General features: G+C 34.8%; 2 protein-coding genes across 2 annotated transcripts; one reads left to right on the top strand and one right to left on the bottom strand.

Moving 5' to 3' along the window:
- Positions 1-11,028: 11,028 nt before the first annotated feature.
- On the top strand, positions 11,029-79,722 carry LOC106054054 (acylamino-acid-releasing enzyme-like). The gene is made up of 24 exons (XM_056025485.1): positions 11,029-11,139; positions 11,588-11,647; positions 11,751-11,974; positions 12,189-12,279; positions 26,875-26,953; positions 28,535-28,674; positions 30,447-30,584; positions 34,379-34,470; positions 37,376-37,416; positions 38,920-39,041; positions 39,530-39,587; positions 41,197-41,297; positions 46,202-46,271; positions 46,407-46,489; positions 47,719-47,860; positions 50,934-51,014; positions 54,196-54,276; positions 54,363-54,451; positions 65,110-65,220; positions 65,669-65,717; positions 65,875-65,905; positions 72,690-72,792; positions 77,480-77,586; positions 78,400-79,722. The coding sequence occupies exons 2-24, from the start codon at positions 11,642-11,644 to the stop codon at positions 78,515-78,517; spliced, it is 2,157 nt and encodes a 718-aa protein (XP_055881460.1). The 5' UTR covers positions 11,029-11,139; positions 11,588-11,641; the 3' UTR covers positions 78,518-79,722.
- Positions 79,723-80,129: 407 nt separating this feature from the next.
- Positions 80,130-99,563, bottom strand: LOC106054055 (uncharacterized). The gene is made up of 4 exons (XM_056025492.1): positions 99,092-99,563; positions 85,304-85,463; positions 80,496-80,596; positions 80,130-80,363 (listed from the first exon to the last, which is right to left on the bottom strand). Exons 1-4 carry the CDS (start codon positions 99,402-99,404, stop codon positions 80,188-80,190), a joined length of 750 nt encoding a protein of 249 aa, XP_055881467.1. The 5' UTR covers positions 99,405-99,563; the 3' UTR covers positions 80,130-80,187.
- Between the last annotated feature and the right edge of the window lie 2,130 nt (positions 99,564-101,693).

The raw sequence follows: 101,693 nt of genomic DNA on the forward strand, positions 1-101,693 counted from the left end.
TCGATTTCAGGAGCGGAAAAAATGCTAACTATATATTTAGTAATAAATATAAGAATTATCATATAATATACATGTATAAAATTACAAGATCTCTCCTGAGCCTTTCGTCTCCATGCCCGAAACCCTAGTTGTTGTAGATCTACCTCCCATACATCATCAATCCATCGCATTCGGGATCTGCCTTTGGGTCAATCAGCGCGCGTGTGTGTGTGTGTGGGGGGGGGGAGGTCGAGTTGATGTTGATTAAATTAAGTGCACTGAACATGTGTTCTTATAAAAATAGTCACAGTAACGAGAGTTTATAAAATGGGGAGCAAAAAGACGTGGACTAGCCCATAATAGGGAGGAGGCAAAATAGAATTTTGTAGTTTCTTTCTTTCTCTAAAAGAAAAATATTTGATCGCAAGTTTCGTAGGCTATATAAACATCAGTTCCAAGCAGAGAAAGGAGATGTGGAGCACGAGAAAAGTGAAAACAAATTTAGGCCTAATGTCACAAGGAGGACAATAGTTATAATGCTTCATGGAAGAGGTTAAATGATAGAACTAATTGAAGCATAATTTCCTATATTTTAACATGCTATTTCGCTATTTTTTACGGCCTTTCGCTCATTATGACTCCCGCGAAAATTGCGTTCGCTCATTAGGTCCGACCCCTACCGCAAGTTGACTTGAATTATAAATTTAATAGCTGATATGGAAAAAAGATTCAAATTTAGTTTTATCGCCCAATAGCTGAGGAGTCCGCAGATGTTTTCATTTTTTTAATAAGTTTAACCATTGCGGAGTTATAAATTCTAAACTAAAAACTGGCACAAAAGCGTTCGCCATTGGTCCTTTCCCATAGATCTAGTAACTATTCTAGTAGTACTAGTCTAGTAGTAGTCTAAGTAGTATCAACCCCAACTTCACTTATAATCAAGAACTTGACGTTTGAAGGCAAGTTGAAGAATGGCAGTACTGCAGGTAACTATAATAAATTAAATAATAATATATCTTATCTAGATTATATTTATATAATAAAAATAATATTATTTAATATATTCTAGAATCTATAAGTATATTAATTAATAATATTTATAATATAAATCATTAAATGGCAAATAATAATATCATACTCATACTATTACTAATTAGTAAATTACTATACTAGGTCTATATTATTATTAAATACTAATTATAGTGACATACTCTATATTGTCTATATTCTATATCATACCATATGATATGACCCATCGGCATAAATGATAAAATTATGATAAATGAGTATAGTGAGTATAGTCTTAGTCTAGTTAGAATCAATATGACTATAATAGTATATTATATATAGATCTATATTATATATATATAGGATAGTACTGTATAATACTATATCTAGAATAATATCATCACTCCTTTGAGTTCCTCGTGGAACATAGGGCCTCGACAAAAACACGCCACTCTCCACGGTCTCTTGCTAGCTTTTTGATGGTGTCCCAGCTCTTCCCGGTCTTCTCTGCTTCTTCAAGTACACTGCGTCGCCATGTTCTTTTTGGTCTTCCTCTGCGTCTTGTTCCCTGGGGGTTCCACTCTAAGGCCTGCCTAGCTCTGTTGCTGGTATCTTTTCTAAGGGTGTGACCAATCCATCTCCACTTCCTCTCTAAGATCTGCATTTCTATATTTTTCTGTCCACTCATCTCCCACAGTTTGGTGTTTTCTACTTTGTCATACCAGTGTATTTTTAGGATATTTCTCAGGCATCTGTTGATGAAGGTCTGTATTTTTTTTGTTGTGGCTTCAGTTGTTCTCTATGTTTCAGAACCATACAGTAGGACAGCCTTGACATTAGAGTTAAAGATTCTTAGTTTAGTCTTGTTTGAGATGTAAGGAGATTTCCAGGTTGGTTTTAGCTGTGTAAATGTCTGACGTGCTAGATTTATACGGCGTTTAATCTCTTCATCTGTTCCACCTGATATACTGACTACACTCCCAAGGTATATAAAATTTTCTACTTGGTCTATTGTCTGAGAATCCAATACTATGTCTCCACTTTGTTTATTGTTTACTTTAAGTACTTTAGTTTTTTTGTGGTTTATTTTGAGGCCTACTCTTTTTCCTACTTCGCTTAGAGCTGTGACCTTTTCTTGCATATCCTGTAGTCTGTGTGATAATAGGGCTATGTCATCAGCGAATTCCAGATCTTCCAGCTTTTGTGTGAGAGTCCATTGGATTCCTTTCCCTGAGTTAGAGTAGGCTTCTTTTGTGACCCAATCCAGTACTAGAAGGAACAGGAGTGGTAAAAAAAAAGACATCCCTGTTTGACTCCTGTTGTGACTGGAAATTCCTCTGACAGCTTGCCACAGTGGGTTACTTGGCAGGTGAAACCATCATAAAGGTTCTTGATTATGGTTATTATTTTATTGGGGATCCCATAATGTCTCATTACAGTCCAGATAGATTCTCTGTCGACACTATCAAAAGCTTTTTCAAAGTCAACAAAAGTTGCATAGAGAGGAGATAGCCATTCGACACATTGTTCTATAATTATCCTGAGTGTAGCTATTTGGTCAGCACAAGATCTCCCTTTTCTGAATCCGGCCTGTTCTTCCCTTAGGTGTTCATCACATGCTCCCTTTATTCTGTTTAGTAGGATTCTGCTAAAAATCTTGCTTGGTACTGACAGCAAAGTGATGCCACTCCATTTCTCACATTGTGATAGATCTCCACTCTTTGGTATTTTAGCAAGCCCTTTTTCCACTCACCAGGAGGTGTTTCTGTTAACCAAATTTTGTTGAATAGTTTGTGCATTTGGTCAACTATTTCACTTCCTCCTTCTTTTAAGACTTGGGGTGGTATGTTGTCAATTCCAGCTGCTTTACCTGTCTTCATTTGTTTGAGTGCATTCCTTATTTCTTCTTTTGTTATTTCTTCCATGTTTATGTCTAGTGTTGGTCCTGCATTTAGATCTGGTGGATTTCGTGGTTTAGGTCTATTGAGCACTTCTTGAAAATATTCTTTCCATCTTTCAAGTTGTTCATTTATTGAAGAAAGTAGTTTTCCCTATTTGTCTCGGACTGGAACATTGCAATTAGCCTTTTTGGTACTGAGAAGTTTGGTGATTTTGTATAGTTGTTTTATATATCCTTTACCTGCTGCTTCTTCTGCCTGTTCTGCCAGATTATTGTATAATAAGAATAATATAGATCTAGATAAAATCTAGACTTCTTCTAGACCTGTATGTACTATTATTGGTAAAACTTTACATCGAAGGACCCTAGTTTTTCAGGTCAATTATTTGGCAGCTGTCTATCCGCACGTATGATGACGTACTTGCTCGCGCGCAGAGTATTAAATTAATTAAATATAATAATATATATTATATATTTAAAATATATATATATATATATATATATCTAGATCTTTATATAATATAGAGTTAACTGTTATAATAATAATATCTAGATCTATATTTACTATTACTTTATACTATTATAATTTATATATAATAATAATAATAATCTTTATTATCCGTAAGGAAATTTGTCTTACAATTTGTGCATTACACCAAACAAAAAACATTATAACTATAAGAAACCAAAATGTACATTCACACCAGACTCACTCATAATTTACATGTGACAAAGTTTATACCAGATTGTTCTTATTTAATGATTTGATTGCCAGGGGGAACAAAAGAGTGTTTGTGTCTGTTTGTCTTTGCTATTGGTGTCTAGACTAGATTCTAGTTATATCTAGATAGACCTAGAAGTAGATAGTAGAAATAGACATAATTGTCATAATAGATCTAGTTAAATCTAGTAGAATCTAGTAGAAGTTCGTCCTAGGTCTATTTATCTAGATATTAATTTTACATATATTTAATTCCATTTTAGTATTTTTACAATTTACTCTATACTATTAGATCTAGATCTACTACAGTGATGCTCAATTAGTATGAATTACCTTAAAATTATTAGGTCAGCGGACCATTTTAATTTCCAACGGAAAAGGTTAAAAAAAGGAAATAAACAAAATGTGAAAAAAAAATAATTTTTATTTGAAACCGGAGTAACCAGTGAATCTAGTACTTACATTAATTTATGAGAAGTTTATCTTAAACCAACTTTTAAATATCCTACTACATAGATTAGACACCAAGTCGGAGCACTAAATCTAGAATTCTAGATATTCATCCATGAGAAGATTACATATATGGGGTTTGCATGATTCATAATTGAAAAGTTTTGTCTTCACAAATAAGTGCATGTAATTATTGTGATCATCCTTAATGCTGTTTTCTGAGATTTTGAACAATTTTCTGAAAGTAACACGGAGTAGAAATCAGTTGTCTTATTTAATCACTTGAAATTTGTCAGGCAGGACTGTCTGGCTTTGTAAGTCAATCAGAATCAGTTGCAGCTTTTTCTGGGCACTTGTCACATTGGCTGCAGATGAATTTTTGAAGCTAACATTATTCAATCTTAACATGATTATCATCACATGGTCCAGAATGAACACCTTGCCACATAGATTTTGCTGGTGAATAATTCAATGAAGCCACAGCAACTCGGTTCCATTTGAATCGACAACTTTTCTAATAAATCTTGCTGTCAACCATGCTTCTGGCACCATCAGTAGTCACTCCCACTGTTGATATGGCGCACAAAGGTGCACGCGTTCAATATAATAAAGTATCATTCTCCGCCATGACACTAATGGTTGTTGTTTGTTTATTACTGACTGTGAACCTAGATCTTAATTAACATGGTGGCAGCAGTGTATTAATGATCAGAGGTAATCATTAATCAGTATATAAAGGTTTATTGTTTGCAATAATAAATAGTCAACAATTCAAGGCTACGCCGTGCAATGGCAGCTAGAAATTTACTTCCTATACCCGAGCCACTCGAGGTAGAAGGTAACATGGCCGCTAATTGGCAAAAGTTTCACCGGAGCTGGCGAAACTATGAGTTAGCCACTAAATTGTCGGAAGAATCAGAGGAGGTCAGAGTGGCCACCTTTCTAACAATTATAGGAACAAAAGTGATGGACATATATGAAGGTCTTGAAATTGAGAAGGGAAAAGAAAGAAAGATGGAAGAAATAGTGAACAAATTTGAAAGTTTTTGCATTGGAAAAACGAATGAAACTTATGAGCACTATGTTTTCAATACTCGTGAACAGCAAGAAGGCGAGGACATTGAAAAGCACATAACAAATCTGAGGAGACTAGCAAAAACGTGTAGTTTTGAACGTCTGGAAGATAGCTTGATTAGAGACAGAGTAGTTCTTGGTGTTAGACATGAATGCCTCAAAATGAAATTGTTACAAGATAGTAGTCTCACATTGGAAAGATGCAGAGATATTTGCAGAGCATACAAGGCCGCCAACAAACAGTTGAGACAAATACAACCCGACCCTCCAATCATTGAGAAAGTATCAACACCCTCAAGAACAAACATTCAGAAAGGTAAATGCAGGTATTGTGGAAAGATTCACGAATACATTAAGGAAAAGTGCCCTGCATGGGGTAAAATGTGCCTAGCATGCAAGGGGAGACATCATTTTGCTGTAATGTGCAAAAAGAAAATTCAGCAGGTGTCAGATGATATGTCTAACGATGAAAGACAGCTGCAGTTGGACACAAGAGATGATGTCATGATGATAAAAAATGAATGGTGATGTCTTTGGAGAACCACAAAACGAAAAGGATGACAGCAGTTATGACAGTAAATGGTCACTGTGTAAGGTTTCAAATGGATAGTGGAGCTGATGTAAACACCATCCAGGAAAAATACGTAAATAAGAATCAGATAGAAAAGGCAACGCAAAGATTACTAATGTGGAATAAGAATGAAATGAACCCCATAGGGAAAGCCACTCTAACGACGAGAAATGAGAAAATTAACGAAACATTTGAGGTGGAATATATAGTTGTACCAAATAATCTAGCATGCCTTCTAGGTCATGAAACTTTAACAAGAATGAAGTTAATCAAAGTCAATAAAGATAGGTTCATAGCATCAGTAGTGAATAACCAAGAAGAAGACTGTAGTCCAAAGGTAACTGGTGATTTGGGTGACTTAGGAGAAGTGTCTTTAAAGATTGATAGCAGCATTAAGCCCAAGGTTCTGCGGTGTAGAAAGATCCCTATTGCTTTACAAGAAAGAGTTAAGGAGGAGTTGAAGACCCTAGTGCAGAGCGGAATCATAGAACCAGTGATAGAGCCTACAGAGTGAGAGAGTCAGATGGCAATTGTGGAAAACGCTAATGGAAAAATTAGGATTTGCATAGATTCACAAGCCCTGAATAAAGTTTTACTAAGGGAATTCTATAATCTTGCTACTTTAGATGATATATTGGCAGATTTGAACGAAGCCAAAATATTCAGCAAATTGGATGTGCAAGAAGCTTTCTGGCATGTCAGACTAGACACAGCGTCATCTAATTTGACAGCAATGATAACCCCTTTTGGTAGATACAAATGGAAACGATTACCATTTGGTCTGAAAGTGAGTTCAGAAATTTTTCAGAGAAGATTAAATCTAGCACTAGAAGGACTGAAAGGCTGTTTCAATTACGTTGATGATATTATAGAGGAAGAGAAAGATTCTCCTTTATGGTTGAAACTCAAAGACAGGACTCTGTTAGTAGCGGTCCCATGCATGCTCCTCATTGCTACTAACTTCTTCAAAACTGCTGTTTGTATTGCAAATAAATGCCTAGATTTTGAGAGGTATCAGATATGTCTTTAGACTCATCAGCGGCAATAGAAAAAATTTTGAAACCTGTTTTGTCTGTTAGTTTTGAATGTGGAGATATTTTTATTTACCCATATTTTTCAATGAACTTGTAATGTCATTGAAAAGGTTGACTGCTTCAACAGCATTCTTCTTTTCAGGACTCATTTCTGCCATCATTGCTTGCAAGCACTTTTTTTTTTAAAAATTTGCCATCAGGCTTCAGGTCTCTACTTACAATGTGTAACTGTAACTAGTCTTACAGCGTCTCATTTTCTTGTCTCTTTTTGGTAAATATTCTCATCAATCTTCCAATCTAGGTGCAATATAGAAATCGCATCTCAAACTAAGAATGTGGCCAAACTTATTTATGTTGTTTGGTATCATAAAGTTGTTTAATGTTATGTTCTTAAAAAAAAGAGCTATGTGTTGATTTTTATAGGTACCAATTCATCAAAAAAAAGAAAAAAAAAAGGACTAGCCTTAATTGTTTTTAGATCTTTTTTTTTAAGAGAGTATTTTCTACACTTTGTGCTGATGTTTCAGTAGGTTGGATGAAATCACGGCTAGCCTGCGGGCAGGATCTTGTTTTGTTATATTTATAAGGGCCCTGATTCACTGACTCAGTTGTCACTAATTCTCCCACTTGCCATGGATGCAAACATATGATAATGAAAATTCAACCCGTTATTACTTTCCATTACTAGAACAACTAAGCACCTTTCACAATCGAAACCGCAGCAGATAAATTTACAAAAAGCGATTCTTTATTCACAATTTATACCACATATGTTTTTTTAAGGCTGACATAATATAAAACTAGAACTTCCTTTTTTTTAAAAGCTTAAAAAACTTTTAAAATTTCTGATTGCACCAGCTTATAGGCCTAATTTTAATTCTGCAAATTTTTAATTTTTTTTTTCACAATTTAGACAAGAAGTCTTTAGCATCTGAAGTACTATTTTATTACAACTATTTTCTATTAAAGAAACATCTGTAATTTATAATAAAAGATTAGAGCTAGATGGACATCTATTATAGATTTAAAATAAAAAATATAACAAATTCTCACAGTAATTATGAGGCATATAATTAATCTAGATCTTAACTTTGTTTTTTACGAGCTATTAAAAAGTACAAGATTTTACTTCTGTTTTCAAGCTCTTTACTTTTTGTGTGTAATTTCCTCTGACATGAATAACACTTGGTAAGTTTAGTTGGTAGAACATCAGGCTTTAAATTTGCAGGTCAGGGGTTCAAGTCTTTAATTGCGGAATAACTTCAAAATATTTTTTTAAATAGTGTTTTTCAAACAATTTAAATTAAATCAAATCAATCTACATAAAAGTTGAAATAGAATTTATAACCTTGATCATTAGATGATTTTTAACAGATCTTTAAGGAGACTGTGCTGCCCATTGTGCCAAAAAAGCGTTGGAGGTTCTAAAAATTGATGGTGTTTGAAAGCATTCGAGAGCCTTTCAAATATTTTGATAAAAAGCTGAAAAAGTTGTAGAATGTTCAAATATTTTACCTAGGACTATTCTCTAAGGCATAGAGTGGAGGCTGGATGGAAATAAATGATATTGGTAGTCAAATTCTCTGGCCAAAAATGTGTTTGGGAGTGGTAGCTTTACAAAGTAGCCCATGACTATTAGATGTAAAAGATATTAAAATTCAAGAGCTTTGAAACGGTGGGGGTGGGGGAGAAAAGTGATAAAGCATTCACAGGCCAGAAGTGAGTTTGTTTGGGAGGACGATGTAATGCAGGCCATTCCTATTAAATGTAACATATACTAGAATACACTGGCTAGAAGGTGGGTTGTTGAAATGCGGGCAGTTATATTGAGAGTTTGGTTAAAGTATTATGTGAGCATTTGCAATATGTAATAAGAAAAAATGAGCCTGGCCAAAAACATAGTAGAGCCTGTCAAATATTTGAATAAGAACAGAAAAGTAAAAGATTAGTCATATAGTGTAAATAATACTAGGACCTATTTGTTATGGAGGAGAGTTGGGGGGAGGAGAGAAGTTATATTTAAGGGCTGGTCCAATTCAATGTAATAAATAATAGAATTAGCTGACCAAAGGATCGTATGGGTGAGCGGTTAACTTTATATCATTATGTTTTTATATAAGTAAGAAAAAAATGGGAATGGTCCTTGGCAAAATAAACAGTATTTGAGTATATAGCTGGGAACATTCAGCAAAGTCAGTGGGTAATGCTAGTTTGTAAAATATTTTACATGTTTCTTCAGAGTTGAAGATAATCTATTTTCTAGTCCAAATCTCTAGCAGGATGATGGGGGATGACAGCGGGCAGGGTATATACATAGAAGTAAAGTAAAAGTAAAGTACAATTTTCTGACCTTGTGATCTATTTATGTTTTTCATGGTGTGATAGCTATTTTTTTTTATAAATATGTTTATTTTTGTTTTAAAAGTGGGTAATTACATTTTGAAAATCTAAGAATGCACATTTTATATGCTTATTTATACATATCTTTTTAAACAAGATTTAATAGGCATATATTCATGTTATGGCATGCTTTTTACAAAATGTAGCCATCAGTTTGTCCATTGTCTATATGTAAAATCATTATTTATGCTTTCCTGCATTGGTAAAGCTTGACCAGCTTATCATCTGCTGAAGAAACCTTGGGATTCAGGGAAATTAGCACCACCACCAAGATTAGGCTCTTCAACACCCTTGCTAAGCTAATACTACTTTATGGAGCAGAGACCTGGGTACCCACCATCAACACCTTTAAAAAAAATCCAAGTATGCATTAATATCTGCCTCAAAAAGATTCTTACGATCTGCTGGCCAGGCAAGATCTTGAATGAGGAACTGTGGGCAGCAGCCCTATGAAGGAAATATTCTTCAGAGACTCTGGAGATGTATAGGCCACACACTATGCAAGCCTGCATCCAACATTACAAGACAAGCCCTCACCTGATACCCCCAAGGAAAGGGATGGTCCAGTAATACATAAACACATGTCCCCACGATTTGGAAGCAGATGCCAAGCAAATGAGAAAGGCATGGGTACAGTTGGAGAGACTTGCCCAGAACCCAGATGCCTGTAGAAAGCTGGTTCGTGGCCTATGCCCCACAGGCATAGAAGAGATCATACTGTCCATTTTCAAACAGGTACATCTGATTTGATTTTTCACAGGGAATCATACTTAAAATGTATATTTTGTATGGGTGAAGACTGGATTATGTTTATTGATAGTTTTAGTTCATATTTTCCAATATTTACACTTGAAGGTTTCCTATGACTTTTTGCGTAACCCAAAGGTGTGTATAGTTCTAATATTAGCGAAATCTATAATTGACAAAAAAAAAACCCAATGAGTAATGCTTCAACAACAGTAAAACTATAGTAGCAAAATGAGAAGCACAAAAAGAAAATGCTGAACTAGATGTCAAGCATAGCATCAGAACAGACAGGCAGAACTACATTGAAGCACTGACAGAAGAAGCAGCCCTTCAGAACAGTACCAAAGACCTGTACTCAGTCATCAAAAAGTTATCTGGAAAATTTGCCAAGTCAGAGAGAATGGTGAAGTGATAACAGATGAAGGGCCAAAGAAGAGATGGTTTGAACATTTCCAGGAGCTACTTAACTGCAAACCCACCTGCGATACCGCCAGCTGCAAGGGACCTACCTATCAAGTGTAGTGCACCCACCAAAGAAAACTTTGTAGCGCAATTGAAGAATGGCTAATCTGCAGGACGTGACTGCATCCCAGTTGAAAGGCAGACATTGATACCAGTGTGAAGTTACTCTACCCTCTCTTCTGTAAGATATGGGAAAAAGAAGTGCTGTAGATACACATCTCTAGGAGCAACAAGCTGGCTTTAGAAAGGAGAGATCATGCACAGATCAGATGACCTCGTCTTTGCAGATGTGGTGTTCTGGCTCTTCTTTCTCACACACAACAGTAGATACAGGAAAAGATAAGTGTTGTTGCGGATAATTCAGCTAGAACCACCAAGATCAGGCTGTTTAACACCATTGTTAAGCCAATACTACTTTATTGAGCAGTGAGCTGGAGAATCAACATCACCACCATGAAAAAAAAATCATCAATACCTGCGTGAGGAAGATTCTTATGATCTGCTGTTTAGACAAGATTTCGAATGAAGAACTGTGGCAAAGAACAAAGCAGCAGCCCATTAAAGTAGATATCCCCTAACCCTTTGCAAGCCTGCATCCAACATAACAAGGCAAGCCCTAACTTGGAACCCTTAAGGAAAGGGGAGAGGAGACGGCCCAGGAATACATGGTGCCTCAATTTAAAGCAGATGCCAAGGAGATGGGCAAGACGTGGGGACAGTTGGAGAGACTTGCCCAGAACCGAGACACCTGGAGGAAGCTGGTTGGTGCCCTGTGCCACAGAGAGGACCACAGGTATGAAATGAGATGAATGAGTAATGCTAATATAGTGTAACTTTTTATGTGCTATTGCTTTTTTTTTTTTTTTTTTAAATTAACATTTAAAAGACTGTCAGAGGACTGCAACTAAAAAAACACCCAACTTTCCTTCTTAAGCAATTGTAGCTATTTCAAATTGTATTAAAGAACTTCAAGACATAATACACATCTACTGTCCATAACAAAAGTCAAATTTTGTTAGTCAACCTGGTAACAAGAAAAAAAACAAGACACTGTTGTAACTAAGATTTTTCCTAAATTTTGTTTAGCCCTAAATTAATTAATATTTTCATTTGAATTTTGTAAAATGTAAGCAGGTACACAAATATTTATTTGGAAGTATAACCATAAATCATAGGTAAATATGAATAATTATAATTTTGTTATTGCATATCCAAAAAATGTTGTATTTATTTATTTTTAGAGGTATATAACTTTTTTTTTCAAACTTGGACACATTTCAAGAGTAAAAATACATATGAAGGTAGAAACTTTCTTTTTTCAATTTTTTTTTAAGACATCTGACATTTTAATTATTGAAATGATTTATGCCAGAAACTCTAAATCTATTTATATATTCTTTCTAGGTGAGTGAAGTTATTGCTGCATATCGAGAAGTGACCATATTTCCAAATCCAACCAGTGCCTCTATTTCTATTAATGATAATGAAAAAACAATTCTTTTACAATCTAAATGGTCACAACGAGATTTGGATAGAAAAGAAAAAATCTCATTTTTAAGATCTCACATTATCAATTCTGCTACTGGAGAAGTACTGGGCCAGTTTGGACCTCAGGAAATAAAACATGAGTAAGTTAAATATACAAAGTTTATGTACACATTTTTTGTTATTAGAAATATAGTTTGATAAAGAAAGTAATTTTAAGATGAACTGAGAAAAATATATTTCAAAAGGTCTTGCTACAGTTTAAAAATTTGGGTAGCTTGATATTTTTAAGTTTTGAGTTTTAGATGCCATTGAAATAGATAATCCCCAAAAAATTTCTTTTATGTGTAATCTTAGATTATGGAACAAAACTTCTCCATCAGGAAAACTGCGAGCTGTTGTTCGACAATATAAAGATAAGAACAATGAAGATAAACAATATTTGGAGGTATTTATTAATTTTTTAAATATTATTTTCCAGTTTCTAATTAACTGCCAATAATTGTGGCAGACAAATATCGTACAGCTGGATTTTTTTTTTACTTTATATGCACTACAGGTCTCTAAATCTCCTTGTCTTGTATTTTCAAAAGGCTTTTAGATGTTTCTGCTATAGAACTTGTAGATGATGTTAAGAAGAGTAAAACTGAGGTTTTGCTTTGAAGATTCAATATCTTCTTCTTGTTCTCAACAAGTTGGTGGGTTCATATAACCAGCATAGAGTATGCAGCTTTGAAGGACATGGTTGGAGTCCACATTTTCTGATGATGCCCCACAAGGGCAATTTTGCTAGTCCGGACTTTAAGCATTTAGTTGTTGGGTCAGTTCTGCTGTTCTGAGGCCAAAAATTGTGTTTCGGTCATGTTGGGATAGCTTATAACAAGCATCATTTTTCTTGTGATTGGAATGAGAGCTAGTCCATTTCTCATTTATCTTCTATCTATCATTTTCTTAATTTCTTCTGGTTAGAGAGGAATTTTCATATGTTTGTTCATTCTACTGACTTTGGCCAGTATGTCTGCCATTGCCTTCTATGGCAATGCAGGAATCCATTGAAGAACAGTTTCCTTGCTGTTGTTGAGGTTTACAATTGCTGTCCTGAGTTGCTTTATATATGAAGTATCAAGAGCTTTTCAGGCTTTGAAGGATTGTTTTACCGTATGTTATTAAGAAAATTGGCTGTTTAGTGTACTTGGGTGAGAGGCGCAGTGGCTGAGTGGTAAGGCACTTGGCTTCCTAACCAAGAGTTCCAGGTTCGAATCCTGGTGAAGACTGAGTTTTAGAATAGTGGGATTTTAGGGTGCCTCTTGAGTCCACCCAGCTCTAATGGGTACTTGACATTAGTTAGGAAAAGTAAAGGTGGTTGGTTGTTGTTCTGACCATGACACCCTCGTTAACTATGGACCACAGAAACAGATGACCTTTACATCATCTGCCCTATAGATCACAAGGTCTGAAAGGGGAACTTTACTTAGTGTACTTGGGTAGGGTAGCTGCTAGGTCAAGTGCTTGCCTTTCTGCTCTGGCTGTCTGAAAAATTGATCTTTCTAGTCTTTCTCCATTAGGCCATTCAATTAGTATGCTAGCTCCTCTATTTGTGTTGGAATTATCTGACCCATTTGTTCTTGGGGGTAATAGTTTTTAGAAAAGAGCTCACTAAATCCTTGAGCTCTGTTGAATTGTGGTCAGATTTGTTCGTACATTTTTTTAATGCTGTCTCCTATAGAGGGGAGGGAATACACTGTGCTGCTTTGTTGATTCAATAGTTATATTTTCTAATTGGTATTTCTTTTTAAGGTTCAGTAATTCCTCACTGAATAAAATGAGTGCTAGACTCTTGGATTTTGGATTTGAGTGGTTGCCTAAGGTTTCCATTTCGGTGAACTGGGACAGGGTTTTTATTTCTCTTCTTCTGAAGAAACCAGGGCTCGGCGACCCTTTTTTACTATTCACAACATCGAAGCGACCCAAATATTAAAATTATTTTCATTCATAAGCGTAAGTAACTGTGCTTTTGCTAATGGCATAAAAATGTAATCCAAATATGAATATCTGATATGTATTGCCAAACTTTTATGTTTTATCACAAAACAATTTGTCATTGCCATATATTCTTGAAAAAGATATTTCTCCATATGAAAAAATTTCCAAATAAATGAAATTTTATGGTGTGCCTTTATTAATATTCGTTGATACAATGAGTTCCGATGGCTTTTGGTGACTCATTCAGTACCAGACATTGAAATACAGTCATACTAGCAAGCTTGGAGTACCATCTGTTCAGACATCACTAATATTTTTCTATAAGATTTTGTACTTTTCCTAAAATGAATCAATTTTCTGTTATGTATCTTGTGTCATTTCAATCGGTTTGCGAAAGAGAAAGTAGTCTTTTATAAATCATCTACCTTTAAACTACTTGGTCTCCGTGTCGGTAAAGATTGGATATTCAATATCAAATTAACATTGCAGTTATTTAGGTTACATAATTCTGTTTATAGAACTTCCTTACAAATGATGCTCTGGGAGTTTCAATTCTTTGTTATATTATTTAAAGTAAAACTTATCTGTAAATAATCAAAATTTGTTGGAACAGTGCAAAGGTTCTTTGTAGTAGAACCATTTTTATGGGCTCTTCCATAATAAAAATATTTAACTTTAATAACATGGAATATTAAACAAAAACCTTTAAACCATAATCGCTTTTCACTTTCATCACGATGTTACCATAGAAATAATATCTATAATTCTGCAACGTTGCGTTATGCATTAATTTACATAAATTTAAACTTGAAAAAAAATATATATGCTGCGACAATTAAAGTGTTTGAAATCATTCTGATTGAGTTGTCTATCCTGGAACCTTGAAATAACACACAAAAAAAGTAACTTCCAATGGAAAAACTTTGTACAATGTTATGTTTACACATTAGAATTGACCAAAAAAAAAATCATATTTTCGATGGTCTTCAAATTGTCATTCAACCCCCAAGGGGGTTAGTACCCACAGGTTGAGAACCCCTGCTCTAATGGGTGTTGTTTTTATTGCTCCTGTCATTATCCTTAGGCCTATATTTTGTACCTCATCTATTTTCTGTAAGTTAATTTCAGCTACTGAGATTCAAGCTGTTCCACTGTAATCTAGAGTTGGTCTGATGTAACTGGTGTATAACTTTTTTAGAATGTTGTGATTTTCTCCCACTACCAGCTAATTTTTTCATAAGGGATATTCTTTGAATACTTTTACTCTATTTTTTTTCTATTGTTTTTTTTCTAAGTCATAATCTGACTCCAATATATTTAGGACAGTAGGACTACTTTTTTTCTAGAACTTCCTTATCTAGTTGTTACGGTCGTAGCGCAGCATGGTGTGCATGAATAAAGGTGCAAATTGGTGTAATGAATAGAAGGGATGTAAAAAGAGGAAACCAGGAGAAAGTGACAGGAAGAGAGATGAAATGCTGATGTTTACATAAATTGTTATAATATTAAAGTATTGCTAGAATAAAACCTGAGAGTGTATTATTATTTTGAAGAGTCTTGTGTCCTAACAAGTGGTGTCCAACAGAAAAAGCAAGACCTGCGTTATATCTGTATCTAATTCCTGTCTACTGAGGTATTACTATTACTATAAAGTGTAACAAAATTTCTAGATCTCTAGATCTACTAAGATTGAGAGAGTGAGCATCATCTAGACCTCTAAAGCTACGTGCTAAACTCACTGGTAAACATAAACCTTTAGTTGAAACTTAACTAAAAACACTAGTGCTGAATTAATCAATTGGCTTAACATTTTAAGCTAGTTTTATATCATTATAATTATTATGAAGGCCAATTCTCTACATTCACTAATGTGAAAGCGTCAGGGATTACCCACTGTATTTGGATGTGTTATGAATTTATTGTCAATAAAAAAAAAATCATGTCAATGGCTGCGGAAGTACAGGTTCATTATTCTTATTCAACGGATATACACTAACCACGGCATATAGACAAACAACGAAAGACACATATCACCAGCTATACCAGCAGGAAGAAGAGTATTCCGGGAAGTAGATACATATTTGTATTCGAATGACAGTAAACGTTTGTTTCATTACAGTACATTTAGATATGAACATTGTTTTGGGTTCAGGCATTAAGTATATGAGAATCAATTATATTTAATTGATATGGTCAGATAACTCTCTAAAGACAATTTACAAATGGCGGATAAAGCTGAGATAGTTACTTTTAAAGAAGAAGGTAGACTATTGGAATTAGAAGGAGCAGAGCTGAGAAAATATGTACAAGAAAGATTAATAGAAAGGGAGAAACTAGTCAAGGAAAAGGAAATAGAGAAAGAGAAGTTAGCCATGGAAAAGGAAATAGAGAAAGAGAAGTTAGAAATGGAAAAGGAAAGAGAGAAAGAGAAGTTGGCCATGAAAAAAAAAGAGAGAGAGAGAAGTTGGCCATGAAAAAAAAAAGAGAGAAAGAGAAGTTGGCCATGGAAAAAGAAAGAGAGAAAGAGAAGTTAGAAATGGAAAAGGAAAGAGAAAAAGAGAAGTTAGTCATGGAAAAGAAAAAATTAGCCATGGAAAAAGAAAGAAAGAAAGAGAAGTTACCTATTGATAAAGAGAAATTAGCTATGGATAAAGAAATAGAGAAAGAGAAGTTGGCTATCAGTAAAGAGAAATTAGTTACAGATAAAGAAATTGAGAAAGAGAATCTAGCTTTGGAGAAAGAAAGGTTAGCCATAGAGAAAGAAAAGTTGGCAATAAATAAAGAAAAAGCTAAAGAGGAAGGTACTGGAAAGAAAAATGACATGTCTGGAAATAAATTGGCAAAATATAAAGGTACAATGTTTGATGAGAACAAAATAGACATAGATATTTTCTTAAAGAAGTTTGAAATTGAAATGAAAGAATTGGCTTTTCCTGAAGATAAATGGACATTTTTGTTATCGAAATCATTTGCATCAGAGGTACCGTCAAAGATTTGCATGAATCAGAATAATTACCAAGTAGTAATGGATCAATTATTACGAACATTTGGAAAAACTGAGGCGTTTTATCGTCAACAATATGTTAATTGCACCATTGAAACCAACGAGGATCCCCAGACGTTTTTAGACAAGTTGTTTGAGACAAACATCTATAAAAAAAGCTAACAAGATCCTCGAAATAAAGAATCACCCTTTGTGTCAGGATTTTGTGATTTTACCATCACAAAAGAGATACAAGACACCGATAGCAAAGACAAACAGACACAAACACTCTTTTGTTCCCCTGGCAATCAAATCATTAAATAAGAACAATCTGGTATAAACTTTGTCACATGTAAATTATGAGTGAGTCTGGTGTGAATGTACACTTTGTTTTCTTATAGTTATAATGTTTTTTGTTTGGTGTAATGCACAAATTGTAAGACAAATTTCCTTACGGATAATAAAGATTATTATTATTATTATGTTAGAAATGAACGAGTTGTCATTCTCTGGCGCTGCCAGGGTCGAGTTTCGCTAAAGAGAAACAAAATTCATCGTAGTCCCTTTAACAGTTTCCACTGAGGAATTTTCTGGTGATGTGGCAGGTCTGCAGCAGTACCGCCCTCTGACAGGCAACGAAGATGTTCCTAGGAATGTTAAGGGCCTTGAAGGTGTCTGTGAGGTCAGTTGTTATTATCCCCTCGGTTGATATAACAATGGGGTATATTGTTATTTTGGACAATTTCCATAGACGCTTAATCTCCAAGCCTAGGTTCCCATATTTTCTTTGTTTTTCTATCTCAGTTTTTCTTAAATTATGAGACAGTGGTACGGCGATATCGATAATGGTAGCGGTTTTTTCTTTTTTATCGATGAACAGCAGATCCGGGCGATTGAAATCTACCGTTTTGTCGGTCAGAATAGGCCTATCCCAGTACAGCAGATGTTCAGTAGACTCGAGAACCTCTTGCGGAGAGTATTTATAATAAGGGGGAGTGTCCTTACCGATCAATTTGTACGTCAAAGCCAGGTGTTGGTGTATTAACTTTGCAACTTGGTTATGGTGACCTAGGTAGGCTGATTCTGATAGGGCTGGACATCCTGCCATAATGTGTTCAATCGACTCGCCCACATTTCCACATTTTCGGCATTTGTCGACAACATTGAGTTTCAGGATATGCTTCTCGTAATTTTTTGTCCTGATTACTCTGTCCTGTATTGCTGTAACAAAGCCTTCTGTTTCAGGGTAGAGATGACCTGCTTTGAGCCATGTTAAGGAAGCAGCCTTGTCGATGTTGTCCCCATGTAATGAAGCCGGAAATTTTCCGTGGAGTGTTTTTTCTTCCCATTGGCGAATCTCATGCCCTACGTCGTCCAAACCGATATTGACATCAGCATTGTGTAGGTTCAGAGGGGTTGCATCGGAGTCGTATTTCCGTAGGAAGGAAACTAATTTGTTGCTGGAGGCGAGCAGTTTTGATCGTATTTTTAAAACTTGCATCTTACACAATTTGAAGATGTTCTGCAATCCACGACCCCCATCCTTCCTGGGCAGGTATAACCTTATGGTGGAGGACTTGGGGTGTAGACATCGAAACTTGGTTAGTAATTTTCTAGTGAGTCTGTCAATGTCATGTAGGTCGGTGTCAGTCCATTTGATCACACCGAACGTGTAAAGGAGCACGGGGACGGCCCAGCTGTTAATTGCAGTGATGAGATTACTGCCAGACAGTTTGGTGTTGAGGATTTTATTAACTCTTTGTCTATATTTGCCAAGGAAGTCCTCTTTTAATTTCTTATGGTTTATCTTGGCATTCTGGTTTATTCCAAGATATTTATAAATAGAGGCGGAGTTCAATTCCTCGATGCCTTCAAATTCAATGTTGGTGTTCGTTGCCTTGCCCTTTTTAATGCTTATGATGCCACACTTATCCAGGCCAAAAGACATACAGATATCGTCACTAAAGCATTTTACCGTTTTGATTAAGGTGTGTAATTTTTTCTCGGTTTCTGCATATAGCTTTAGATCATCCATGTATAATAAGTGGGACACACATTTTGTACATTTAGTGTCAACCCTAAATTATTATTATTATTATTATTATTATTATTAATAGCTACTTCGACAACTGGACAGAGTCATCAGAAATAGAAAAGACGTTTGGTGGACTAAAAGTATTTCTTATGCTGGATAAAGTCATTTATGAGAGTCAGGACGAACTAAAAATATTCCTGCTGGAGAGAAAGCCAAAATCTATAGATGAGATTGAAAATTAATAAGGGCTTACAAAGTGGCACATCCTGAAAAAAAAGTTAAACAGAGGTAGCGATATTGAAGAAATAGTAGCATTTAATAGAGCTAGAGAAACACAAGACAGATATGAAGGACAGAATAGGTTTAGAGGACAAGGAAGGAGTCAAATAGATAGTAGACAAGGCCAGTATAATAGCTACAGAGGGCGATATCAAGGAAACAGACAAGGAAAATATGACAGCGGAAGAAATAGAAGAGATCAAAGTTTGTCGTTGTTGTCGAGCTCAGGAAGTCTAGATTGTTTTCAAACATTTGTAGGAAAGAAGGCTGCAAGAACGAAAAGGGATACTGGGAGCACTATTGTTGGAATAAACCGAAAATTGGTAGAAGATCACAAATATACTGGAAAAAGCAAAGCATGTATTATGTTTGATGGTAAAACAGTTCGATTACCCATGGCCCGGGTGAACATTAAAACACCGTATTATACAGGGAGCGTAGAGGCATGTGTTATAGACCATGATCAAATTGATTTGATTATTGTCAATATTACAAACATAAAGAAGTGCACGGAAAAGGAGATGGAAGATTGGAAAAATTGTTGTGGAATGACCACTATTGATCTTGTAGTAAAGGTGTGGATGAAGGAGATTTAGCAAAATTGTTCAAGTTATCAACTAAGGAAAAAGAGCTAGATGAAGAACAACATGAAAAGACAGAAACAATTGAAATCAAAGACATAGGATTTAACAAAGAAAAATTTATCACAAAACAAAAAAATGATCCAGTTATGCCAATTAGCAAAGAACGGAGGTAGAGGAGGAAGATTCTATGTAGAAAGAGGAACTCTTGTTACAGAGATTGAATGGCATGGGAAAAAAAAAAATTCAGTTTGTGGTACGCAGAGAATTCAGGCAGCTGGTAATGGAAAATGGACCTGATATAGCACAAATAGGACATATGGGACTTTGACTTAGACTTAGGTCCTCCCGCGCCGTTCGGCACATTGGGCTGCAAGCTGTCTCCATAATGATCTGTCACTGGCAATGTCTGAAGCCTCCTCCCACCTGGTGTCCACTGTTCTGAGGTCCTCCATGAAGGTGTGTCGCCAGGTAATACGAGGACGTCCCTGTTTGCGCTTTCCTCATTTTGGCTTCCATGTTATCGCAACTCTTGGTATGCGTAATTCATTTAGACGTAGAACATGTCCTGCAAACCTCATGCGACGCTCAGTCACAACCTCACTAAGTGTTCGACTCCCAGTTCGGCATAGGATTTCCTTGTTTGAGATCCGGTCTGTGTAACTGACTCCCAAAATCCGTCTCAGCCATCTCTGTTGAGCCAATTTTGACAGATGACTTCCACGTCTCACATGCATATGTAGCAGTTGGAATGACGATTGTGTTGAGAAGGTGTATTTTTGTCTCGAGTCCAATGGCTTGGCTAGTCCAAATAGGCTGCAGCCTTTGGAAAATGCTCCCTGCCTTTCCTATTCGGCACGCTACATCATGGTAAGCATCTCCATCATTTGTTATGATGCTGCCAAGGTACGTGAATTTGTCCAGCTCTTCAAGCTTTGACTCGCCAAGTCTGACGGGGACACCCTTTGCCTTATATCCCACTTGCATGATTTTAGTCTTATCCAAGTTAATGCGGAGGCCAATTTTGGGTGCCTCTCTGTCTAGGCTCTCTGTCATTTCTTGAATGCATTTATTTGTAGCGCAACATCATCAGCAAAGTCCAAGTCCGTCAATCGGAGTTGTTCATGCCATGGAATACCAAAGGCAGTCTGGTTCATTGCTCTCCTCATTATGTAGTCGATGGCTAGGAGGAAAAGGAAGGGAGATAAGATGCACCCCTGTCTCACACTTGTCTCGATTGTAAAAAACTCTGTTGTTCCCTCTTCTGTTTTAATGCAGCAACTAGACTGACTGTAAAGGTGTCGTAGGATCTGGACGAATTTTTTTGGGATACCGGACTATGGGACTACACAAAACGAAACAAAGAATATTTCAGAATTTTTATTGGCCATCAATTAGTAAGGACATAAAAAGTTATGTGACTTCGTGCCAATTATGTTCTAGAAAAGGAGCAAGAAACATAAAAGCACCATTACAAAGGATGGATGTACCAGATAGACCATTTAGTAAAATAGCGATTGATTTAATCGGTCCAATGCCAGTGGTATCAAATAGGGGTCACCGTTATATCTTAACTGTGATAGACGTGTGCGCCAGATGGCCGGAAGCTATCCCACTCAAATGAATTGAAGCTAGAGACATAGTACAAGCATTATAAACGTTATTTACAAGATTTGGATTTCCTAAAGAAATATTGTCAGATATGGGCACTCAATTCAACTGTCAATTGGCTACAACATTCTTGAACATGTTTGGGATCCAGCAAAGGTTTACAACCTCGTATTATCCACAGAGCACTTGTGAAAGTTTTAATGTCAATCTAAAGAAAGCATTATCTAAAGTAGGGGATGATAAACCCAAAGAGTGGGATATGGCAATACCATCAATACTATTTGCATACAGGGAGAGTCATAATGAAACAACAGGGTTTTTCACCTTTTCAAATGATTTATGGAGGAAATCCACAAGGTCCAATGACAATATTGAAAGATTTGATAATCCCACATGATCATGTAGTAACTAATGACAGTTACGATATTGTGACAGAAACTAGAAATCAGGTTATAAAGGCATGTGAAGAAGCGGATAGACAGGTTCTAGAGAAAAATGAATTAACACGTTCCAGAGTGAATGAACATAGAAAAATGACGGAATTAGAGGCAGGACAAGATGTTTTGGTCTTACATAAGGATAACAATAAAGCTTTGGGCACAAATTGGCTGGGACCATACAAAGTAGCAAGGAAAATTAGCGATATGGACTATGAAATAGACATTGATTCGATGTTAAAAAAATATTTCATGTGGATTTGTTAAAAGAGTTTAGACCAAGACAAAGAAGTGAAGAAAGAGGTAAATAGGAGTTGATAGTAATGGCTGCCTGTGCGACAGAAGAAATGGAGACAGAGGAAAAGTTTAGACAAATAGAGACAGTGGTAACAGAAAGTAGGCAAACATGGAAGGATGCCGCGGTGGATGGAGTTTCTCTTGAAAGAGCTAAAGAAATCAAGGCACTAATTGAGGATTATAAGAATATTTTTTACGGATTTACCCGGAAAAACAAGTATTATAGAACATGACATCAAGTTAACTGGCAAAGTTCCAAATAAACTGCCACAATATACAATTCCATTACACCATACAGAAGCATTACAGAAGGAAATTGATGAGCTACTAATACTGGGAGTGATAGAACCATCTAGTTCACCATGGGCTGCACCAGTCGTGCTTGTTAAAAAAAAGTGTGGCAACTTAAGATTGTGTGTGGATTATCGACAGTTGAATAAAGTCACAGAATTTGATCCATTTCCAATGCGACAAGCAGAAGAAATGTTTACTAAGCTAAAAAATGCAAAGATTTTTAGCACGTTGGATCTGTCTAGAGGATACTGGCAAGTACCTTTAAAACAAGAAGCTAAACCATTATCGGCATTTAAGACACCTTCGGGCATATATCAATGGAATGTTATGAGCTTTGGCTTGGTAAATTCCACAGCCACGTTTAACAGAATGATGGCAAAATTATTCAGCCATAGAAGAGACACAATATGTTATTTAGATGATATATGCATTTTTAGTGAGCAAAGCCTTGGAGAGGTTTTTAAAATTATCAAAGAAAACAATTTATTGAAACCAACAATGATAAAAATTGGCCTCAGTGAAATTTCATTTTTGGTGTATAAGATTAAAAATGAGTACATTACACCACTGGAAGAAACAGTATAAAAAATATTGGACATTAAGGTACCAAAGACAAAGAAGCAAATCAGAAGCCTTTTGGGTCTATGCAACTTTTATAGGAAATTTATCTCAAATTTTTCAGAAATAATTGAACCACTAACAAATCTAACAAAGAAAGGAAAACCTAACAATATAGTGTGGACGGAAGAATGTCAAGAAGCACTGGACATAATTAAAACTTTCTTTTCTGGAGCACCGATTTTGAAATTACCTGACAATACTAAGGAATTTATTTTGGCATCAGATGCATCAGCCATTGCAATAGGAGGCTGTCTAATGCAAAAATGGAATGGTGTCCCACATCCTGTTTTATATGTGAGTAGAAAACCTACAGCAGCTGAGTTGAAATATGCCACCATTGAAAAGGAGGGACTAGCCGTTGTATGGTGTATAACAAAATTAGGGTTCTATCAAATGGGAGCTAAATTTGAACTATGGACTGATCACGCTCCCTTGGCCTTCATTAATACAAATAAATTAGGGAACAACAGAATAGCCAGGTCGGCATTGCAACTTATGGATTATAACTTTGAGGTCAGGACAATACCAGGGAAAGACAATGTGATAGCTGACACATTATCACTGTGTACCTAAGGAGGAAAAGAAATGGAAGTAAGGAAAGGAGCTATGCCACGTCAATTTTGTTTCAGTAAAATACTGTGGATGAGAACATAATGAATTGCAGTGTAATGAATAGACATGTATAACTGATTGGAATATTTTGTAAATGTACACGTATATGTATATTGGTGTAAGTTAGTGTAATCGAAGACTGTATGAATTGACGAAGCATTGTTACATGCGTGAGATGTCGAGATATTAATTAAAATATGTTGTTAAATTGAGAATTTGATGAAACCATTGTTAAACATTTAAAATATATTATTACAGTTACATAGTTAATTATAGCTTATAATTGTGAATTATGAGAGTTACTCTGATTGGTTCGTTGGGGAAGTTTGGACATTATACATTGGGATGGATTAAGTAATTTTGAACCTAAAATAATAATGTAGTGAATGGTGATATATAATTTTGCTGTTGGATTTTTTTGTTGTTGGTTTTTATCTGGTTTAACCGAATGAGATTTAATGAAGATAATATAATTATATTGAACAGTGGTTTATAATTTTATTTGATATTTAAAGGACGTTCGATGTACATCGAACTTGGCAAACAGGGGGGGGGGGTGTTACAGTCGTAGCGCAGCATGGTGTGCATGAATAAAGGTGCGAATTGGTGTAATGAATAGAAGGGATTTAAAAAGAGGAAGCCGGGAGAAAGTGACAGGAAGAGAGATGAAATGCTGATGTTTACATAAATTGTTATATTAAAGTATTGCTAGAATAAAACCTGAGAGTGTATTATTATTTTGAAGAGTCTTGTGTCCTAACACTAGTATTTGTTGTTTTGTTGATAGTGTTTATTGAGAGTCTCTTGTAGCTGAATTTTTGATGCTCCTAGTATTCTTCTGTGCTGATTAAGGCAAGGTCAACTGTATACATGCTGCTTTTTTTCTTGGTAGGTTTTAGTTTAGATCATTAATGTATAATATTCTTGGGATACACCATTTTTATACCCACTGTGTGACTTCTTTTTCCTTGCATGTAGACCAAAGCTTTTCAATCATTCAGATATTCGTTTATCCAGTTGTACATTTTGTGGGAAATGTTGATTAACTTAAGTAAAAGGCCTTGTTCCCAGACTTAATTAATTGCTTTTTGCAAGTCAACCCAAACAATTGTTGGCTTCTTTCTTAGAAATCCTTCATCTATCTCTTGTGATGATGATCTGCCTTTTCTAAAGTCAGCTCGAGCTTCAGTAAGTAGATTATTTGATTCGAGGATCCTTGTGAGTATGTTATTCACCAATCTTTCTATAAGTTTGCATTTACAGCTGGTGAGGCTAATAGGTAGCTGTCCAGTTTGTTTCTTTGTTTGCCATGCCATACTTTGGGGATCATAATGACTTTATTCCAGATGTTTCAGATTCTGCCTGATTTCCAGCTTGCATTAAAGATCTGTAGCAGTTGGTTTTTTTTTACTTGAAGACCTAAAGGAAGTAGCATGTCATTTGAGATTTTGTTGGGGCCTGGGGTTTGTTTTGGTTTGAGGCCATTTAGAGCTTCATCTATTTTCTTTAATTTTAGTGGTTTTTTTTATCCTCGAGAGTTTGTAGGTTTGCTAACCAAATTCTTATCCTAGATTTCTGTTTGGACATCTTTAATTCTGCTTTGCATGATTTGTAAATGACCTACACATTGAAAATACTTTATAAATTCATTTGCTGCTCCTTGGCCTTTCAGGGGTTGGTTGTTAGTTTCTATAACTATGGAAAAAGTTCTGCTTTCTTCTTGGTTTAGGCATTTTGCAATGGGCTAGAGCTTGTGGCCATCTCTCTCTCTACATTTAGTTGCCAACTTTTCCTCATAGCAGAGAGGTAGTTTTTCTAAAAACTGCATTAGCTTCTTTTAGTTTTATATTGTTTTCTAAACTAGTTCTTTTTTTTCTTCTGTGTTTCTGGCTTTGACAATGCTATTGTTTAGTAGTTGTAGGTAATCAGACCACTTGTGAATATAATCTTTTCTTGCTCCTCTAGGAATAGACTCCTTAGCTGCTATAGGGATTCTTTTGTTAAAAGCTGAATATGACTGTTACCTGGTTTTATTTACTGTTTATTGAATTGATGTGGTGTACATGTCTGGGACAATTTAGAATAGATTTCAGTTAGCTTTTTTTTGTAGATGCATTTTGGGTTATTGAAATTTTGGGATTTGTAGGAGGTATCGATACTGATGAGTACGGGTCTGTGGTCATTTGTGGCTAGCTGTTCAGCGTTATTTCCTGTGCACTTTTTGGATATATTGTTCAATGTTGGTTGCAAAGGCTAGATCTTGAGTGGATGATGTTGACCAGGCTTATTTAACATGATAAGTCTATTTTCTGCTTCCCATTCTTTGATTTCTTCTCCCTTGGGATTGAGATCTGGGTCTCTGCAACCAGACATTCTTCATAATTGAAGACTGATCATGTATTTCACCTTAAGTGATGTGTATTGCATACATCTTGGTAAGTGTCATTCACCAAGCCATATTTACATTTTTGTAGCTATTGTTTAAAATTTATATTACTTCTTGCATTAAGTAATAACTAGACCTATGTAGTTAGAAATAGTCAAAATCAGTGCTAAAAAGAGCAAAATATTATTTGTGGTGGAGATAGTACAAGATGTTGCATGTTGTTGAATGGCCAAACATTAGACACAATAGACTCATTTAATTTTAATACCTAAGGTCAAACAAAACAAGAGATGGAGGATCAATAAAAGAGTTAAAAACCTGTTTAAGCTTGGCATCTGCTGTCATGAGCAAACTGTGTAAAATGTGGAAGAGTAACATTAGCTTCCCAATAAAATTAAAACTATTATTCACTAGTGGTCTCCATAGTTCTATATGGTTGTAAAAGTTGAACACTGAATGCTGAGGCTGAAAGAAGAATCCAAGACAATCCAAATGCTACAGATAATTGCTGGGTGTTAGATACCAGGAAGAGAAGACAAATGAGTTTGTACTTTTACACTCTGGCTGATAAAAAGGAAGAACTCAATACTGTAAAGAGATGAAAGTTGAGTTGGTTTTGTCATATTATTAGACGTTTCTCACTATCAAAAGTCATTCTTCAAGGTACAGTGGAGGGAGCATGAAGAAAGGGTCATGCAAAGAAAAGCTGGATAACATAAAAGAATGGACTAGTCTCCTGATATCCTGCTTAGAACAGCTGCTAACTGGGAAAAGTGGAGAGAACTATCAAAGCACCCCTACTACAAAATTCAAGGGACAGATTAGAAAGATACTAGATAAATATAATTGTATTTGTTCCTCCATGCATTAAATAACACATTGTTGTAAATAATTCTTTCTTCCCTTTTTTATTTTTTCCCCCAGATATTTGATAGCACCAAGAAACTAAAAACAATAGATATTCATTCTTTGGAAAAACATGGGAAAATTTTAGAAAATAATGGTAAGTTAATTTTAAGAAACTTTTAATGCTATGCTTAATTCTAAAATACATTTTATAAGCAAGTTAAAATGTCATATATAGTTGATATTATCTCTAGTTAAATAATTTTAACACTGTTTTAACTATAAAGCATTGTCTTTGCTTCTAAAGATTAAGATTGATGCAGTATTTCATGTGACTATGCAAACTCAGCTGTGACCTGCATATTTTGCAACATTAGACAAAGCCTTTGTTCTTCAGTTTTTCAGTTTTCTTCTTCTGTGCTAATTTCGGCAAAGGTTTTTCTTTGTGATTCAAATTTGTGTCTCTCAACCTTATGGAGGCCATATGCTACTTTCCTCTGTACCTTCAATGAAGTCGAGAAGGGAATCGTTGCCGAAGGCGCCGTTATCCCATTGATCGTTAGAAAGGCTTTTATCCAACAAATAGGCTTGGACACTGAGCTCTTCACCCCCTGTCCTGTCTGAGGACTCCCTATTTTATTCCTCTGTACCAGGGAGGGTAAAATGGTACATGAGTTGATTTTTATAGTGCTTCTGAGTGGCATCTCTAGTGTTAATGCCTCTTCCTTTATGTTTGCCAAAAATAAATTGCATTTGGCATGTGGTAAAACCCTTGCCAGAAATGTGTCCAACCCAGGGCAGCTGTGGAATGTTAAGTAGTGCTTCTATACTGTCCACACTGGCCTCCAGCCAAATATGGTTATTAATAAAGCATATTCCATTTATGGAGTGAAATCACTTTTGATGAATTTGTTATAGGTGATAAGATGTCTTCTATGGAGCAAACACATCTCAGCCATACATAAGTGTAGAAAGAACAATTGCTTAATAGATATTGATTGTTTGTTGGTTGGCAAAGAAACCTATTTCACCATGCTTTCCATTGGAAGCAACCAAAAGTGCTGTTGGTCTTCACTGACCCCTCTATCTGAGGATGCCCCATCATACATAATCATAGAAATAGTTCAAAGCTTTAAGTACCTTGGAACTATGTTAGATAATAAATTGAATTTATTGCAAACACAGATTACATCACCAAACAAAAAAAGATTACGCCTATTTAGAAAAATGTCCTCCTTTAATATTAGCGAAAAAGCCTTGTTAGTGTTTTACCATGCTCACATCTGCAGTATTTTATGTTTCAACATCATTGTCTGGTATGGCAATCTGAACATAAAAAATAAACTTTATAAAATTCTAAATAAGCTAGTTAGATCATTGGCACCAAACAAACTGCACTTGGACATCTTTTTCAGAAAAGCATTGTTAAGAAGGTATTAAAATTTTAATATATATAGAAAAGAAAGATAACTCACTCCATAAGCTTCATAAATTAGAACAGTAAAATAGAAAATGTAATGATAAAAACAAAGAGATTGTAGTTGTAATACATGAAGACATCATATAAAAATGAAAATTGGAAATGTAAGGAAAAGAATCACTTTCCAATTTGACACTAATGTGTTTTGACATTTTTCATTTAGAATCGTTATGTAAAATAAAATATATGTAAGTTTAGTTGAACATCAAGTAGGAATTAATTTTTTTTAAAAATATTATGTATTTGTTTTACTTACAGGTCAGTTTGGAAGTTTTGAATGGTCCCCATCTGAAAAATACTTGCTGTATATTGCTGAAAAGAAAAAGGCTAAAATTTCCAGTTTTCTTAGTTCTAAATATTGTAAAGAAGGCAATTGTGTTGATGAAGAAAATAAGATTGTAAATAAAAAAAAAATTATTATTCATTTTTCTGAATGCTTATACCTTTAATAATAATTATTTTTCATTAGCAATCTCATAGAGGGTATTAGAAAAATTGTGGGAAACCAAGTATGCTTGAACTTGGCTTGGCTTGACTACCCGACTCAAGCAGAGTTGTGTTTACTGAGCACCCAAAGGCAGCACGGAAAATCTTCTCCCAGATACCTCCTCCCCCCACTAGTCCACAAATGAGATTGGACCATAGCGCTTTGAGCATGCTATAATCATGAAAGTAGTGCTTTATAAAAAAAAAGCTATAATAATTAGAAAAATATGACATAATTTTTTTTTTTTTTAATTTTAAAAATAATTCAAGCAAAAACAATGAATATTTGAGCTACTAGTCTTTTGTAATCTTTCTACAATCAAAGTGTCCAAACCTTTTATGTTTTTACATGTATCCATGTTTAATGCATGTTAATAAGTGACTTTAAACTCTGCTATGTTGGCACAAGGGAAGAAGGAGCAATTTAGTCCTTGAATATGGAATAAGAAATGTGCGTTTAAATCTTTGTGTCTTTCAGAGTATTTTATTAGGTTGTGTTTTTCTATTTGTAAGTTATGGTTTAGTATTTTATGTATTATTTCTACTTTACTATTTAGTGTTCTGAAATGAAGCTCTTTAAATTAAGTGATTTGACTAATACTGTTACTCTAGTCAAATGCAAATTTTCATTTGTTATAAATCTCACTGCTGTTCTAGTTTCTTCATGCTTTCTAGGGTTGAGTTTATTTGTAAACCATTAAGCCTTTTTTTTTACCTCTGACTTAGCTTCAATATAAATTTTTTCTTCACAAAATTGTTTGTAGAAAACTGAGTAAAAAGCAAAATAGTTTTATTTTTTAAATAATTGGTTATTCTTCTGACAAACTCAGCAAACATTTCTTGAGGCTTTATTTATTATGTAATCATTAATACAGTCAAATCTTTTCCAGTAGAATGTCCATGTAAATATGTATGCATAAAAATCGCTATCAAACTTTCCTGAATACATTTATCATATATGTAACCAAGAAATAGTCTGCAAAGACGAAGATGATAGATTAACTCTTTATGTCTACAAATAGACGGTGAATAAATCACTTTGTTGTATACTTCTCCTTGAGTCATGTCAGAATTTTCTGTGACTAAAAACAGGCAGCTTCTGGAGTATCAAACTTTGTCACAGTTGAAAGGAAACACCTTTATTGCATTCTGAAACAGTTGCATTACTTTTTTTTTGTAACCTAGTACATAGCTTAATAATTGTATCTCTAATTATATGAGTTTCACCCTATACAGTAACTCACATCATAACATGTCTCAGTTGCATTTTTTCAGTTTTAGCCAGTTTGGATTAACAGGTTATGGTGTTGTGCCTTTGTGTATAAATTACTATACCTGCACTAGCTACTGACTTCAAATGTTGTGGAACACATAGTCAGATCCCATTTTATTGAGTGTTCTGCGTAACCTAGTTTTGAGCCTTGTTTATGTTTATTCTAAGGAGCTCAAACAGAGAAAGAAAAAAAAAATCTAACTTTTTTTTTCTGGAAATGACTTTATCAGAATTGAAACCACTATACTACTTCTATGAGTCTTGCCCATCTATTAAAATCAAATTATTTAATATCTCAAACTAAAATGAATCAAGTAATTTTTTTTTAATGGTAATTAGCAAAACTAATTTTAAATTGAAATCTTAGTTGTTTCATTTGTATTGAATGCATTTTAAATGTGTTTGTTTAAGGGAGATGAGTTTGAATATAGTGAGACATGGGGTGAACAATTAACTGAATGTGTTCAACCTATCTTGTGTATTTTTGATGTTCAAAGAAATGAAGTCAATATTCTTAACAACCTTCCTAGTGATGACTCTTTTGGTCAGGTAATCCTTTTTGGTATGTTTTGCATTTATGTTAATATTTACTGCCACAAGAGTGAAGAGTGAACAACTTTATAAAAAAAAAAAATTAGACATACTGGTGACATATATGAAACCCTGCCAGACCAAAGTAATAAGAAAGATAATTAGGGCCATAAAATGAAGAAGAAAACACAAAATAGTTTTATTTTTAATTTTTCTGTCTAATGTAGCTGTTTACTATCCTTGCAATCAAGGCAGAAAAGAAATGAGCATTCTCTGGTGTAAAAGGGCAGGCAATCAAGAAGAGTTGGTCAAACTAAGATAAATGGCTGTTGCAAAACAATAGTTAGTGGCAAAATATTTATCTTTTTCTCATTTCACAGAAATGTGTGTAGGTTACTGAAAAAGAGAAAGGGGTTGATCTCCATCATTTTTTTTGATTGATCTAAACATTAACATAATAATATTTTTTAATTTAAAAATGTAATTAAATATTAGTCAAAATGTATATATACAAACTTCATTATCCAAGACAATGACTATTCTATAAGACAATGCAGATAATTTTTTATTAAAGGCTAGATATAGATATAAATCTAGATCTAGAATTGAGGAGCCAAACTATTGTCGGGGTGTTTTAGTAGCTGTTTATATATGTTGGTTTGGGGGGGGGGGGGAGTTTTTAAAATGTATTTTTTGTTTGAGGTGTAAGAGGGACAAAGAAGGATTGAGGCCAAGCAAAGATATTTTGTCTTTATAGGAGGGAAACAAGTGAGGGGTCAAAGAAGTTTGAGAGTATTAGAGAAGTTTCATTTAAAGGGCTAGATCTAGAGTATGGATCAGGAATTGATGATCCAAAGAAATGTTATTATATGTGCTGGGAGATTTAGTGGAAGGTGATAAATATAATCATTCTCCCTGTGACATGGTGTGATTTAATGAATTTAATTGTGTATTTAATTATATATGGCCCTGCTAGATCTTTGAATATGTAATGGGAACATATGTCTCTGCATATAACATCAATGAAAATGGCGAGTGTTTGCTTTCTCTCTGCGCATCCATCAACCTGTCAATTGGAAACTCATACTTCAATCATAAACAAATCCATGGCTATCACCAAATGGAGAAACCTTCATCAAGAAAGATTATATTTGCATTTACAAGCAATGGAGGTCATCACTATTGAACCCGTGAACCCTCAGAGGAATAGATATTAGCTCTGACCACTACCTATCAGTGGCTAATGTAAACTCCAGCTGAAATACCTTCCAAAACATGACTAAGGTTGTGAGGTTCATACAAGGAATGGTGGATACAAGACAGAACTTGGAAATTGAGCAATGAGAAGAAAGATGCCCAAATGTAGTTGAGACCACAAAAATACAACACAGGATTGCAGCTTAGCAGAAGCCTATAGGGAAGCAGATCTGAAAGTAAAGAGAATAAACAGAACTGGATTAAACTTTTGCCTTTTTTTTTTTACAACACTTATATTAACTCACTCTGTATCTTTCTAAATCCACTAAATAGTGATGAGAGCAATAAATCAGACTGCCTTTGGTATTCCATGGCATGAACGGATTTGAATGATGGACTTGGACTTTGCTGATGATGTTGCACTACAAGGGTCTTCAAGTAAATAAATACAAGAAATAACGGAGAGCCTAGATAGAGAGGCACCCAAAATTAACCTTCGCCTAAACTTGGATAAAACTAAAATTGTGCAAGTGGGATGTAAGGCAAAGGGTGCCCCTGTCAGACTTGGCGAGTCAGAGCTTGAAGAGTTGGATAAGTTCACATACCTAGGCAGTATCATAGCAAACGATGGGGATGCCCATCATGACGTAGCTTGCCTAATAGGAAAGGCAAGGACCATTCTGCAAAGGCTGTGGCCTATTTGGACAAGTCAAGCTATTAGGCTTGAGACAAAAATTAACCTATTAACACAACTGTCATCCCAACAGCAAGGTATGTATGTGAGACATGGAAGTCATCTGCCAAAATCTAGAAAGGCTAAATGTGGCTCAGCAAAAATGGCTAAGAAGGATATTAGGAGTTACAGAGATTGTGTCACAAACAAAGAAATTCTTATACCGAACTTGGACTTGACCACTTCATGTGGTTGTGACTGAGCATCGCATCGCTTGAGGATTGTGGGACATGTCCTCCAAGAGAATGAATTATGCATAGAGAATTGCAATGACATGGAGGTTAATATGAGGAAAGCACATACAGGGATGTTTGCATATAACTTGGCACCACACTTTTAGGGAGGACCTTAGAGTAGTGGAACCTAGTGGAAAGAGGCTGCAGACATTGCCAGTAACAGATCTTTATGAAGGCAGATTGCTGCCCAGTGCACAGAACGGCGCGGGAGGATCTAAGTAAGTAAGTCTGTTAGATGTAGAGGTTCTAACAGTGAATCATAGACCAATCTAAGGATTGGGAAACAGACTCATGGATGACATACAAGGGAGAATTACTTTAGTTTCATATAAGTAAAAGATTTAATGAATGAAAATGTAAAAAAATGGGAAGAGTGTAAATAGCAGGGGAAAATAATAAATTAAAATAATATTGATGAATTTATCATATGACTGCTGCTGGAGGTGTGATCTGATTGTTTCGTTCACTTATTTCCAGTGTCCAGTTGACACTCAATGGTTATGATTCCTTCTGTTGAAAATGGGTACCAGGCTTCTCAAAACTGTCAACATGAATCTTAGTTATGGGATGACTCAATTGGTGACCTGGGCTTCAATTTAAACAATGTATGCCCAGTAAGATGTGGGCTGTATCTGAGCACTCCCCAGGCATTTTGTCCTTTCTGTGATAAAGGTAGTGAGACATATGAGCAATGGTTTGGCCTCATGATTGGTGAGGAGGTGACAATTGAATATTTCCATCAGAGGTGCAAATCTAAAAGTCCTGGTTTCAGTGGGTGTATTTAGATCAATAAGTGCATTCCTCCAGTCACAGAGTTGAAAATGGGTTCTCTCAGGATCTAGGGGGTTAGGCTAGGATAAAGGTCAGGGTTCTGAAAGTAGGAAGATGCAGCAACAGCAGTAAGACAAAGAAGTAACAGGAGCTAGGAAGATGTAACAGCCCAGATGTATTAAGTATTGGTGTAAATACCATCAAACCGGGCACCTAAGTTTGAAATATTTAAAATAATTATGAAGAAGAAATACAGATATGAAACCACACACCTCTTATTTTAAATGAGAAAAGAAAGGACTGACTCGAATGAGATAGAGTTGAGTCTTATAACTCAATTGGGTTGAAGCTAGAAAGTGAGCCAGAAACAATGCAATTGGAAAGTTTATGTCTTTTTTTTTTCAAGGGACAAGAAAATGTTTTATTTGCTTTTTAATTTTAACTATTTGAATATTGATCAAGTAAAAATTATACTATTAATGTTTAAAAAATTAGAATTAAATAAAAAGATGACTTTCATTTTTTCATTAGTTTCTTTTATACCAGTTTCAATGTGTTACCTTTCAGTAACTTTTTTTAAAATGTCAGAACCTTAAACTAGGAATATTTTAAATAACCTGAAAACATTTTTGAAGAATTTTCCTCCCCTTGCATTTAAACTTGCAAGCCAGCTTTTTGTTCAATACCTTTGAACTAGTTTTTCTATGTTCATTGTTGTTCTTTTATTTTTTTGTACTGTTCCTAAATTTGAACAGTCATGTATGCCAATAATGGTTACTCTCAGTAATAAATATTCCAGAATTTAGAGTACTAAATACACATTTTATTTAAACTTCTGATTGCATAATTATATCTAAAATAATTTATTTTTAAAGGCAATCTGGTCACCAGATGAAGCTGGCATAATTGTATGTGCCTGGAAAAATGTGCCTTACAAACTGGGCCTGAAATTTTGTTGTCAAAGAAGGTAAATACAATTAAAGGTATTTAGTTTGTTTTGGTCTGTCCATGCAGATTCCAGTCAATTGCTTGCCTTGCAACTTTGGTGGTTTGTTTTGTTTTGTAAATGTGTCCTATCTACTTTTTAATTTTTTGGGTTATGGGTTTCTGCTTGGTTCTTTCCCACAAGTAGACAGTAGATATCTTTTTGGCCTCCTTATTCCAAGTATCCAGCATAGACAACTGTTAGCAAAGTTCTACCAAGATGCCTCCATAGGGTTTTCTCAGGTAGAATTATTATAGATGTATTTTGAAATCCTCTTTTATAGCATTATGTGTCATACAAGGTAATTTCTTTTGTAATGTTTGATTTTGCAAAATATTACATTTATATTTTTTGTAGCAACTTAATTTTATTCTGACTTTATGCTATTACTGTCACCAACTTTTGCCTTTTTTTTTTTACAACACTTATATTAACTCACTCTTGTATGTTTTGATTTTTGCAATCAATTTTTCAACCACTTGTCCTTATCCAATTGTCATCAAATTTTGCATACAAGATTATGCTTGATTAATTACCAATTTGTTAATCAATTAGTTGTAATTAATTATTTTTGTTTTTATAGAAAATGTAGTAAGCTAAGGGGAGATAAACCTTTTGTTGAGAATTTAGTGAATGGAATTGAAAGATGTCTAGAGCAAAATTAAATAACTAAATCTGAAGATTATATCCAGGACTGTCTGACCTGCTGTGATAGCCCACTGCTCTTGCCGTTTTTATTCTTGGAAAGTCTTGTTTTATCTAGTTCCATTTTGCCTCTGGGTCAATTTCCTGGGGCTTTCTAAGCTCACCCTTAAGCTTGGCTCTTAACTTGACCTGTACATCCACCATTTTGCTTCCTTGTCTGAAGGTAGCCTTTTTTTTCTTTAGAGTTTTGATGGAAAAGTTAAACTTGGCATGGTTTGTATAGAAGTCAGCACAAAATCCCAACAGCACTGAAAAAAATCCCTCTAGAGTTTTGTGTAATGCTTTGCAGGCAAAATTTGCCATTTAAAAAACAATTGGTGGCTGGAGCTTTCTGAAAACAAAGAGACAAGGAGACACACTCAATCTTTGAATCACTCTGCTCTGCTTACTGCCCAACATACCAGACTATGGACCTCTGATGGCCTTCTGATGGCCTCGTCTTGCTAACCAAATTGTCCAACTTAATCAGTGGACAGAGCACTAAGTTTGCTTTTTTAGTGACAAAAGGGTTGTGTCTGAGGAGTCTCCTACATGAAACAGTGAAAATTGTTGAGGTTGAAACAGTAATTAGGAAGCTCAAAAACACAAAATGCCTGGCTCATACAGTCTTCCAGCAGAACTTTTTAAAATGCGTGGTGCTGCTCTCTTAGAAAGATTAACAGACCTCTTCACTTTGTGCTGGGAACTTTGACATGCCACCATCATATCCCTGTACAAAAAGGTGACAAATCAGACTGCTGCAATTACAGTGGCATTACCTTACTGTCAGTAAAATACAAGTAAAATGCAGGGAACAGAACCTGGACCTGTACGCTGCATTCATCAATCTCACCAAAGCATTTGACACCGTGAGTTGATAGCATGTGGAGGGTTCTATCTCAGCTCAGATGCCCTCCAAGATTCATGACTATTATGAAGCACTGCATGAGGGTCAAAAAGGTCAAATCAGATACAAGTGACCTTTCAGCTCACTTCTCTATAGAGATTGGTGTGAAGCAGGTTTGTGTGCTTGCTTCAACACTCTTTGCAAAATTCTTTGGAACAATGCTAAATAAAATGATGGGATGCCTGCATGAGGGCATCTACATCAGGTTCCACACCTATGGCAACATATTTAACATACAGCACTTGCTCTTCCATACAAAAATCAAAGAGATGATTGCTGCTTAGCTGTTCTATGTGCAGTATTGGGTCTTTCTTGCTCACACTGAACAGGAGCTTCAACTTCCTGTCCATGAATTTGCTGAAGCTGCTGCCTTGTTTGGTCTGTCCATCAACCTAAATAAAAAGAAAGTCCAATTATCAGAATTCCCCAATCGAAACTAACAGAGCATCACAAATCAATGTGAATGGCCATCTCCTTAATGTTGTTGACTTACATGGGCAGCACAGTGTCCAACTATGTGTCACTGTCCAAAGCAATAGACAACTATCTTGCAAAGGCCAACAGTGCTGTTGGTTGCCTCAAACTAAGAGTATGGGGGAATAGGTCTCTTCACCTAGCAACAAAAATCAACGTTTATAAAGCAGTGGTTCTCACCACACTTTAGTATGGCCTTGAGATGTCAAAAGCATTTAAGGCTCCCCGGACAATTCCATCAAAGATACCTTCACTCCATAATGGGCATACACTGGTTAGAATACATTGCAAATGTCTTTGTTCTCTTGGCACCATTTCTCTCTCACTAGCATAGAGGAAAGTAGCTGGCAGAAGATGGCCTCTGAAAGAGATAGTTGGAGAGCTCTCACAAAGCTGCGGGACCCACATTTGTCCTTATTGCAGACAGGCATTGAAGATGAAAAGAAAACTTAAATAGATTGCCGGTGGGAAAAAAACTTGTTGCATGAGCTGGGTTTGCATAATGATGTGAAACACTGCAGTTATCCTTAATCTTTGGAATCAAAGACATTGCCATTCATATCAGATATGTTAATATAAAGATTATATCAAAGACTGTATGTATATTAATCAACTATAAAGAAAATTTTATAATGGATTTGGTAATTAATATTGTTTTAATATTTTCACAAAGGATTTTTCCTTAATATAAATGTTGTTTAAAAAAAAATTAACTTGCACTTTTTAATCTTTTTTTATTTCAATGGTAGTTTTTAAATATCATAATTATAGGTGTTAATATTCTTTTTAACGTTACAAATATATTCTTTTTATTTTATTTAGGAGCATGCTTTATTTTTTAGACATTCAAAAACAGTCATATGGTAAGTTACTTACTAGTAGATGCTAATTATCACCGCCTTCACCATCACCTATCCCTTAGTCTTTTGGAAGATTTGTCTATTGTCTTTCTTCATTCCTCTGTCTTTTGACCTGGATAGAACCTCTTTTAAAGGCAGGCCCATTCATTCTTTTATGTTGTCTTCACATCGCTTTTTCTGTCTGCCTCTTCTTCTTTTTCCTGGTACTGTTCCCTTAAAGAAGGTCTTTGCATGCCCTGAAGACCATATAATATCATTTAGATCTCTTTAAACTAAAATTGATATAGTAAAATTGATTTCATCATTACCCATATCTTTTCTAAAAGTATACAATTGTGTAGGTCTCCTTTAGTTACATACAATGTTATTAAAGACACATTCACTGAAGATGTCGCAATCACCAACAAATTTGTTACTATCATGAATGCAATGTAGGTGTGAAAAAGGAAAACACTGAAATCAGATGATAAAAATGGTGCTTTCAACTTAAGTTTATGTGCAATGAACAATATAACAAGAAAAATATAAACAATATGAAAAAAAAACAACAACAAAGTATTATATATTTTATATTATATAAAATATTAAGCTTAGTTGTATCAATTAGTTTGGATCAGTCATTTAATTAAATTTCTAATAGATCTAGACATTCTAGACTAACAATAATAAATCTGTGTGATTAGGAATATTTTTACCAATTGGTTTGATTTCTATTCGGCACATACATACGCACGCACGCGTGCGCACACACACATACATACATACGCCTTACTTTCTACTTTATAATATATGTATATACTAGACAGATATTACCCGCTACCAGCGGGTCTTAACTTGCGTATTGCTGATATAGTCACCTATAGTGCATTTGAAACAATTAAAGATAATAATATTAAATAATAATGTTATAAGTAAAACGAATGCATGAATTCATGAATCTATATTATAAAGTAGAAAGTAAGACATATGTATGTATGTATGTGCCAAATAGAAATCAAAACCATAAATGTTCCTTGGGTACTAGCATAGACCATAGTGTATGTATTGTAGCCCTAAAACAAACTTAAGACCCTCAAAAAAAAAAAAAAAGTTGACCAACTCTATGAAAGCATTATAACTTCATCATTTTAGGCCATGTTGACATGAGAAAAGATCGAAAGGATCTAGATCTAATTTTAAGAACTACACTTTGCGCAGATAGTTTTTTACTTTGACACATGAAAATACAAAATATAGTCTACTGAGTTCATTATTTAATAAAATTACCCTTCAAATTTGTGTTTCAAAAGCATTTTTACATAAATTCGTTCCTTATAATTTAGAATTCCCGACATAGTGGCCATGTAGAAATGAAATTTGAATGGTAAATGTGGCTATGTAGAAATGAAATATTACATTAACATTTAACTGCACTCATTGTTTTATAAATAAAGATTTCTTAATTACATTAGAAATATGAATTTACAAGGCAGCATTATTAAAAAAATTCTACCAATGTTTCCACAGAGATTTTGAGTGAAGTAGGTCGTGCTGTTAGATTTCCTTGTTTTAGTCCTGATATGACCAAACTAATCTACTTTGACATGCCTGAAGGTGGAGCACATAACCAATGTGCCAGACTTTTGAAAGTAAGATTAATTTTATGTTAACTTTAGATTAGGTGCCTTTAGGTGCCTTCACTCTATAATGGTACACACTGTGATTGTATATCTCTCATTGCTTTTATGCCAGAGTTTGAAAGTTATCATTTTCCTGTACACATGCTTTCATGAAATGTAATGAGCTTTGTCAAAGCATTTATTTTGACTTGTCCTAACTCTTCAAGGTTCACATTGTTAAAATTTTTGTTTGAAAATAACCCTAGCAGTTACTATTTCTTCTCTGGATTTGTTCCTTAAGCTTTGAAGTTCAAGTATTTTGTCTTTATTTGTTCCAGCTTCCTGAATCCAAATTAGCTAGGTGAAATCAAACTAAAACTCATTTTTGAATTGTATCACCTTTCATGTATTTGTGTATTGGTTGGCAACTCTGCTTAAATTTGGATAATAATCCTAAATAACCAACACTGTACTACTATTGTAAAGCATTTAAAATAAGTGATATTGTTGCATTATAGATTGACTGGAAAACCAAACAAAAGCAAGTTGTTGTTGATCAAGTATCCTATGCACCAGGTTTGTTTGGAAGAATTTTTTTTTCTTTTTCTTTAATGTTTTATTTTCACTACACTAATTGTGTGTTTTGACAAGAGTTAGCATCAATTCTAATCTAAACAAGTCATACAGGCCAAGATGAGACTTTAACTATGGTATAAATTTGTAATTGCTAGAAGTAGCATTTTTTGTAGTAGCATTAATTTTGATCTGTGCAAGCTTTGATAGCAAGAAAAAAAAAGTAAAAAAATATGCTAATGATTATGTTACCATCATTATTGTTTTTTTAACAAGATACTGTGCACTGAAAGCAACAAAAGCTCACTGGTCAGAACACTGAGTTTTTTTTAACAAGATACTGTGCACTGAGTGATTATGCTAACCAATTTTTTATTAATTGCTCAAGGATCTTGGGTTGTATCTGATTTCCCCAAGAAACTTGCACTGTAGAGTGAACAAATGTAAGACATGCACTCAAGTATGGCATGAATCAGTTAATAAATAATAGTATTTAATAAAAAGAAACTTTGATGATGAAAAACAAAAGCTCACTAGTCAGAACACTATTGGTAGGAAAATCACCTATTTGCTTTTGTTTGCTTTTGGTTTCATCCTTATCCTTTATAGGTGTGCGATTAGGTGTTGGCACAGGACTTTGCCAGTGAAGTTAGAAGAGACTTGACTCTGGAAGACTGTCATCATTGTCACAAGAGGTGTCAATTTGGGCAGCTTAGACACTGGTTATGATGAATCATCTTGAGTAATAAGCAATAAGCATCTGCTGTTCTAGCTTTTGAATAGCAAAACAGGGCAAATCACAATAGCTTTTGGATTGTGAAATTAGATACCTGAATTAGGATTATGAAATTAGTGGAGGAAAAAGAGTTGCTGTTATTTGTCTCATATGTTAGCATGCAAATACAATGGGAATAGCTAACTGGTATTTGTTTAGGCACCAAGTGGCTTGCTTTTCCCCATCTGGGTCACATGTTATGGCCAGGAGTTGGAGTGATTGTCAGAGGTTACTTAAAACATATGCTAGCACAGCACACTATTTTTCCTTGGCACAGTCTGCAAATGAGCTCACAGCTCAGCAGCAAAAAGCTGGCTAGAAGAAGAAGAAAACACATTCAATTAGCTAGAAGCAGTTTATTGGTAGTAGAGTTAGCATCTATTAAGTTTTAATGTATAACTATCAATTTCTGTAGTAAATTATATTTTTTCGAAAAAGAAAAAAATTCAACCATAACCAGTAGGTAGGCTACATGTGTATTCAATGCTATAGGATTATATTAGAATTTTAAAGCTACATTTGTAATTCTGATTAGAGAAAACATGCCTATTAATTTTGTGTCTGTATTTTATGAACTGTATAATTTAAATGTAGATTTTAGTATTGGTTTATACTGATTAAAATATTTTTTTTTATGCTTTAGAAACTAGAAATTCTACATTCTGAATGGTGTATCACTTGGTTTGAGATTCAGTTGAATTTTGTCTTGCAGTGTTAACAGAAACACTGAAAAAAAAATTTTTTTAAATACTATGCTTTACAAGTAGTTAGTCCGTATTGATGTTTACATTAAGTAAATGTTAGGCTGTTATTAGTATTTTTTTTTTACCTTTCCAGAATCTGAATTTCCTGGTATTTACATGTATGATTTAGCAAGAAACATTTGGTTTGATGACAGTATACATTTAGCATTAGCAACTAGCTGGAGAAGCACTAGTGTAGGTTAAAAATATTAATCTATTATTATCTATTATTTTATAAGAATTATATAAACAGTTTACTTTTTGAATTGGTTTAAAACAGTTTAAAGAAAGATTTTATAGGATCACATTAGTTCTTATTTACCCTCACCCTCATTTATTTCTATTTTCTTTTTACTCATTTGCCAACTGCTTTGCTTCTCCTATGAAAAACACATGTACTGCTCACTTTACATCAGTTAGTAAGATATTCCATTAGGTATTCCATTAATTTCAACTCTGCAGAGAGAAATGTAAATAACTTTTTTCATTTGTAAAACTGAAGAACTCAACTGTGTAAGTCTCTTTGTTCATTCCCAAGATCAGATAAAATCCATTATCAACTCCACATGCATATTTCAAAGTCCTCATTGAAAGCCCATAACAATTTTAAAATTGAATAGTTTAAATTGTCATCTAATTGTTAGAAACCATTGTCATACTAATCTTCAAACCTGGAGAGTTAATCAGATTTATTCAGCTATCCACTAAAAGACTTAACAACAGATGTTGCCAAAATGATGAAGAAAATGAAAAATAACTAGCTGGCATACCTTCTTTAAAATAGATATAATCATATCCCTAATAATCAACAATTATGATTTATTTGGGCTTTTTGTCACCAGTATTTTGACCCTGGGGGTTTTGCTGCTAGAACTTCTCAGAAAGAAAACATAAATCTTTTTATTATGAGCATTTTTATATATTTTGAACTAGGTTTTATGAAAACTGCTTTTTTCCTTCTTTTATACATATCTAACATGTAACAAATAATTATGTCTTCATGAGACTGATGTAACCCCACCCCTCAAGAAATATCAGACTCCATTGACATCTTCAGGTGGAGAACATAAGTACTTCATGCCATTTTGGCAATTTAGCTTTGATGGTTCCCTATTAGTGACCTGACATGACCTACACCCCATCACCTTTTATATGAACAGTTTTTAGACAAAATCAACCACCATTTTTTTGAAAAAAAAAACAACATTGATTATGTTTAGAGGACACAAAGTTTTTTTTGTGGAAACACATTCAAGGAACATTATGGAGTTACTCAAGGGAATAATTCACACTTATATAAAGGATTCTTAAACCCCTATTACTTTTATGTAAATTATAAATGTTAAAATCTGATGCTGTGTGTTAATATTTGTATTACTTTTTGAAATATACATTTCATCAATGATTATCACTTAAATTAAATTAAACTTTTAGATTTAAAAAATATCTAATAGAAATTTATAAATATTTTACAAAATTAAAATAATTAGGCCTATAAGATACAACCATGCCAAAAAAAAAAAGACTTTTTAAAGACATTGCAGAACACAAGCTGTGTGATCATGTTGTATGCACTCTGGACTGTCATCTAGATAGTCCTGGGTTCAAGCTAAGATATAATTATTTTCAATTCTGAAGGAACATACAGGGGGTTGCAAAAGTAAGTATACAGTGATAAAAAAAGAGAAAACGTGTATATAATTACTATGCAGGTAATGATTAAAAGTATATACTTGCTCAATTAGGCACAGTTAATGCTTTAATTGAATGGAAATATTTATGCCACATTCGTTTTTTGGAATAATAAATGCTGTAAATATCTACATGTTTTGTACCCCAATGATATAAATTAAAAACATAAAATGCCAAGTCACCTATTTATTGGACAACATCAAACTCTTTACAATTTTGACATTTTATGTACAACAATTTTACAGTGAACTAAAATCCAAAATCTAATTAAAAACAAAATTATTATACTTGTAAAAGAAATACACTAGCAAACATAAACATGAACATGCTTCAACTTTACAGGCAGTCCTTGTAATCAAATGAACATGGAATATTTGAAGCGCTAAATGTTTTATTGGAATTATCATTCTGAAATACATTCCTCAAATGAGATGTATTATCTCCATAAGAAAGGATGTATTACAACCTGGAAATACTACATTTATAGGACTCATAGCTTACCATCTCCCCTGCTTCATAAACGATTGATGTAAAGATAGAAAATTTGGGCACATCCATTATTGGTCCAAGCAAAAGTGTGTCCAAATAAATCACTCTGCCTGCCTACAAAAATAAGTGCTTACCAAACAGAGGTTCTCTCAACCCTTCTGTATGGATCTGAGACAGAAAGCTACTCCATTATGAACATATGATGACAAGACCACACCACAAATAATAATAATAATAATAATAATAATCTTTATTATTCGTAAGGAAATTTGTCTTACAATTTGTGCATTATACCAAACAAAAAACATTATAACTATAAGAAACCAAAATGTACATTCACACCAGACTCACTCATAATTTACATGTGACAAAGTTTATACCAGATTGTTCTTATTTAATGATTTGATTGCCAGGGGAACAAAAGAGTGTTTGTGTCTGTTTGTCTTTGCTATCAGGGTCTTGTATCTCTTTTGTGATGGTAAAATCACAAAATCCTGACACAAAGGGTGATTCTTTATTTCGAGGATCTTGTTAGCTTTTTTTATAGATGTTTGTCTCAAACAACTTGTCTAAAAATGTCTGGGGATCCTCGTTGGTTTCAATGGTGCAATTAACATATTGTTGACGATAAAACGCCTCAAACAACTGCCAAATGGGGTTTGTTTTTTTGCCAATGATTTTGCCAGCAGCATTTAGGATTCTATGAAGTTTATTTTTAATGCTCAGATTGCCATACCAGGCAGTGATATTGAAACTTAAAATATTGCAGATGTGAGCGTGATAAAACATAGCCAAGGCCTTTTCGCTAACATTAAACAAGGACAGTTTTCTTAGTAATTGTAATCTTTGCTGCCCTTTTTTGCTGATATAATCAGTATTTGCAGTAAAATTTAGTTTATTGTCTAGGATAGTACCAAGGTATTTAAAGGTTTGCACAATTTCAATAGTCTCTCCAGCTACAGAAACAATATCATTTTCCTTCTTGTCCCTACGAAAATCGATTATCATTTCTTTGGGTTTTTTTTTACATTTAATAATAAAAAATTATCTTTACAATATTTTCCAATTTGTTCTATTTCTTTGAAATACTCATTTACGTCTGAGCTCTCTGAGAGCAGAGCAAGAAGAGCCGCATCATCAGCGAATTTTGTGAAGGAGCAACAAGAACTATCGGATTGAAAATCATTGGTGTACAAAATGAACCACAATGGCGATGTCACAGCCCCCTGGGGCGCCCCTGTGTCAACTATGCGTTCATTAGATATTACATTGTTTACCCTAACCCTCTGAGCTCTCTGGGTCAAAAATTCATTAGCCCATAGTATTATGTATGGACTAATCTGCAACGCTTTCATCTTTTCAATGAGTAAATGAAGTTGTATAGTGTTAAAAGCTGATGAGAAGTCAATAAAGAACAATCTCACATAAGTGTTCGGTAAGTCCAGATGTTTGTAGACAGTTTAAGATATTTAGGATTTCATCGTCTACACCTTTACCCTTTTGGTAAGCAAATTGTAAAGGGTCTAACTTATTACAAAGATCATTCAGAAGAAACATTTTAACCAATTTTTCTAAACATTTAGACAAAATGGAAGTAGTGAAACAGGTCTATAGTCATTCATTTCCTTCGGTTTGGAAACCTTTGGCACAGGTACAATTATAGATGACTTCCACACAGGTGGTATCTCATGGTTTAGTAATGAAGTAGAAAAAATATCTTGGAAAGGTTCAGCAAGTTGTTCAGCACATTCTTTTAAGATTCACCCTTTTATTCCATCAGGCCCACCAGCTTTCATTGGGTTGACGTTTTTGAAAATGTTACAAACTTGCTCTTTAGTAATCGCTAATTCTATACAGTTGTTAACATTGACATCCTCAAGGGCTTTGAGTCTTAGATAATTAAAATCTTTCGTGTCGAAGCGACAATAGAAATCATTTAACTCGTTGGCCAATGTTTTTTCGTCTCTTGTAGCAAGATTATTTTTAATTTTGACTTGTGCTCCTGCCATTTTGTTCATGATGCCCCATGCCTGTCTCATGTCACTTGTATTAATTGAGTCTTCCAGCTTGGTGCGGTAGTTTCTCCTCCCTTATTCAAGAACGATGTTGAGATTTCGTTGAGCAATTTTCCTTGTCTGTCCATCGCCACTCATAAATGCTCTTTTCTTTTTGATTATTTCCTGTTTTATTTTTGCAGTGACCTATGGTTTATTGTTGGGGTATATCTTGATGCTCTTAGTACTGACACACATGTTTTCACAGAATTTGATGTAATTAGTCACTGCGTCGACCCATTCTTCCAGATTTGAAGTGGTCTCCTTAAACAAATAGCAATGTCCTTGCGAGTGCTGGTATGGACAGTATAGAGAGATTGCTTATAGTTCAACAGCTATGTAGGGCAGGGCAGGTATCCTATAGGGGGGACAATAGTATTCCTAAGGTAACCTTTTTGGTGAGATGAAAGTGGTCGGCATTAGAGGTGTTCCCTGGAAATGTGTAGGTGCCAACTTGCTTTAACTGACATCAAGGAGAGCACCTGGCAGCAAGTGGCTTCAAAAAAGACCATTTAAGACCAAAAGAAAGTCCACTGCCGATGACAAGTGTAGATGGCAAAAAGATAACCTAAATTGACCACCAGTGGACTATGGTTATGTATGCTCTGGTTATGACTAAATAATTAGGTGCAACTGGGACTGCTAAGCCATGTGAAATACTGTACTCCTCATTAATCATATGACTTGAAGAAAAGCGTTATTGGGGTCCATATATATTAGTTTTTATCATCCAAAGGAAATCACAAAAGGGCAATGTAAATTTCAAAACAGTTTGCTTGTATTTCTGCAACTAAAAAGAAATTCAACCATAATCTTTTTTTAAAGAAAATCATTATTTAAGCAATCATTGACTTCTATTTCTAGGCAGTAATTCTAATAAATACAGATACCTGTGAAGTCAAGAGAATTACATTGAATGCCACTAACAAAAAAGGTAAATAGAATTGTCTAGTTTTTCTCAGAATATAGGGAAGAATTGAACTTGCTTGCTCTATTGTATATTTTTTTAAACAGATTTTACAGTTAAAATGCAATAAAAGGTAATTTTGTTTTCTTTTTTTGTCTCCAGATTTGGGTTCCTTTGGTCTTCTAGGTGTACAAAAGAATTTTCTTTTACTTGTTCACTCTGCACTTAATCAACCATTCCAATTGGTAAGACATTTGAGTTCAAATAAGTCCTTTGGGAAACACTTGTATACATTACTTATTGAATACTTTAAAATTAACACAGTAGACTAGTTAGCATTTTGTCTATTACATTTTTGGAATGAATAAAAGGTTTTACTGAATCTCACATATCTTAATTTAGATCAATGTCCCGTTTAACATAAAAAATAAAATTTCTTAGTAATCATCAAAATATGATGTTTCAGTTGGCTCTTTGTAGCTGTGTACAATTTTTTTTTTGTCTTTACACATGCTAGTGATGCCTTACTAAAGTTTTTCTCAAATTTTTAATGGTGAAACCCTTTCCCCCACCCGACCACACCCAACAAAAAAGAAATTTTCACACCCCTCTAAGTCAGTTAGGGGCCTTGTTGAGCACTGTAGGCTCACACAATGAGGTCTTGGAGTATTTGAAGAATGTAATGAAAAGGAAAAGATCTATATTGTTAGGTTTTATTTTGGATTTAGCAAATATTTACAATATGTTTAGAATAAAAATTTACATAATGATTGTTCATTTAAACTAGTCCATTTAGACCTTTTAGGGGGGAATAGTGTTTGATAATTTTTGTTTATTATATTAGTAAAGGTCCTTTCTAGAGATAACATTGGAGAGGCAGCTATTTACTCCTTCATTCAGCAAGAAGGTCTGGGGAGTGCTGTAAGCTTCCTCAACGAGGTTCAGGGTAGAGCCCCAGTGCCAAGCATTTTCCTGCATTCTGAGCTTTAGAAATTCTTTCTCCTGGTGTCTATAATGCCTTTTCTTATGGCAATTAATGTTTTCTTGCAATCAAATTCATCATAGTAAAAAAAGTCACAGATCAAATTAAGTCTAATAAAGAAGGAATCAACACTGGCTAATACTATTATGCAAGGGTCATTAGAGGTACATAGATAGTACACATGTCTAAATGTGCTGGGGATTGATTGCCTTCATCTTTGTGTTAAGTAAGACATCTTATCTGCAATCTTTTGTGTCTTGTCACAAAAGTTATACAACAGTTGGGAGAATTTCAATACCAATACTAGGTAGTGGAAAGGTGCACTTGTTTATTATAAAGCTGTAAACTTGTCTGCAAATGTGTTAATGTATTTAAGAAGCATTTAATATAATATCTCTTTAACTAAATTTCCTAAATGTCCTTTTAAGGCAATTTTAAAGCTAATTTGTTCAAATATCAAATTTGTCAATATGATTGATTGTATTATAACAGATAATAGGAAAAGTCAGTTGTCCAAATAATCTTGAAACAATTGAATGGATTTATCCAGATGGTCCAATACAAATATTAGACTGGTTGACTTTTTCCATTATTCAACACAAACCATCCTGTGATTCAAAGCATTCAAAGTATGGTAGGTCAACATCATTTCTACAATAAATACAACTGTTCAATGAAAAGTCACTTGTTCAAAATAAAATATTATTAGGGGTTCACCTGATAGTCACTTCAGCTTCTGCCGAATATTCTGTCATTTTTCAATATTCGGCTTCGGCTGAATATTACTGTCGAATAGTAAACCGGATAGTAAAAACTACAGCGTAGTACCTATATTTCTATTAATTTTGTTAGATCCCTCCGCACTAAGTCTTTTCCAGATAGGCCAATTGGAGGTAACACTTAAATATCGAAAAAACACAGGCAAAAGGCGAACAATATAAAGGTAGTCGACGGTGATAAACAATGTCAAACAAGAAGATTAATACTCAATGAAGGAAATCGTCGAATGTCTTCAAACTAAATCTCCATGTTAATAAAAGCATACCTATATTCATAAAGTGGACATGATTCAGTAATGTCAGTTCTGAAATACATTAACGTTTATGTTTAAAAAAAAAAGAATTTGCTTTTAAAACTAGGACTATGCACCAAATATCTTTTAGTACAAAGACAAGGCGTGTTAATCTAAATAGAAATAAAACGCAATAGGGTTAACTGTGTGTGATCAGCTGACATGTGACACAGGCCAGTAATACAGTTTAGCGTGCTATATCGAAGAGCAAGGGACAGTACTGGCATGAACTTTGCACGTGAATAGGACCCGGGTTATGGTCATCTGATCATAAGCCTGCGTGGACCAGAGACAGTGTGTGTAAGGCAGTGCAGTTCAAGACAGGACAGTAGACCAGGACTGTTAGTCTGCCATGAAGTCGGTCCCGGTGGAGTCCTAAAGTGAATGTAGGAGTCCAGGAAGAGAAAGAGACAGTAGAGTTTATTAGTTTAGTACGGTGATGTACAGTATAGCATTTTTAGTGTTGGTGTATTGTCAATTGTGTCATATTGACTGTTTTAATTGATCATTATTAAAGCACCAGATTATTTGGAGCATTGTCGTCAAGTTCTTGATGTGTTGTGTGTTTAGCAGTGTTTTACAGAACGCCTGATTAGGAGAGAGAAGAGTGTAACAATATATATATATATATAGTAATAACTGAAGGGAGGCAACTCAACGAGACATAGATGTTTATTTACATGGAGACATGACAAACACATAAAACATCTGCCTTGAGCACAGCATCTTCATATCGGTTCTAGACTTGGGTGGAAATCGTTCTCTCCTCTCTAATGTCAACCTCCTTCCTAGTCTAGTCACTAATAGTGCACACCTTCTGCACTATCTTGGATGGCGGTGTGCATGGCGGGGTTTTAACATTGCTCCCTTCTTAGCACTTTTCGTCCCTAAAAGAAACAGTGCAGTAGAGGTTTGACAGTTCAGGTGGAGGTCGATAGGTGGGAGCCACAGGCAGCTACATTACAAACGAAGTCCAATGAGCAGCGGTAAGCCTCAGCTAAGTCTCACGTCCAGGAGGTAGATCTCCTCAAGTTCAAATTGAAGATGTCTTCCTCTTGACAACTCATATTTAGCCTGGATTTATTGACATTCGTCTATACTCTATGCCAATGTCCATGATGATGGCAGAAGTACACATGCTTTGTTGATGGTTTTCTTGGCATCCACATTCCCTGTGTGATGTACTGCACGTACAGTTTATGTTAAACTTCTGGATGCACTTGTTGAGCTTCACATTTCCCTCATGAGCACAGACAGATAGGCAGAGGTTTTTAAGGTCCATAGCAACAAGCTTGCATGCAGACCCAACGTTGTCTTGATCTGTCCAGCTTATTGGGGTACTTGTAACAGATACAACAGGAACAAATGCTTCTGGCACATAACAGATTTCAGTTTCTTCATTCATCTCTTTCCGTTCAATCCGGTACATCCCATTGAGATCGTCACAGCAATCGTTGTCACATTTCTCGTCTTTGAAGTCACACCCACAAGACTTGCCCACAACACAGTCAAAGACAACGCTCCAATCCCCAGCGTCTCCGTCAGCACTGTTTGTGCAGCCACAGTCCTGACCATGCAACTTCTTCACCAACAAGTCTACGGCAACTGCTCCTTCACTAACAAGTCTATTCCTCCTTTCGCTAGAGACACCATTTTATCAAATTGATCTGTTTGTCCTTCCACTTGCAATACACTTTCTACTACCTTGTTCCCCATCCTGTTAATTTGTTCACGCATTGCATCAATATCTTCCTGTATCTTCAATGAGCTCAACAATCTCTGGCTCAATTTCAAATAGGTAGGTCTCCAGATCTTCGTCTTCATCAGTCAGGGCTTGCCGGAGACGAGCTGTAAGCGCCTCCTTGCTACCGCTAAGCTTCAAACATCAGTAGCAAAGTTGTTGCTTAATTTCTTTAATAGAGAGTTGGTCTAGTTGTTTCAAAGATGCCATTGTTATCGAATTCTATGTCCTCTCGTTGAGTCGCCTATAATCCCACTTCTGACACCAATGTAATAACTGAAGGGAGGCAACTCAATGAGACATAGATGTTTATTTACATGGAGACATGACAAACACATTGGACATCTGCCTTGAGCACAGCATCTTCATGCTGGCTCTAGACTTGGGCGGAAATCTTTCTCTTCTCACTAATGTCAACATCCTTCCTATTCTAGTCACTAATAGTGCGCACCTTCTGCACTATCTCGGATGGCGGTGTGCATGGCGGGGTTATAACAATATATATATATATATATTCTTAATATGTAGAATTTTTAAAAATGTTACTTAAGCCATTTTAGGGAAATACTGAAAATTTGTTTGTTTAGGTTTAAAAAGCTTGAGGTGTTTTGGCGAATTTTTGTGACTCTATGAAAAACATTGCTTAGCAGAGCATCTAATTAGTAAAAGGAACCTGTGTATGAAATTCCATGAAAATCCATTCAACCATTTCAGCGATTTCTCAAAGATCAATGAGTGGTATTTCTCAGATATATTCTATATATAGAGAAAAAATATAATTGTTTTTTTTTTACTCCAAAATAAAACTTTTTTAGTTATTATCTTCATGTCTTAAATAAACTTATATCTAATTCTGTCATATTTTTAAAAATGTACCCTTTTTTTTTTTCTCAGAGTCTTTGGACTATGAAAGTATTCTGTGTATGCCCAAAGTTGATTCAAACATACTACCTCCATTGATTGTATTTACACATGGTATGTTAAGTATTTTTTCTCCTATTTCACTTTGTCACATCCTTGGTGACAGCTCATTGTTCACAAAATGAGGACAGTTTGTCTACCCTTAATTAGGCCACATGTCATCACCTTTGGAAAACAAAACTGCCAGAGAGATGTTGATAAAAAAGTAGTTCAAGGCTACATATTAATACAGGTTAAATTTTAAAAATAGATGAAAGAAAATAAATGTAAAAGGGTCAAGGGTATTGAGGTGTCATGACATAATGCTTCTAGATTATCCTAAGGAAGGATATAAAAAAAGTAGTAGTAGCTTGGAACTTAGGGATGGTTAAAAAGTTAGATCTAGAAATTGCTAGTTTGAAAGTAAACAGTTGCTTAGTTTTATTTATCATTATCATTGTTTCTTGTATCTACTTTATATATGAACTGTACATATATTTATTGTTTGAGTTTAAAAGAATAAAATTCTAGAAAAGTATATCATCCCTCAATCATCTAGTTTTTTTCTTAAAGTGCTTGAACTATAATTATGGCACCTCCGAATCCACGTCACAAATATATCTCATGAAGATCTTAAGTAAAACAAACATAATAAACATGTGACACACTTCTTTCTAAATTGAAAATACAATAAATATACAAGGAGGATATCCTGCTACAAATGAAAAAGAAAAGCAATTAATACAAATATGCTAAGTTAAATATCTATCCAATGTTGTTTATGGAAAAGGAAAGAAATGAAAGTCCTACTATGTTTTTTACCTTGGTCCAACAGTTTTTCCTAAATGTATGTTAATTGTATTATCTATATCAAATATTTACATATTTTTCTTCTAAATAGACATTGTTTGTTGTTTTTTTTTCTGGGTTTTTTTTTCCTGTTTTTAGTTGTTTTTTTCTTTGTATTTTTTTTTATAACTATGATCAAAAGTATTATTTTTAAATTCAAATATTGACAAATTTGATAAATTAAATAATAATTTTAAAGAAAAATAGATCAACTTTTCCCCTTACACCCAACTTATAACAAGCACAGATGACAACTCTTTAAACATCAAGTTAATGTCCACAGACAAGTAAAAATATTAAGAATACTATCCTGATCTTTTTTTCACATCAAATGAAAAAATGGGTCAAAATATTGTTTTCAAATAAAATGAAAATCTAAAATCTATAGATCTAGGTCTACACTAAAAGTTAAGGTAATTAGCTTTGGATTAAATTTTTAATTAAAAAAAAATTTTTTTTTACAAATAACTAAAAGAAATACATGCTTTAAAAAAAAGCAATTAAAATCATTTTACATACCATATTCATGGACAGCCCAGTAAAAAATATAGAAACTTGAACACAGTGTCTTCTAAGAGTGAGTAAACTCAGGACTTTAATAAAAATAGTTTTGATACATCTAACTCTATCTTTCTTTCCAAAAAAACCATTGTAAGGGTTTATATGTCCATCTAGCCCTGGTAAAGTGTCTAAGGGACTGGAAAGAAGCTAATGTCACCCTCCTATTTAAAAAAGGAGAAAAATCTGACCCAGGAAACTACAGACCAGTATCACTAACCAGCATCACATGTTAAATCCTAGAACACATAATATGTAGCAACATCATAAACCACTTAGACAAAAATAATGTCCTTACTCCATACCAACATGGCTTTAGGTAATATAGATCATGTGAAACACAACTAATAGGACTAATTGATGATTTTTCAAGAGGTTTAGGGGATAGTGAGCAAATAGATGCTATCTTATAAGTTTTTTCAAGGCTTTTGACAAAGTTCACCACTATAGTTTGCTTAAAAAATTAAAATATTTTGGCACTGATGGTCCATTGCATCAGTGGATTAAGGATTTTCTGATAGGGAGAGAAAAAACTGTAATAATAAATGGCTCTAAATCAACAACCATAACAGTAAACTCAGGTGTACCTCAAGGAACAGTCTTAGGTCCACTACTATTTTTAATTTACATAAATGATTTACCAAATTGCATTACATCAGGAACAAAAGTCAGATTATTTGCAGATGGTTGCATAATATATAGAACAATAAAAACAACACAAGACACAGATATTTTACAAGAGAATTAAATGAATTACAGAAATGGGAATCAAATTGGAGCATGTCTTTCCACCCAGAAAAATGTCAGTCATTAAGAGTAACAAAAAAAACTAAAACAAATTAATTCCACTTATCTTATTCATGGTAAACCACTAAAACAGACTAAAAATGCAAAATACTTAGGTGTTTTAATAAATGAAAAACTGTCATGGAATCCCCATATTGATAAAACTATCAAAAAATCAAAGAAAGCATTAGGGTGTATTTAAAAAAATTTCTATAAATCAAATAAGAACATAAAACTAAAATGTTATTTAACCTTGGTTAGGCCAATAATAGAATATGCATCCTCTGTTTGGGACCCCTCAACTCAAGAAAACATTAAGAAACTGGAACAGACGCAAAATAGAGCAGTGAGATTCGTAAGAAACAAATACTTACATTTGACTAGAGTAACACCTTTAGTAAAATCAAGTAAAGTAGCAATTATACATAAAACACTGAACCATCAAATACAAAAACAAAATCTAATAAAATACTCAGAAAGACACAAAGATAAAGGCACATTCCTCGTTCTATTTGCTAGGACAAATTTGTGTACAAATGCTCCTTCTTCCCTGATGCTATTAGAGCATCGAATGGGTTTCCTGAGCTAGCCAGGAAAACCAGTGACATAGCAGAATTGAGGTCATTGGTTAATATACATGACTAAAGGCATGATGCGTAGGATGTAATCATCTTTTTTGAAGTAACGTCTGTATTATATAAGATAAGATTTCATTATTTACTTTTATGTCATTGAATTGTAAGATGGTTCTGGGGATTGTTGCATTAAATAACACTTGATTGTAATATTGCTCACATCAGTGTTAAGGTAAAGCATCAGCTGAAAGTAACATACATATGTTACCAGAAAAACACTTAAGTCACACTCATATCTTAATTTATATGAATTTGTCCGCAGTTCAGTGATGTAACAAATAGATCACCTCACATCATTCTCATTATTTTCATGGCATTGATTTAACACATCTTTAAATGGTACTTTTAAAACAGATAGATAGAGCCCACATATTTGTTTAAAAAAACTTTCAAATTGTTAATGATGGCTGTTTCTTTTTTTCTCCTAGGTGGACCTAATTCAGTCTTTGATACATCCTTTAATATGATCACTTCTTTCTTTTGCAAATGTGGATATGCTGTTTTAATGGGTAATATTCTCAAACCTACACTGTACAGTAATGGCCATATTGATCTTTTCTATTCTACAATAGTTGATACTTTGCTTTTTTGACAGTCAATTACAGAGGTTCTATAGGATTTGGCCAAGACAGCATTTTATCATTAACTGGCAACATTGGAGTTCAAGATGTACAGGATGTCAAGGTTAGACTAAACAACAGAATGCTGTTACAGTACACTCTGGCATATTTTCATAACATTTTACATGGCATGTTTCCTGAAATAAAAATATGTTAGAAAAACTATATCTGCTCATATGTAATCTATTCAACTCCATCAGACTAAAAATTTTAGACTAACCCAACCAAAGGGAGATACACGTGCAAGAAGTGGCTTCAGCCTTGCAATAAAGATAATATAATCAGAATTTATTACTTAATATAAGGATTTACAAATTTGGTGCTTTTATTTATAAATCTTAAATATGCACATATGACAAATTGCTGGATCTACAATTTTCAAAATCAGCTTGGTCTTGGACCAAGGCTTTAATCCAATTTTAGAATAATGCATATTCACATCTAGCTGTAGTTAAATCACTGCTTTAACTTTTTCTTTTGTATGAAGAAAAACATCTCATTTTTGATTGTTCAGGTCCTTAAGTAATTCATTATCTTCATGTAAACATGACAATCCAATGCCACAATTTAGAGATATAGCTGAAATTTAAAACCAATCACAAAACTAAATTTTTTTAATTATTTGGCATTGTTTTTCAAAAATAAATTTTGAGCATTCTTCCTTGGCATTTCCTAGTAATGTATCAAGCGAGATATTAATTACATTGGCTATTATGTTGCTAAATAATAATATTAATAATAATCTTTATTATCATGAGGAAATTTGTCTTACGATTTCTGCATTAAAAAAAGGTACATTATAACTATAGAAACAGAATATACATTCACACTGTTTTCCCTTAAAGGTACCATGTGAAATGTTGACATCAGATAGATAAATTCTATTCAATTCTTTGATTGCCAGAGGAACAAAAGAGTTTTTGTGTCTGTTTTTGTAAACAGTATCTTTTCAAGATATATTAATAATAATAATAATAATTTTATTTATAAAGCGCTGTTAACAAACAAAATGTAGGCTCAAGGCGCTGTAATAACATTACAAACACAAACACAATACAAATACAAAACTAATCTAAAAAAGTTTTAAACAAGTAGGTCTTAATGTTCTTCTTAAAAGTGGTATAGCATGTTGTCTGTCTGAGATCAATGGGGAGTGAGTTCCAAACCTTTGGTCCGTGCACTGAAAAAGCCCGCAGACCGTAGCTTTTTAGGGAGAAACGTGGCACTACTAAAAGCGTTGATTCCATTGAGCGCAGGGCTCTCGGGGGGACATATGGAGTAACCAGTTCTCTAAGGTACAAGGGCATCTCATTGTTATATATACACTGATGACAAAGTGTGGCGACCTTGTAATCGATTATCGCTTTCACGGGAAGCCAATGGAGCGTGCGCAAGAGCGTATCTTGTCTTGTTTTTCTAAGTACTATTCGTGCGGCGTTGTTCTGTATACGTTGCAGTTTGGCTATTTTGTCATCAGGTATACCTGCTAGCACGGCGTTGCAGTAGTCAAGGCTGGAGAGTATGAATGCCACAGCTAGCGTTTTTGTTGACTCTCTTGTTAAATATGGATGGATCTGGCCTAATCTGCGCAGCTGCAGATAAAGACCCTTGCAGAGCTGACTTATGTGTGGGTCGAAAGATAGTGTTGAGTTGAAGAAAACTCCAAGATTCCGCACTACATGGACATAAGGAAGCTGGCAGTTCGTGATAAAAAGAGAATCTGTGCTTTCAACTTTTGAGACGTTGTTCTGAGTACCAATCTTAATTATTTCTGTCTTATCTTCGTTCATCTTGAGCTTATTTTCAACCATCCAATTGCTCACCCTTGCAACGGTACTACTGATTTTCTCTGCCAGATGCGACACCTCTGAGGGGACTGAGGAATCGTATAACTGTGAATCATCGGCAAAGAAATGGTATAGGCTGCCGGTTGGCCGTATGACACCGCTGTGGATATGTATACATAGTGAACAGTACTGGGCCTAGAACTGATCCCTGGGGTACTCCGTACTTCAAGAGTAAGCTTGTTGATTCTGTTCCGTTAACAACGACACTTTGGGTGCTAGCTATTAAGCTATTATTCATATTAAGGCTAGCTGACAAAATGGCTGAAAATTGTATCATAGTTGTGAAGAAGGAAACAGAGTACTTGAACATTTAAATCCAATTTTCTGATGTTTAATATATCCATATTTTGTTTAAAATTATATATTTTTTAAATGTATGGACCCAGTTTAAGGGTGAAGTCCTGTCTTGAACTTTCGTAAATCTGGTTGCTTACAAATAAATTTGCAAACAAGTTTTTCTAAATGATCTACAACATAATATCCATTCCAAAGAGGGTTGGAGTCAGGATACATCCTTGTTTTACTCTGCCATTTATGTTCATGATTTCAGAGCAACCTCCATTAAACTACAGTACCCATCATGTTTTGTTAGAAAGAAGCCATTACTTTTAATAACTTAGGTGGACAACCTATTTTATGCAAAACTTTAAAAGAGGCTATCTCTGCTGACTAGATGGAAGGCTTCAGTCAGGCCAATAAACACAAGGTACCCTTTCTTCTCCGCACTTTTCCTGCAGCTGACGGGGAGAAACTATATAAGGTTTGTGTATTAAGCACACTACTGTATGACTGTGAGCCATAGACCACTTAGGCACAGCAAAGGGGAAATTATGTTCATTTGACATGTGCTGCTTCCAGAAGATGCTGAAAATCAAAAGACATCTAACACTGAGATAATTACTCAAACAGGTCTTTCCAGTATCTTTATCATCCTCAGAACTGGCTTATTGGTCATGTCATGCAGATGAATGCATCCCAAAACTTATCCTTTATGAACAAATTATGATGGGCTCAAGTAAAATTGGTCATCCACATCTCTGATATGTGGATGTAATCAAATGGGAGCTCAAAGCAGTGAATATGATGTTAGCTACTTGGAAGACAGCACTATGTGGAGAGAGATGGTGAAAAAGAAAGCTATACACAGAAAGAAAGCATTGGCTTCAGCTCTGGAAGAAAAATTTGCCAAATAAAAGCAAATGGCACCGATACCTTTGTTATATGTGGACCGGAATGTCTATCCAGAATAGGTCTCTACAGTCACATGAAAAAGTAATCTATCAGATAAACCATATTCGTTCTACTACCAGGATTCATCTTGCCGTGGTGCGACAGCATGAGTGCCTCAATGACCCTCAGAGCTATACCGGAGGGAGCTCATCACTTCCTGGAAGGTACTACCCAGCCGGACAGGTCTGTTAGAAACGAGGCCAGACAAAAGGTGCATCCCCCTCCCCGGGACACAGGGTTTGTGCGATAGGCTAACAACCTGTCCATGGAAAAAAATAGTGTTATAGAAACCAGAACAAAAACTCAAACACTAAACATTGTCAGAGGCGAAAGTAGAGCTCCACAGAGACTTATAAAGCTGTGCAGGGAAAGTCGAACGAATTCTGTGAGGCTGACCACTCTACTTAAACCAATGCAAAAGAAACACTTCCTTATTCAGAAGGCAGCATTTAACTTGGGAACATGGAATGTCCATACTTTACTAGAACTAGGTAGATGTGCACAAGTTGCCAAGGAAATGGCCAACTACAAACAACAGATCCTGGGAATGAGTGAAGTTCGATGGAACACATTCGGTGAAACAAGACTGCAATCAGGAGAAACCCTTCTCTTCTCTGGAAAGGAAAAAGAAGATGACTTACATGAAAATGGTGTAGCACTACTACTAAAAACTAAGCTCTCAAAAGTTTTTTAGAATGGGAACCAGTTTCAGAACGAATAATAAGAGCCAAATTTTTGTCTAAGTTCAAAAATGTTCACATCATTATGTGCTATGTTCCCACCAACCTTGCAAGTGATACTGACAAAAATACATTTTATGACCAACTGCAAAGTATAGTTGACGAGATGTTTTGATCGTCATGGGAGACTTGAATGCCAAAGTAGGAAGTGACAACAGAGAGAGAGAGAGAGAGAAAAGTATGGGCACCCATGGACTTGGCACCATAAATGAAAATGGAGAAATGTTTGCAGACTTCTGCACATTTAATGAATTAGTCATAGGAGGCAGCATTTTCCCCCACAAAAAATGCCACAAAGTGACATGGGTTTCACTAGACAATAAAACAGAGAATCAAATCGACCACGGTACCATACGACGGAACTGGAGAAGCACATTACTAGATGTACGAAATAGAAGAGGAGCAGATATTGGCTCAGACCACCACCTAGTTGTTGCCAAAATAAAAATGAAGCTGGCCAGCAATAAAACAGAAAGAATCAAAAGGAAAAGATTTGACCTAGACAAGCTCCACAACACCCAGATTAAAAATGAATTCCAATTATCCCTTCAAAATAGATTTGCTGTGCTACAACTAGATTAGGCCGAACAAAGCGTTGATTAATCTTGGCAAAATTTCAAAGAAATTATTACTGAAACAAGCAATGAAGTACTAAGCCTTAACCCTAAGAGGAAAAAACAGTGTATTAGTGATCAGGCATAGACATTAATCGAAGGGAAAAAATGTGCTAAACAGGCAGTTAACCTAGCAAAAACAAGAAACCACAAGCAACAATCAAAACAAGACTACCAAGCAGTTTCACAAAAAGTCACCAAAATGCTCAGACAAGTCAAACGATCATTTTACAATAATCAGGCAGAAGAAGCAGCAGGTAAAGGAGATATAAAACAACTGTACAAAATCACCAAACTTCTCAGTACCAAAAAGGCTAATTGCAATGTTCCAGTCCGAGACAAACACAGAAAACTACTCTCTTCAATAAATGAACAGCTTGAAAGATGGAAAGAATATTTTCAAGAAGTGCTCAATAGACCTAAACCATGAAATCCACCAGATCTTAATGCAGGACCAACACTAGACATAAACATGGAAGAAATAACAAAAGAAGAAATAAGGAATGCACTCAAACAAATGAAGACAGGTAAAGCGGCTGGAATTGACAACATACCACCCCAAGTCCTAAAAGAAAGAGGAAGTGAAATAGTTGACCAAATGCACAAACTATTCAACAAAATTTGGTTAACAGAAACACATACAGGTGAGTGGATAGCTTGCTAATAAAAATACCAAAGAGTGGAGATCTATCACAATGTGAGAAATGGCGAGGCATCACTTTGCTGTCAGTACCAAGCAAGATTTTCAGCAGAATCCTATTAAACAGAAGAAAGGGAGCATGTGATGAACACCTAAGGGAAGAACAGGCCGGATTCAGAAAAGGGAGATCTTGTGCTGACCAAATAGCTACACTCTAAATAATTGTAGAACAATTTGTCGAATGGCAATCTCCTCTCTATGGAACATTTGTCGACTTTGAAAAAGCTTTTGATAGTTTCGACAGAGAATCTATCTGGACTGTAATGAGACATTACGGGATCCCCAATAAAATAATAACCATAATCAAGAACCTTTATGATGGTTTCACCTGCCAAGTAACCCACTGTGGCAGAATTTCCAGTCACAACAGGAGTCAAACAGGGATGTCTTCTTTCACCACTCCTGTTCCTACTCTAACGCAGGTAAAGGAATCCAATGGACTCTCACACAAAAGCTGGAAGATCTGGAATTCGATGATGACTTTTCCTTATTATCACACAGATTACAGGATATGCAAGAAAAGGTCACAGCTTTAAGCGAAGTAGGAAAAGTGGGGGCCCGGGGGGGGGGATTTTGTAAATTCTCCCCCCACCCTAGCTATGCCACTGAGCGCCGTATAAATCTAGCGCGCCAGACATTTACACAGCTGAAACCAACCTGGAAATCTCACATCTCAAACAAGACTAAACTAAGAATCTTTAACTCTAATGTCAAGGCTGTCCTACTGTATGGTTCTGAAACATGGAGAACAACTGAAGCAACAACAACAAAAAATACAGACCTTCATCAACAGATGCCTGAGAAATATCCTAAAAATACACTGGTATGACAAAGTAGAAAACACCAAACTGTGGGAGATGAGTGGTCAGAAAAATATAGAAGTGCAGATCTTAGAGAGGAAGTGGAGATGGATTGGTCACACCCTTAGAAAAGATACCAGCAACAGAGCTAGGCAGGCCTTAGAGTGGAACCCCCAGGGAACAAGATGCAGAGGAAGACCAAAAAAAAGAACATGGCGACGCAGTGTACTTGAAGAAGCCGAGAGGACCGGGAAGAGCTGGGAAACCATCAAAAAACTAGCGAGAGACCGTGGAGGGTGGCGTGTTTTTGTCGAGGCCCTATGTTCCACGAGGAACTCAAAGGAGTGATGATGATGACCAGGGTTCATAGCGCTCCTAAAAAATGAAAAGTCTCCTAAAAATCTCCTAAAAATTTTCTTAACTCTCCTAAAATTTTTATCCATAATTTAAAAAAAATATATAATTTTGCTTATTTCTTGCTAAAAATGTGAGGGGAAAAACAACAGCGTAACTAGGCATTCTGATCGTTAATGAGCTGACCAGTGACGCGTCTACACCGCCTTTCCCCCACTCGTGAATTGTGACCTCGTGATTGAAGATAGCCTTGGCTCAAGCAAGAAGGAATAAGCTTTTCACCTGGCAGTATTTTTCTGAAGGCAGCGTAGAAATGGTTGTTTCTTTTCATTGTTACCATTGAAGACGCGCTAAATCTCGTCTGTAGTGACTATTGTCTATAATTAGAGCCTAACCAGCCCAATTTATTTGTAGGCTACACCGCTCCGGGACCTCCCTCACCTAAAATCTTCTTGTAAGAGCTTAGTCTGTGACATCGCGTGGAAAGTCCGTAAATCATCCAGCTAGATTTAGATCTAAGTTAGATCTAGTGAAGAGAATTCGCATCTAACGTGAAAACATCCGTAAATTTTAGTAATGATCTCGATACTTCTAATGTCTAGAATTACGCGAAATCACTAGAATCTAGAGAAGATAATTCGCACACCGTCGTGAAAAGCCTGCAAATGCTGCCTGCCTTAGATGTAGAGTCTTGAATAGTCTAGATCTACGGTATATTCAGTGAAGATAATTCGCACATCGCCTTGAAAAGTCCGTGAATTTTAGTGGCTTAGATCTAGACTCCAGATATACGGTATATTCATTATTCAGTGAAGATAATTCGCACACCGCCTTGAAAAGTCCGTGAATTTTAGTGGCTTAGATCTAAACTCCAGATATACGGTATATTCATTATTCAGTGAAGATAATTTGCACACCGCCGTGAAAAGCCTGCAAATTTTAGTGGCTTAGATCTAAAGTCTAGATTTACGGTAGTGGCTTAGATCTAAAGTCTAGATTTACGGTAGTTGCTTAGATCTAATGTCTAGATTTACGGTAGATTGAGTGAAGATAATTCGCACACAGCCGTGAAAAATCCGCGAATTTTAGTGACTTAGATCTAGAGTCTAGATCTTTGTAGATTTAACGCATGCAGCTGTGAAATTTCGGTTGTAAAAGCCAGGGAAGAAATTGTGCTTGAAAAAAACAAAACGCTAATAGGTCTAATACCCCCCTCCCCCAAATCCAAAAAGCCATTAATTAGTAAGCAAAAAAAGGTCAACTAAACATACAAATAGGCCTGTATATATTACAGGCTCTGTTGATGAGGAGCATTTAAGCACAATTAATAAAAGAATAAAACATTATTACCTCAAATGCACACCATGACTAGTACAGGAGTGGGCAACATTTTTTCATCAAGGGCCGCATTTTAAAAAAAAAAAAAAAAAATTGGGGATGTGGGGCTGCACATATACATATTATATGTATATATGTGTACTTACAACTTAGAAAAAAACAATAACTAACTATGTATACTATCTTTTAATTCACATATGTACTGTAATATAGGCCTACGGTACATTTACTTAACTTTTTTTACACTCCCTATTGAAAATTTTTAAACTACAACAAGAGTTAGCCATTTCTTAAATTAATTTTACTAATAATCTCTTCATAGTGGCCTCCAACATCATAACTTTTCACCACAATGGCTTTGTCTGAACAAAATGTGGGAAAATATGCAGGTCGCAACTGGGTTTGCAAAGTCATGTGAAACACTGTACTTATCCTTATATCTTCGGAATTGAAGACATTGCTATTATAGTTGTTCTCAATATGAAGTATTTAACTGTTTACACTCATGTATAATGTTCCTGAACTGTGGAACTAGCTTACTGGTTGTTATTTTCTTGACTGCTTACACTTGTTTATTTTCAATCATATTTTCAAAGATGTATGTGGACCCTAATAATGTGAAATTTTAGCAGCTATTTTTTTTAAGTTTGGAAATGCAGTTTCTAGAAACATAAAACTCCTGTGGAAGAACTGACTTGAACTTCTCTTTCAGGTCATAATTTGCTTGAAGGTATGTCCTCTGGAGTTGAATCAGCTTCTATACTAATTGGTGAACTGATGATATTGAAAACAGTTTCTAAGTTCTTGACTTCTTAAAATTTGCTTTCAAATTCTACAATCAAAGAATAAGTCTTGTACTTTTCAACCCCTTTGCTAGAAATAGTTTCACATTTCAGCAAATGACAAAACCTGTCTTTACCAGGCAAGCAAGCCTGGAGAAATGGGATGACTTTGTTTGAAAAGATTTAACATGCACATACATTTCATGTGCAAATAACCAATTGCGATAGTGTTGATGGCAAACATGAAGTCTATCTTTCACTCTTCATTAGAAATATTAGTTACAAAGTCACAGGAACAAAACAATTTCTTCCTTGAGATCTCAAATTTTTCTCATTACCTTGAACATGCTAAGCTAGCAGATAATACTGTAGTACCGAACATGGGAATGATATGTTTCCAAATATTCAAGTAGTTTTCTGAATTGCCTGTGGTCAAGATTCCTATCTCTGATAAGTTTGAGCTCTTAGATAATTGGGTTATTAACATGTTTGATATTCAGTGCAGCTTTTCACGAACTTTCCAGTCTAGAGGTAAGAGTTTATGGTTGGGATATTGTTCTTTATTTTATTAAGAAAGCTTTGTGTTTTTCTCAGTCAAAGCTAAGACACCATGTTGTTAAACTGGCCATCTTGTTCCATGCAAACCAGTTCTTCATAGTATTGAATAAATACTGGCCTTAGTTTGTGTCTTGACAAAATGTTTCGACATATTTCAATTACAAAAATCCTTTACTTTAAACTTATTAGAATGACATATAAAGACAATGTTTCTTTAGCCTCTTCATTATAAGAATCAGAAATTTCAATAATTTAAATAGATATTTAAAATCATTTATTTTTTAGTATACATGCATTATAATTTTACACATTTTGTGGGCATTTATAATGTTTGTGGGTGTCTGCTCTGGCAGGCCGCATGTGGCCCACGGTCTGTAATTTGCCCACCCCTGCTCTAGTATCTATAAGATACACATAGGAACTAAAAATGTACATTTCCAACACAGAGAAGGCATGAAGGCATCTCTAAGAATGTTTTTATGGAAAAAAATGGAATAGCCACCATTCTTTACTAATGTTTTTTACCATGTTCTTTACTAATTCTTTGGAAAAAAATGATTGTTTGAGGTTTTTGGATGACAGTCATGTTGTTACTTGATTAAAAGATAACTTTCATTACATTTTCTGTGGACATACAACAGCTGATGAGATTGTTTCTGTTCTGGGTGGGATGTCGGCAAGATATTTATTATTTTCACAAATCAAGTAACAATAATTGATTTGATAAATGCATAGTTTTGTGTATGTTCTACAATGTATCACACAAATGGGCAGGACACACACACACACATATAGGGCCTATATATATATATGTGTGTGTGTATATATATATATGTATATATATTTCTATATATATATATAATATACCTGTATACATCATACATTTCATCCTTAAAAAAAAACTCATAAAATTTCGTCATGGAAAAGTGCTACTAACCCTGACTGCTGAAGGAGGCCAAAATAATGTATAGCTACCCAGCATCAAACTATAATTTTAAAAAAGTTCTCACTAATTTCCTGTCAACATTTGAAGAACTTATTCAGTGTGTGTTCTGATGTGTGATATTGACTGACTGCACTTGAACGAAATCATCACAAAAATTTAACACAGTCATAGAACTGCCTCCTGTATTGCACAAGCCCATTAGTGAGATGATCATCACTTGCCCAGTCTTGTCAAGTTCCCCTTTCAGACCTTATTGAGCAGATGATGTAAAGGTCATCTGTTTCTGTGGCCTACGGTTAACAAGGTTGTCATGTGGCCAACACCACGACCAACCGCATTTACTTTTCCCTAACTAATGTCAGGTACCCATTAGAGCTGGGTGGACTCAGAGGCGCTCGAAGAGATGCCGAAATAAAAAATCCCAGTCTTCACCAGGATTGGAACCCCGAACCCCAGTCTGCCCTCATGTATTTTTCTGTTATTGTGGTGTTTTTTTTTTGTTTTTTTTTTAATTGTTGCATTGAAATGTGCTGTCAAAAGATTACTTGCTGACTTGCTTTCCATCCTCTCTAAGTGGCTTATTTTTCGTATTCACTCTCAAATTCTTTGGTCCAGGTAAATGGAATTTCAGTCAGAATAAAGAAAAACATTTTCATGGGATTTGTTTCAGTGCTTTAGGATTTGAGCTGAATTAGCAGCTGATCAGATTAACTGGTGTTTCAATTAATGGAATTTGACTATATTTATATTAATATGTTAGTCTTGTTTTAATTTTGATCCCACTTATCTTATTTTGTTCCCTATTTTTTTCAGGGTGCCTTATTAGAGATTAGTAATAAAAACCTCATTGATGATAAAAGCATATTTAAATTTGGTGGTTCACATGGAGGATTTCTCACCATTCATATGATTGGTCAATATCCTGTAAGTTACTTAACTATACATATGGTGTGCCAAAAATTCCTGCACATAGGCTACAGTTGTATAAATACACATAAGATGATTAAGGAATTGTAATTTAATGCTGTAGATACAAGTCACACACTTAAGCACATGTTTCAATAATAACCTATAAAGTTATTCTCAAGATTTTATTTTACAGCTAAGTGCACATGAAATTTGTTTCAACTCAAAGATTACTTTAACATTAATTATCTAATTGTGTCATTACATCAACATATATATCTTGGTCCTAGTAACTTTCAATTAACTAAAAATTCATGATTAGACAAAACCCTTAATGTTGATACATGTATATGTTGCTATTTAAATAGTAGGCTACCTGTTTTATTGTTGTGAAAATATTTCTATCATTTGCTAGCGTGATGAGAATAAATTGATAATGATTACATTAGCTGCTTTTACTTTTTAGGATACATTCAGAGCTGCAGCTACAAGAAATCCTGTTGTTAACCTTACATGTAAGTGTCTAAACAAGTTTTAGTTAATATAGAACATCTTCTCTTCAGACAGGCATTTAAATTTACTTTAACCTGGGTTTGTAAACAAAAAACAAATTATAGTTTTTGCATTATCTTTTAGAAAATAATAGTGTCCTAAATTTTTTTATGTTAACAGCATTGGTTTCAACATCAGATATTCCTGATTGGTAAGTAATATACAATTTTTTTTTTCTAAAATGATACATAAATGTAAGGAAAAGAACATTTTTTTTGTATTTTTAGTATCACTAATTCAAATACATTTTTAAACAAGATTATGTGATGTGCTTGTTCAGACTGTCTTGAGGTCTTGTCTTTCTATCTCTTGTCTTTTTTCTTCTTTCTGTCTCTCTATCTCTTGTCTTTGACATTCTTCTTGTCTCTCTATCTCTTGTCTTTGACGTTCTTTCTGTCTCTCTATCTCTTGTCTTTGACGCTCTTCTTGTCTCTCTATCTCTTGTCTTTTTTCTTCTTTCTGTCTCTCTATCTCTTGTCTTTTTTCTTCTTTCTGTCTCTCTATCTCTTGTCTTTTTTCTTCTTTCTGTCTCTCTATCTCTTGTCTTTTTTCTTCTTTCTGTCTCTCTATCTCTTGTCTTTTTTCTTCTTTCTGTCTCTCTATCTCTTGTCTTTTTTCTTCTTTCTGTCTCTCTATCTCTTGTCTTTTTTCTTCTTTCTGTCTCTCTATCTCTTGTCTTTTTTCTTCTTTCTGTCTCTCTATCTCTTGTCTTTGACGTTCTTCTTGTCTCTCTATCTCTTGTCTTTGACGTTCTTCTTGTCTCTCTATCTCTTGTCTTTTTTCTTCTTTCTGTCTCTCTATCTCTTGTCTTTGATGTTCTTCTTGTCTCTCTATCTCTTGTCTTTTTTCTTCTTTCTGTCTCTCTATCTCTTGTCTTTTTTCTTCTTTCTGTCTCTCTATCTCTTGTCTTTGACGTTCTTCTTGTCTCTCTATCTCTTCTTTTTCCTTTCTTATTTTATCTTGACGTTCCATTTCTTCCCTCACAACTTGCTGTACATAAGCTGCCAAGTCCTTTCCTTTTAACTCCATGGCCTTTCCATCCCCCATAGCTGTTTCCTTAACCTCCTTAAGGTCCACATATGATGATGTAGCCATTGTATTATATTTTCACCCCAAATGTATATATATTTTTACTTAGCCTATATTGGTTATGGCTATACTTCAAACTTATTTTATATTTAAGTTTTTACACACTTTTATACAAGTTTTAAGTGTTATATGTTTCTATAGATTCAGTAAATGTGTAAATCTAGTCTGAGTTATATTCAAATCTGTATCACACAAATTTAAATTTCGTATATTATAGTAGGCCTATATATAATAGTACCATTTAGATCTACAGTTACCAAGAGCACTATGACTATGAGTATGAATAACTATGATCAATTTTAAATTTGATGTGACTGAAGCCTGAAGTGCTAGAGTCTAGAGTAGATAGATCTAATCCAGAAATTATGGTTTTATTTAACCATATGAAATAAATATGTTCATACAATATGTCAAATATATCTTTAATAAGATATTATATATATATCTAGAATGTACTACCTTCATTCATCTTTGAAATTAATATCCAAAATTAGAGTCTAGATCAGTAGATGTACAAACGAAAGGTAAAAAAATTTGTAGATCTAAAATTAGCCAGACGACAATGTTTGACTACTATGCCAGTTTCGGCATTATTCTCATGGCAAAATCATATTTGATTTTAACCGCTCAAACTAAAAATGTATTTTAGTCTGATTCACAATAAAAGAATCTTACCTGCACTTTTTATCATTAAGTGAAAAAATAACAGATCTAATTACATTAATAAAAATAAAAAATATAATATAATATACACAAATGAAATAATTAAATGAGACTATCGCTGTGGGTTGGGATATGACAATATGGCACACATTGATAACGTCACGAAGTAAACAGGCAACAACGGATATGACGCTTACACATACAAAAACAATCACTATCCTAAACGTATAATATAGCTTTTCATCTAAATTACGTCTTTCCCCGGCGGTTTAAGGCACACCACCTGATTTTACTCAGGCTAATGTACCAAATTTAGACAAAATCTATTTCTAAGGGCAATCTAAACATATAATAATAAGAAAAATGGCACTTAGCTTCGATAAGAAAGATCCCTATGCTTGGATTCCCGAATATGATTTAGATCTACAGCAAATTCCACTGCCTCTCTTCCAGTTCCGACTCTGTTCTCCGGTGCTACCAGTGGATACAATCCGTGTCGAGTATCCCACGTAATGCCTCAGATGTCTTGATATGCCACATCAAAATGTTTCAGTTTCTTAGACAACTGTTGATGACCGTATGTGTAGTTACGACAACTTTGTGTAAACAGTTACTGGCGAATAGGTTAACGGTTCTCCTGGCGATGACTTGATTTGCGTAGACGACTACTGACAAATAACAGTCTCTTGACGGCAACTTGATCTGGGTGACTGACGAATAACGAATTTCTTGACGATGACTTGATCTGGGCGGGCGAATAACGACTTTCTTGACGATGACTTGATCTGGCCTGACGAATAATGACTTTCTTGACGATGACTTGATGTGGGCTGATGAATAACGATTCTCTAAAATAGTTCACTGCTTCTGCTGCTAATCCGGTAGTACGACGAAGTTTGCTGCTGTATGCTGCTTCACTAGACCAAAATGTCCGTAATGTCCAATGTAAACTAGGTGAGACCAAGGTCACCTCCGACGACATTCCGTTATACGATTAAAGGTTTTCACAACAAATAAGTGGATGTAGCTGTTTCCACAACTTCAATACTAACAAGTCTAGATATGGTCTAGACCAATGTATAATAAATAGATCAATGTTCAGCAACGACAAATACGAATTCACTAACCTTCCAAAGGTTAAATGCAGTGACCGTTATACTAGTGGCAAGCAACCGGTTCAATTAGCAAACTGCTCCACAAGAATCTCTCAAAGGGTAAGACAGAGCGATTTAGTTAGCTAACAAACTTGTAGTACTCACAATACTTCTGACAGCGGGCAAACTGTCCTTCTCAAAACTGACGAGGTAAAACTTGATATGACTATGTGGCTCCTATGACTGTTTTCGCAAGCGAAGAAAAAATATGTCCAACAGGTTTACTGACAATCTCTCACCCGTTACGAATGAACGGTTCCTCTGTCTTCAGGTCGATTCAGCATACGAAGATCAGGCATTGATAATATACTCGTTGAGTAGACCAGACGTTGAGATGATCACTGTACTGTCCTGACGAAGGTCACCCTGAGTTAACGGCTTGTTGAACGTACGATCGAGCAGGCGACGACTGCATGTAAAACTGACGATCTAGCTTGAAACAAAGTCACTCTGTGATGATGCTGTGTTCAGCCGTACTCCGATGAAACTTTATATCTTCGAGTGCACGACCCTCACCTGAGAAAACGTTCAGCTTCGAGGTCCTGTTCAAGGTTCGGCTTCGAGGTTTGGGGTCGCCACTGTGATGTTGCTTGTTCAGACTGTCTTGAGGTCAACTATAGATGACTGTTGAATTTCAACCAATTACTCTGCAAGCGTTTGAGTTTTATTGTTCGGGTGTATTCAATGTAGTTGATCAACAATACAGAATAAACAAGGCAATTGATTTAACGAGTAAAGAGATGTGATCAACACTGATGAACAATTTAACATATATTTAATATAAGAAAAGGCCACAGTAAAAGTCTCTGTCAACTAAACACGTCTTTACCCAAGAGAATTCTATCGCTAACTGATTTTCCGGTCTCTAACCCCAAATATCCCAAACATCACTAGTCCCATTCAATATGCGTCTTCTATGGTGCGTCACTAAATAACTAATCTATAAATAAGGTGTCTAACAATTACAAAGAGAGTTTGTGTTATCACACAAACTCAGAGGCGACCCCGTCAGAGTCGGATCCGCCTATTCACAAGGAATATTCAAGACGATATTTAATTTCTATTGTCAAAATTAATGATGTTTCAAAGATTCATTTGCCTCTGTTTTACATGTTTCAGATGTTTGAATTTTTAAAATAATTAACTTCTCGCTGGACAACGGAGGATGGCGGCGAGCAGGGTATAACCCTGCCTGGTCATGCAATTTGCCTGCTGGACTATCGTTTAGATTTATCGATGGTCCCTGGTTCAAACCCTGCCCGCTCTCATCCCCCATCGTCCTGCTGGAGGTTTGGACTAGGAAGTAAACTATATTCAACTCTGAAGGAACATCCAAAACATTAAAACAAACAAACCATAACCATTTCAGCACGCTAACCGCTGGATGCCATTGCTCTTAACTTAATAACTAACTGGTTACAAACTAATAGCCTATTATTGATAAAGAGATATATTACACATTACGGCATGTCATCTCTACCGGATATGTAAAATATGTCAGACGAGCGATTTTAGATAGTCTAATCTTTCAGCATTGATATATCGTGCTTGTACTTCGATGTCTCAGCATGGCTATCAACAGAGCTATTGGCATTTTCATTTAAACAGAACTAGAGCTACATAAACTAATATTATTAAACTTCTGATTTAGCACTCTTAAGTTAAGATCTTTATCTACTAGATCTAGATCTATAATATAAATTTGAAATAATTTAGATGTAATTTAGAATAGAATTATGAAAAAAAAAATCCTTGATAATCTATTAATAGACTGAATGCAACATTAAATTTAAAATAGTAGATTAGTTTCAGTATATTATAGCATTGCAATATTGATCTAGAATCTAGACGTTTGGAAATCAAAATCTACACTTTAAGTCTAGAAATTGAAATTCTATATCTTGATCTAGTCTGTATCAGTATCAGTCTAAACTAGACCTAGAAATTCTAGATCTAGACTCTACAATGATTTTAATTAGAATATAAATCCAGATCTAGTTTAAAAAATCTAGATACACTGCAAAAAAAATTCTAGATCTAGTAAAATCTAGTTTAAAAAATCTAGATTAGATCTAAATCTAGCTATCATAATGAGGTTTAATAAACATTAGTCATTACCATAATGAGTTCTTAGCATTTTATTTGAAGAATTCATTCCATATGATTATGTCAAAGGAAAAAATCCACTACGTCACACGGCCTAGTTAGACTAAAAATGTCTTCATCAATACAAGCCAGTTATCGAGGGTTCATAGACATTGGTGCACCGAGTTTTTTTTAGCATTACATTTAAAGAATTCATTCATATGATGTCAAAGGAAAAAAAATTCCACTGCGTCACAATGGGCTAGTAACAAAATAAATGTTTTTATTAACACAAGAGATTTAACGAGGGTTCATAGTCTCTAGTGCAATGAGCTCTAATAAAATTCATTTAAAGATATTATAAATATATTTTTTGTGTGCATTTTGTCTGTCAGTCTGTCCGTTCATCATGTTAATATCGAAAATAAAAACAACTAAAAGCTATTGAAAATTTGATAAAACTTTAATTTTCCTTCTAAAACATCACAATAGTTTTAAATACATATAATAGATTGTTCCAGATGTTTGTATATATAGTGACAGAAAAAGAGAATTCTAGATAAATCTAATACTGTTAATTAAATTTTTGGAATGGTCTTATATGAAAATTAGCCTTGGGGATCGATTTTTATACCATGTTTGGTGTTAGGAAGTTTTTTTCCTAAAAAATCGGAACATAATATAATATTAACAATAATTAGATTTTAAAACGGTTAGCTAGAAAATTAAATGTAATGTATGACAGAAGTGCGATTTTACATAGAGTTAGAATGTTTTTCATAAAAATTCGGAACAACCGATGTTTTTAAAAAGATTATTTGTTTTATTTATTAGAAGAGGGATTTTAAACAGTTATTTGTGTTAGTAGATTTTTCATATAAAATTCTGAACAATGTTGGCGATGATTTTTAAGAAAATTTAAGTAATGTAGGTTGATTTCTTTTTCAAAATTAAATCCGGAACATTCTTTACAGATTAAAAAAAACTTCTCTTATGTTTCAGCAAGAAAATTCAATGTAAAGTAAGTCTAAAAATTGTTTTTCAATAATTGTTGCTAGTAAATTACTTTCTTATTTTAAAATTCTGAACAACCTATTGTCGATATTTTTGGAACAAAAAAAGTCAGTAGACATAAATTTGTTTTAAGTGAAAATTCGGAGCAATTGGATATAGATAATTTAACTAAAATGACTTATTGTCCAATAATATAAGGGTAATGTAATTTTAAGTCAATGATGCTATTTCAAATAATCATTTGACAAAATTTTTTATTTATAAAACAACTTCCGAAACAACTTCATAGTTCATAGGAAGGAAAGTACATGTAACATAAGTTAGAAGAGCAAACAAACATTCGATGGCATTGATTTGTTTTTCACAAAAACATCCGGAACAATCTATTATAGATACTTAAAACTATTGCAATGTTTTGGAAGGAACATTGAAGGTTAAATCAGATTTTCAATAGTGTTTAGTGTTGTTGTTGTTTTTCATATAAACGTGATGGACAGACCGACCAAACAAACATAACACACAAAAATTAGTAGCTTTTATCCTGATGGGGGCACTAAATAAAAAATAAATAAAATCTGATTATTTAAAAAAATTTAAGGAATTAGTTTAGCACCATATCATGCCGCGGCGTTACACTAAATAAGGACAGTTTTAAATAAAGCCACCCCAAGGGTAGCCAGACTTGTTTAGATATAGATCAAAGCTATGTTTACTTAATTATATATTTTAAAAATATATATATTTTTTTTTTATTATTTCGATCCTTTGGCGTTAATTATTCAAGCATTATATGCAGAATAAGCAAATTGATACTAAAGTTTTTATATAAATATTTTTTTTTATTTTTTTATGAAAATTTTAATGTAATAAAAACTAAACAAATTAGATATAGACATCTATTAAATCTTTTTTTTTTCTTTTTTAAATTAGGGTATTTGCTCAGTGTGGACTGGCGTTTAATTACTCTTCAGTTGCAGATGATCAGATCTTACCACATTTGTGGCTGCGTTCCCCATTAGCATATATTAACCAGGTAAACATAATATACTAGCATTTGATTCATTCATATTTATCATGCACCAATGATCTTCAGTAGTCCTTTTTGTTCCTTAACAAAGTTTAAAGATGACAGGGCTTGCTTAGCTTTCACAGAGCTCAAGCAGAAGTAATTATTTAAGAGAAATAAACAATAAAAAAAATACTTTAATGACAATTTTTTTTATATTGAGTCAAAAAAACAAAGAAAAGATTGTCGACTTCCAAATACAACGAAAAAAAAATATATTGTTTCAGTAGCTGGGTAGGGCATTGAAATAGTTCAAAGCTTTAAGTACCTCAGAAATGTGTTAGACAATAATTTAAATTTCATTGCAAGCACAGATTACATCACCAAAAAGGACAACAAATATTAAGGCTACTAAGAAATGTCCTCCCTTAGTACTAGCAAAAAAGCCTTGTCAATGTTTTATCATGCTCACATCTGCAGTGTTTTATGTTTCAATATCACTGCCTGGTTTGGCAATCTGAACATAAAAAATAAACTTTATACAATTTTTAATGTTGCAAAATAAGATCATAGGCAACAAACAAAATACACTTGGACACCTATTTCTTACAAACATTGCTTAGAAAGCTATACAAATTTGAAGCATAAAAGTCACCCTCTTCTTCATGATTTTAACATTTGACCATCACAAAGAAGATAAAAGACACTGATCACAAAAACAAATAGACACAAGAACTCTTTTATTCCTTGGGCAATTAAATTGTTGAAATGTAACTTACTCTAAATTTTACAACAAACTGGGGTATGAATGTATATTTTGTGTGCAAATATATTAATTGTTTGCTCAAATTATGTATTGTTATTTGTAATGCACCACTGTAAAAATAATTTCCTCACGGGTAATAAAGATTATGATTATTATCTCAAATATTTCCCCTTAGAAGGTATTTCTGTTATTGTCAGTTATTTTGTAGTACCTGCTTTAACTTAACCCTAAGGAAACATTGATAAAGATTTTTTTAAATTCAACACTTTCAAAATACTTATACAGCTATATAATAAGGATAATGGCAATGTTTTCTATGCCGAAGATAAGGATGCATGCAATGATTCACATGACTACAGACCCAGTTGCGACCTGCATATTTTCCTTCATCTCATGCAGACTGCCTTCAAAAATGGCTTTTCTTTGAGTCTCAAAAATATTTGTCCTACACCCTTTGTGAGAGCTCTCAGACTGTCTCTTTCAGAGGCCATCTGCTGCCAGCTACTTTCCCCTATGCCATTGAGGGCAAAATGGTGCCTGAGTTGATATAGCGCTTATATTACGCTGTCCACCTTGAAGATTGCCTTTAGCATGCGGTCGTCTTCCATGTGGGATAAGTGTCCAACCCAGTGCAGCTGTTGAATGGTAATTAGTGCTTCTACACTGTCCACACAGGCTTCCCGCAGAACATAGTTATTTGTAATGTAGTCTTGCAAGCCTATGGCCAGCATGAAGTGAGGGCACCTTTGAAGGAAGTGTTTGAGCAGTTTTAGATCAGTAGATTAGGTTAGATGACAAAATTGGCATTGAAGGAAGTGTTTGAGGAGTCTTAGATCCTTAGATTAGGTTAGATGACAAAATTGGCATTGAAGGAAGTGTTTGAGGAGTCTTAGATCCTTAGACTAGGTTAGATGACAAAATTGGCATTGAAGGAAGTGTTTGAGGAGTCTTAGATCCTTAGATTAGGTTAGATGACAAAATTGGCATTGAAGGAAGTGTTTGAGGAGTCTTAGATCAGTAGATTAGGTTAGATTACAAAATTGGCATTAAAGGGAAAAAAAATGTTGAAAAGAAAAAAAATACAGTTGTATTTTTTTCAATGAAATAAAAGTTGTTTTCTTATATTTGAAATCCTTCAATCCATTCACTTTCACATAGCCCTAAGTCTGTTGAACCCTTGGAACACCACACAATCTGTCCACAGTCTTTCTCCATTCCTCTCTGTCTTTTGCGTTGGATAGAATCTCCCCCAATAGAATATAGACAATAGATTTTTAAATTTAAAAAAAAAATGGGTAGATCTAACTATGAATTTTTATTATAGACCTATAAGTTAAATGACCAATCATGTAAAATTAATGTTAATATTTAGCAGAAAAAGTCACTTTCAAGTCATTGTACCTTGCCCAGTGTATTAGCTGGCTAGATCTAGACTCTATATTTGTTAAGCAAATATCTTAAAAAGAGAATAGATGAATCTAAAATACTATACAACTTAATGTAAATCTAAAATACATAATTTAATTGAAAAAGCTTTAATGCTATCTCTAGCAAGTGTTACTTCTGCGGTAGAGGGAGACATCCTCCTAATGAGTGCCCGTATGTGAAGCAACATGTGGACGTGCCTAGTCTTTTTGGTAACTTATCTTCAAACTGTGCTCCAGTGGCAACAAAGTAGTCGCGCAGACATTCATTGCAGATCTCTTAGTTTATTAATGCTGAGATTCAGAGGCTGATAAAAGAATAATTTATAAAGCCTTCAAATTCCCCTGGCAAACAAAGGTTCTAATAACAGCTAATGAGAGGCACAAAAGACGAATGGTTATTGACTATTGCCAGACAATCAACAGATTTACTCTGTTAGACACCTAATATCCCTTTCCCAAAATGGATGAATAGCACAATTTTCTGCAGCTTTTTGGATATCAAGAATGCTATCATCAGTTCTTGATTAAGAAGAAGAAAGGCCATTTACAGCATTCAAGGCTGGGGGTTAACTTACCAGTTTCAAATGGAGTGGCTTGTTTACAGCGAACTATAGATAAAATAATCAAAGTGAGATCAGCACACATAGTGAGATACTAAATTTCAAAAGGTCAGCTCAAGCCTGACCTAGAAGGATTCAGAGCCTTGTGGGAATTAAATGGTCCATTGAACCTTCAAGAACAGAAGCAAATAGTTGGCCTTCTGGCCTATTATTTGCAATGGATTCCTAATTTTTCAAACAAAATCACCATGTTAGCAAGAAATAAACGATTTCCAGTCCCTGATGAGGTCAAAATCTAAAGGATAAACTTGAGAAAGCTGCCGTTTATATCATTGATTACAGTCACCCGCTAACAGTTGAGACATAGCTGTAGCTTCTGACATAGCTGTAGCAGCTACACTTAACCAAAATGGTAGGCCTATGGCCTTCTTTACTCAGACACTATCATAAAGCTATAGAAGACACTCATTGGTGGAGAAAGAAGCTTATGCAATCTTTGAGAAAGTTATAAAGCCTTTGGATGGCTGCCTGGTCATGTGGTTTGTGCGCTGGACTGTTGTTTGGATTTATCCATGGTCCTGGGTTCAAACCCTGCTCATTTTCTTGTGTGTTGATATATCCTGGTCATTGGAGTCCAAGATATTGAGGGCTGCAAAGCATCCTCTTACTTGTGCCTCGAATATTTAGGGGTCTTTGCAGATTATCCAGGTCAAAGGTTATCATTGTAGGTCCTTGTTTTGTAGTGGGTTTTTTTTATCACAGGAGCTCCTTGATTCCATACAATTTGCTGTAACAAGAATCTGAACAAACCATCAACACTCAGTTTCTTTAGTCAAGTCATCACGTTGTTCTACGAATCCATTGCAGTGCTTAAATCTACTGTTTCACCTTACAGTTCTTTACTCACAAAACTGACTTGGAAAAGCATGTCGTTCCATAAAACAAGTGACACTAAGAATTAGTGCTACTTCAATGGTTCATACAGTGTTTCTGCTTCATTTTAAATTATCGCTTCATTAGTCTCTCAAGCTAATTCATCAAGTGTGTCACAAATTTCAGGCAATTGATAACCAGGTGCTTTGACTCTTCCCACCTTGTTTTGTACAGAGATTGGAAACATGCTTTCTGAATAGAGACTATCTCTTTGTAGATGCTGAAAAGTGTACATGCGTTGTATAGTTCAAAAAAAGGTTAACGCATCAGGGCATGTTTGGACCATGTCTGCTACCACCAGATTGTAATAATGACATGCACATGGAGTAAAATGCTCTGGAGATTTCCAGGAGCTCCAGGAAAATCAAGAAGCGACGGGTCCCTGTTATAAGTTACAATGGTTTAATTTAATAATTTACACCTAGAATTAGCGTGGGACCTATGAAAGTGTGCGGCCCACTGTGGCCGTATAGCTTAATGAAAGTTTATCAGAATTCATATTTTATAAACTTTTTACTTTAACTATGGCAAAACTGTGAGACAATAGTTAAAATTTAAAAAAAAAATATTCTTTGACCAATTATGTCAAATTTGGACAAAGTCTAACAATGTAGTAACGTGAAATTATAAAAGCATATTTATCACCTGTTTTAAAAACTTGAAGTACAGGAAGGGGTAAGCCATCTACCACCCCACCACTTTTGATCTGCCAGTGTTACTATTATCATCATCTCTTACTATTATCATCTTTTTGTTCATTAGAAGGGAGGCTTGTTAAATGCTCAATTAGGTACCAATAAATATCAATAAGAAGCATACATTTGAGTGGAACTAGTGTGAATGTATATTTTGTTTCTAAAGATGTCATGTATTTTTTAATGCACAAATTGTAAAGAAATTTCCTCATGAAAAATAAAGAATTATTATTTTTCTAAACCTTTCTCCAGCTTCTTGTTTTTCAAGGCTAATTGAGGTTGCTAGTGTTCAGTTTTTACACTATTTATTATTTATATTTGTTTTATTTCTAGATAAAGACTCCAGTTCTTTTGTTGATTGGTCTTGATGATAAAAGGGTTCCACCCTCACAAGGAAATGAACTCTATAAAGCTCTAAAAGCAAGAGGTGTAAATGTCAAGTATGCTCTTTATTTTATTTTTATTTTGGTCATATTTTGATTTAGTTGGATGACTACTAATTTTTTCCCTATTAAATCAATTATCTTGTTTTAATTTTTGCAGCAAATATTTTTGCATAAAATAAAACAGTTTTAATTCAAATCAATTAAACTGTAAGTAAAATTCATGCTCGATTGAAAGTAATTGTTATCCTCTTATCTACTAAAGGTTGTGGTTCATCTCCATGGTATTCATTTTATCTCTGTGCTCAACAGATTGCTGAATTTTCCTTTTCTTCATTTAATCAGATTTTGAGCCTGATGCCATCGGTTTTCTCTTTGGCATACATTATTAAATCAAATTGATCTTGGTTAATAACCTTTTCTTACTAATTTCCTTGCTTTTACATGAGTACCATTTAGTAGAAGCCTTTTGTTAAGGATGCTGAACTTGCCACTTGTACTGACACATGGCCAGTTCTAAAAAGATTGAAACTAATCAATGTGTGAGTTTTATTCTTTCTAGTAGCCAATGTTTTAGGACACTCAGAAACATCTTCAAATATGTTTGATGAAACTTGAGCTAGAGTTCATGAAAAAAAGGAATATACCTTTAGGGTCTTCAATACTAAACAAAGAGGACAGGCTTAACCTCAGTGTTCTGATTGGAAAGAGGAATATAAGGAAAAACAGCCAGATCTTCAAAAATTGAATCTATTAGTGCAAATTGTGTTATTTTTTATTCTGACTTAAATTTGAAAAAGGATATTTTCCTATGAATTAAATGTCATTGAAATCTATCCAGGTACCAGTCATTTGACATTTTATTTTCAGATATTTAACTTACCCTGGAAATAATCACAGTCTTAGTGAGGTGGAAACAGAGACTGACTGCATGATAAATACAATCAAATGGTTCAACACCCACCTTCTATGCAACAGCAGACAGTAAAAAGTATATTTTAAGTTTTTTTTTCCTTTAGTGTGTGTTATCATAATTATGAGATTATTAAGAGAAGTAGACATTAATGTTCAGTTGATCTTAAAACAATTTATATTTATTAGCATTCTAAGCAGTTTTAAATTCAAACATGGTACTTTTAATGAAATGAGTAAACAGATTTTCTTCTGTGTTTTCTAGTGAATAATGGTTTAACATTTCTATTTATAATTGGATGTACTGCTTTTATATATATATATATTTATATATTTGGTTATTTAGACTATAGATTGAAAAAAAAAAAAATATATATATATATATATATATATAATTTTTTTTATGTGATATTTATATCATTTTCCTGAATTTTGATTTAGCATAGTCTAGAACTGCTTTTGCATCTAATCTTAAGTGAATGTGATTCACCATTCACAATTATCTTTATCTTTTTTTTTAGCATTAAGCATTTTGCCCAGCATAATCAAAAGTGACTTATTTATACAGAGTAATAGCAGTAATAATTTCACTTGGGGAAAATCTATCCACCTTTCTTGATCCTCATATTTAATTATTGTACAGAAATAATTTCAAAGTTCAATATCATGACTTGATCCTTTAGAGTTTGGACAAATAGATTGAATCAAGGCAGTAATCTAATACATAAAACACAAATGTTTGCTTTCATCTTTCTATTGGTTTCGATATTGCTTGCCAAGTCTATCACTTTCAGATCCTTTACTTTGTCTTATGAAAGTTAAATAAATTAAAACTTACCATGTCTTTTATTAACCACTTTTTCATTTGATAAAGTTTGCTGTTTTTGTGTTGTTGTTTTTTTTAGAATTTATTTAAAAATGATTAAGTCAATCATTTTTTTAAAACAAATTACAAATTATGAAAATTGTAATTAGATTAATTAAAAATTATTTTGTCAATGAAGGGGTAGATTTTTTTTTGATTTTTTTTTGTGATTGTGAAGAATTATTTCATGGTAACATCCATTTGATGTATTTTTTAGTTGTTTATTGTTGTTGTTTTTTTTTGTTGTTTTTTTTTTACTCAAAGAAAACAAAAACAGTATAATAGTCAGGATAGTTAATTATTATAAATGCAGCTTCTCTCTAAAATGTCTTTTAGTGACACATTTCATTTGATGAACTTGTAATTATGGATGTATTTCAGTTCATAATAAAATAAAATTTATTCATCATAAATCATTGAAATGTTTCTTTGTTGAAATAAACTTAAAACTTTGAAACTTTGGTTCTTATTGTCATTTTACAAATCCATTCAAGTTTTCATTAAATTTAAAGCAAAGAGGAAATAAAATGTATTAATTAATTGGACCATGACTAGACATTACTTGAGGAAAACATTGATATAAAGTAATCTCAATAATAACAAAATAATGCTGGTCGCACATTTTTAGATGGGTTTGCTTTGGACTGTAGATCTCTAGAACCTGCTGAGGCTTTAGAGATTGAAAGGATAACTAGCTTGTTCCTATGGAGATCTCTTGAACAACTTTTTAGGATCTCTGGATATGTCTGGGATATTTAGCTAGGGCTTTAGAGAGATGTCTAATATAACTAGCTAGGGCTGATTTCTTATAATGACACACATAATGACATAGATGTTTTAATACAACTTGTTTCAAATTAAATATTATTTAATTTTTCTGATTAGCAATTCTGATCTTGTGCTGACTTGAACGATACTATTCCATTGCAACATTTATTGAAGACATTATCATAGGTTTGAGTTCCGCAACAAGATGGCTGAATACCTTGTCTTCGTAATACTTGTCCTTGACAACAGATTTGTGTTCTGGGTGAATAACTTTGATAACCACACTGGGCTAAGCAAATGTAAAGAAACAAAATGTGGCCTACTTAATGGAACAGTCAAGTAAAGGCATTCCTAGTCAGTTAAATTCTAAAGATTCTATAGATATATATCGGTATAGAGAGAGAGATTGAGAATATCTTACCATTAACTTGTCCTCTTGACCAAGTATTTTCTTCTGAGACTTTAGGTTTGTCAGTGTATCTTGTCCACGGAGTTACACCAGGTACAGTGTCGTGCATGTCCCTAGAAATAAACTGAACTGTTTAAAAGAGAAACTTGTCAAGACAGCAGTCCCTTTCTATTGATTTCTTGTTTACCTTAGTAGCACATTATAATAAACAAAATGTAAGCACTTCAATATGAACGGAATGACGGGAGCACAGGTCAAAACTAAAAAGAATCTTGTCAGAAGCTACGCAGAAACACTTGCTAATAAACTCAACGAAAACAGCGAAAAATAATGTAATAACAAGTTTTAATACTGAAGGAAAAAAAAATTATCGACTCCCGAAAAGAAAAAGATATTGTTTAAGTCGCTAGAGAGAACATTGAGACATTTGAAACTTTAAAGTACCTCGGAACTGTCTTACAAGACACAATAAAAATTTAAAAAAAAAAACAACGCTTACATCAAAACACACTAAAAAGTAGAAAATAAAATTTAAAAAAAAAAACGGTGACAGCACAGGATGGCTGCCTGGTCGTGCGGTTTGCGCGCTGGACTGTCGTTTGGATTTATCGATGGTCCCGGATTCATACCCTACCCGCTCCCATCCCTCGTCATCCTGCGGGAAGTTTGGTCTAGGAAGTAAAATATCAACCAACATTGTACAACGTTTTGACCAAAGCTAATGTACAGTCCAGTTCTTTTCAAGTTATATCATAGTCGTTCCTCGACTGGCCAACACTATCCAAAAGTGAAGAAACAATTGATTTTAGATGACGACCTGGATAGAAGCATTTATAACGCAAAAGAATAATGTTCAGGAACTTCCATGGATTCAACGAAAACCTGAAGCTAGTAAGGAATAATTAAAGTTAAAAAATTAAGCAATAAAACTGTAGGCTATTAGCAATTAAAAGACAATATTTATGAAAAGAAAGTTTTTTTTTGTTTATGAAAAATAAAAATTGTCCCACCTAGTATGAGAAATGAAATTCTTGATGGGTAGCTTACAATAGAGTTTCGTCTTGAGAAAACTTAAGCAAGAACGAATGGCAAGTTAGTTGTTATGTTTTCAACTTGGTCAAAACCAATTAGGGCTGAGCTGTGCTTCTTTTTCCCATGATCCCTCTTGAGTCTACACATTCTCGGCTACATTCAATGAGACTAACTATTTGACTCTCTGTCTGGCGGAAAGGTTCTTTGATCATACCCGTACCTCCATTTGCCACAACATGGGCAAACTTAGATGTGTAGAGATTCGACACGCGCTAGCCATTCTCTTATTAATATGTTGTGTTCATCACAAAGCTATGTGTGATCCATTCAAGCATTTAGGCTAGCACTTCAATGAAACCTTCCACTAACCAATGACAACGTCTTGGGAGATGTGTGATGGCTGCCTGTGATCTGGACTTTCGTCTCGAGGCCATTGGCTTGAGCCCTGCCATGTAATTATAGAATATTCCTAACAAACATTTTTGAACGGAAAAACATTTCTATTTGTTGACTATTTCTATTAACTCCTTGGCATCAAACGACCTGAGAGAAAACAACTGCAGAACGTTATTTTTGTTAGCCATGGTTCCAAGAAAAGACAATGTTTTTCAACAGTTTCAAATACAGAACATTTGTTTTTTAATGCATTTTCACAATATTCATATTTAGCCCCAGGCAGCCTTAATCAAACGGCAAAAAAGAGGTTCACTTGGTATTGTCAAGCAGATATTCAATAAAGCTTACATAAGAGGAAAAGGTTCAGTACAGAAATACTCCAATAAGCAGCTTGTTTTAATAACATACACAAGTGCAATGAACAAAAAGCTCAAGGACATCATTGCAACTGTTGAAACCATTGGTATATTGGAATGTGCAGATATTATTTATCGAACGAAATATGAGAAGAAAAAAACAATACATGGCACAGAGAAAGTGAGAGCTGCTATAGAAAATGTGACAGCAGGAAAGCAGTTGAGAAATAACATTTATCACCCAGATCATACATCATAGACCAAAGATGCTAAACACCCACTGAAGAAAACAAAGATGCTTAAATAAGAGTTTACACGAAGACATCTGTCACCTGATGTACATACCTTGCTGCGGTGACAGCGTGCCTCAATGACCCTCAGAGCTATACCTGCAGGAGCTCATCACTCCTGGCTACCAAGCCGGACAGGTCTGTTAGGAAAGGGGCCAGACAAAAGGTGCATCCCCCTCCCCGGAGAAAAAATACTGTTACAGAAACTAAACTATAGCAAGTGATACTGACAAAAATAGATTTTATGACCAACTGCAAAGTATAGTTGACAAGATACCTATGAGAGAAGTTTTGCTCGTCATAGGAGACTTGAATGCCAAAGTAGGAAGTGACAACAGAAAGAAAGAGAGAGAGAGAGAGAGAGAGAAAAGTATGGGCACCCATGGACTCGGCACCATTAATGAAAATGGGGAAAAGTTTGCAGACTTCTGCACATCTAATGAACTGGTGATAGGAGGCAGCATTTTCCCCAACAACAAATGCCACAAAGCGACAAGGGTCTCACCGGACAATAAGACAGAGAACCAAATTGACCACATGACCATACGTCGCAATAGTAGAAGCAGATTACTGGATGTAAGAAGCAGAAGAGGTGCAGATATTGGCTCAGACCACAATCCTATTATGACAGTTGGTCCAAAAACTATGTGAGCATTATCTAAATCAGTTGGTCATTCAAATAAAGGATGAAATAGTTGGGGGGTGGGGGGTTGAGGGGAGACGACTAAAGTTAAGTGTGTGTGTGTGTGCGCGCGCGCGGTGGTGAAGAATGACACAAAAAAGTGTCCCGGTTAAAAAATTATAAAGTAATAACTATTTTAACAGTATCAAAAACGTGTATCGGCTAGTCTCTCTCTCTCTCTCTCTCTCTCTCTCTCTCTATCTATCTATATATATATATATATATATATATATATATATATATATATATATATATATATATATATATACATGGGCGTAGCCAGGATTTTTTTCGGGGGGGTGGGGGGTGGGGGGATTTTTTTCTCCCCCCTCCGCCCCCCCCCCCTCAAAAAATATATTTATATGTATGTGTGTGTGTGTACATAACCTTTATTACATTCTGACCCTTCATTCTTTTGGAAGAAGTTTATTGTGCCCTAAATTTCTTCCTGGAGTTAGTGGAAAAATTGTAGACTCGACGTCATTGTCAGCAAGGTGGCCTGGGGGAGCGCTAGGAGCTCCCCCAGCGCGGGGCGGAGCCCCCCCGCTAAGCACTATTTCTGGTATTGAAAGCCAACAAAATGCATATTCTGAGGTACCTACAGTGCATTATTTTGCTATTAAAAAGTTTTATTTCAAAAACCTAATGTGATATTCTTACTGTCTTAGACCCTCCCGCGATGTTCGGGGCATTTGCCGTTTAGCTGTTTCCACACAAATCTGTCACTGGTAATTTCTGAAGCCTGAAGGATTTTTTTTTCGGGGGGGGGGGGGGGGTTTGGGGGGATTTTTTCTCCTCCCCCCCCCGAAAAAAAATATTTATATGTATTTATGTGTGTGTGTGTGTGTGTGTGTACATAATCTTTATTACATTCTGACCCTTGATTCTTTCGGAAGACGTTTATCGTTTATTGCCCATGATATATATATATATATTGTTATACAGATTGGTCGGTTCTAAACCACTCCACGACAGACCTATATTAGTTACCCGGACGTAGCTTTGATGACAAAAATCACGGCGATAAGTGAGCACTAAGACACTGGGGGAACACTCCGTTAAAAAGAGACCGTTGCAATTTCTATTCTTATTGTCTCTGATTTGTGTATCCTGCCGCCAAGCCAGAAGTGGGAAAATTCACCTTTGCTAGAAGAGGCACTCTGTGCCGCAAATAGCATCCCCAATTTATTGGAGCTGTGGCCTTTATGCAGTGCACTCCTGCAGCATGACGGGTAATGACGTGGCTGATGCTCTGGTTGGAGATGAAGCGCAGATCGTACCCACTTTCATGGCACCATATACGTTTCAACAGGCTTTGACTATAATCAGGAGCGCTTACATAAGAAGTTATTGAAATCCTTGGACAGATCTGAAAAAGCAAATGGCAGCAAATGAGCCGTCCGGACCGTGATGATCCATGGTAGAGATAAAAAGTTCGGAACAGACATTAATAGTTCAGAACGGGACACAGCCAAATGGGTGTCTTCTTTGCCGGGTTACGGACGAACTTTGAAGTCCGTGGCTGACAACGGAGAGTCAGTAAAAACAGTGGTGCATGTCGCTCAAAAAAAATCTGAGAGATATCGTATATACCAATCAATAGACCTGTATGAGAGCTATGAAGCACTACGCCGAATAACAGTTTCTCGCAAAGGCACAACGAGAGGAGTAATCCATCCTGCCCTATTGCCAATTTATATAGTTAAAAAAGTAACTTGAAATATTTTTTAAAAAATAAATTTTATAAGTTAATCAAGTTTGAACCATGTTGTAGAGTTCATCTCAGTATATTTCTCGGGCAAAAAGCACAATAAGGATCTTCATGCTGTAATATATTTTGTCCATAAATTAGAGATCGCGTTCCATAATGTTTTTCTTATCCACATCTCTTCCTTTAATCTCTACCGAGGCGCCACATGGAAGTCGAACTCCTTCCAAAAGCTGATGCTGGTGACAAGAAACTGGTCTTATAGTTTTTAAAGTTGAAATGAACACTTTTTTGTGTGTCAGATTCTACTAATAAATTATACACCAAAATAAAACGAATTATTTTGTCCTATTTACCTGTGCTGGTACACACTTATTTTTGGTCGTTTTGATCGAGCTTTTGGTCTTTTGGTTTCCTCGTTTTTTAAATTGATGTGAAGTTTGGCTTTGTGATGTTCTTGATTTAAATCAATGTTTGAAATAGCAGGTATCAAGTCTGTGTTATGGGACTGGCGAGCTGTGGGCAGACAAAATAGGACCATGAGAAAGGAAGAAAGAAAGCCTCTAGTGCGAGTATGTTGAGAAGTAGGATTTAAACCTACTTTAAGCCTAGTTGAAAGAATCATGTCTCTACAAAACATTTCATTCTTGTAGAGTCTTAAATTGTGCGCAATATCATGCATGATAACAGTACACTGGAAAGAGATGCATACACGAAAGCCCTTGCTACCTGATTGATTCATTCACTCATCATTAATTCTTCTACTTGCACTAGAAGAAAAAGTATACAAATTCAACCCTTTATAACTTACTGTGTGTTTTGAAGAATTAAGCACCTTTCACGATTGAATTCGCCGCGGTGAATTTTTCCGAAACAGATTTTTTTATTCGTTGTTTTGTCCCAATATGTTTTTGTAAATACGCCCTACTAATGTTTAAATCTCACAAAACTAGAATTCCTTTTTAAGCACTTTATTGACATTGGTAGCCTACACTATGGGTAGGCTACGTATCCGCGATTGATCAACTCTCAGACCTGTATATATATTATATATTATAGGCCTATATATTAGGGGTTCACCGGATAGTCGCTCCGGCTTCTGAAGAATATTCGGCATTTTTTGACTATTTGGAGATATTCGGTTCCAGTCGAATATCACTACCGGATAGTTGGCCGAATAGTAAAAAGTACACCTATTTAATATGCATAAATTGACCTCGTTCCATTTATGTCTGTTGTATTAATGTTTATATTTTTTTTAAATGGACTTAAAAATAGAGCCTATATGAATATGCACCAAACATCTTTTATTATAAAGACAGGGCGTGTTAATATAAATAGAAATGAAACTTTACATCATAAATGCGCTTTACATACAGAGCTGCAATGGCTGGCAAATTTTTTCACTTTGTCTTGACCTACCTTCTATAGGTAACATGTTAAAATGTTATATTCCTTGACTATGTTACGCTGACCAGACGTCTATCTAGCTGGACAACTCCCACCCTCTTTTATTTGTTTAGTCCATCATATTGAGTTTATTGATAGACACAAAAGTCAAATACGATGGACGTAGGGTTTAATGTCCGCATATCGACACTATCTAGAGGTCACATCTTTCGAGGGAACTGATTTTGTTTACTTGGTAGTAAATCTTTAGTAGGGGGGTGGACTACAAGAGCCACACCTCTACACTGGTAACCAGGTATATCTCCAGAGGTAGAGACGAACAACTCCCACCCACTTTTATCTGTTTAGTCCATCCCCTTGAGTTCATTGATAGACAGATGACCACAAGTCAGATACGATGGACGTAGGTACCCTCTAGAGGTCACAAATCTGTATCACGTGGCTGGACTAGAGGCCACACCTTTTCACGTGTGCCGAGTTACTTGGATATAAATCTCAATTAATAAGCTGGACTAATGATCACACACCTAAACCAGTGACATTTAGCTACACAGAACACAGACCGCTAGATTTCATAGCCCAGTAAGCCAGTAACTAATTATTTTGTAGAAAAAAGTCTATATTAGCGTAAAAGACACGACCATGGCTATCTTTAAATGGCGAGTTAAAGACCCCCTACTCTTTATTTTATTTATTTGGTCCTTGACACTCAATTTATTGTTAGACATTGACCATTTTTAAGACAGAGTGAAAAAAGTACAACGTGCTAATCAAGCATACTACAATGTAAATAAATATTGCGGTTAAATTACTTTTCTAACGTGTTAACTTGAATATAACTCCTGCAGTTAAGTGTCTTGATTTGATCACGATATTCTTAATAATTTGTGACAGTATGACAGTCAAGTAACTCCTCGATATTACTTTTTTTTTTACTTAAGATGCTTACTTAGCCACTGTGTATCAGGTCAGGAAGACTTTTTACACACCTGACACCCATAGGCTTACTATCGTGCCTTTTTGTAACAGTTACTGAAACCACGAATAAAATCAGTAATAAGTAATAATTAAGGAAGATGTTTCTAACGTACGTTCTTTGCATTTAATGTTTCTTACGTACGTTCTTTGCACAATAAAATAAAACAAAGATGTGCATGTGCGCGTGTGTATATTTTTTACCTTGTATTAAAACCTTTAGAAAGAAAGCTAATTTCATTGTTTAATTCTTTTGACTTAATAAATAACGGAAAAACCTTGCAGTAAAATTTAAAATCGCATATAAGAAATTGAACAAAGAAATAATATGCTTGAGTTTAAAAAAAAAAACTTGACCTCTGTAACTAGTGTACGGGTAGGCCTATAATTTATCTACATGCTTGACTGACCATGCCAATGTGTTATCTTTTTTTTGTCTGACCACTCACACTATTGCGTATGCCCAAGGAAAAATGCGCGTGATGGTCAACACAATCAACTATACACACTACACTAGGACTACATGTATAGGCTCACTACGTCTATCTGACTAGGTTGTTACAATCAGTCGAACACAAAGTCTATGTTGTTGTTGTTGTTTTTTTTTTTGTAGGGAAGTTGTGGCTGCGTTTTTTTTTCTTCTATAGTTGGTTTTCCTAATGCTCTTAGATCTATATAACAGTAGATCTAAACATAGATATCAATAATAGGCCTACAGACTACAATTAAATCTATGCTTCGCAACATCTAAGGTTCAAGGTATAAATAGGTTGATGTTCTCGCTGTTAATAACTATTAACTAACAGCTACTATCAGTATTAAGCCCCTGAAGCCAGAACCAGAAGCGGTCTTGGGACTTTAAATTACAAGTCTGATGACCAGTTGTTGGTCTAAAATTCATGAACACATACATCCAACCACTATACAAGCCAGATTGCACTTTACTTATGAGAGAATTACATTAGAAACCAGTCAAATATATGCTAAAATATTTTACATTGACCCTCCCACACACAACCTTTATAGTTGGTGGCCTCGTACATACACACAGACACGTTCATGTTACTGGATAGCGAAATTTATTTTTTTTATTTTTGCTTTAACTTAATAACTATTGTTATATTATATTATATGACAACTCAATAATAAAAAATATATATTGAATGTTGTCTAATGTTTCCGGGTTGCCATGGTAACGGCAGCCATCTTGAAAATAAACAAAAATTAGTTCATATAGGAAAATTCTAAAATTTTTCAAAATAGATAAATTTCAAAGCTAAAAATACTTACACCTTAAAGTATAAAGGTGGCTGGAAGGAGCTAGCTAGATTTTATACATTTTCCCATAGTATTGTGCATTTTATGATTTTTTAAAAAAGGGTGATTTTTTTCCTGTAAAATGCATCCACATTTTTTTTCCCCAAAAGATCATATATTAAAAACTTCTTCAGCTAAAGTCATTAAAACTAGCTGATTCTCTGTATTATTTATCTCTGAATATGTGTACCAAATTTGACACATTTATCTCTAGTAGTTCTAGAGATTTTAGAAATATATATATATATATATATTGTTATTATGTATTAATCACTGGCGGATCCAGGGGGATCCCCACTCGGAGAACAGAGTACTCTTATTTTTTTATGTTCAATTACTAGATCTAAAAATTAAATTATATGTTACATAGGTTAGGGTTGAAAAAAACAACAAAAAAAAAAACCCTTTACTCCTTTAAACTACTTTACAAAACAATGCCTTGATCCAACTTTCTAAAAAATTTGCACATTTTTTCTAGTGATAAAAAATCTCTATGTCCAGTCTATATAACATATATATAGGTCTGTGGTATTCCCCCCCCCCCCAGCTTCTAATGTTTAATTGAACACATTTCCTCTTCCTTTGAAACATGTCGACACAGTCGAAAGAAACAAAAACATTCAAACGAATCTATTCACAATAGGGGGGGGGTCGGATGTATTGTAGTATAGAATTCACACAGTTTGTATACGAATTTATTACTTATGTTAAAAATACATACTAATTAATTATATTTCAAACTAATATAATTTATATATGCTATAAATTAAATTCTTATATACAGTCGCCCCACCCCTTTTCTTTAATGCCAAATGAAATCATTAGAAGAAATTACACAAAGGAGCGATGATTAATAGTGTTCATTCTACCGCCCCTCCCCTTTCCAGACAGAGTCTATATAATTTCAAATGAATTTATCATAATTATTTTAAGAAAGACTTTGCTTTGGAAAAGTTAGAATTCAAACGAAATTTTTTAATATAAGAGTCACGATTGAGATGAGTTCTAAACCCCAATCACGTTGTCATAGTCGCCCTTTTCCAACCTTTACTCAATCTCATATTTTTCTAGTTAAATAAATTTGGGACTTTAACTCACATATTATGGTTGAAATTTATCGAATAATTTTTTCTTCGAGGCGATACTCAAAGCCTTAATCTAAATATGTGGGGTATCTTATCTTTTCAAGGAATAAATCGGTTTTATTAGCAATGTATTAAGGGCCTATAAATTCATATTAGAATATTTTTCAAGTACAACATTATTCAAAAGGTCCTTTTTAAATAGGATGAATAAAGAGCTTTAGGTCAAGAGAATGCGTTTCTTCAGTGAAGAATGCAAGAAAACGCTTTTAGCGTCGGGGCTTCGCCCCGAACCTCACTGATGAATAATTAGCTGTAGATTTTAGGAGAATTTGTTTCTCCAGTGAAAAATGCAAGAAAACGATTTTGGCTTCGCCCCGAACCTCACTGATCCTGAGCTGTTCAGGAGAATGCGCTACTGCAGTGAAGAATGATTCGCCCCGAACCCGATTGATTAATAATGAGCTGTAGATGTCAGGAGAATGCGTTTCTGCAGTGAAGAATGCAAGAAAACACTTTTGACGTCGGGGCTTAGCCCCGAACCCCACTCGGGAAGCATACAGCGCTCCCTCATACCCCCAATCTTGCAAGAGAAATGCCTCAACATGACTTTTTTTTTCTTTTTTTTTTTAGCCGAAGTTTGAGAATTACTGCTTTTTAAATTCTCATATATATATATATATATATATATATATATATATATATATATATATATATATATATATATATATATATATATATATATATATAGTGTTGTAACCCTGCCTTGCACCAGTGCTTGAGGTGCGCACTAGCGCACTAGTGAACGTAAACAGGAAGACACTAGGATGGGAGAAAAAGACTAGGACAGAGAGAAGAACATTGCATCAGGGATTGTGAAGAGTCTGAATGTTTGGAAACTAAGAAGCCAGCTTTTGGTGCTGCCTGAAGGTTGTAGAAGGGACTTGGAGCGAAGCAGGGAAGGCTGTCGTTGGTCCACATTCGGGTTGCTGTCTAAAGGACTGGTAAATTAGTAGAAAGACTCTGAGGAAGCTGAAGGATGCTATGTGTTTGTCCTAGTGAATAAACACCTGTCTTTATTTCCTGTTACACTGTGTTGTCTTGCCTGCCTTTACGTTGAGTGCCTACCCTAGAGTTACAACAATATATATAAAATTTAGTTTATTGTCTATGATAGTACCAAGGTATTTAAAGGTTTGCACTATTTCAATAGTTTCTCCAGCTACAGAAAAAATATCATTTTCCTTCTTTTCCCTAGGAAAATCATTTATCATTTCTTTGTGGTTTTTTTACATTTAATAATAAAAAATTATCTTTACAGTATTTTTCAAGTGTTCTATTTCTCTGAAATACTCATTTACGTCTGAGTTCTCTGAGAGCAGGGCAAGAAGAGCCGCATTATCAGCGAATTTTGTGAAGGAGTAAAAAGGACTATCGGATTGAAAATCATTGGTGTACAAAATGAACCACAATGGCGATGTCACAGCCCCCTGGATCGCCCCTGTGTTAACTATGCGTGCATTTGATATAACATTGTTTACCCTAACCCTCTGAGATCTCTGGGTCAAAAATTCATTAGCACATAGTATTATGTTTAGACTAATCTTCAACGCTTTCATCTTTTCGATGATGCCCGCTCAGAAGTCTGGTCTACAACTGGGAGGGCAAGAGACGTCTCAAAAACTGGCCCTGCTTTATGCACGTGGCGCGTGAGCTGGTCAGAGAGATGAATCTGCCTACAGAGCGGGCTGCTCTTTCCCCGTTTGGTTCCTTTCCCCCTGACAAAGCTTTCGGCATGCCGACGGTACAGAAGAGCCTTCTTGACCCAGAGGTGAGAAAGCGGTGCGATCCTACACGGCTACTACAAGCAGTCAGAGAGACCATCGCTTCGTATCCGGCTGGAGTGATCACTATCTACACGGACGGATCTGTGCAGATGCTCGAGGGCATTGTGAAAGCTGGGTATGGGGCGGTGGTCCGACTCTCTGGTAATCCCAAAAGTGTGGAGCTGAGTGAACCCTGCAATGGGAAAAGCAGCACGGAAGCTGAGATGGAAGCAATGCTCGTAGCATTGAAGTGGGTAGCGGAAAGAGTCGGAAATGGATCCACGGCCCCAGCGGACGTGGTCATTTTTACCGATTCAATCCCTGCCCTCGATGCCCTTGAAGGGCAGCTTGCAGGCGTCGGGAAGGTGGCAGCACTCCTCGCGGTGGAGGAGCGACTTCTAGAGCTCAATGTAAATAGTTTTATACAGTGGGTTCCATCCCATTGTGGTCTAGTCAGTCATCAGAGGGCTGACTTTTTAGCGAAGGCCGCGGCAGCAACGTGCACCCAATACGATGAACCGTGCACTCTCACAAGTGTACGATCCCTAGCCGACACCCGTTTGTTGGCACATTGGTACGACGGTTGGGACGCTTCCGACAAGGGCAGAAATACACTGGCAGATGAGTATACCAGACCGAAAGGACGCATGGTGGAAGCTCTGCCGTGCAAAACAGGCAGTCCTAGCCCAGTTTCGAGTCGGACACTGTCCAAAAGGAACGTACTTTGGACGGTGGAAGGAAAACTACGACACACGGTGCCTCCACTGCGTCGAGGACGACGAGACAATAGAGCACATTCTTTATGAATGACGAGCTCTGCATGAGGGACGAACGGAACAAGGAATTGAGAGAGAGAATAATGGTCCATGTGCGACAAGAGGTCTGTCCTTGTACGGGGATAAGGCGACCTTAAAACTCACTGCCCGCTTCCTCTTCCGTGCGCTAGGGAGTAATCTCAGCATGGTTGTTACTAATGGGGTTTCTGATTCGGATCCGCTAGTGATTATTTGGAATGCGGTAAACCTGTTTTAAGTCTTAAGCATTTGAAACACTCCTTGTTTATGACTAAATCTAGATTGAAATGCATTCTAGATCTAAAACTAAGTTTACAAAATAAATAAATTAGATCTTGAAAGATCAGATGGTTTATTTAACGTTTTCTTTGTGGGGGTGGGGCGGGGGTCTGTAACTCACAGAAAAAAAAAGTTGAGTGTATAAGATGAGTGTCTAAATAAATACTGAATATAAAGTCTAGATCTATGACAAAATTGTACAAAGTCATGTGTAAAGAGAGCATACGAACGTTGGTGTTGTCTGTACAAAGACAAATACATGGAAATTTATGTAGGACTATTTTTTGTTACAAAGCTTATCAATTCACTCTCTCTCTCTCTCTCTGGTAAAATGTTTGTAGCATTATCCACCGGCTACGCACCTTTTCATGCTATCTATTGTTTATTTTGCCTTGAACCCCCTTCCCATTTTTTCTTACTTATAACTTGGACCGGCCATTAAATTCGAGTGAATATCACTTCCCTCCCCTCCAACTCACCACCTTAAGAAATAGTCTTATTTTCAGTATTAGACAATTCTTCTGCTTTTCAGTTCATATTTTGAAATATTTGAGAGGCTCTAGGATACTTTTTGGCCTGTGTACTTTTTTTTTCTCATTACATCCTGCAAATCGTTATTCTTCTAGTAGCAATAGTTTAAATTGGAACAGCCCGCTTTAAATCCTCATTTTGTATTCTAGTAGCAGTAGTTTAAATTGGAACAGCCCGCTTTAAATCGCCCTCCCTAACACACTCACTTCTGTGACGTCTGACTTTTCTGATCCCTACACCTCGCCCCGTTCCTCAAACTACTTGAATGTTAGTATCTGTTACATCTAATGGGCACGGCCCGCTTTATAACGCTACCCGTCCTAAATACATATTTGTTTGCAAATGAATTCGATGACGCATAACCAGGAATCTTTCTCCGTTGGAAGGGGTAGGGAATATAATATAGTGGCGGTGGTGAAGCAAGGTGCTAGTGTGCTCGGGTTAAAAGTTTAAACCATAGACTTATATATACTACCATAGGCATAGCCTGGAATTTCTTTTAAGGGGGGTTTTGGGGGAGATTTTTCCCCCCCCCCCCGCCCCCCCCCCCAAAAAAAAAATTATATATATATATATATATATATATATATATATATATATATATATATATATATATATATATATATATATATACATATATGTTTATATGGATGGATTTGTGTGTGTGTACATAATTAATCTCTATTACATTCTGACCCTTCATTCTTTGGAAGACGCTTATTGTGCCCAAGAATAGATTCTTCCTGGAGTTACTGAAAAAATTGTAGACTCCTCACCCTTGTCAGCAAGTTGTCTGGGGGAGCGCCAAGCACTATTTCTGGTATTAAAAGCCAACAAAATGCATATTCTGAGGTACCTACAGTGCATTATTTTGCTATTAAAAAGTTTTATTTCAAAAACCTAATGTGCTATTCTAACTGACTTAGACCCTCCCGCGCCGTTCGGCGCATTTGCTATTTGCTGTTTACACAAAAATCTGTCACTAGCAATGTCTGAAGCCTCTTCCCTCCAGCTCTGAGGACCTCAATGAAAGTGTGCCGCCAAGTTGTACTAAGATGCCATCGCAACTCTTAAGCGTAATTCATTTTGTCGGAGAACATGTCCCGCAAACCTCATGCGATGCTCTGTCACAACCTTACTAAGGGGTCGACTCCCAGTTCGGCATAGGATTTCCTTGATTTAGACCCGATCTCTATAACTGACTGAAAAAACGTCTTATTCATCTTTGTTGAGCCACATTTAGTGCTTTTCAATTTCATTGCATTTTTTTAAATGGGGCCCAGCCACTGGTAGACATATGTAAATTCTCTTGACTACGATCTTGGACTATTGACTATTTTGCTTTAGATGTTATATCGAAAAGGGAAGTTTTAGCGTCAAAATCATCTGTTGGGGGGTATTTTAAACTAAAATATATCTGGAGTTTGTTTTTTTAATTCAAAACCACATTTATCTACGGTCATAGAATTTGGTGACTAGTTTGCTTTAGAAATAATATTGAAGAAAAGGCTTTCAACCTTAAAACGCTCTGTAGGGGGATTTTAAACTCAAAACTATCTTGAGGGGTTTTAAACTTTTACAAAAGCCATCTGGAGGAGAGGGGTTGAAACTCAAAACCATCGGCTTGGCTACGCTCAAAGAATTTTAGTGCGTAATTTGCTTTTTTGTTTTAATTGAAGAAGTATTTTTTAGCATCAAACCCCTCTGAAAGGAAATTTAAGCTCAAAACACCCAATATACTTGGCTACCCTCAGAGCATTTTGATTGCAAAATTTGTTTTCTTTTATTTTGAAGATTTATTTTTTTGCTTCAAACCCCCTGGTTGGGGGTTTAAACTAAAAAAAAAACTTTGGCTATCCTCATAGCATTTTGAGTGCGTAATTTGCTTTCTTTTTTTAATTGAAGAGGTATTTTTAGCTTCAAACCCATCTGAAGAGGGGTTTAAACTCAAAACCCATTTGGCTTCGCTCATACAATTCTGAGTGTGTAATTTCTTTTTTATATTGAAGAGGGGTTTATCGTAAATTTTGGGAGGGGTTTAAAATCAAAATCTTCCTTAAATGTGCTCTTGGAATTTTTAGAATTTCGTTTGCATTTTTTTTTTGTTTTATAGATAAATGCAAAACCCCTTGGTAGGGGGTTTCAAACTCAAAACCCCCTGGTAGGGGGTTTTAAACTTAAAACCTCCTGGTAGGGGTTTTCAAAATCAAAACCCCTGATAGGGGTTTTTAAGCTTAAACCCCCCTGGTAGGGGTTTTCAAACTCAAAACCCCCTGGTAGGCGGTTTTAAACTCAAAACCCCTGGTAGGGGGTTTTAAATTCAAACCCCCCTATACCCCTTGGTAGGGGGTTTTAAACTCAAAACCCCCTTGGCTTTGCTAGGTCAAGTGATGGTTTAGTATTAAAATTTCACCAAAACTAATTATAGCCAAAGATCAATCACTAAACTCCGACACCACCCCCCCTGCGGGGGGGATTTCATTTCGGAGGGTGGCTGAACCCCCCCCCCCCTGGCTACGCCTATGTATACTACTAGACTGCTTGTCTTAACTTGCGTATTGCTGATGTAGTCAGTGATATAGTGCATTAGAAACAATTAAAGAAAATAATAATGTTATATGGAAATGTAATAGCTAATTGACCTGAATTCAATTTTTTATGAAAACATTGGCGAACGAATGTAAAAATGCTTCAGAAAAACAAATTTGAATGTTAATTTGATAAAAATATTAAATGAATGGACTATAATTAATATGTTCATGTGTTAAATTATAGAACTATCTTTGCGAAGAGAAGTTGTATCATCTTAGAGTGGAATTAGAGTTTTAGACCTAGGAATAGAGAGATGTGTAACCTTTCGGGCAATGTCTAATGAAAGAATGTACGTTAGGAATTCTAAATTCGCAGATATAAAGAACGTATTATGTAAAAATGCACTTGAAACACACATTTGAAGCTTAATTTTATTAAATAATGAAATCAATATACTATATTTTATATTTTCAATGTGTCAAAGTAAAAAAACTATCTGCGCAAAGTGTAGTTTCTAAAATTAGATCTAGATCCTTTCGATCTTTTCATGTAAATATGGTAAATATAGCCTAGGTCGATGAAGTTATAATGCTTTCATAGAGTTGGTCCCTAACCCTTGAGGGTCTTAAGTTTGTTTTAGGGCTTTAATACATACACTACAGTCTAAGTTAGTACCCAAGGAACATTTATGCCAAGTTTTATTAAGATTGGTCAAACGGTTTTGATTTCTATTTGTAACATACACACATACATACGCCTTACTTTCTACTTTATATTATAGATATCTAGACTGGACATGGAGATTTTTTAACGCTACAAAAAAATGTGAAAATTTTTTAGAAAGTTGGATCAAGGTGTTGTTTTGTAAAGTAGTTAAAAGAAGTAAGGTTGTTGTTTTTTCAACCCTAACCTATGTAACATATAATTTATTTTTTAGATCTAGATCTAGTAGTTGATTATCAAAAATAAGAGTACTCTCGTCTCATTATTATTATTTTGCAATTTTTAGATACATAATCTAGAAAGATCTAGGTAATCAATCTATTTAAATGTACATAAGATGATTTAAATCAAATGAATTATTTCCATCTAGGATTTTTGAAACATTATTTCGATGGAAACAAACAATGTATCTCTTTGTTGCATATATTTGCGTGAATATCCGAGAAATGATTTTGCATTATTTCTAAACTTTGAAAACTAAAAATCATTACTTTTCTAAGACAGAAAAGATTGATTGGCATGATTGGGGCGACTCCCATTAGAGCCTGAAAAAAGAGTTTACGTACATATAAGAATTTATTTCCAGTTTCCAGTCTAGATATAATATATAAGTCTATGGTTTAATTTAAACATATGATGGTAGCCTCCCTTAGAAACTTTAAAGCGCGACTGTGATAAAGAAAAAATCGAGTAATTCTGTACATTAATAAAAAGACATTGTGCCACCTTCCCTAAGTGACATGGTCATTTGTAGTTTTTTTTTTTAAAGTAAAAAAACGACTATCGGGTATTTCATATTAATAAGAAAAAGTTGTATGCCCATCCATCAATAGACATAGACTTTTTATTGTAACAATGGATAATGTTGTTCTTTTTTTTTTTACTTTTAACTAAAATTGTGTTTATATGGTTTTTATAATATAATGTATCTCGCTGAATATCAAGTACAACGAAATATACACATGGGATGGTAAACAAACGTTTGTAAAAGACATTGCTGGCAGTCAACATATTCTTTTCTTTGTTCATTTTTCTTTTGGTCCGTTTCGGTTAATGAAAGCGGGTGCAATGAATCCATTCGCACCATTTATGCTACGCCACTGTAGTAATATTTATTTATTTTATTTGTGTTTTGCTCTGCTTCTATAAAAAAGCGCTAATTTAAACAAGGTAACAAAAACAGTTTGTGTGGAAACACAAACTCAAAATCGGCCCCCGAAGTGGTCCACCCAGGCAGGAAAAAAGGCAGGTTTCAATATTTTCAGAAAGAATATCATAATGAAATTCTATCAAAGACAAAAGATAGAGAAGAATGGAGAAAGAAGTTTGACAGATCCTATGTGGTGCCTCAAAGCTCCAGCAGACCAAGGTATAGATGAAAGTGAATGTGAAGTTAGACGTGAACCTGGCCTAACTGATGTCTTATAATGAGTATCTAATTGATCTAATTGTTTTGTTACGGATCAATCTCGTATTCAAAGCTTCAAGAATTTTTTTTTTTTTATTCAAACTGAAATTCTTGTTAAACATATAGAGATTCAACAATCAAACTCATTTATACAATTATTCTTACAAAATGGTTGTCTCTGAGGTGGGCAGATGTAAGCCACAAGGAACATTGAAAAATCATTTTGTTTTTAAATAAATAAAACACCGGCAGTTAAGGCTTTATTAGATGTAATACAATTTTAAATGTATAAAAGAAATTAATCTAATAAACTAAGTGAATAGAAATGGACACATTATATATTAAAAAGCGAGAATTAGTGGCTAATTAAAAATCTTTGAAATCTACATATTTCGGAATATCATTTATTCAATACAGATAAAAATTAATTTGTAAAGAATCTTTCAATTAGAATGTGAACCATCTACTGACTATAATGAGCTACCATTTCCAAGTTTGATTGATACTTTACAAGTAGATTTACATTTTGGATTAATGTTTCTCTGACAGCTACAATTAAAGGATAATTTAATTTTTTAAACATTTCCATGTTGATAGTTTAAAGAACACATTGTATTTCATTTTTAAATAAATTTTCGGATAAAAAAATTCCCACCTTGTGGAGTACAACCATCGTGCACTAGCCCTACAGGTCACGCGATAATATTAATTGTTGTTTAAAATTATGTATAACTTATTTGCATAATAAATAGATTTTTTTATCTTAAAAAAAAGTTAACATTTTGTTTGTAAATGTAGTATTATTATGATAGAACTTACATAATTTAGCAATAAAATTGTAAAAAATATTATTTTTTGATAAAAATATCTAAAACCATTTGCATAAATGTGTTAAAAAATGGTAAGTTGTAGTCTCCCTTACAAAAAAGCCTCCAGTGTTTGTTACTATTAATAGTGAATAGTTTAAAAGTGGTGTATATTTATGAAAAAAATGTTTGCATAATTGATTTAAAAAATTAGATTTTTGGCTTTCAGAAAAAAAAAAAGGAGCCGTTACATCAGAACTTTGAATGATCTAAAATATCATGATGTCCAATTTTCATTTTCTCTTTTGTTTCTGAGATCTAAACGAGATGGACAGACAGGCCACACAAAACTAATAGCGTCTTTTCCCCTGTCGGGGGCCGCTACAAATCACTTTTTTAATACTTCCCCGATCCAGTAAATGATCACTAACGATATTTGTTAAATTCTAGCCCTGCCATACCTTGTAAGGAAGACAGCCATGCTGATGGCTGCGACACTCCAGGCTTTAAGTCATCTGTTTTGTGCCACTCGGATTTCACTGGTGGACTAAAAGGACTGCGATCTTTGACCAAGGCAACTGTTTCTTGTTTGGTAACAGGAGGAACACTTGGTACAACAGTAGTATCAACAGTTTCTTTTTCCTCGGGCTGCTTCCAACGAGTTTCGTCTACAGCCGGAGCTTGAAATGGGCTTTTGCTTTGAGTATTTCTGTAGATATTTTGAGCTGTACAAAGAAGACAGTAGCATAGAACAATCAACAAAGAAGTCATCATTTTCCTCTTGCAAACTTGTAGTCTTTAACTTGTAAATAATAAAGCAATTTGTTTCAATAGATCTCTAGTATTGGAACACAGTCATTGTATGCATGGAACTAACTATATGAAATCATAATACGAATATCCATTGGTTTGACTTTAGAGTTGACAACGATCGAAGTACTGAACACTTATACTAAAAGGTTGTTTACACTGGAGATGAATGTCAAAGTGTTAGCAGACGAGACGTGAAGGCACTTGTCAATATGTACAAGTCCTTTGTTCAATCAACTGCTCGTGACCTTCTTCAGAATGTTATCAACAGATAGCTAGTGGCTAGCTTCTTGAGACCCGTACAATCAAGACATGTCAATTAGGAATATAATTATAATGTCATTTTAGTTTAAATTACTGACTAATAATACCGCAGTTTCTTGTTTACAATGGTTTCGTTCTGTTCTCAGGGAATGTTTAAAACAGCAAAACTGAAAGCGGCTTATGGTTTTTGGTGGAATGAATTGATACAAACTTTAAATTTTAATTACATACCATTTTCGTTATTTTGTTTCAAGATACATTTTCTTGGATCAATTTAGTTTTTGTAAAGAAGAAAAGTGAAGAATAAAGACTCGTAAGTCTACAAGAATAAAGACTCGTAGGTCTACAAGAATAAAGACTCGTAGTTCTACATTAGCGAGGGAGAAGGTAATGAAAATATTGCAGCGTAAGTAGGGCTGGCTCCATTTGATACTTTAATGAGTTATATCGTTAGAATAACATGCATGACTAGATAGGCACATAAAATGCGTAGAACATCATGATGTTGTCATTTGAAGTAACATCTGCAATATATAAGAATACAGAATAATAATTTAGTGCTTTCAAGTACGAAGAATAAGGGAAAGTGCCACCATTATAAAGTCCCTGTCAATAGACTGCAATGTTCAAGTAGATTTGTGATTTCTTGGCATACGTTCGATCTGTCACGTGGTGCTTAAGGACAAATGTTCAGATAAGACTAAATTAATAAATAATAATTAATAAAAGTTATAAAAGGTCTTCCTCAGTGTAGGACAGCCAGGTAAATGTGTTCCGGAAAGGTCTTGACTTTAAGACCAACGTTAGAGGTTTTTTGTATTTTCGACATTGAGTTAACTGTAGATTTCGATATTATTTGGTATTGAAATTAATTTCTAAAATTTTGAGTTTTAGAAAATAGTATTTATACTAGAAAAAGTAATTATAAGTGAAAAAAATAATAACAAGATTTCAAATAGCTAAGGTAAACAAGCTCAATGGCTGAAAGCGGAAGTGACGTGATATAACGGACATGAAAATTCCAAATATAAATCTAGATCTGGGTATTGACTTATTTGGACGACAGCTGTCAAAACATTTGAGTGATATCGATTTATAAGCTATCGAGTAGGCCTAGCGAGCATAGATCTGTATCATAATAATTTAATATAAAGATAAACTCATCAAGTCTCAAATTATATCTAAATTCATATATTGCTAAGTCGTTTTACTAGTTTTAGATTTCATTTCATCCCCGGTCAATTCATACCCGGTCACTTCATCGCCGGTCATTTCATCCCCGGTCACTTCATCCTCGGTCATTTCATCCCCTGGTCATTTCATTCCCAATTACATTTTTTTTCTTTTTCATTGTTTAATTGCGCTGTTAAGACTTTGACTTTAAGTCGTCATTTTATCTAATATATAAACATACGACCACGTTTCACTTTATTTTATTTTTTAATCGCTCTTTCTTGAAAATGGGCGCGTCATTTTTCTAATAAGGGCTGACTTCACCCAAGTTCAGGATATCATGTCGCCTCAGGATATCATGTAGCCTGACTTCACCCATCCTCAGGATATCATGTCGTCTAACTTCACCCATCCTCAGGATATCATGTCGCCTGACTTCACCCATCCTCAGGATATCATGTCGTCTGACTTCACCCATCCTCAGGATATCATGTCGCCTGACTTCACCCATCCTCAGGATATAATGTCGTCTGACTTCACCCATCCTCAGGATATCATGTCGCCTGACTTCACCCATCCTCAGGATATCATGTCGCCTGACTTCACCCATCCTCAGGATATCATGTCGCCTGACCTCACCCAAGTTTAGGATATCATGTCGCCTGACTTCACAAATCCTCAGGATATCATGTCGTCTGACGTCACCCATCCTCAGGATATCATGTTGCCTGACTTCACTTAAGTTCAGGATATCATGTCGCCTGACTTCACACATCTTCAGGATATCATGTCGTCTGACTTCACCCATCCTCAGGA

Source organism: Biomphalaria glabrata, chromosome 4 (assembly GCF_947242115.1).
Source record: "Biomphalaria glabrata chromosome 4, xgBioGlab47.1, whole genome shotgun sequence".
Taxonomy (NCBI): domain Eukaryota; kingdom Metazoa; phylum Mollusca; class Gastropoda; family Planorbidae; genus Biomphalaria; species Biomphalaria glabrata.

What these genes read in the sequence shown, in the direction of transcription:
- LOC106054055 (XM_056025492.1), bottom strand. Translation starts at nt 99,404, where the DNA reads ATGATGACTTCTTTGTTGATTGTTCTATGCTACTGTCTTCTTTGTACA. An exon ending in ATAAGTGTGTACCAGCACAG is followed by an intron (nt 80,597 to 85,303) that starts GTAAATAGGACA and finishes GTTTATTTCTAG; the next exon opens with GGACATGCACGACACTGTAC. An exon ending in GTCAAGAGGACAAGTTAATG is followed by an intron (nt 80,364 to 80,495) that starts GTAAGATATTCT and finishes ACATTTGCTTAG; the next exon opens with CCCAGTGTGGTTATCAAAGT.
- LOC106054054 (XM_056025485.1), top strand. An exon ending in ATATGATTGGTCAATATCCT is followed by an intron (nt 65,221 to 65,668) that starts GTAAGTTACTTA and finishes TTTACTTTTTAG; the next exon opens with GATACATTCAGAGCTGCAGC. An exon ending in TCCTGTTGTTAACCTTACAT is followed by an intron (nt 65,718 to 65,874) that starts GTAAGTGTCTAA and finishes TTATGTTAACAG; the next exon opens with CATTGGTTTCAACATCAGAT.